At 35.8% G+C, this 144179-nt stretch overlaps 4 protein-coding genes across 5 annotated transcripts; 2 read left to right on the top strand and 2 right to left on the bottom strand.

Moving 5' to 3' along the window:
- Positions 1 to 22297: 22297 nt before the first annotated feature.
- LOC137401581 (uncharacterized protein F13E9.13, mitochondrial-like) lies at positions 22298 to 40797 on the bottom strand. Its single transcript, XM_068088008.1, has 7 exons — positions 40716 to 40797; positions 39463 to 39545; positions 38296 to 38482; positions 31566 to 31716; positions 28750 to 28877; positions 27928 to 28148; positions 22298 to 23647 (listed from the first exon to the last, which is right to left on the bottom strand). Exons 1-6 carry the CDS (start codon positions 40792 to 40794, stop codon positions 27964 to 27966), a joined length of 813 nt encoding a protein of 270 aa, XP_067944109.1. The 5' UTR covers positions 40795 to 40797; the 3' UTR covers positions 22298 to 23647; positions 27928 to 27963.
- Positions 40798 to 48181: 7384 nt separating this feature from the next.
- Positions 48182 to 73890, top strand: LOC137401666 (tetraspanin-1-like). 2 transcript variants are annotated; one of them, XM_068088122.1, is made up of 8 exons: positions 48182 to 48319; positions 48616 to 48704; positions 59426 to 59614; positions 65766 to 65862; positions 70045 to 70109; positions 71108 to 71545; positions 72493 to 72576; positions 73354 to 73890. In XM_068088122.1, exons 2-8 carry the CDS (start codon positions 48630 to 48632, stop codon positions 73423 to 73425), a joined length of 1020 nt encoding a protein of 339 aa, XP_067944223.1. In that variant the 5' UTR covers positions 48182 to 48319; positions 48616 to 48629; the 3' UTR covers positions 73426 to 73890. The 2 variants fall into 2 exon arrangements, with proteins under 2 accessions (XP_067944223.1, XP_067944222.1); XM_068088121.1 differs by having other exon boundaries at positions 48191 to 48320; positions 48609 to 48704.
- A 14248-nt stretch (positions 73891 to 88138) lies between these two features.
- On the top strand, positions 88139 to 88549 carry LOC137402668 (uncharacterized). The gene has a single exon (XM_068089171.1). It carries the CDS (start codon positions 88139 to 88141, stop codon positions 88547 to 88549), a length of 411 nt encoding a protein of 136 aa, XP_067945272.1.
- A 48454-nt stretch (positions 88550 to 137003) lies between these two features.
- On the bottom strand, positions 137004 to 137774 carry LOC137402669 (uncharacterized). Its single transcript, XM_068089172.1, has one exon. The coding sequence runs from the start codon at positions 137772 to 137774 to the stop codon at positions 137004 to 137006; it is 771 nt and encodes a 256-aa protein (XP_067945273.1).
- Between the last annotated feature and the right edge of the window lie 6405 nt (positions 137775 to 144179).

The raw sequence follows: 144179 nt of genomic DNA on the forward strand, positions 1-144179 counted from the left end.
CCCCAGGCCGAATTAGCAACGGGAGCTGATGCCAAAAATTGTTTAAACCATCGAGGCATTTCTTCCTCAAATGTCTGTCTGGGCATATAATGATCTCTCCTATAATTGTTTCTTTGGAACCTACCCTCATTTTGCACTGGCCGGTAATTCTGGTTCAAATCCCCGCTATTGGTGCTATACTCATCACGATTTGGTCGGCTCTCACGACCACTACCAAATCCACCCCTGTTTGAGCTATTGTATCCACCCCTAAAACTCTCAAATTGTCTTTTATTGCACTGGCCTATTAAATGCAAATTGCTACCACACCTAAAGCATTTCTTTTCTCTAACCTCAAAACGTTTATTTTGTGGAGGGTTTTTACCTCCCACGCAACTAGCTGCTACTACCTTAGCGGGTGCCACCGCTTGCTCTGCTTGCAAGCCTGTTTCTACGCTAACAGCCGCTTTCAATAATTCGGCTAGCGTCTTTCCTTGCAAAGCCGTTATGCTTTCCCTAATCTTGGGTTTTAATCCCATTCTAAAATGCAAAAGGATGAAAGGGTTTTCTTCCCCACTACTGCTGTTTGCCACAATCTTCCTAAATCGCTCATAATATTCTTTTACTGACTCCCCCTGTTTTTGCCTAATAGAGGAGATTTCCATGGCTATTTGCTCTTAGTTTATGTGAACAATATGAATGTCGTAAGATAGAGAAAATAAAGTGCTATTAAATTGTATTCGACCTCTATCTTACAGTTTCGGTAACATCCAAGCTGATTTCTGTTTTAAAAAGGCCAGATATCTGTGTTAACGTAACTGATGAGTGACTGGTTTCAATTGGGCTGCTCAAGCATTGCTCATGAGCAGAGAACAATGAATTTTGCTTTGGTATTGACGAGTCTAAGGTAACTGACTTGTCCAAACTTTCCATTGGTTGGCAGTCACTGTCCAGATCTAGGGCTTTTGTGTCTTAAATATTTCTCTCAGACTCAGGGAGAGACTGAAGAAAATCAGATGAATTGGAAGAAAACTTGTGAAGGCAAAGATTGCCCTCTTTGCAAATTGATATGGCATCACGAATCATACTTCTTGCGGAGTTAGAGTCAGGAAAGCTAATTAATCCATCGTCCATGTAAAAATCCTGTTTGATAAATGAATTTGCTTTAGAGTTAGTGTTGGGACTTATGTCGCAGAACTTACGGAGGCCGTAGGTCGCGCAAGCTGGAGAGGAGGTTGCATCGAATAATTGCACCTTCATTCTGTATGTGGCTATGTCCAAAAGCCTCAGCTGTCATGTTTGTATCATCTTATACTTGCTACCTATTTTAATCGCTATATCAATTTTTGTGTTGCTCTCTAGGAAATATCTAATGAAATGCTTTTTCATCATAGGAATATCGAATGACTTGCTTTGAAAACCGAAGCACACCAAATCTTTTAAACAGTTATCTAGTTCTTCATGTAATCCATCATAATGCCTTTCAACTTCACTCATAGCAATTCCATCTTTTGCATGAGACTCTTTCTCCATAACTGTGAGTCTAGCCTTTTCAAGTTTGGAAAATATTTTCGTGTAAAGTAACTGTAATCTATCATAGCAGATGTTAGAGAAAGATTTCAAATAGGCCTATCACATCATTCACTCTACCACTTTTTTCACTTCACCGTCTTTAATGAACCGCGAAAATTGAAGGTAGTCTATGTGTTTAGGGAAAACTCTAAACTGATGAAACATTGTGCAAATATCGCAAGTGACTCCTACGTTCTCTCTGCGAAATCACATAAAAATGTCAACAAGAAAAGAACTATGTCAACTATAAAGAAGTCTACACTTTCTAAGAATATAATACGAAATGAATAAGAAAACTGTTGTTGGATATGTATATAAAACTGGAGGAGAATCATTGTATGGCAAGTAGTGACAATATAAAGGCAGCAGTGATTTCATTTAATTTTTCACTTTGTAAGGCAATACTAAAAACATCTACAGTAGTATTTTTAAAGGTAAGAAGAGGCTGAAGAGTGGTGAATCCTACTAAGGTAAACATTTGCAGTTTGTGGTTGTCCATTTGAATATGAATTGGCAGCAATAAGGAATTGCACCTGGTTGCAGGCTGATTTGCACCTGTTGTTATATCATTATATTCTTGAATTGGCAGCTAGCTGATGATAAACAAGTTAGCCAAGGTTGACGTCATAAAACTTTACAATTATTGTCAAAGAACATTACACTCCCACTTAAAGTTTTATAAAAATTGTCAGCAAGGGTTTTAGTTTAAGTTTAGGATCCGGTGCTCTCACCGCTGTGGCCGCGGTTCGATTTCCCATCTGGGAACCAGATGCATGGTTTTCTACCAGCTGGTAATTCTACTAAACCTATGTCTCCTTTTCTAAGAGTGATTGGTATTCAGTATTAGCAACATCTATCCATTGCTCGGAGTGAGATGATTACACGCCATTCACATGATAAGCTACATGCTGACCAAACTCATTGATTCCATAACGCACTTGTGGTAGATGGGACTTAGCAGATGAATGGCGGATATGAACTGGTTTAGGTTCAGTTTTGGCTTCTGTTGATTGATCAGAGGGTGACACTTCATTTGAATCAAATGCGATTGTGGTACTGATCTTCTGTTCGAGCCAAAGTCTTCTTCATTGAATACCACATCACTTTGTTTTTCCACAGTACTAGTGCCTTCATCCCACACTCTTCATGCTTTAGATTAAATACTCTAGTCAACAAATCTAAATGTTTCACAGTTTTGTCAAGTTTTTACAGTGATACATATATGCATATGCCATGCACCCAAAGACACAAAGTTTTGACAAGTCAGGTTTCATTCCATGCCAGCGTTCCAGAACTGTGAGCGCCCGTGGGAAAACGATTACGAACATAAGCAGCAGTATGAACAGCCCCAGCCCAAAATTTTTTGGGAGGTTAGCATGTGACATCATTGTACGAGCTGCTTCACATAGAGTATAGTTCATTCATTCTGCTACCCCATTCTGTTGAGCACTTTCAGGTGCAATTACTTCTAACTTGATGCTTTGTGAAGTCAAATAATCTCTGAACGTGTTTGACATGTATTCAGCCACTCTATCAAACCTAAGCATACCTACCTAACCTACCTACCTGCTCCATCAGCGTACCTACTTTCTGATTAATACTGGCAGTTTGAGCCAGAAATTGTTTGAACTTATCAGGTACCTCTGATTGAACCTTCGTGACAAAATTATCAAAACTATCAAGTAGACTGCTAAGAAGTGTAACCACCGGATCTTCTTCAGATTTTGGAGCATTTACAGCGGCAAGCTTATCTGATTTGAGGTGTTTGAGGTGATTTGACATGGAATCACTTTCTTTCATCACTGATCGAGAGTACTGGTTTTTAAGGAATAGTTTATTGGCCACCGTATCCCTATCAAGGTGTTTTTTTAGCATGTTCCAAGCATCCTTTAGATCTTCACAATCTGATATAAAATAAACTAATTCTGTACTTACACCTAGAGCGAGTTGAGAAAAAGCTTTCTTCTTACATCTATTGTAGGCAACTAACCTCTTCAGACTCTGATGTAAGTTCAAATTCGATCTCATGTATAACTCTGAGTAGTCCTTTTGAAAGCAGAAGATGCTTGGTTTGAAACTTCCACGTAAGGTAGCTATTATCTGAGCTGTTAGTTTGTTTATTAAATTTATTCTATCTATTTAATTTAAATTTATCTATTATCTATTTTCTGAAACCATTGTGTCCTGGGCCCATAACCTGTTGAATTATGGGTTGTAAAATGTATATCCGTTGATATCTTTTCTCAAGTAAAACAACTTTATTTGTCAAAATCCAGACAACAACTGACAGCCTTTGCCGCACAGACAGGGTGGTCATTGATTGCATAATGAGTACAAACAGATTGGCATATCAGGTCATCTGAAGACATTGGTGCGATGGCTATATATACAAGAACTGGCTTACCAAAATATTAGGTATCTAAACATACATGTAAGGGACAATAATGATGTAAGGTCATAGAAAAGGTTACAGTACCATTTTCAACAGTATACGCATATATACTGCAGTATATGCAGTATATGCAACAGTATATATATATCGTGCAGCAATCATATCCACTTATCATATACCATATATTTGCAGAAGATATAATATAGAGCATTTATTAATAGAAAGATTAGAGTAAACAACCACTGTTCATAGCAGTATGATAGCAGAGACTATACCAGAGTGTATATTAAAATCAGAAATAAGTTGTGCACATAAGTCATCGGCAATTAGCACAAATATGTAGTGCCAAACTGAAACATACACAAGCTTTTTCAGTCTCTAAAGAAATTGGATTTTTGGTACATCCGATACACACAAAATTAACCTTCATGTCCAAGTGCCAAATTTGTTAACTTTGCTTCAACGACGTGCACCTCTCATTCATATTCTCTTTTACTTTTCTTTAAAATTTTTCCAGATTAGAGCACCACTTCAAACCCACCAGCTTTCTGATCAAGCTCATCAAGTAAAATCAATCGTGGCTTACCATTTTCGCATAAATTTAGTCACTTTTGCTTTTCACTGTTTTGGACTGATTGGAAACACACTCATGCATACAGCCTCATTTTTTCTAGAAATTGATAATGTTTTGTTCCTTCCAAGCAAACTCCCGAAGAATTTTTGCAGCTTTTCTAAAACTTCTTTTTTAATTAGTATAGCAATTGCTTATTTTGACCAAAAGTTTGCAGTCTGCCTGTATATACAGCAAGTTTGATATATATTTCAGTGTTGTTCTGGTACGACAATGTGAAAGTGGTTAGATCTACCTTGCAAACTGCCAATTTACTTGCAGAGTACGTATCGTTTGAATCAATATATGCACCTTTCACTATATCATCTTATTCTTCTTTTGAGCTTTTAGATAAACTTTTGTTGTGAAATTTTTGTGAGCAAGTGAGCCAGTTTTGTGTAAAAGAATATATACAAAAAGCTGTATGTGAACGGCCAAAAGTGCCTCGGGATTGGGGCAGTTTGGACTAGGGGGCAGGGCACTTTGGCCACATGGTAATGTTTGATGCTATTTGCATGATTTTATTTAAACTGAAATGAAAACAAAAACTTAAAATTCAACGAAAATAGGTGTTATGTAAGATACAATGCGTATTAATTAGGGCTGTTAGATGCTGTTGATGCTATCTAGTACACAAAAGTTAGTTTAAAAATACTCCGATAGATCAATCGGAAAACTCAGTCTTTCCGGAGTTCTTTTTGTTCCTCCAGTGACGGCAGGAAAAGGCAATAGTAATACGATGTCTTTGATGTCTACTATAGATTGATCTTTAGTGTTAGGCTTTATAAACTGACCACCCCAGACACGAAGAAAATTTTTTACTTCTGCATCATTTTCCGATTTAGCTGTAATCATTGTGACGTAGTTTTTCCTTGATCTGGCTCCGTGCACAGCCACCAGTACATAATCAGAGATGTTTACGGCGCTACTGGTGATGGCCTTAGAATCTGGCATTACTTCATCGCCACTATCTGGCTCTCCACTGTCACGTTCTAATTGCTTGGCTAGTTCAGCTTCTGCGTTGTTGCATTCCCTTGAGCTGTCCTCTTCAGGAATTGCCCTCTTCGTAATCTAAAGTGAAACATTGTGCAGCTATATAATAATAATAAATAGTAACAGTAGAGCTATTAAGTATGTTATTTCATTTTTCAACCACTTATTTGAAATGAAACCCTTACCTTTCTGCCTTTCGTTTTCTTTATAGCTCGCTCTTCCGCTTTGAGAGTTCGGTGCTACTTCACTGTAGTATTTGTTAGAATAGATGTCGATTTTCTTTTGCATCGTTCAGGATTTTTTCATGGCCCAGCTTTAGTATGGGGTCGGATATCCTCTGGAGTGATGATTTCAGGCACCACTTTTCCTAAATTATCAGGTGTAGATGGAATTTCAGATGAACTTTTTGATGCAGAAGTTGAGGGAACAAGTTGATCATTTGGTGGCTCAGGTGCACCTGTTGATCCAGAGGTTGAGGCAACAGGTTGATCTGTTGGCGGTGACATGAAAGCAGGGGCAGGTCAGTCTGTCGCGTACGAGCCAAGGATTTCGTAATCAGAAAAGGCATTTTCGTCAAAGGGAGAGATTTTTGGCTTTTTGAATCCAGACATAGTATTCCTGGATGAGAATGTTTTGGGCAATGCCACACCCAACAGGTGAGCCATATGGTTATTATTCAAAGTATATCCAAGATGTTTTAGATGCCAACCATTGCAGGCATCATTATAGTATTGCTTCAGCTGCCCATAAAAGGATACATCTAGCGGTTGTAGCTTGTGCGAGCAGTGAGGTGAAAAATTAAGTAACACCACACGATTTTCTTTTGCCAGATCTAAAGCGGGTATGAACGTATGACTCTCATGGTTGTCCATGAGTAGAAGGACAGGTTTTTCGATCATAGCACGCGAATTTAAAAAAAATGCTTCAGCCACAGAACAAATAGTTCAGCACTTGTCCTACCCAAATGATTTGTTGCACCGAGTGTACCAGGACTTGGCCCAGCCATCACATATGGTTTGTACATGTATTTAACCCTAGGCAAAATCATCATTGGTGGGATGAAGCCGCCTCCTGCATTGACCGCTGCAATCATCGTTGTCAACATGCCTCTACAATATATACACTCTACAGACGTAACTAGCCTGGATTTTTTCAGCGATTACTTTAGGTTGTTTGTGAATTGTTGTCAGCGCGGTGTCATCCATGTTCTAGATGTCTTTTGTTTGAAATCCACATCTTCTTTGAACTTTGTTATGTGTGGTTGTGGAGAAATTATGTTATGCATAATTAATCCAAATTCACACACAACATCAGAGTTGAATTTGCTTGTTATATTATTCTATTTTGACTGTTTAGTTTGTGTACTTTCACTTAGCTTGTGGGAACTAATTTAATTATTACTGGTTCAGGTATAGTGAAGGAGTTGAGCTATTGTAAGCAATACTAATTATTACCAGTCAAACTTACTTCTTTATTTTATAAGCCAAACAATGAAATACACAACTAACAACATTCTAAAACAATAATATTAATGACAAACAATTGAAAAAACTAATAAAAATTATATCCTTACTCGAACGTTTGTCTATGCTTGTTGATCAGTCTTGTACAGCTGTGAGTTTCGGCAGTCAAACAAGAGTCGTGAGAGGCCATATGTAGAGAGTATCAACAGTTCAGATAGTGGTGTAGAAGAGGCTCAGCTGATGAAGGAGAAGGAGGCTTCATCGGTAGAGAAGAGAGAGAAAGGCTCCTCAGCAGGCAGATGGGAAAGCGTCTAAGAGGCTCTTGGGAAGAGAGGGAGAGAGAGCGAGAGCCAGAGCTCAAGCTAGAGCCGGAGATAAATAGAGATAAAGTGATGGAAGAGCTACACCCCACTGGCGCACTCCCACCAGACATCTTGATGGGACATTGCCTGCATTCCTAGCACAGGCGAGCTCCGTGAACGCACCAGATATAGCCCCGCCTTATTCTGACCAGGCATTCTGGGCCACACCCTGGCGAACGCTCCAGACCTTTCTCATCGGAGCTCTCCTCCCCGCTAGAGGGGCTCTTACAGCTTGTAACCTAAAATGGAGACATAGAACATCCACCGAACTATGGACCCAGAAACCAGAAAATGATTAACAGGCACACAGCTGCTTTAAAACCCATCTGGCCTGCTCATCCAAGTAGCGGAGGAGCATTTCTCACCTCCCCATCGTACGCTTCATCATCCGGATTGTCCCCACCCTTCCTAGCAGTGGCGAGCTCCGTGAACGCACCGGATATAGCCCCGCCTTATCCTGGCCAGACATTCTGGGTCACACTCTGGAGGACCCTCCAGACCCTCCTCATCGGAGCTCTCCTTCCCGCTGAAAGGGCTCTTACAGCTTGTAACCTAAAATGGAGACATAGAACATCCACCGAACTATGGACCCAGAAACCAAAAGTTGATTAACAGGCACACAGCTGCTTTAAAACTCACCTGGTCTGTTTATCCAAGTAACGGAGGAACATTTCTCTCCGCTCCTTTGTACGCTTCATCATCCGGATTGGCACCACCCTCGCCAGCCTCCGATTGGCCACCGGCACAACCCTGTGCATTGGCCTAGTCAGCCTCGATGAGGTGGCCTCAGTGTGGGTAGAGGCCTCCGCAGTAGTAGGATGCCCTTGACCGCCTGAGAATTCTTGCTCAGCGATCTCATTGAGCCTGTCACATACAGAATACAGATCCACATATGACTGGTGAGTACCTTAACAATAATAATGTTCGGCTTGAAGCCACAGTTGTCTGCTTACTGTTCTACCCAACCTACCTCACAAATGCCAAGAATTCAGCTATGACCGCATTTGCGAATGTTCTACTTGCCATGTTTATTTGTAAATGCTGTTAAAAATTTCCACGCTGTATTTATATCCTACTGTCTCTAATGGCTCTGGATAACTACCCATCCCTTACCACTAAATGTGATATATTAGTTACCAGCATTCTGCAACTATTTTTCCTTGACAGGTACAGCATGCCGTATGGTTTTATCAATCTTGGATAGTGGCTGATTGATTACCCAATTTAATTAACCACACCATGGTTCACATAACTTTGAGATGGAAGCTATCTATGGCCACTGTAGGAAATAGGTGGCGTGCCTCACTTCATGTAACGAAAAAATTGACTTTTGAGTTTTTTAGGATCAACTTTATTGTGAAATAGACACGGCACATACCAAAAAAGGAACTCATTTAAAACTTTTAACTTCTATTATGGCTTTCTATTTTTAGAATAAGACAGGTTAGTGATGAACACAGATGCTTGGTACAAATTTCTTTGTAGGTAGCTCCAGCAGTGGAGAATGAAAATGTATTACACACAACTGAGTCATGCATGTTATGGCATGTATTTTTGTGGTTTTAGAATTCTGACAGGCACGCCAGTTTTTGCTATAATGTTATATGAAGTTTCTATTTCAAGATTTAGCCTTCGTTCCCGACCATAATACCAATGACTACAGCCCGCTTACAACCACCCGTACATACCGACATATGGGAGGACCCGTTTACTTTGCAAGGGAGACGCAACACAAACACCAGGACAGTAATATACGATTCCGAAATGACAATTGACACTCGCTTAAATCGTATGGCAAACTAACAACCATACACTCTTACTACTAACATATGCCTTAATGCTTTGGAAAAAAAACTTATGTTTTACTTTTAATACTTTTAATGGTTTTGTATTTTAACTCACGGTTTTGGTTTTATTAATTGCAAATTCAAATTTTATTAATTCTGGTACACTAGATTTAAATATTGCTATTCTAGTTTTATAACTTTTACTTTTCTGATACATACTCGACTACCCTTACGCCAGCAGCAGCCTCATCACGAGACACCGATATGAAGACATATCGTTCTTTCACAACAGGAGAAATATTGTATGGAGATACTGCAAAAACAAGATACTAATGGGGATGTAGCCAGACCACAGGATAAGCATGTGATACCCACAAGCAGCAGGACCGCTAGAAAAAATCAAAGGATTCACTAGTTGGAAACACCAAAGTGAAAAGACATCAATCATAGAAAATGCGTCAATACCCGTCAGAGGAACCGTCAATACCCGTCAGGGGAACCGCCAAAGGGAAGTAGAGACAACAAGCATCGCTGAAAATAACTGAACTTACCCTCACCCTTATCCAGTACTTTTCTCCAACGTATGTACAGCGCCAACAAAAGCAATATTGCGCAATCCTGGTACCCAACCCACAAAATCAGCGCTCTTCAGATGACGTACCCAAAGACAGTCCCTTCCAATGGACTTACTCCTACAACATAAAATATTACACGAAAATTATATGTACACGTCCTCAGGCTATCATACATGCCTATAAAAGCGAATTATTTTATTAGCTCATCCTCTTTTGACAGTGACACTTGTAGACGTACAAGACAGAGCTTAAGTTGGCTTTTACTACTCGTTATCATTCTTATATTTTAGATTTTTGCTACTTGTGTATTAGGTTTTGGTTCATAAGAATAAAGGATATTTCTATTGCTACATCAACATCTGAGGTTTAGCATAGTTAGATTTGCACTAAAGATCTGGGTCAAGTCCTATTAATTGAACTCTCCACTCTTGACAACCACAACAAACAAGGCGGCTTGCCTGAGCCTAATCAACCATAACAGCATAGTTTAGATTGAAGTGGAACTGGTAGTTATTAATCATTGATGTTAGTGTGGTATTCAAGTAAAGCAAATTCCTTAACTACCCATATAACAACTTCTTCCAGATTGTCAAAGAAATCGTTGATGTTTTATTGTTGAAACTTGTGCCACGACTTAGGCTAGTCGCTTCCGGTTTATGAATTGTAAATTTAAGGTGTCGTTTCATAAATCCGCTTATCCAGTTTTTTTTCTGCGCATTGGTTTTTATTCCAAACAGCCGGATATTTGCAACCCAGTTTTTTGGCATACTGTCACACCACTTCTTGGCATTGTTTTTTGGTCAAACTATTGTGGTATTTACCAGCTGTAATAAGGTAGCCCTTAAGCATGTTTTCTTGAGTGTTAGTGATTACCTTCCATGCTGAAGTTGTTTTGTGATAGTTCCTTACCTCTGTTTTACTGCAAGACTTACTTTCTTTTACATATCTGGCTAAAGAGGTGCGTAGTATGGAGAGAGCTTTAGACACATGTTGAACAGAATGTCTTTCTTCTATTACCATTCGTACAGCTGTACGCATTACATCAGCGGGCGTAGTATCGGGAGATAATTTGGTAGTTTCGACCCATCTTTGTAATATACTAAACCAACAATAGGTTCATTATTAACAGATGGTGATGATACAAAATGAAATGAGCTAAAATAAAAGTACGTTTCCAAATATAATTGACCTGGGGCACTTTGGCCACGGCTCAAAGTGCCCCAAATCATGCGACCCAAAGTGCTCTATGCCATGTTGCCAATGAAAATTTTGCACAGCTCATTTTGTATGAAAGTTATACATTATATAAAGCAAAGAAACCAGCAAAAGATACATCAAAATAATAATACAGTTCAACCCAATTTGTATCCATATTAGACGGGGGAATGTGATTCAAATAGTTCCAATGATGAAGTTTTTCATACAACAACAGGTTGAAACTAACTTGTGTTAGCCTATCTTGTTTTAGCTGATAGAAACCAGTATGGCTGATCTACGACATCGCTTCCTCTCATATTATCAAAAGATGATAACTCCAACAAATGCTCAATATATGGGTGGCCCAAAGCGCCCCTATGACCAAAACGCCCCCGTTACCCCTACAACTGCATGCACATAGTATCAGGCATATCTTTGCGTGGTTCATATTGCCCGTAATAAGCTGCACTTGGTATAGTAATCAACTTTGTAACTTTGCACATGTAATTGTGTTTTACACTTAAAATCGTGAGTAATAGTAGGTTTCAAGTTTGAAATAAATAATTTAAACTCACTCGCTGCCTGGATGACTCCCCAACTTTTTGAGCTAGAGGTCTTGTTTTCTGGGTTGAGCTCTCTGATCAGGTAGCTTCTTTCCTAAAAAATGACAACAGTTCAATAAATAATGGTAAGCAAACTTATTCTATGAACAAATATCTGTATTTAACCTAAATTTGGTATGCTATCAGTTTCAACAACTGTTACTTGTATTTACATAATAAATAAGAAAACATTTAATGATAATTAAAAACTTGTTACCTTTATAGACTTTCTTTTCTTGATCGATGGAGCTTCATCCCTTCTTTTTTGCTTCCTTTAAAAGTAAGAAGATTTTTACTTTCTGGTCGATAGCTTAGAATGCATAAAATTTACAGATTTATTTTCTAGTTTATCCTACAACATAAAATGTTTCAAATATATATTTTTATTTGATTGATACTTACATTCTTTTTTTATTCAACTATTTACGAAAAATTTTTCGATTCTTTGTGAGCTCCTTCTGCAACTTATTAATACGTTCTCTTGATAGCTCTTCTTCTATGATTAGCAATGAGGTATAAGACTAAAGCACCACTTTTTATTCTTGCTTTTATACAAAGCATTGTTGGCATTGCTTCTATCGATTATGCAATGACTATGCCTTGTTGGAAAAAGTTGGGAGCGACAGCAAGTTTTTTTTTCGCGTTAACCGTTGGACCATAGACCAAGTCCATGAATTGCTTTTTACAGCTGCGCAGCAAGTAATTCAACTATAAGACATCAGAGATGTGTATTATATAATCATTGAATCAAAGGCTTATTTTTAGACTCCCTTATTTCTAGCTCACTTGCTCAAAATGCGAGGTAGTACTTAGTCATACTTGTCTATTGATATAATCTCTTGAGATGATATCTTCATCCTGTTTTTTGCGTAACTCATCCTGTTTTGCAAATTAACAATGTAAATGCTAAGAAGCTTTTGTGAGTCAATACCCTTGTTAGTCTTGCATAGTTTTACTACTACCAATTGACAGCATTCATTTCGTTTTACTAATCATTGTCTACGTTACTTTGTAGTCTGCTGTACTCATTCTCCAAAAACACTTTCACGGTCATACCAGATGATGCATTTACTGTTAAACATCGTTTAGAAATTATTCACCCAAAAGCATAATTTGTGTATTATTGTGCATGATAATCAGAACTAGAGAGACACTTGCTTGATTGCTGTCTATACAAGAACTGTATTATGTACCTATATCCAAGGCATACAATGTGCCATAAAACTTGATGAGACAATAATGCAACCAAGGTAAATAGGCTGACTAAACATAATGACCAACATAATGGTTTTCTCAGCATGCTAATGAAAACATACAATATGTGGGAACTAAGACACTACAATCCTTTCCTTCTTTGGAAAATAAACACAGTAAATGTAATAGCATTTAATTTCACTCAACTGGCTAATTTAAAATTTGATATACAGCATTGCAAAACCATTCACCATAAATGTCAAGTAAGCATCAGCTAAATCTAATTGCAGCACACCTAAGCTAAAATATGAAGATATAAATGTATAACTGTGTTTATAAACACTACTACTACATGAGCCTCAGTGTGATACAGGATTGCCAAACCTAAGAGATGGAGCCCTTGACCTTTGAACCAGTGGTTGGGTTTGAGTGCACTTCCTAGCAAACCCACCCCCGAGGGATTCAGACTGGCCAGACTGGGCGCAGTTGTGATCGTTAGATTCTACACATCGCTTCGCAAAAGACACATTTCGTCTCACTACACTACCACTTTCAGCATTCTCACATACAATTTCTGACCCTACCCTTCCTGTGACGTAGAACTTTTCATTACCAAAGTTTGCATCTAGTTTGCTTTGTTCTGGTTGTTTTAGATAGACACTGTCACCTACTGTGATTTGGTTTTTGACTGCCCCATTTTTTCCTTCCACATTGAGCTTAGATGACAACTTTTTCAATGCATCATTATCTGCTGCTTTATCATGTAATGTCCTGTCAATGTCAGCACTAGTAGTCTGCACGGAAGGCAGCTTTGTTTTCATGTCTCTACCAAACAGCAGTGTATAAGGTGCAACACCTGTAGACGAGTGGAGTGTTGAGCGGTATGCCATGAGAAACTTTCGCAGCTCAACTGACATATCAAGGTTGTTCAATTTTGCAATTTTTAAAGTTTTCAGTAATGTTCTATTGGTCCTTTCTATTTCACCGTTGGCCTGGGGCCACAGAGGTGTTGTAGACACCCACCGAATTCTACAGTCATGCATATACTTCCGCAAGACATCTGACACAAACTGTGGGCCATTGTCTGTTCTAAGGCTGTCAGGGAACCCGAACCTTGAAAATACTGTATCTAAGAACTCAATAACTTTGTCTGCAGTAGTGGATCTAAGGAATGCGCACTCAAAGTATTTGCTGTAATAATCAATAACAGCAATCACTGACCTTCCATCAGGTAATGGGCCTAAGAGGTCACAGCTTAGCTGCTGCCATGGCTTGCTAGGAAACTTGCTCATTGACATCGGTTCTGGAGGATCTGGGGCGGACACTTTTACACAGTCAATGCATTTTCTGCAGAACTTTTCTGCGTCATAATCCATTTTAGGCCACCACAGTTTGGATCTCAGTCTTTGTTTTGACTTCACTATGCCTTGGTGGCCCTCATGAGCTAGTTCAACACACCTAGGTCTAAGGCTTAGCGGCACAACAATCTTGTTATTACGTAGTAGCACACCATCACACACACTCAGCTCTCCTTTGATACTCTGATAGGAGAGCGCACAACTCTTAAAATCACTATGCTCAACAGCTCTAATAACTGACTGTATCTCTAGACAGTCCTTAGTCGCTGAGGCAATTTCACTCCATGTTAGAGCACATGGTACAGACTCCCTAGCAATTATGTTTATGTATTGATCGGCTACAACTGAGGCTATGCTTTGCTTCCCTATGTACTCTGCATTGGTTGAGATGCTCAGTCTAGACAGGGGGTCGGCAAGATTACATTTTCCTGGTTTGTGGACTACCTTATACCTAAATGACTGCAGCCTTAGTACCCACCGCTCAATTCTAGGGGTTGGTTTACTCGATGTACTATTAAAAATAAAGTCAAGGGGCTTATGGTCAGTCACTAGCTCAAACTCAGTGCCTAACAAATACAGCATAAAATGTTCACATGCCCACACCAATGCTAAGGCCTCTTTCTCCGTTTGACTATATTTCCTTTCTACTGCAGAGAGGCCTCTATGACCGTAACTAACTATCCTCTCAGAGGCACCATGGGTCTGAATAAGGATAGCACCGAGACCATAGGGACTTGCATCTGCTACAACTCGAGTAGCAGCTTGGGGGTCAAAGTGTGCTAATGTTTGTGCTTGTGACATTGCATTTTCGATGAGCTCAAATGCCTTTTGCTGTTCATTGGTTCATTTGAAGGCCTGGTCTTTGTGTGTTATGCGTCGTAGTGGTTCAGAAATTGTAGCAAGATTTGGCAAAAATCTGCCCACAAAATTTACCAAGCCAAGAAAACTCCTACAGTCTGTCACATTATCTGGTCGCCTAAAGTTGACTATAGACTCAACTTTACTAGGGTCTGCAGAGATACCTGCAGCTGAAACAATAAACCCTAGAAATCTAATAGAAGACATTCGAAAAGCACATTTCTTTTCATTCAGTGTCAGTCCTACTTGTTCTAACCTACAAAGCAGGCTGTGCAGTCGTCTATCATGCTCTTCAGAACTAGACCCATATAGAATGATATCGTCTGCTAAGTTTTGCACCCCTTCCAAACCTACCAGTGTCTGTCTTATTACATGCTGAAATATCTCAGGGCTAGCATTTGCACCTTGTATTAGACGTTTATATCTAAAAAGACCAAATGGAGTAATGAATGTTGTTATGTCACGTGAGTTAGGGTCAAGCTCAACTTGGTGGAAACCTTGATTGAGATCTAGCTTTGAAAACACTTTCGCACCCTCTAACCTAGCAAGCATTTCCTTAACAGTAGGGACAGGGTGTCTTTCACGAAGGATGGCCTTATTTGCCAGACGCATGTCAATGGTTTGCCTAATCTCACCAGAGTCTTTCATCACACATACAAGTGGGCTCACCCAAGAAGTACCCACTCCCTCCACTGGTTCAATGATGTCATTGGCTAAAAAATTGTCTAAATTCTGTTTAACCTTTTCTCTATATCCAAAAGGTAATCTACGTACAGGCTGTGCTACAGGAGGCACACTATGGTCTACATGAAACTTTACAGAAACATCCTTTAATTTCCCTACACCCTCAAAAACCTTGGGAAATCTATCTACTATATCTTTGTGACAACCACTAACAGCATATACAACATTGTCATTGATAGACAAAATGCCTAAATCTCTATTAGTTTCATAGCTCAATAAACACATGGTAGCATTGCTAAATACATATAGTTTTGTACTCACTACTCTACCATTAGCAGCACATGCAACATTAGTGTTTATTTCTCCCTTGAGTTCTAGCCTAGTGTTACTTCCATAAGCAAACAGCTCACGGCTAGTAGGAATCAGTGTTGCATCCTTGTGTATCCGATCGTATGTCTTAATGTCTATGATGTTGGCGCAAGCTCCTGAATCGATCAAAAATGTCACAGTCTTTCCGGCTACAGACAGTTGTACTTTTGGCATGCCACTTGAAACTCCAGCTATTTGTTGGCTACAATTTGTCGACGTTGATGCCTCACCAATTGTAAATAGTTGATTCTCCTGAAATTGAGTGTTGCTACATTCGGTTGGAGTTGTCTCCTCACTACCAACTGTACATACTTTCTGTGTTGATGAGCTGTTTGTACAGTATTTCGAGCCCGAGAAATGCCCTCGTCTTTTACAAGTGTTACAAGTTCTACCTCGAGCCTGACAGGATGGGTCACTTCCAATATGACCTCTGCGGTTGCACCGGAAGCAGATGACATCTTTGTCTTTACCCTGTCGAGGCTGACGATTGATTGTGTTACCAATCCTGTGTATACCATCGGATAGGATTTCAGTTTTGTCTTTACTCGCTGTGCCACTACTACCATCAGCATACAACTCTGCCTCTACAGCCATCTTAAGCACTGTGTCTAAGTCAAACTGTTTATCATTAGGTATTCTAACTCGACATGAAGCAATGTGAGAATGGTTGATACCTCTTCGAAACTGTTCGACAAGGTTTTCGCTGAGATTTGTTTTAAAGTCACACCCTCTCGCTGCTTTTTTTAGCCTTACTACGTATTCATTTACCTTCTCATCTGGCCTCCTCTCCACTTGCCTAAACTTCTGGCGCTCTAATATAGGATTTGTAGAGCCTCCGTAATGATCTTTGAGAAGTTTTGTCAGTTCATCGAAAGCCATCTCACTAGGCATTCTTGGACTGCACAAGTCCCTCAGTACACCATACGTGCCTGCAGGTAGACCCGCGACCAACACATGCACTTTGTGTTCATCTTTAGTCTTGCTGACAATGAAATAACTGTTTAGCCTTTCTACATAACCATCCACCTCTCCCTCTGAAAATGCTGGAAGCCCTGCCATAGCCATAGCCATGGTCAGTAGACAGTCTCTATCGCAGATCAGCGGTATGTAATCCAATGGTTTAATCAAAGAGTTAGTTTAATCCTCGTCGCCAATATTGTGCATGATAATCAGAACTAGAGAGGCACTTGCTTGGTTGCTGTCTATACAAGAACTGTATTATGTACATATATCCAAGGCATACAATGTGCCATAAAACTTGATGAGACAATAATGCAACCAAGGTAAATAGGCTGACTAAACATAATGGCCAACATAATGGTTTTCTCGGCATGCTAATGAAAACATACAATATGTGGGAACTAAGACACTACAGTATTGTAATAATTTTTAAAGCTGTCATACTGCCTCTGCCATTGTAAACTTATGGAGGCAGCTCATTATACGCTGCTCCATAACTACTAGTTTCACAAGTTTGTTTGCAATACCATACCAAGAATTGGACCATAATCTTGCTATCTAAATTGATCACTGTAGAACATTTTACAGCCACTATACCTGTTGACCTTTTTTGAGGTACAGTATATATAAATGCACAGAAAGATTGAACAAGATGAAAGATCACGAGAGTAGAGTAACAATTGATGATCAAGCATGCATAGATAATATTTGCCTATGTAATTCAATATAGATTGGGTTTGTGGTCTTGTGGTTATGAGCGCTGAGCTGTAGGAGCACGTGAATATGGTATGAAAGAAACCGTGAAAAGGCACAAGTTATGTAAGTGTAAAAGGAGAAAAGGTAATTTATCATTTCCGTATTCAGCTGAGTTGATAACACCATGCGTGATCAGCGTTATAATTGTGAGCAGTGATGCGTGGAGACAGTACCAACCATCATGCACAGTTGGGGTCTGAGATTTGCGTGCAGCGGTATCCTGTGCGCTGATAAAATTATCTAATAAAGTATCTAAAGTTAGCTGTGAATTGCAACATGCGTAAATGATGGGATATTTGTGATGTTGTCCCATCGTTTACGCATGTTGCGCTTCATAGCTCTGGAACTGCTATTTTGAAAGCAGTAAAGTTTAAGGATTACCTCGAAGCCAAGAAAATACTGCATCGATTAATTCAAAGAATCTTTTAATATGAGCAAATGTGCGTGTGTAGTTGGCATCAAATAACTCTAAGTGTCCTATCATTATTTATGAACACGCCCAAATACAAATGTATATAAAATATAAGATAAAGATATAAAATAATCTAGTTAGAGTTGAAAATATTTAAATATGAAACTGGAAGTGCTTCATCATTTCCTTCATCATCTCCTTCATTTGCTACAACATCCAGAGTTTTTATTTTTGTCATGAGAGCTTTTGACGGTGGAATTTTTCTGAGGTATCCTGCAACCTCCATTTCGAAGTGATAATTAATATCCTTTTCTTGTTCTTCTTGTGCAATCCTTTTTTCGATTGTCTTAGAAAAGGCTTGGAATTGCATTCTGTAAAATCAAACAGTGATGTGCATGTGAGTTCGAGTTTGGATACAAGGATCCCATAAATTACGCATACTTCACAACTTTTAGTGTTTTACATATGCTTACTGGAATGGGTCTTCTTAATTTTCTGCAGTTCTCCTTCTTTTGGTTGGTAGCATATCATGCATCCTTGGTGTTTGTGCAGATGAAAATGAAGGTGCAGATGAAGCAGCAGGAGGGCTGCTTAAGGAGGCTAAGGTGGAAGGGCACTCAACGCTCTCTATTATAGCTGCTTCAGAGCAGATTGCCTATAATGGATGCGACATCATTACTTGGTAGTTACTCTGTGTCCTAAAATCAAATTGAAAAACAATTGAACCACAAACAATGACCACAATTTTATAAACAAAACTTATAAAAAAATTAACAATATATTAACTTACAATTTTTTCTTGTTGTTACCTCTTAGCCATTGCAAATGCTCCCAGAGTGGCCATGTTATTATTGGTGTTTTCCCCCTACCACTCTTCTTTGCGTTTTTTTCTTCGCGCACGTACGACGAAAATGTATCTCTGATATCCTTCCAGCGCTTTTGGATACCGACACCTGCAAAATATTAACAACATGAATTATAGTAAGTGGCGATATATCAGAAGAAATCCTACAAAGCTACTTTATATGCTTCGTGCAACAGCCCAAACCCATAATAAGATATTTAATGAATTTTTATATTATCTGGTGAAAGCAATACTCGCAAACAAGACTTGTATACTAAGCACCTTCAGGTTTACTGAGCTGTTTGCTTATCTGTACAACTATCTGATTAAAAGCCTTCATCTTCATGCTCTTGGATTTTTTTAGATGAAGATGAACTAAAGTCATATAAACACGCGTACTCTTTGACAAAGCTGATGATTAACTCGCCACGTGCATACTTATTCACCATGCTTGCCAAATGACATTGACCTTGATCTTCACAACTGTTGAAATTGGATCAGATGCCGTCCACAAACAGCCAATCAATATGCAGATAGTTGCGATCATCGGTGTCAAAGTTCAACATGTTGAAATTCCATCGCATCGTCGCTCGCAGCGATTGCGTTGACCGCTCATCACAAAAATGACGTCACCGCAGCCCATCGCTAATCGTCGATTTGAGTGATAGTGTGAATCGGCCTTAAGTGTAGAAGCATTCCCGTGCACATCTATTGAAAGAAAATGTGTGCATTAGTGAAAATTCTGTAAGCGTAGAGGCGGTAACATAACTACTCAGCCGAACTACCAAATTTTGAGCCTTCTTAGTATAAATGCAAAGTTTTAAAATGATTAAACTAGGAGTTCTCAAGATACCACCAAAATACTGAGGGCATTTAAAACAGACCAAGAGATGAAAATGGCTGGTGACTAGTTTTTAATAACAAACTCGTTGAAGTTTTTGGTAATGAAGGCTCAGAAATAGACTGAGATAGTGATTCAGGTACATGTAGGTTCTTTTAGCCCCAAACGTTCACAATAGGTCAGAGCCTACTACTGTTGCTACCGCAAACTAATGAAATCAACTAAATAATAAATAAAACTTTATAAAAATTAAGTTTGATTTCAATTTTTTTAAATGACAGCACACAATGAAGCCTGTTTTGAAAAAAGTATATGACCCACATCAATGGTTAAAAAAAACTTTTTTATTACACACATGTATGTACTCTGTACTACCATAATAACACTACGTACACTTGGGTGAGAATCAGGGCTTGGGTCACCATAACAAATTTTCTAAAAATTGAGTGACTAAATTTACTGACTTATTTGTGTACAGAGTTTGAACGGGACTCGGAACCTGCCAGTGATAATGAAGCTGGTATATCAGTTCATCCAGTTACATGTACCTCTAAACCATATATTTTTGAGAGTGCAAAATAAAAGCTATTTACCTATTGGTTTGTTTTGTTCTTTGTACTTTGCATGCTTAAAGCTTCAAAATGTTACCTCGTTCAAAAGGAGTTGTCCTATTCTATGTGCTTTTACAGTTGATGGAACGTTGTTAATACTGTCCAGGATCAGGAGACTTGCTTGTATATGCAAGACCAGAATTCAAAATGTCAAAATGTTTATAAATATTGTCATAGCAACATCACATGTACATGCATGAATTATAACAAATCATAACAGACCGAAGTTATTTAATTATATACAACTGGCAGAATTCAGCATAAGAGCTCACACATCTTAGTACTATTCATAGCTTGCAGTACTTTTGTAATCAGGTGTAAGAATCTAAGACCATACGAGTTACACCTCACCTTTAAACCAAGTTATGATAAACCTGGCAAGTGCATTAAAACAAGGGTGCAAATACATGTAACGCTACAGCGATATTGCGCTAGTTTTATAGCCAAGTACGGTAGACAACAATTTGATCATTTACTAATTTCCCTTTCTAATCTTGAAGTGACATATTTAAAATTTCATCACATTACAATCTCACATTAATACGTTAAAATTTTAATGAAATGTATTTCTCACTGCCTACTGATTGGTTTGGCTATAGTTCTCCGTAATAACAGAGAATTTATGACCTTTGTGTTATTTTGCACATAAATTTAAAAGCCAACAATATTACTGCGGAAAGTGTTTACAAATGAAACTGATCATAGCTTGTGGTTAACTGCTCCAAACTACGGTTGGCTATCATAATCCAGTTATTATCTCAAGTTGAACTTCCTACAATTTGAAGGTCATCTAAGATTAACTCTGCTTCTCTGTGTTAACAAATCCCACTTTGCCATTGTGTCTGTCTGTCTGTCTGCATAAATGTTGTGCATTCCACATTTTTGGCCGATTTTATCCACACTTCACACGCATATGCTCGGTGTCGCCCATCTGGTTGCTGAACATATTTGGTTTCAAAAATTCATCTGGTTTTCAAGAACAGCCTCTTAAACATCTACTTGCGGGCCTTCCGATTAAACATCTACCTGCGGGCCTCCTGATTAAACATCTACCTGCGGGCCTTCTGATTAAACATCTACCTGCGGGCCTTCTGATTAAACATCTACCTGCGGGCCTTCTGATTAAACATCTACCTGCGGGCCTTCTGATTAAACATCTACCTGCGGGCCTTCTGATTAAACATCTACCTGCGGGCCTTCTGATTAAACATCTACCTGCGGGCCTTCTGATTAAACATCTACCTGCGGGCCTTCTGATTAAACATCTATCTGCGGGCCTTCTGATTAAACATCTACCTGCGGGCCTTCTGATTAAACATCTACCTGCGGGCCTTCTGATTAAACATCTACCTGCGGGCCTTCTGATTAAACATCTACCTGCGGGCCTTCTGATTGAACATCTACTTGCGGGCCTTCTGATTAAACATCTACCTGCGGGCCTTCTGATTAAACATCTACCTGCGGGCCTTCTGATTAAACATCTACCTGCGGGCCTTCTAATTAAACATCTACCTGCGGGCCTTCTGATTAAACATCTACCTGCGGGCCTTCTGATTAAACATCTACTTGCGGGCCTTCTGATTAAACATCTACCTGCGGGCCTTCTGATTGAACATCTACTTGCGGGCCTTCTGATTAAACATCTACCTGCGGGCCTTCTGATTAAGTATGAAAGTGATCCTGTGTATTGTCAGCATTACTGGCATTATATGAACATTGAAAATATGAATGGGGCAACTATGGGCAGATATGCACACAGAACTATTACAAATATACTCAATGACTCAATGAGTGCATTACTGCAAATTGGGTATTTTCGTAATTAACTGCAAAAGAACGATGGCAACAATCTTATAATAATTTAAGCAAATTTGTAAACACAGTGACATTAACCCAACCAGAAACAGTCAGACCACTTTTGATCATTTAGTCGTCATTAGTTCTGCAATTGAATGCATTTAAAAATAAGTCTCTTTATTTGAGAAAGAAATCATCATGCATTGTCTGCAAACAACACGCAGCACCAAGAATCCATCACCTAGGCAAATTTTTGGAAAATAGAAGCTAGTAAAATTATATTCTTTTGCATTCCTATAACTGTGAAATGGTGTTTGGCACACAAATGGCTGGGCTATTAGACACTGACTGTAGAACAGGACCAGTTCTTAAGACGATTCATGCAATTTGCTTTCCATAAAAGTCATATTAGACCCTGTTTAGGTGAAGCAATCTGTTACCACCACGTTGTTAAGCAGTCTTTTATGTAAAGTCATTGTATTTCAGGTCATTTGAAGCATCAGTTATCTTGTAACTGGCTAAAATGTACATGAATATTTGACTATGGCTAAAAAACAACGGTGGTTTTGATGAGTCATTTGATAATGTACAAAATGAATTGAACTTTGTTTACAAAATGTTAGTCCGAGTTCCTAAATAATTCAAGCAATCATCTTTTTCCTTTGTTAAGCTCTTCTGCTAGCAGCATGAGAAGAACATGTCAGTGAAACAAGCTTGACATTTGACATCCAAGTACAACCTCTGCCTATACATCGCTAGAATATTCAACTTTTTAGAAGTCTAGGAACTCATTGAAAGAGTGATGTTATGAGAAATAATCAAAAAACATGCGAGCGAATGCAGCCCTTTGACAAAGATTTGGCTTTATTATACACAGCTGACAAATTCAGCTAACAAATTTTGAACGATTCGTACAAGGATTTGAACAAGGTTCGTACGCCGCCCATTCTTTGGTCAACTGCGGTGAACAATAGCAGGCAATTTATTTTTCACAGAATCAAACAACTGCTAGAACTGTTTTTCGAGCGGCGGACAAATATACGTTGTAGCAGGTAATAAGAAAACCAAAGGTTTTAATGACCTGAAACTTGAAGACTGCCTAATAGCATTGCACTAACAGATTGCTTTACCTGAACATGGACAAAAAGGACCTTTAGTCAACTAGTAAATAATCACAATGGCTCATGGGACTATTTCAAACCATTGTCAGTGTATATTCTCTTGTGTCCTAATTTTTAGATCTTTGGTCCACAAATGGCTGTACTCCTTGTAATTTAATTTAAATGAGAGATTGTGAGGGGTGGCCATGCCGAACTTGAGGATGCCGATAAGGAAGTACGAGATGTGCTGATATTAGCGATGAAAGCAGCAGAAAGCCATACTGAGGAGTTGGTGAGAACGCTTTTAGGCTTCTCCGTGGCTTTACTATTCCTAAAAGGAAAATTAATAAATATTAAAGTTAGTGAAAGCTTATACATGTATATACATTGTACATATACATTTTAAGCTTATACATTGTATAAGTGATATACGTGTATATATATAAGCAATATACAGTCAAACATGGATAACTCGAACTTCACGAGACCGAGCGAAATTGTTCGAGTTATCAGAGCGTTCAAGTTATCAGAGCACTGTCACAAATCCATGTATTTATTTATTTATTAGTAGATACATGTACATATACAAACTATAATATAAATCAAACGCATAAATGGCTTGTTTCAAATTAAATGCTTCTAATGTAAAGTTTAAAACTTTTTATCACAAAGTATAGAGATTTTTCTATCACTTGAGATTGGTTTGTTGTTTGAGGTGATGTTATTGCCAGGACGTTGTTTAGATTAAAATTGGCAAAACTTGATCGTTGTTGAAATGCTCAGAAAAAAGACATCTTTTTCTTTTGAGCGTTTTAACGAAGATCAATTTTGCCGATTTTCTTCAAAGTTTATGCGAAGGTTACCTCACTTTTCCTTGCTTCCGAAGGGCCACGGCTAAGCGGATTTTTGGTATAAATCAAATTTCACCAAACCTTTAGAAAAGTCGTTGACAAAAATATTTTGCCGATGGCGGTAATAACGACGCATTTGAACAACTACGACAACTATGAATTTTGAAAAGTTGAGGTTTACCTCTGTGGCTTGGAATAAAGTGATTTTCTAAAGCGATAACAACCGTCTCGGTAGCCGTTGGGCAAAAAACTGTTCGAGTTAACAGAGTTGAGGTCGAGTTATCTAAAGCAATTTATCATTACGTGAGAACGGACCAAAGAAACCGTTCGAGTTAACCATGTGTTCGAGCTATCTGAGGGCGAGTTATCCATGTTTGACTGTATGTATAATCTATATATATTTCTCAAAGTATGTTGTATGTCATCTGTCTGCATTCCGGCTATAGCTATTAAAATCTGGATACTAAAATTCCGCGTTCTGATGATTTGAACTCACGACAAATTGACAAATTTCTTTGCCGGACACTCTACCACTGAGCTAGAACGACATACTGACCAGACATGTTTTCATATACGGCATAAACCATGCGCATGCTAACTATTTCAGCAGCGCGCCCACACGTTATGATCCCCTGTTCAAAAATATTTTGGGACTTAAGTTTACGCAACGTGATGCTTCTTCGTCTTTTTTCGTTGAAGCTAATTCTTTATCTCGAACTTAAAATTTAACGAATTTTGTACTGATGATATACGTTACTAAAAGATACACATTGCATCGACATTTCGCAGTTTACATACTTGCTATTTATTTTAAATCTACATTTAGTTCTCTACTTACTTATTCCAGCTGCTCAGAATACTTTTTCCAGAGCTCTACATTATGTTCTTTGGATTCTGATTTGGTACCTTGCGTTCCACAATCATTAAATACGAACAAAATCTTTGTTCGTTTAAAAAATCTGTTTACGTTATTTCTTTTAGTCCAAATGAAAACATCAATGTTTGTATGAATATTTTTTCAATTTGTTATTTAACATTTATTTTAATAGCGATATGGTATATTAACAAGCGCAATTTCCTTTCCTCAACAGATGAATATTGCGTTCGTTAAACACGCGTTTCACAAAAGTTCCTATCAGTGCTTGCTTTGTGTATTAGCTTACACATTACTCCTTCTAAACCTAACCAATTAGTAATTCGTAATTAATTTAACCTTTTACAACAAACAGTTGTAAGATTACTTTAAGATTATCTGTAAGATTTACTGTAAGATTTATCGTGTAAGATTAAAAATATCAGTTATTCCTCACTCTCTTATATTTACATACATTTACATACTTTGAGAAATATATATACATGTAGATAGATTTATTTACATTCTCTTATTACATTTATAAACTTCTTATAACTTTTGAAGTTTATAACATAAGTTTTTTATAAAGTTTGTTGCATTATCATTTTTATTTCAACTTGCATTTTTTTAAACATAATTTGAGTATTGTGCTTGAAGTTTAAACATTATTCATTTTCCTATTACTGTTATTATTACTTAGTTAGTTTCCAATTTTTATTATTAATATTAATTTTTCATTCAACCATTTTTTGGCAGACATTGTTCTAATACAATTTCAACTACAAAATACTACCATATTTTGTCATATTCTTTTTATTAATCTGTTAAATACATGTATTCTCGGAAGTTACACTTTGTCTAATGCCTCCAAAGAAAAGAACCTGTCCTGCACAAAATCATTTCCTCATGATATAAAGTTTGAAAGTTACAGTTGATTAACAAAGTTTGAAAACATTTACAGTTGTTATTATTTTCTCTCTAAATTTATTTCAACTACACAAAACACTTCTCTCATGATATGCAATTTAAAAGTTAGAATGGCAAATGTTGTTATATGTTAAATACAAATCAATTTTCTGTCCAAAGACTTTTATTACTTGGGCATCGCCGGGTAGACTATAATAGACCAGCTATAATAGTGTATACATTTCAATATATATATATATATATATATATTTCGATATTGATATATATATATATTTCGATATATATCGAAATATATATCGAAATATATACCAGAATATATAATAACATAACATATATACATAACCGTAACATAACATATATATACATCAATATTTCGATATTGATGCATATATATTTCGATATATATATATATTGTATATATTTCGATATATATATTTCGATATATATGTTTCGATATATATGTATACATAGTTTGATATATATTTTGATATATATCCGCATAGATTTTGATATATATATTTCGATACATAAATTTTCATATATATTTCGATATATAGATTTCAATATACAGTGAAACTCGGCTAACTCGCCCTCAGATAGCTCGAACACCTGGTTAACTCGAACGGATTTGTTTGGTCCGTTCCCACGCAATGATAAATTGCTTTAGATAAATCGGAGTTGACTTCGTCAACTCGAATAGTTTTTTGCCCAATGGTTACCGAGATGGTTGTTATTGCTTTAGAATATCACTTTATTCCAAGCCATAGAGATAAACATCAACTTTTAGTAGTTCTTAGGTGTCATTATTACCACTATCGGCAAAATATTTTCGTTAACGACTTTTCTAAAGGTTTGCAAAAAATCAAATTTTACCAAACATCTGCTTGGGGATAGCCTTTCGAAAGTAAGGAGAAGCGAGGTAATCTTCAGATAAACTTAAAGAAAAATCAGCAAAATTGGTTTTAGTTAAAACGCTCAAAAGAAAAAGATGTCTTTTTTTTAGCGTTTCAACCGCGATCAGGTTTTGCCTATTTTAATCTGAAAACGTACTGGCAGTCACATCACCTAAAACAAACAAACAAATCTCAAGTAATAGGAAAATATTTACACTTTCTGATAAAAATTGTTAAAACATTCTACGAGAGGCCCCTTATCTTGGAACAAGCAATCAATGCTTTTGATTTATATATAGTTTGTATATATACTGATAAATACATGCACTTGTGACAGTGTTCTCAAAACTTGAACGCTCTGATAACGTGAACACTTTCTCTCGGTCCCATGAAGGTCGAGTTAGCCGAGCTTCACTGAACATGTATATCAAAGGCTTTTAGAAGTTTCCAATGTTTTTAAAGAAGAAACCCAAAAGCTTTGGAGAGCAAAAAAACGGACATCAATACGTCATAACAATGGCTGCTATTACGTCACACAGTGTTCCTGAAGAGTATCCTCAATGTTCATCAAAACCCTTTTACTCTTCAGGTCATAATATAAACCACATTATAAACGTATCTGAAGACAATGGATCAGATTTAGACCTTAGTGACTTCCAATCCGAGTGCAGTTCTAATAGTTGTGATGATCGATCTTCATAGGTACACCGTCATTAAAATCATTAAAATTAAATTCATTAAATCATTAAAGAATCATTAAAATCATGGCAAAACAACAGTAAAAATGAAATAATTAATTATTATTTATGTAACTGAGTCATTATTAGCACTATTTGGTAGACACTTATCTACTGATCATTGTCATTAGGTTTCGTAAAGATCATACATAATGAATGTGAACGCGAAGGTCTAAACGAGATGGCATTCAATGAAAAGGTGGGGCTGTAATTTTTAACACTTCCCCTATAGTGGTGCTCAAATAAAGGTGGCGTTTAAATAGAGGTTTTACGGTATATACAGCCGTAGGCACAGACACATATATGTAGTAGGTCCAAATACAATGTCACGAGTCAATTAGTTGTCTTACCTGGCTGAGTCCCAACTCTTTCAATATAATGAGAGCTCACAAAGCATTCCTAGCGTTGACGACTGCTTCTATTCTCTCATCATCAAGCTGATTGGTCCATTTGCCATCCTTTTTAAAATAAGAGCCAATGATCAGAGCATCTGCTGAGGAATACTCATGAAGATTCGCTGCTGTCACTCCTGACCCGATTAAAACTGGGATGTCTAAGGACTCTTTGACAGCTGCAAACCAAAACAAACTAGAGACGGGTTTTGCATATTTGTATACAAAAACTTGATTGGACGAAGGCAGAAAATTGAAAAACGGAAAACAAAAAGGTAATTAAATCATATTTAAAATTTCTAATAAATTTGACGATTCTCTAGAAAGTACGATGTCATAGTGTACACGCGTGAAGGCCAATTGCTAAATGTAGATGAAATAGTATTGGTCATTAGGCTGCTGTACAGTTAATGACTGTCTCTTCAAGAAATATGATTATTTGTATGGTTTAACAATTATGCAATTAGGTATGAGGGACAAATTATGGTCAATAATGAACAGGCTTTCAGTGATGACAGTTCCTCAGATTGCGATAAAGTTTTTGGCTAAAGTTTGGAAACAAAGTTAGCCTTAGAAACATGCGCAGAAAGATTAATCAAGGTGAGAGACCCGCCACTCCATATTGCCTAATAAACACAAATGCATGAACCTACTTGTGGCAAACTTTTAAAGTTTAATTTGTGTCTATTTGTTTTTCCTTTCATACATATTACGTCATCAACAAAGGAGAAGACAACTCCAGCTTCAAGCATCTAATAACTAACTTGAATAATGTCTCACCCTTTAACTGGGCAACATCAGCTGAGTCAGCAGTGCTGACGCCTGTCACAATGACTCCATCAGAGAGGAAGAACTCTGCATCTCTTGCCATCTGCTCTATACTAATATCTGAAGTAATAGCGTGCGAGCTACAAGACATCCATACAGAGCACACGGTGAACTTGTTATGTTAGTATTGCAAAAACATAGCATTATAGTAATTCCTCAAGTTTTCTAGTTTTCTTAGGTTCATCAGTCGATTTTAAGAGTTGAGGGTGTTTAAGAGACCTGGTGAAGGGTGTCAGAGGCAATTTTAAACTTCACAAAATGACTGCTATCATAGCGATGCTCACGGAAGGATTTCACTGGACTGAATTTGTGTATTTTTGTTTTTATTTTTTATTTATTTTTTGTGACTTTTATTGAGTATTTTCAATTTCGAAGCCGTAAACGCTGAACCACGAAGTAGCAATCACTTACTGTAGTTCACATATTTATAATGCGGTTTTCTAATGAAATTGTGTTCACTCAATTTTTTAGCATCTACTGTAGAGAAAGTTTACTTTTTGAAATAGTTGTAATGTATGAACCATCTAATGCACATGATATAAAAAGAACTGTCATCACTCCATAATTTACAGTTGGATGTCATTTCAGTCACCACCAGTGGTGACCAGTGTTGTTTGCAAGTCAGGCCTTCGAGACTACTGGACTTCAGCCTAGTGACCTTAATCATATTAGTGGCATGGATAACATTTAATCGGCTGATAGCAAACCAAGTTTACAAAACACCGATCTACTTGGTTCAGTAGAAAGGCTTGCTAGCTTTAAATCAGCAGTCTAAAGCCTGGTTTCCATATAACAGCGCAATGATCATGCGCGGCCCAGTGATCGTGCGCAATGCATTTCTTGGGTCGCGATGCAGTGTTTCCATATCGCGCATAGGCGCCATGCTTGCATTGGACAGGGTGGATAATTTTCTTACTTTTTCGTAGGAGAGACATATTTCTTCGAAAAAACAGCCCTCCATTGCGAAGTCATATGAAAACCAGGCTTACTCTTTCGTACGGGAGACCGATTTCTTCGGAGCCACAGCCCTCCGTTTGAATTGTGGGATAGGTTGAAAAGGTCTAACGATGTATTGTGGGATACATCATCGCGCGCACCCATCGCAAGGATCCATTCTGTCGGATCCTTGCGATCAGCGTACACACGTCGCGCGATCGTCGTGCGCTGACGTTTCCATATCACAGCTGGCCTACGCACAACGTCGTGCGCCTTGTTGCGCGCCTCGCGCTGTTATATGGAAACCAGGCTTTAACCAACGAACAGATAGCCTAAACTTATATGAGGTAGTTCAGCCCTCTTACAAATGCGAATAGCAGAGCCTGACTCCTAACTAAATGATCAATCGAGAGCAGACAAACCCTATTCCACTTGATAAACTTGTAGCATTCATATGATCTAACCTTGGTAAACCAGACCTTAATCTACCCCCAATGGCCACTCTAAGGCTAAACAAAAGCACACGATAGGATCCCTGTCTTTAACCTGGTCAACTGCTAAACGATAATCTTACAGGTTCAAACATATTGATCATTTTTGCAGCATGCTTTTATCGAACATGTTTCTTTTGAGGAAGTGCAGATAATTCATATACAGAAAGACAGCGCTGTTGTTTTACTTTCAATTTGTGTATTGTCATCAGATCAATGGCATTGATATAGATTTCCCGTTTCGCCATACCAACAACAGAAAAGGATATTCCTTATCCAGAAATCTATACTGAGACTTGTGTACTACCGATCAGGTATTCCAACTCACCACGCTTCCACCAATCACCTCACCATATCTTTGAACATATCACCTTATCCAAAACTGGTTCGCTTCTGCATTTGTGTTACGGGTTTTAAAATTCTGCATAAATAAACTATGCCAAGAATATTTTTATTTCTTTTTCCACACATATGATAAACATCGCATTCCATTTTGTGACAACAACATACTACATCCACCATCGTATGTTTTGTAAACTTTCGATTACTACAGCCTTCATTTCAATATCCAGACTCCTTTGCAATACTATTAGATTACCAACTTTTGAAACATGCTGGTTCAACTCACTAAGTAATTACTGATTTTTGTCTTGTCAGTTTTGTTTTGACATGTAACAAATGACATGTGACATGTTTTGACATGTACCGAATGACATGTGACATGTTTTGACATGTAACAAATGACATGTGACATGTTTTGACATGTAAAAAATGACATGTGACATGTTTTGACATGTAACAAATGACATGTGACATGTTTTGACATGTAATGAATGACATGTGACATGTTTTGACATGTAACGAATGACATGTGACATGTTTTGACATGTAACAAATGACATGTGACATGTTTTGACATGTATACATCAATTTTTTGATGAATACTAATGCCTGATGATTATTAATGCTAAATATGGTTACCGGAACTCTTCGTTTTATCTGAAGAGGTTTGTTAAACTTGCTTCAAATAGCGTGGTGAGGTACTCTTGTTCGGTTTGATGACTACCAAGTAAAGCTAGCTCTCAGAACTCCTTGAATATTTTATCAAATTAAAAAAGTGCAGTAAAGAAACAACGGCCTGAACTAATCGAGAAAATATGAAAAACTAAAAAAAGGAAATTTACAACCTACTGAAGGAGCTGCTATCAAACTTAGCACCATGTAGTAAAACTTACACCTAACTACATGTAAGTTTCATCAGTGACAAAATCCTGAGTTAAACAGAAGTGGTCTATAGTAGAGGTCATAGGTCATAAGCGTAAAGCAATCTATCATACCGACCTGTGTTTTTTCTTTATATCACAGAGTACAGAAATATGATTGGCTCCGATAGCTGACCTATATCTAAGAAGCTCCCCAGCGCAGCCATTCATTAGCCCTTCATCCGCCACATGGGAGTATATGAAAGCCTCGGCCCTTATGAAGTCACAATCTGGAATCCATACAAATAGCTTTAAAGAAAATTCTATAAACTATTTTCTGTCCTTGACTCATCGGGTACAGGACCTAAGGAGTCAAAGACAGGATACACCACAAAATATGCTCTAATAATTTTACAGAGTCGTGATATATTGAAAATCATGAGCGCTCGTAAATTACATACTTGAAATGTAAGTTATTTGAGAATATCATTTCCATTACATTTTTCACCTTCATCATGTGATAATTACACTCTATATCTAACATACATGTAGGTCCTTTTAAAAACATACAAATGGAACTCATATGTCAAAAATGCTTTATTTCCATTCTTAATTTTCAAGTATTCATATCATTCTGGGTATATGACTGTGAAAAATACTCATCAAGTGAGATTCATTCGAACAAATGTTTTACTCATTTTCGTTCAACGATGGTGTGCCTGTTTAGTTGCTAGACAACTTGTTCTTCGTGTCCCACTTATTTCTATTTAATATAAAATTACGGCCAGCTCTTTGGACAGCGCATCCATATACAGTATATACATGTTTACATACATATATACATGTATATATATACATATAAACATATATATATATATATACATTTATATAACAGATGCTCTGTCCAAAGAGCTGGCCGCAAACGAATAGTTACTTGGAGATAAGTGAGACACGAAGGCCAAGTTGTATAACAACTAGGCAGACACACAGCTGTTGGACGAAAATGAGTTCAACTGTCAGCTTATTGATGGCCATAAAAAAATTGATCACACAACTTCTCTAGTTACTCATAAAATGGTTGCTAAATTGTTCCATAGTTGAAGTCAAATATTTGTTGAAAAATTATTTATAGTTGTCACAACAATCAAATTTATTTACTTGAAACATGTATTTCAAGCTGCAATGCCATTTCATTATAAAGCTTTGTTTTAGTAGTTTTGGTAGGCTCAGTCAGCCTACGAATGAACACCTCTTGAAATCTTCAATCCTTAGCTTGACAAAGAACATAGTGCAATTGAGGAGTTGTTCACTCTTGGCATCTCTATGTCCAAACTCTTGATCTTGCTTTTAATCAGCCGTCTTATTATCAAATCTAACTTATCAGACACGCATGACAAACTAGATAAGAAAATAAGATGATAAGAAGAAAAGATTTACTATTCACATAAATCAACTAAGCCGGAGGAATATGCTAGGAGGACAAGCCTGAGGACCATGCAACCAGCCTGAGGACGCATGAACAACTTGTGCAGACGAAAGACCACTAAAGTATGCCTAATAGTAATAGATATCCTCCTGCCTGCTATCAAGAATCATTCACGAACATCATTTTTTCTACTTGAGCATAAATGTTAAAGGTTAACTTGCAACAAAATTCACATTACAGCTATTTGGTATTAAAAGGTTCAACATGTCTTACTCTGCTCTGTTGTAGGTTTTACCTACAACAAAGCAGCGTATGTATGTGGAAATGTGATGTGGAAATGTGGAATATGTGGAAATGTGATTACAAGCTCTTAAAAGCTAAAAAACGAACAGTTCATCACAGCCATCACGAAAACGCCGTAGGTTGGAATCCCTTTATTTCGACGACGTACTCAACTCCACCTGGTTTTTCATTTGACACGTTATCACGTGAAATGAAAGGCCAATAAAAGGCTCAATATAAAACGTTTTGTAGCACTAGTTTATGACTAACACTCCGGGTTTTACTGAAAAGCCTTATCAAATATAGATGCTCGCTACTTTACAGTTTCGCTTCAGTTTGGTCTAATCATCTAGTCGTAATCTGATCAAGTGACCCATAATTTCTGCCAGATAGAGCGAACAATTTCTGCAGCATTTTTCCACTATCACAGGTGACCAAAAGGCTTGTCATGTTTATCAGAGGATGATATGCATTCTTTCGAGCTTAAGTTGAAAAATTAAACAAATTTTTACAGTAGGTTTTGAGATATCAGTGCTCAAAGTGACAGCTTTACAATGATGATGAAATAGACGCGTAAGGACAATAGACATGGTTTTATTGAATGCGTGAAGTATACTTGTGAAAATATTTTGATGAATTAGGTTGCATGAAAGTGTAAACTGAAACCATCGTGTTCACCTACGTCCCATTTGAGCCGTTTTGGAAAAAGATTCCAATCTACGACGTTTTCTAAATGGCTGCGATTAACTGTTGGTTTTTGAGCTTTTAAAATCTTGTAATCACATTTCCACATATTTTGCACCTACAGCACAGCGCAGTAAAACATGGTGAATCTTTTGATACTAAATAACTGTAATGTGAATTTTGTTGCAAATCAAGTTTAAAAAGAAGAAATTTATTTTTCAAAGGTTACAAATGAATAACATGGATTCAGTATAGTACAGACAATCAAAACTTGAACATAGATTATATACATAAGAATAAGCTTGGGTTAACCAGTTATTTAATGAGCTGTAAAAGAGCTAAGTTGAGTAAATTATCAAAGACCGGTGCATCATTTGCCAGTAAATAAGTTATATTCTCTATTTTCCTTCTGAAGTACCTATTCATTCATTTCTTTCTAATTCTTTTCTACACATTCTCATCAATCAATTAATCTGAATTTGCGTTGATCATTTTGAATTTGAATCATTGATCTATTTGCGACAATAGGCATCATGATCGCAATTTTATTTGATCTTAGCTTTTTAATGGCGATCAAGTTTTATCGACTTGAATCTTAAAATATCCTGGCAATCAGATTACCTCAAACATTAAAAACCATCACAAATGATATAGAAATACCAATATTTTCTGATACTGATAAAATCTGCAAAAAATTGCGTAGGTTTATCTTTAACAGTCTATAGCGGCAGGGTTAGTTATGTCTGGGATAGATAATTAGAACACAAAATTAGCCCAGACTCTCATTGGTGCTTGTGCAGCCTGATTAGATTAGGCCTTACTGAAGGACATATCATGCAATGCTTTCACGAAGGGAAATTGAAAGAGGCTCTGGAAAGTTCTATACTAACTCTTAAAGGTTGACTTGCAACAAAATTCACATTACAGTTATTTGGTATCAAAAGATTCACCATGTCTTACTATGTTGTGTTGTAGGTGGCAAATATGTGGAAATGTGATTACAAGCTCTTAAAAGCTCAAAAACAAAAAGCTGCCGTAGATTGGAATCTCTTTATTTCTCCGATGTAGTCATGAAATTTGGTTATTGTCTTGCCACATGATGTTCTCACGTGAATTGAAAGGCCAATAAAAAGCTCAATATAAAACTTATCGTAGCACTAGTTTATGACAAACACTTCGGGTTTTACCGAAGACCCGTATCAAATATAGATGCTCGCTACTTTACAGTTTTGTTTCGGTTTGGTCTAATCGGCAAGTCGTAATCTGATCATGTGACCCAATACTTTGCAAATAATTTCTGCAGCACTTTTCGATTATCACAAGTGACCAACAGGCTCTTCATGATTATCAGACAATGATACCCGGTATGTACTCCTTCAAGCTAAGGCTAAAAAATTAAACGAATTTTTACGGTAAGTTATAGGATATCACTGCTAAAAGTGACAGCATTACAATGACGATGAAACAGACGCGTAAGAACAATAGACATGGTTATATTGAATGAGTGAAGTATATTTGTGAAAATATTTCGACGAATAAGGTTGCATGAAAGTGTTACCAGAAACCATCTACCACAACTACATCACATTTGAGCCGTTTTGGAAAGAGAATCCAAACTACGGCAGTCTCGTGTGGCTGCGATTTACTGTTCGTTTTTGAGCTTTTAAGAACTTGTAATCACATTTCCACATATTTTGCACCTACAACACAACAGAGTAAGACATGGTGAATCTTTTCATTTCAAATAACTGTAATGTGAACTTTGTTGCAAGTCAACCTTTAAGTAACCTCGACCAACCGGAGACTAAAATCTTGGTGTCTGACCTCATGGCGTCTCCCAAAGGTTAGAGTCACCAAATATGGTAAAATGCAATGAGTATGAGACTTCCTTAATTCTGCCCTGGACTGTTTAAATCTGCGTATCCAAACTACACTCAACATTTAGTGATACCTTATAAACAGACCTTATTTTGATTTATATAGGAGTGACTATAACAGAGTCGTATACACACGAGCCATTTCATTATTTATAATAGAAGAAATCCTAATTAACCAGATACTACTGTTCTACAGTATATATGGGAGCGTTTAACTTAATGCTACTATGTTTCTCACTCAGTCCTACCTGTGGATGGTGTTTAGCCCTCAACTTTGTTGATCTAATCAAATCTGATCATAACTAAACTGCATTGTTGATTTAACAGAGAGAGCTATTGTAAATCCTTTATTTTTTCATGTATTCTGTATTTTATATTTTGTATTCCACGTATTAATTTTTTTCTTGTATTTTTCAAACCTTCTCTTAGAGTGGTGGTTTATTAGAGGTAATGTTCAAATAAAGGGTGGCGTTGTATTTTTAAACACTTTGTCAGGATGTTGAAAAAAAAATTTAACCCTTTAGCGGGCGAATCGAATGTCACCTATATCTTGCACTCTCCTTTGGGCAGTGCGACGTTAACCCTTTTGGATGCAAGAAATTAACTAACTTATCTCCAACTTGTAGTAGATTAAAAAAAATGTATGCACGAAGAAGCTGATACGTGTCTCAATTGATATCTATACCAGTTGATATCTATTGCTTGCCATTAACCAACAATGATCTTATAGCCTGGGTTGCCATTTGTTTGAGCTTTGAAGACTTTCTATTTCATTTTAAATTTGAAAGTATATTTCAATTTTACAACTATATTTAACAAGGTAGCATAAAAGCTCATTACACTCATCAAAACATTTGCTACAGTTTGCAACAAAAAACTGGCTTTTTATGCTCAATAGAACAGGAGTTACGAGCGTTGATCCATTGTAGGCTAAGCTAAGTTCATGTTACCGCAATCATGCTATCAAATAATATACCTACTATAAATCCACAAATTTTAAATCCACAAATTTATATGCTTTATGATAATAATAATCTATCAAATGCTACAAATATACAGTATATTCAAGAACAAGTGAGATAAACAACCTATACTTATAATACATGCAGAAACAAAGTTAACATTTTTGAAACAAAAATATGTGTACCATTTGCTCGGCAGTTCCAGTGATACAGTTACTAATTACTTTCTACGATGTTGCAATCAAAGCTTTTAACGAAAAAACCTAAACTTGGAGTCGGAAAACGAACTTTGATACGAACAGAAACAATGAACAGATTAATTGCTATTGATGCAATCGAGTCATTATTAACACCATTTTAGTGGATATCTTTCTACTGATCCCTAGCTATTATGGGTTCGTAAAGATTAAAAATGTCAAATAGTGGCGTTCAAAACTGGTGTTCAAATAGAAGTGGCGTTCAAATAGAAGTGGCGTTCAAATAGAAGTGACGTTCAAATAGAAGTGGCGTTCAAATAGAAGTGGCGTTCGAATAGAAGTGGCGTTCAAATAGAAATGGCGTTCAAATAGAAGTGGCGTTCAAATAGAAGTGGCATTCAAATAGAAGTGGCGTTCAAATAGAAGTGGCGTTCAAATAGAAGTGGCGTTCGAATAGAAGTGGCGTTCAAATAGAAATGGCGTTCAAATAGAAGTGGCGTTCAAATAGAAGTGGCATTCAAATAGAAGTGGCGTTCAAATAGAAATGGCGTTCAAATAAAAGTGGCGTTCAAATAGAAACGGCGTTCAAATAGAAGTGGCATTCAAATAGAAGTGGCATTCAAATAGAAGTGACGTTCAAATAAAGGGTGGTGCTCCATTTTTCAAGCCTTTTCCCATAGTGACACTCAAATAGAAGTGACACTCAAATAGAAGTGATGCTCAAATAGAGGTGGCGTTCAAACAAAGTGGCTCTCAAATACAGGTTTTACAGTAATCTGAAAGGAGGTGGAGTCAGGTGAGCAGTTAATGAATGACTAATCTGAAAGGAGGTGGAGCTATATGCTATAGGCTATATTTCTCAAAGTTTGTGAGTGGTTATGTGAATATGTGTGCAATTCCAGCTATAGCTATTAAAACCCTGGAATAAAGAATCCATATTGCAAAAGAGTTGATTTCGGACCCTCCAGTTCGACAGTCCGATGCCCTACCAATTTAGTCACACAAGCTTGATAGACTCCCTAAGCGATATATGTCGCTATATGGGCACAAATACGCTACGCTTTCGGTCAAGACACAAAGTCATGAGAAGCCATAACTCTTATTAGTAAGCTTACTTAAATTATATATTGGCAATGTGCCAGGCTAATAACAAGTGGCAGGCAACTCTCATAACCTCTCATTGTTTATAAGCTGATTTTTGATACCAGGGCAAAGCCGGGTAGCACAGCTAGTAAGCAGATAAACTATAAGGAGAACAGTCAGGCTTCAATGTTAAGCCACTAATCTGACAATCAATAAGTTAATAGGTAGGGCAGTCTTCGATTGGTTTAGTCATTAACGAAGCAAACTATAGCCTGTGAGTCAGAGGGTATTTGAGCTACAGATGTACTAGGAGTATTAAAACAAATAGAACGCTAAAATATAGGGCGGCATAGCTTACCAGCGGCTAAAGCAACAGCCAAGGCCTCCTTGTTGCAACCAGCCAGTACTTGCACACCCAAAGGCATGTGGGAACAACTTTGCCTGACTTCTCTGCACACAGCTGTCATACAAGAAGTAATCTCTGGACCACAGCTGTTGGAGCAGATGTATGGAACATCATGCATGTTTTCTATGATGAGTCCATCCTGCAAAGACAAAGTGATTATTTGACAGATAGAATCACTGGTAGCAAAAATGATGAAAATATTGATACTAAGCAATCCCTGAATGTAAAGATTCTTTGTAACAGCTGACACTAGACGCACTTTACGATATCAGTTTAAAGAGTAATCAACTTTACAGTTCAGAAGTGTTTGTTTGCATTCCACTTTAATTATGACCTAGGAGGTACTTGATAAAAGCACCATATTCGATCCACAAAATGAGGCCTTGATAATGATAAGAGTTCCACTAAATGAGGCATTGATGATGATAGGAGTTCCATAGAAGTAAACATGAGAGAAACCAGATGTGGCCAATAAGTCACATTAACTGCTGAGCCTTAAACTTCTATGAGTTGGTTGAATACATCTATGATATGCCAACTTTTGGAATTTGAGGGCACTGATATACGTCAGGGAACATCGTGCTGATAGGTAGGGTTTGAGGTCACTGATGGCTTCTAATTTTATTGACTGAGAAAACTTTCTTTTACCAAAAGGCCTTCTCATTTCCGGAAACTTCCGGATGTGGAAGTGACTTGAGCAAACACCAATGTCATAAACCTGGCACTGGTATCAAACCCAACTTGTGCCTGAACCCGGGCTTAGAATCACCCTGTGTAGACACTCTAAACACACGTCAAAGTAAAATAAACTTAAGTAAAAAACTAAAGCTTTGTCAGAAATTATGAGACCACCCAATAATTCATACCTTTATACATCTCAATCCGGCTGTACTTAAAAAGGGAAGCAAAAATACAACTCACTTTTACTGATTATCATTTCATTTAGATTTTTTTAAATAACAATTTAGTTTTTCATAGTTTTATATGCTGCCTTTGTGTTAAGTTATTTTAATTACCATTTTCACTGTGAAACAAAGTAAATGAAGTTATTATTCTAAAACTATCGAAATGGACTATCCTTGTCAGTTAAAATTGGACAATGCACACTGGCTGACTTACTAATTTATGACCTTTGTATATCTCGGCCTCTGCCCTTGCTCGTGATACTATGTCTTCCATCTTGAGTAAGTGGAGAGGGGAACCTGCGCATTATATATTGCTTAAAGCAAGCCTTGAAATGAATTATCTTTAAACCACAAGCAACAATGTGAATTTTTGTAATGGTTTACCAACAAACTTGTAGCAACTTGTATCAACTTGTAGTAGGATATGTAATACATACAAGATATATTTTTAGTTATTGAGAATATTTGTAACAAACATGATCTGGTAAAGAAATATAAATCCATTTAACTTTCACAATACATAAAATATCTGCTTCCATATTCAGTTATAGGAGTTATAGTTATACAGTTATAGTTATACATTTATAGTTATACAGTTATAGTTATAAAGTTATAGTTATACAGTTATATGATTATCGTCTTTCTTTTCAGAAGCGGCCAATAAGATAAGATAATGGCAATTAATAACAATTTTAATTAATTAATAAAAATATATCTTGAATATAATTCAGTAGTGAGATGAAGACTGAAGATTGTGTGAAATAAGTTGACAAAATGGCAGAATTGGCGTCACTGCCTGATCAGCTATCTTATTTTCCACCATCGACTGTAGAACACTCTATTTTTAGTATCACCCTTAACTTAAAACCTCACTACTAGCTACCGACACTACTGTATTATTCTTATATTACAAATAGGTTTCATTATATATGCTATTTCAAGTGCTAAGCGAGTGAGATAATCTGGTTGATACAGTTGAAAGAAGCAAACTAGCATGCTTATACTTACACTGAAACTGAAAACTGGTATGCATAGGGTTCTGAAGACCACAAATCCGCTGCTAGCTGAACATTAGCAACAGATAAATATGTCTTTTCAATCACGCCAAACAACATAAATATAACTTAATAAATATAAATATACTTAATATTTGTGCTCAATATAATTTAACATAGCTTACATAATTTTACACTATTTAATAGTTTTTGCTTATTTAAAAAACAGGTCAAGAGATTTATGCCTTAAACACATTTGCATTATACCAAAGATATAGCTACCCATTGTATATACTATATGTATATATAAGATAAGAATAAAAGAAATAACTTCCAATGGTATACACCTAAAATGCTTTGGCAATAAGCCAAAACTAAGTTTCATGAAATGGTGCAGAAAATGCCTTGTTTATATTATTTGGTGTCATGTTTAGCTAGTCGATACAAGATATAAACAACAGCATGAACTAACCTGGCAATGCCTGAACATGAACCATTCCCAAAATTAATGGGCGCACACGGGATGCCAACAGTGATGTCCACCTGCCCATTCTAAGTTCTGTCAACAAAGGCAAATACTCAGAAGTGCATCAATTACAAAGAATTGGAATACAACCCGTTACAATCGGCTAGTGGCATTAGGTTCAATCTATATACATGTGCATATAAATCTATGAGTTTGTTTGTCTGTCGTTTGTGTGTCCAGTTATAGCAATAAATCTATAGGAATAAAAAACCACTTCGCACTCGAATTGAACTCACAAACATTTGTTTTGCAGACAGACATGTTAACTCCTACATCACGCAGCCACCTTGCCATTCTATGGAATAATTAGCTAATAACAATGACTACCACGCTTGGAGATCATGATTGCACAAGAGATCATGACGAATAGCAATTATAAGTACAAGTATTCCAAGCTGTGGCAAGTTGGCTGCCTGCTTAGTGGTAGTGTGCCTGGCTACACATCCGTGCATCCGCCGAATATACAAGTACAAATATGTACTTGTTCAATTCTTGTGCGGTGCAATCTTTTTTCTTAAGGACGAACACGGCTCTTACTAAAGTAAAGATTTAGACTAGCTCAAGTTACTAGCTTAAGTTACTCAAATTCATTGGAGAAAGAAACTTAGTTAATGACAACTATATTACCTGCCGGCTGCCACAGTTTATAAGCTGGGTTAAATCTTGAGCAAATGTGTAGCATAAGAAGTAAGAAATGTTTTCAACAATCTGTTTTAGCTATGCCTAAGGCTTTCAAATATTTGAATTATGCATTTGCCAGACACACTCAGAAATAAACATCACTTTTTTTTAAAAGTTAGAATGGCGAATGTTGTATACGTTGATTAAACACAAATTTGTGCAAAACCTCTTTAATATTCGTGCAACACCGGGTATTCAGTTGGTACTACCTAAATCAAAACAAATGGAGATAGCTAATTTACTATCAATTCTATTAGAAATACAGGAAAATAATGGACTTAAGTAAGATTTAAATTAACCATCTTATTAATATACTTTATAACATTTCAATAGCAACAATAATGGAGTTACATTCATTTAAACACAAAAAAGTGCAATGCTAAAATAATTAGCGTGTGCATACGCTATACGGTATATGATAACGACTAAGATCATTACGCCTTGTATGGCTCAGTGGTAGAGCGCCTGGATTTTTAATTTGCGGTAGCAATCTCGATGAGTCCAACTCTATAATATTGCGGAGTTTTAATTCCAAAATTTTAATAGCTATAGATGGACATACACAATGACGAATACACAGACAACCTTTGAGAAATATACTATATATATTTATATGTATATTTATATATATATATATAGATAAGAAGGCTTCCTCCGAATTTGAGCTTATTCAGCCACTGAGTGCCACAAAAATATTTTCTTTTATGAATTGATATTATTGCCTAACATAAGCTGGAGCTACCGGAGTTGTCCAGTCTAAATGTAATAGTATATGCGGGCATAGTGGATCCACTCTGGTAAATTTATGTGGACCTACTTATTTCTGGAATGTGAAGAATGTTTAAAACTTGTAACACCAACTAGAAGCAGAGGAGAAAGACTGGAATAGAAGCTAATGTATGCTAAGGGTACCAACATAGACCCTAATTAGCTCCGGTAGTATAAGGTAAGATCTTAATAATTATGAGAGAGAAGGTGCCATATTATTTTTCCAATTCTTCAAGTACTAGCGTGCCATGGTGGCTTTGACAGTTCTACTAAAATATGAGAAGACTCGCCAAAACAGTTAGCTTTGTAAAGTGGTTCAGCTTCCGGGTTAGACTCAGCATAAGATCAGTTAGCGGGCTCAATCGCTCTGGAAGCTTGTACTTAACACGCATGTAAGAACTGGAATGAATTTATACTTGTAAGTCAAGTTAGTTTGTTGATCATGTGAAAAAAATGTGAGAAACTAAACTATCTAACACCGAAGATGACTTTCTCAATAAAATTTCAGCAAGTATGCAAATATTGCTTAAACCCAAATAATTAATTCATCACAATATTTCTGATTAACCAACTGCGGTCAATCTTATACTGCTTATATTGCTCCTGTATCAAGTGCTGTAGCAAGTGTATATGCTGGAGTGCATCAGATAGCCGTCAGCCTAAGTACTACTTGGATAAGGGTTTGCCAGTATATTATGCTTAGTTGCATTTGTTAAACTGCTGTAGCAGCAGTAGCCCAATAGATGTCCAAGAAAAATAAACCCATTTTGTATTTTGTTACGAAGATGTTATGTTCATAAAATATGTATCTTTAAGGTTATGCTATAATTATTGCATCACAATTTTTGGTTTCTGATACCATAGGCAGCCGCCATCTTGGATAAGTAAGCATAGCACGTTTCTGTCTCGCTAGTTATTCTACAAACCAGAATAACCAAATACTGCAACATATCAGAGCCGCCACAGTTTTTGGTACATGTTTTACAACAAACAGGACTAGGATGTGACAAGGGTAGTGCAAGGCTATAACCTTGACATGGATGAACATTGGGCGTCACATGAGAAGCAAAGAGGAAGCATGAGAAAAGAATGAGAACTAGAGACTGGTGAAGACGCAGCGAGATAAGAGTAAGAGAGAAAGAGAATCGTATACAATATCCGCGAGTTGCAGAACAATACATGGTGCCAGGAGAGGAATCAGTCCGAGCGTTTTGTTTGGAGTTAGTGGAGCGTGGGATTTACTGAATGTAGATGGATGGATTTATTTGGAAAGATTTTCATTGTTGGCGTTACCCACATATGCGCCGCAGAGGCAATATACTGGTTACATATGGAACATATGATTAGAAGAGTGAGAAATATGCCTAAAATGAAATTGGAGCATGTGGCCGAGTTACAGTGCTCGACTCGGTTTGTAAAAAAGTTTAAGGTTTTTACTATAGGTTTGGGTTTGAAATGTGGAGGTATCCCTCGTAGAGAGAACAAGAAGGCATTAGAAGTTTGAAAAAGAACAGAAAAAGGCAGCCTTACTTTTGAAGAGCTTGGGAGATATAGGTAAGAATATATTTGACTCATAGGAAATTGAGATGAATGAGATGCAGTATGAGATGCTGAAAGAGAGGCTCACTGATTGTTTTCAAAATAAGGAAGAAATAGTAGCCATGAAGCGCAGGTGCCATGGAACAGAAGAATTTATAGATTCATGGAAAGAGTGGAGAGTGAGAGAGGACTTGCAGATGTGGTTCTGTTGCATGATATAATGGGACAGGTTGTTACCAAGGGCATGTCAAATGAATGAGTGAGATGTGAATGGCTAAGCGAATGAGACCTCAACCAAGAAAAAGAGAGGATGATTTGCAAGAGTGTTCGAGTCAGCAAGGGTGGCTTTCGTGATCAACAAAACCCATGGAAATATTAGTAGCCCAGAAATTGATTTTGCTAAAAAGGAAGTGAGTAAACAGAAGGGCAAAGATGTTTCAATGAGACAAGAAAAATAAAACTGGATGTAGTGGGTATAATAACACTAATAAGAAAAGTAACTACCACATGAGAAGTTGTGGAAGTCGTGTCAGAGAAAGTAGAAGATCGTGGTAGAGGTTGCTATAGCCGGCAAGACAATCAAGACAACTCGAAAACGTCAAAACAGGTTTTTTTCGTGGAAGGACTCACTATTCCAGGGTATAGCCAAATAATGCTCCAAGAAAAGAGGCTTCAGATGGAGTGAATGTGTTTAGCGGTTAGTTTTGGGACGCGACAGACTCTTTGTAGTACCAGTTTTCACTCAACTAGCAGAGTGGAAATCTTTTTTTAGGGACATGTTCAAGGTGGAGATAAGGCATGAAGATAGCAAAGTGCGCTTTAGAGTAGTTGTTTGTGATGACTGAGAAGACTGCAAACAGATTAGGTGTGATCGTTAGAACTTCAAATATTTTGACTGGAGTGCATAGACAAAGATTGGAGGCTATGAAGAAGTAAAGAACCCTTTGGTTTTGAGAAAAGGAGCCTCAGTTAAAGCTGTGTTTTATGTCCTTTAAACTAGAAGTGCTGAGTTTAGGTACAGTAAAGACTGCGGGACGATTGACTGATAAGGTGAGAGACAGGCAACTTCAGTTATTTGTTGAACTTGGTGTGCTCCCAGATGTGTTTCGACTGAATTTGAAAGGAGAGGCTGCATTTTCTGATTGCATGTGCCCAAAGGCTAGGGAAGATGGAGACGATCAAGCCAACAGTTTGGCGCTATGCAATGGTAGTGATTCCTAAAATGAATAGCAGTGTGAGGTTGTGTGTAGGTCTAACTTGAGTGAATAAGAATGTCCTTAGAGAATAGTTTCCGCGACTCCGTTTGAAGGACACACATGCATCGCTAAAGCGCTGTACAGTATTTAACAAAGTGGATGCTAATTTGAGGTTTTTGATTTATGGTTATGACATTGACAGGGATGAAAAAGGGCATCACATGAGACACTGAAAAAAGTGCAAGAAATGACTAAGAGCTAAGACTGGTGAGGACGCAGCAAGGCAGAGTGAGAGAGAAAAACTATATACACGATAAATGAGTTGCACGACAAAACAATAAGCATATGCTCCAAAAGTATAATTACCACATTTATAAATTATATAACAAAAGCTCAGTGTGCTCATGTGCCCAATACTTTCATGTTCATGTTAAAGTAGAGCCTCTAGACCGCCCCGAGGCGGAAGGGGAGACCATCAGGATCAATTGATAAAAAATGGTTAAATTCTAAGTTCGCGATTGGTTCTCAGTATAAAACTATTTAAAAATTTATCACGGTTACTAGAAATAGCCAAAGGTTGTCCCTTGGATTTGGCCCATGTTTGTGGACAATCATCCTTAAAACAAGTGCCAATAAAATTGTTTAATTCCATCAAAGATGGGTCTGTTGATTTTATAATAGTATGTAAAGTTTTAACCCTTTGGACCTGTCTACGTTCTTCCAAAGTCACAAGGCCCAACTGTTCTTTTTCTTGTGTGACTCCCTCCCTTCCCCTCAAATTACTTATAAAACGCGTTGCCTTGTTCTGGACCATTTAAAGCAATTGTACATATTTTTTTTCACCCGGGTCCTATACCTCAAGAGCAAACTCCATTTTTGGTCGACATAAGGTCTTATATGCAATTAATTTGATTTTAGGTGGTGTTGATGAGATATTTCGTCTGAGCATGCTGAGAGTCTGAACAGCCTCTGAATGTTTTTTGACTATATGCTCACTCCAATTAAAATCATTTGTTATTGTAACTCCTAAATATTTGATACTGTTTACAGCGTTTAAAACTACATTGTTTAATCTATATTTTAAATCTTGGATATTAATAGCTTTGGTATTTCAAAAAACAATTATTGAACACTTAGAAGTATTAAAATACATTTGCCATTCACTTGCCCATCTCTCCAGGCTATCCAAGTCCTTCTTAAAATCTTCCACAGAAGATGAACTAGTAATCGGGCAGCGTAGTAATGTGTCATCCACATACAATCGTATTGTAGATGTCAGAGTAAGCCCTATGTCTTTGATATATAATAAAAACAGAGCTGGCCCGAGGACCGAGCCCTGGGAGACTCCTGAAGTTACCATTTCAACATCGGAAAAAAATCCATTTAGAACTACTCTCTGGCTTCTGCCCGATAAAAAGTCTAGTATCCAGGAAAGAATATCACTTAAAAAACCAAAATAAAAAAGCTTGCTCATCAGTAGTGAATGAGAGACCTTGTCGAAAGCCTTGGAAAAACCTAAAACCACTGCCTGCACACATCTTCCCAAATCAACTTCCTTCATGATGGACTGGGTGGTGGTCAAAAGTTAGCTGGTGCAAGACAGTCCCTTTCTAAAACCATGTTGTTGCGGTATTAAATTACCATTTAATTTGGAGTTCATATTATGTAAGACAATATGTTCTAGCATCTTGGAACATATGCATGTCAGTGACACAGGTCGATAGTTTGCAGCTGACTGTTTTCTACCCGATTTAAAAATTGGGACAACATTTGTCCTTTTCCATTCTATTGGAAGCCTGCCAATATCTAGAGAATACTGGAAAACAACGGTTAAGATCGAGGACACCTCGTCAATAGCCAAACAGAGATCTATTTTCTTGAGGCCATTTGGACCAAGTGCCTTTCCTAATTTTAACTCACTGAGTAAGTTCTTAATTCCATCTTTAGTGACCTTGATTGTGGAACAAAAAAAACAGGATATGGAGTATTGCTAAGACTTGGGTTAAAAACACTTAAAATATTGGTTCATTTCGTCCGCTATTTCTTTTAGGTGTTCTAAACTCAAACCAGGTTGGATACTGCTATTTACGGATTTAATATTGTTAGACTTACCCAACTTAGCTTTTAAAAAACGATAAAAACACTTGCTGTCTCCTTTGGCCATAGGACCAAAAAGGCAATTGTTGAGAGTCATTGTGGCCCATTGTGTAATTTTTGAAGTGCCTTCTTGGAATTTCTCCTAAACTGTTTATATTGCTGGAGATGGAGTTTTTGCCCTGATTTCTTGTATTTGTTGTACATCTGCCTTTGTATAATGACTAGCTTTCCGGTACTGTTATTGAACCAGTAAGGTTCCCCATCACTCCTAGGTCTGATTGTGATTGCCGGGACATGCCTTTCTATGATTGTGTGCATACTATGTGTGAATGTATCCCACACTTTGTCAATACCCTCTTCCTTAACTCCTTTAACTACAATTGTGATGGGTAAGGTGCCACACAGTTGAACACGAAAGATCCGATATCTCCCAAGGAACTACGTACCAAAAAGGCCCAATACACACGTAGAGGATACAAAAGAGCTGAAAGTTTTAAAAAAAGATAACCAAACTGGCTGACGCAAGTCACACCAGTAAAACAACATCTACAATATAACAAATACAATAGTACATATTATGTTAGTAGCAGTTAAACAACGAACTAAATGTTGCATGCACGAGAACCAGACCTGCCAACCCAAGAGTGGGGCAGTGCGTGAGGTTAGGTTTTGGGGTAATTGATGTATCAATGATAGTATATATGAAATTGTGGAAATTGCGGCAAAATATCTCACGCATTTTCATTTTTTCTTTGGGGTGATTGCGCGAGTCTCACGCCCAATGCGTGAGAGTTGGCAGGTATGACGAGAACACAAATTTTCATTAGTTTATAAGAAATTCGCAACGTATTTTTATACAATAAAACTAAAAGACCGTATATAGTTTGTAAAAAAACGATTAGAAGAATCGTCTAAAACTTTCAGTACGTATATGAATTCTAACGAGCGCCTATTTGTGAAGATAAATATATGTACTTATAACCAGAGATGTATAGTGTCACATGTGAAACTACCATATTATATACGGCTCTGCCTATAACAATAATAAACAGTAACAAACCGAAACCTCCATGAGGCGTGGTGAGCACGTGACAAGCACAGCGATTCGCATCACCGTAATCTACAGTTTCCTAATAGTCAGAAGCCAACGCATCATAGCGAACAGCTGCTGGATTAAGAGTATTACTAGCAACGTCTTTTGCGCCAAAATAAAATATCTCTAAATAATAGCCGTCTCGGAGACAATTTGTAGTAACGATCAGTGCATCAGGTTTGTTTTTGATAGTCTTTATGCTGCTTGCTCAACCATATTCTGTAAACTTGTAGCACCTCGTAAGATATGCTTTGTATGATACATACTGATAGACGGTTTATATGTATTGAAAGTATTGTCAATTTTTACTTATCTATAAACTGATCTACTTAGTCTTTTTGTTCGATTATTTATCTTTTTTTAAACAGCTTGGTGTTAATTAGACCACCAAGCTGTTATTAACGAGCGCTAAGGATTTTATGGATTACCAGTAGTGGCTTTGCCTCATCTTTGTTATATTTTTAGACCAAGCGACCAAGCGACACCATGCCTTCTCAGAAAACATCTGCAGCAATGAAATGTATCAAGATTCTGCTTCACATGTTCAACTTTGTATATTTAGTAAGTAATTACCGCATGTTATGATGGAATTATAACTTTTTTATGGGGTGGTTTTTATAACTGTTGATATTGTGATCTAGCTCAAGGTTTTGGGATGAGAAGGTGATGGCTAAGTTTCATGTTCAGTCAAGTCAGTGTTGTTTGTTGCTGCTGCTACTGCCGACAATAGAGTTAGCTTACCTTGATGATTTGTTTAACATGTAAAACAATCCTATTTGCTAATTATGATTGGGTTGAGCGCATTTCCCATGTAACAAGTATAACTGGGCAGCATGCCATACTTTCAGTAATTGATGTTTTTCAATCAACAAGTTCTTGGCCAGATTTCAGTGGTTAGTGTGTGATGGCTTATTGATCTCACTGCTTGTGAAACAACTCATTCGAAACTGACTAATTTTCATGCAATTTATCCTGGCTACCTGCGACCAAGGGAAACAGTCCCAACATCGACAAGTGCGAACCTAGACAAGTCCCAATCTCAACAAAGGTTGGTCCGAATCTAGACAAAGGTTGGTCCGAACATCGACAAAGGCTGATGCAGTTTTACAATAATTTAATCTTCAACAAATAATAAATGTCTTTTTGCAGTTCTATCCTCACTTCAAAAAATAAAAATCAAAGCTACTCACTGAAGTTTAGATTTCAAATAAAACATCATGCTAGCATAACAGTCAAACATATTTATGATTGTTATTGTTTTAGCATTCGTTCTATATTTAGGTTGGGCAAAATATTGTTAGGCCTGCATAAGCTGGGGTGTGCTGCATCAAATGGATCACAAGATATTTTTGCGCAAATAAATCTTTTACATATGAATCGCTCATTTACTATGAAAATAGTAGATGGTGAAATAGCAAAACTGCTGTCGAGATTGGACCAACCATTGTCAATATACAAACTCGTCGAGTTTCAAACCAGTCGAGGTTCGGACTTTAAACCGTGACCAATGATATACAGCCCCACCGTCGGGGCTGTATATCATTGCTGTGACTCAATCCCTAGAAAGTGAATTTTTTATTATAACAATTCAAATCCTCGGAATTAAATGTTAACAATAAATTTAATTAATAAAAAACTTGGTTTATGCAGTCCTTCACTGTCTTCACTCTTATGATTCTGCATTGTCGCTTATAGATTTAACAGAAAATTCATCGCAATCAATCAAGTTTAAAATCGCCATGTTTTCTAGTTTTTGTTGATGTCCACATAGGTTTAGTATCTTGATTATAACTTTTGCAGAAGATATCATCAAGAAAAAGTTTTGATTTTTACGGATTAGCCCGATTTGCTTTTACATAACCAATCAAATTTTTCTTTTATAACTTACAAATGACAATATATAGAATGGCTAAAGTTCTAAGGCGTTATAACCCGTGTTGATATCCTAGAAACGTATAAAAAAGCGAGTAGGCCTATACTCATGATGGTTGTGAACGAGCTAAAGGAGGATGTATCCTGAGGTGTTCAGAACGAATTGAAGTAGCATTAAAATACAAACTGGTGCACTCATGAGAGGTCTTCTGTAAACCATATACTAGTAAGTTTGTATTCTATTACTGTATCCGCCATATTCGTAAGCCCGTAATGGCTAGATATTAACAGACTTGTGCCAGTAGTAGAAGATAGCATCTAGATATAATTCAAGCTTAAAAGCCTGAAGACCACATTATGTTTGCTTCTGGAAAGGGTTGTGAAGTGAGGGTGCCATAATTTATAGCTCTTGTCAAGCATTTTAAGATCTACAGCAGTGATTAGGATAATTGTAGATAAGAATGTTGAGGTGTTTTAAAATCCTTCATGAATATGCTAATTGATTATTGTCTGGTGTCTTCCCTCTTAGCCATTAAAGTCACAAGTGGATATGATTTAGGGCTACCACAGCCAGTCTGTTACAGTTGATGCTCTTGTCTCATTGAATTGAGTCAGGACTTGTAGCCAACACTGTGATTGGTTTCATTTCAAATTTATGTCAGTGAAAACACTGACATAAATTTAAACCATAACTGTCATGAACAACTTTTATCGTATTTACTAGGTAAATCAGACACGCTGATTCCGATTTTTTACTCAAAATAAAGATTAGTCCACTAACCTTAAGTCATTTAGGCTTTTTTAAAGCGTTTCAATATCCGTTTCGAAAACAACACAACTGGCATTACAAGCTCCGCCCATAAATATGTGACGAAACCTAGCTTTTTCAGGAACGGAAGTTAAAAATGTTTAGTTCGATTTAGAATAATATACATGGGTGTCTTAAAACCCATTATTATCTAAATCCAGCCTGTAAAATATTTTCAGTTTTTATGAAAGGTATATAAACTATTTAAAATTGCTCGTAGTTTGTTACATGACGTTTACATGGGCTGAAAGCCGAGAAAAATAAGCTCCAAAAGCGCGGTTTTATCACAAGCTAGCGTTGTTATCGCGCTTTTTTAAATATGCAATGCTAAATAGCTTATCTACCTTTCAGAAAAGACTGATATTAATTTTAAGGCTGAATTTAGATATTAATGGATTTTAAAACACCCATCTCGATTATTCTAAATCGGTCTAAACATCCCCACGTAACTTCTATTCCTAAAAAGCTAGATTACGTCATGTATTTATGGGTGGAGCTTGTTATGCCGAGCGTGTTGTTTTCGAGACCGATATTAAAACGCTGTAAAAAAGCCTTCATTACTCTGAAAGTTAGCGGACTAATCTTTATTTTAAGTACAAAATCGGAATCAGCGTGTCTGATTTACCTAGTAAATACGATGAAAGTTGTTCGTGACAGTTATGGTTTAAAGTGTTTGGGAAGTACTTATTAAATGCTTCATGGATTTAATAATGGCCCAAGTTTTATAAGGGCCATTATTTCAATGTAACAATGCGTGCATTGAAGCTTAAAGCTTTGGTGTTGACTGCATATTTTGAAGAGAAATTTCTCAATACACCTAACACTGATTATATAGTTACATGTCAGAGGTTTTTGAATGATTTTCCATTCCCATTCAAAAATTCAGAAAATGGGGAAGTCCCCTCAGCCAGAGGAGAAGCGTTCTAACAAATATTACATGACTAACCGAAATGCATGTGCATTGCCGGGCATTTCGTTATCGAGTTTGGTAATAGAATAATTACCTAGTTAATTTGAGTAACTTAGAAAGCTAGATCTTTACTAAAATCTTTACTGAAACATTACCCGCGTTTCCGGGTCAGCTTAACAATCATTAAGCGTAACGGTCAACAGCGCTAGTTTTTAACCCCAAGTAACCACTTGCGTGAATATCTTAACCAAAGTATGACTATTTACTCAATGAATTTATTGTATTCTGTGTAGCTTAATGGGTAAGTTTGCTGCCTCTAGATCTGGAAGTCATGAGATCGAATCCAGTGTCGTGCGGGTTTTTCTTTGCTAGGTTTTAATTGCTATATCTGGATACAGGGTTTAACAAAAAGACAAACAGATTTATATATGCAGTGCGCCCTGGGGTTGTGATGACCCTGTTATCTGATTTTTCTGTCTTGCCATGTGAAACACACTGATTTTTCACCCTCTCCATACAAAATCAACAGAAATTGATCTCAAAATTCAAATTTGACAGTCGGTGTGCTGATTACGTTGGAGTAGCAACTATGCCCGAATGTTATTTACCGAAATAAATCTTACAACGAATGAAAGAGATACGATGCTCGATCTCGCTCAGTTCGACGTTATTCGTTATCAGTTATTGTGAAAACAAAACCGGAAACAGATAAGGGATAAAAAGTTTGCGATGAAAAAACTGAAGCTCAGAAAATTACAAAAAATGCATAATAAAACTCAACTTCAAGTATGTGTTTAGTAAGCGGAAATGGAAGGACTTACGTACTGCACGTAGTACATTGTAATATTACATCTTATCGCAGATCATAATCACTGAATGCACTGAAGTTACTGTAGGTAACCATAGTTACTAAAATTATTATATTATTTTATTACTAATTTTTAATATGTACGGCACATATTAATCATCAACATTTTATATACTTTTTTAATATGTATATAAAATGTTGTTGATTTTTACGAGTCCAGGTGTTTGCATTAGACAATTACTATGGGTTTTTACACCCCTCTATACAAAATCTTTGCTTTGCGATGCCGACACTGAAATGAATTAAAATCGTATGGGTATAGGTAGAAGTATGGGTCACTTGATCAGATTACGACTAGATGATTAGACCAAGCTGAAACGAAACTGTAAAGTGGCGAGCATCTATATTTGATACGGGCTTTCTGGTAGAATCCGAAGTGTTTGCCATAAACTAGTGCTACGAGACGTTTTATATTGAGCCTTTTAGTGGCCTTTTAATTCACGTGATAAGATAACATCACGTGTCAACACAATAACCACAATGTTTGAGTACGTCATCGAAATAAAGAGATTCCAAACTACGGCGTTTTCGTGATGGCTGCAAGTAACTGTTCGTTTTTAAGCTTTTGAGAGCTTGTAATAACATTTCCACATATTTTGCACCTAAAACACAGCAGAATAAGACATGGTGAATCTTTTGATACCAAATAACTGTAAAGTGAATTTTGTTGCAAGTCAACCTTTAAGGATTGCCAAGTCCGTACATTTGTTCACGTGTCTCAAATGAAGTATTTGATAAACTATTTTTTAGTGATTATTCTTTTATTAATTTGGCTTTTATATATAAATTTCATGTTGAACATCGTTCTTTTTTACAAATGTAATGTGTTTGTTTTAATGCTATATGTTATTACTTCAAGTGTTCTTAATTGTTTTGTGTACTTTGAAATAATCAAACAAAATGCAATGTGTTCTTCATAGAATACTTGCTCGACCGTTCTGCAGTTTCACAGCAAATATCGTACAGATGCACTTTGTATGCTGAGGCTTGTCTTTTGAATTTTCACAGTAGACCATCTGGTCCACTTGTTGTCCGCGAGTTCTTGCGAGCCGATTTGACCTATCAAAGTCTGTCATTTGTGATTTCAGGTGGGTTTTGTGTGTGTACGAACATGTTTGGCTTCTGTCTTAAGACGGTTCACTCTATATCGCCATATTTCATCGCCAATCAAGCCAAACTTCGGTGATCGTCTGGGATAACTGTGTTCACACTATCACAAACCGATCCACTGTTACATCAGCGAATAGACGGCAGCATAGCCATTCTCGTTATACAATGCTGCCACGGTTAGGATGAAATGCTAACGCCGCAGCAACTGTCATGGATAGACTGTCAACTGTTATAGATCAAGCCATTCATTACGAACATTCACTGCCGCTAAAATGGTACACATCGCACAGGCCGTCAGAGATAGTTGGCGAGCTATCGGGGAAGTTTTACAGAGCGCTGCATATTTTCCATGTCTGATACCATTGGTTCACGTTACACATTGTCAAGAAATAATCGCTGAATGGACGGACAATGTCGACATTCGGCGATATAGTGCGAACTAGCCTTTAGACCTACAAGAGTGACATTTGTGATTTTAACTGTGCGGAAATCAAGGAAAAGTCATTTTATTGCTGACCGAACATATGGCCTCCGTTTTAAGGCCGGGTCACACTATATCGCCGTTTGTCAGCGGTTCCCTTTCGGCGTTCATCGTCGATTAGGTAAAAGTTTGCAGCTGTCAAACTTTCCCGATATTTCGCCGAGCATCGACGACCGCCTTTCAAATGTGAACCATTTCCGCGATGGTAATTCGCGGTCGTGGATAAAGTGATTTTTCTATATCCGTTCATGATAGTCGCTGCGGGACTAGTTTTTGTTTCCAGTACCCGAAAAAAAATAGGTTTTTTCGCGAAAATTTAGAAAGTTAAATGTCAGAGTATTTCCTGATGCAAACGCGGATGGGTTTGTGATAGTATGAACATTGTTATTATCGACGATCACCGAAGTATTGTGGCATCAACGCTGAAATACGGCGATACAGTGTGAATCAGCCTTTAGCTGTCAAGGTGTTTGATTTAAAGCGAGCCTAATGAATCAGGATCAGGCACGTGTGACATGAACTTCTCAGCTTGATTCCACAGCTAGTTGAGCTCTAACATTAGCTTATCGGTGACATGGCAATGCTCGCGAGTGTTTTGGCCTTTTCCCAAGAGTACTCTGAACTGTTATCTTTCCTCTTTTAGACATTTTATGTTCATGATAGTCGCTTAGATGGCTGATACTGTGACACGTTATCATCCTCATCATTGTAACGTGATTTGTTGTGGCATAATTTCTCTCCAGATAAGGCGTGAACTGCCTTGGTTATAGTCTGGGTGCTATACCTCGTTTATATCGGAGTGATTCATTTTTGCCCATGTCGGAAATGGACGTCTTGTTTGGTCTCATTATCTTCTAGGTCAATGGGTTATTCAAAAGTTGGCAAATGATGTAACCTGCTTCAGTTTCGCTGTTGTAAACATTTCCTTACTAGTTGTGGGGCGACTTAACTTTTCCACTACTTGAATTGTCGTAAACACGTTTTCATGACACGGTTAGTCCATAGTTAATCCATGGTTAATCCATTGTTTTCATCCGCAAGATGGAAACAGCAAAACTTCATAAGCGAGTTTTGTTACTCACAAATTTCTACCAAATGATTTCAAGAAAATGTCGCTCTAGCTAATATATTTTAGACATTCTCTACATTACAGTCATTATTTGAGGAGCCATGAGTGTGCCTCTATTCCATTCCTAAGCTTTTTTAACAGAGCGCCTGCGTTAATCCGCAACATGCGAATGCCCAATGAAACAATTGTCATACCATAACTTCGCGTGAACACAATTCCAATTCCGTATCATCCGCGCAATGGAAACCCATTGAATGTCGAACAAAAATTACATTGAATGCCCAGTGACCAAGTCTGTGTGTTGATAATTTTGTTCCTAGCTTTGTTACAATGCTTCTGTTCATACTTTCAACTACAGCCTTTGTTCTGCTGTTTAGCCATTGTTCTGCTGTGTAGTGTTTGTTCTGCTGTGTAGCCATTTTTTGCTGTGTAGCCATTTTTTGCTGTGTAACCTTTGTTTTGCTGCGTAGCCTTTGTTTCGCTGTGTAGCCTTTGTTTAGCTCCTTTCAAGGCTTTTACTCTGAAGAGATTCATAGGTTGAAACTCTAGAGAGTTCCCCAGCGAGTACGCTGACGAGTCAGCGCTGATGATACAGCTGACAGCAGCAAATGCTAGAAGACATACACTAGAGAGTGTTAAGAGTGCCCCTGCCACTTTTTTATAATAGGCTAGCCGATCATCAGCAAGCAGTTTTTGTTTTTACCCCGAAAAGCGCCAGGTTGACTTACAACGAAGTCTCATCTGCTCTAAAATAATGTGCCGTTCAAGATAAAATTTGTTTTAAAAATCAAATCAATAAAAAGTGTACGAAGAAAAAAGGATGAAAAAAGTGCCTTGATAGAACCCGATCTATATTAACTTTAAGGGCAGCAGGCTATGCTCATGGTTTGCTGCTTCCCAGCATGCTTTGCAGACCATTTACTGTAAACTGACAATAGAACTGATGTTTGACAATGCCTTTTGTATCGCATTATCGCATCCTGTGGATGCCAAACTTAAATTTTATGTACTACATAAATCCGTATCCTTTGGAAGCGACCATGTTTAAACTTTAATCTTGCTATTACTTAGGTCGGATATCTTGAGTCTAACTTCTTCCAAAAAACATAATTAACTTCATTAATTAACCAACTACAATGGTGTGCGAAATAAACTGGACTCTTTGTTGGAAAACTAATTACCCTTTACAATATCATTACTCATTGTGAGTTTAGTTAATAGCCATAAATTATATATTAAATTAGTCCTCATTTTGACCTGATATCTAATATGTAGACCAAGCAGTTGAAATTTTTTTTGAATGATTGGGTAGTTTAAATTGTGAACATTTCATTTTTAATGCTCGAAGATGACAATCTGTACAGATATGGTCAAACCATATACATTTTCATTTGCTCGGTTCATATACACACACATAGACATACTCAAGTCATATACATGTATATGGCTTGTAATAAGCCATATCATGCTCAGATCCTTTCCGATTCAGTAATAGTTTTGATAATAATGTTATGATTTGTATTAGTTGATGTGGTACTTTTTGGTGTCTAATCATGTAAGCAAGTTGATCATATTTGCTGCGTGTTCATAGCATTGCTCACTTCCTTTGTCACGGAGTTTTGCCATAAACCTTGAACGGCCCGCATACTAGACATTTGAAGTACTAGTTCAGGGCATAGCAATGATATGAGTTTATCAAGTTTATCTGATTCAGCTAGTGACTAGGCCTATGGCGCTTGTGTAGCTGAATGGCTTCATATGTCACTAGCTGTTCCCAATTATTGCAGGAAATCAATTTCGTGATTCTTTTGTCATGAGCTTGAATGAGCCTGACAAGACGACTAACTAAATTTGAACGTGACACGCTTGCCTTCCCTTGCGCGTTGAGGTTCGCGGCAAGTTGTGATGGTTAGCAAACTCGTGACTTGGAAGGATTTGTCCCGTGTTTTGAGGTTTCTAATGGGTTAACTCTCCTTCATACGACATTCGCCACCGATTAGGAATGCTGTAATCCTAGCGGGTGCTGATATTCATAGTGGTGCAAGAATCAATTGTGAAGACGAAGAACGTGTATTTGGGGTCAGAACAACGTGCATATGTGAATCCAGATTTTTATCTCTTTTATTTATCAAAAATAAATACTGTAACACCATCGATCCTGAAAATGATCTGCGTATTTCGCTTGCTTATAAGGAGCCACATTTACATCAGATAATAGTAGAAAAGAGGGAGGAAAAAGTCTGATTATAAAGTGAGCTGTTTTTGATGTTTCTGCTGTGTGCAAACATCAAACTCTTCTTAAAATGACTTTCAAATAACATACAGTATGTATTGTTTTCATATACATGCCAAATATGTCTGTTTTTTATTGTTTCGAGCCCTTTTTGTTTCATTCTAAACAAGGGGGTGCAAGATTGGTGTCGTAGGGGGTTCTGCGATAACAACATATAAGCGCTCAGTTATTAGTGATGAGTTTTTTTAATACAATGTTCTAATGATCACCGAGTTTACTCGGCGTATGATCATGTAGGCAAACAATTTCCTAAATTATCTCGCGAGCTCAGGCTTCAAAGTGTCAATAGCGGTAGTAAGTAGCTGACTCACAAACTAAACATGAAGCACTTGCTCTTGAGTCTCACTCTGTCCATGGGACAGAGTAACATTATGTACACTGTGACGATCGATATTTTTTATATTTTATATGAAAGCTCCCTAAATGCCACATAATGATCAAGAAAAGATAAGCTGACTTCTCAAGCTAATCCCTTACTGTGTCTGTGTTATAGTTTATTAAGTGTGGATCTGTTTACTGACGCCCATTTCAACAATAACTTAGCAAACATGTGCAGGGGTCTGAGGGTAACCCTAACCTTCCAGTTACTGAGCCTTATCATCAAGGACATGCCATGCTATATTGCATCATAGTGTATTGACATTAATTGAAGGCCTGTAGCGGGTTCTAAAGGCTGGTTCCCACTATATCGCCTGTATCTCCGCATTGATGCCACAATACGTCAGTGATCGTCGATGATAACAATTTTCGCACTATCACAAAACCCATCCGTGTTTGCATCAGGAAATACTCTGTGATGTAGCGTTCTCATTTGTCTTTTTAATTTTTCGCAAAGAACTTTCTTTGTTTTTGCGTGCTGGAATCGGAATACTAGTCCCGCAGCGACTATCATAAACGGATATGAATAAATTACGTTATCCGCGACCGCGAATTACCATCGCCAAAATACATGTAGTTCACATTTGAAAGGCGGTCGTTGATGCTCAGTGAAATAGCAGGAAAGTTTGACAGCTGCAAACTTTCCCGACATGTCCACATTGTTTCGACGATGCCATCGATTCGCGGTTCACATAATCGACGACGAACCGCGAAAGGAAATCGCTGACTAACGGCGATATAGTGTGAACCAGCCTTAAAGATTTGTATCAGTTCGCTAACCCCATCGATTAATTCTCTAGCCCTGTTTGAAGGTCACCAATAGTCTGGGTGCATCGTTAAAATTTTTGCAGAATGGACTGGAATCTGTCTGTAGTAGTTAGTTTTATACCTTTGGCCGATTGCCAATAAAATAAGGAAAATTATATAATGAAAAAACTGCCTGGATTAAGAAGTAAACACAGCACATGTTGATAAGCCCGTAAATGCATGTTAGCCATTATCAAAAAATCCAAACAGCATCATCCATATTCTGTTTAGTCTGTTCAGGCATAACTTAACCTAGAATCTGAGAATATATATTAACTATTGCCATTTTTTCTATTTATCTACTGATTACACTGACTGAAGAAACACAAAAAATTGAGTTGCGAAATTTTTTTGTTTACACAAAAGATTTTGTGTAAACACTAACTAAATTTTATAAATGGTGTTTGTTTAAATTTTGTGTAAATAGAACAGGAAACAGCCAGATTTATACCATTTTTCGAAGATAGCAAATCTCCCAGCCAGTTTGAATGATCTATCCCAAACCTATGCTATCTTCACTCCGTCTCCTTGCAATCGTAGTTTAGACACTAAAATCACTCTTCTGTTTGTATGGGAACTCATGGCAAATTTGGCTGGCTGAAATATCGCAAGTCGTGCAACTACCCCATCACTGTTGCTGCCTTCGGTGGTAAGCTATTGCAATCCTCAGGCTATTTCTGTTACAGATACTGGGCGTGTGCATACTGGCCATAGGAATATGGACACAGATTGAACTTCAGGACTACATGAAGCTGTCTGGGCTCTACTATGATAACTCGTCCTATGCCATGATCGCTGTTGGAGTTGTCATCCTTCTCGTTGCGATCGCTGGATTCTACTGCACAGCCAAGAGCGCTGTCGCCCTTCTTTACTTGGTAACTCACTTGTTTGCATCAGACACCCACGTGTGATTACGTACTATATATACCTGTGGATAAATATAGTTTATGGCTGACACATGTGTTCAGTAGTACCTGCATATCATTGGAAACTGCCTTAACAAATGTTATAAAAGAGACCATGTTATGTTACGTGCTTTTTAACATAAAACAGTAGCCATGTAGTTTCCCGACAAAGCTAACCACATAAGAGTCGATCTATTTGTCTGTATTTGCTCGTATATTTTCATTAAAGTGCATTTCCATTTTAAAAATTGTGTCCGCACTCGTGTTGGGAGTTGCAGCTGCAGGGTTTTAATCTTGCTTTTAAAAATGAAACCACATAATGGAGGATACACTAATTAAACTTTTAATGCACTTTTGAGTTCCCACAAATAGGCTGTACACATAGATATAGTGATCAGATTGGAGTTGTGTACACTTGTAACTGATGAAAAATACTGGAAGCTTATGCACTGATTGAGGATATACCATGGACTGGAGGATGTCGTCACAGATGCCTCATTGACAGCGTATACTTCTGTTGACAGCGCATACCTCTATTGCATTATTAACATAATATAGTCTAACAGTTAGTCTCCGGTAGCTGTCTATTAGCGGCTGTAATGGCTGATCACTTGCCATAGTGAAGGTGCGTTTGCTTAATGTAAACATGTTGTTTTGTCGTTACCCTCGGGTCATATTCTAATCGATACCGATTGTTTTGTTCGTGTACTGCTGAATGCAATGTGGAAAGGATAACTCCAAGCTTATGATTACCCATTGGCTTCAATGATTGCTTGTCGTACACTCTCAGGTAGTAAGAGAGATTTTTCACTTAAACTGCATAGGAATGTGGGTAAGGAGTCTGAAATCATGCCAGCCATAAAGAAAAACAATCTCACCACTAATTTTTCAAGCTTCCAATAAATACCCTTTTTGTCTTTCCAATTTTTACCACGAGAGTAGTGAAATTTTGAACATAAAGACAGTTTTCGGACATCATTTTAATATGTAGGCTAAAAACGATTCATCAAGACTGGTTCACACTATATCGACAAATCTCGGCATTGATGCCACAATACTTAGGTGATCGTCGATGACAATGTTCACATATCCTAAACCCATCCGCATTGGCATCAGGAAATACTCCTTTACGTAGTGTTCTCTTTTTAAATTTTTACAAAAAAAACTCTTTGTTTTTGCGTTAAGGAATCAAAAACTAGACCGGCAGTGACGATCATAAACGGAAATGAATAAATCACACCGACCGCGATTTACCATCGCCGAAATGGTTCACATTTGAAAGGGGGTCGTCGGTGCTTAGCAAAATATCGGAAAGGTTTGACAGCTGCAAACCATCCTGACGTGACCGCGTTGCTTTGTCGATGCCATCGACTCACGGTTCAGCTAATCAACGATGGATTCCGAAAGGATAACTCGGACTAACGGCGATATAGTGTGAACTAGCCTTTTGAAATACTTCTTGTATGAAAACATGTAGGTGCTTAGTCGTCGGTGTTAGCAGTTTCTCGAACTTTTCAAATGTTTAATTTAGGCAAACAGTGCTTTACTGACTCTTTGTGGTGGCTGTGTTTTCAATGTGTTGACCAGATTCATCCAATTTAAACAATTGATTAAGTCTAAAAAGGCGTAACAGTTGCACCTATGAATGCGCCATTATTGAGTCTTGACAATGCCCCTTGAGAGGGAGTATAAAGAACAACGGTACAAGGTAGTGCTGGGCACGGGTAGTAATACTCGTTGAACTCGCAGGTTTATCTTCTCTCGAGTATCGGGTAATAGAGATTTCGGGTATTCTGGTCCTTCGGGTTCGGGTTTTGACTTTCAAGTTCGGGTTTTGGTACACGGATCCGTCGGGTAGTGTTAACAAAAACTTGGTCTATTGCACCCTGCGCTCTTAGTCTGGGACCACAGGGCATTTCTGTGTCATTTTTGCTAAGGAGGCATGACAATGGGGTTTAACGAGTCTTTAATTTAATAGATAGAATAAAATATATCATACCTTATTTACTATGCCTACTAGAAATATTGCAGTCAAGCAGTGATTACTTGTCATTAAAAGGTGAGAAGAAATACTTACATCAAATTTTATTTGCGCAATTAGCCAAATCGGCTTCGTAAACAAATCTATGCCATTTTTAATACGGCGTGTGTTCGCTATCACCGATAACACATAGGTTCTTAGTCTGTTTCCGCTATCGCCTTGTTAGAAACAGCTATCAGCGTTGATAGTAGCAGTGAACATTTAATAACTCTGTTTAAATTGATTACCACAGTTAGCTATTATGGATTACATAATTCATTATAACCAAGTTTTACTAAGCCAACAAGCCTTACTAACGGAAAAAGCCGATAATGTAAAGTTTTTTATGATATTTAGAGCACCATCTACAAAAAGTCAGAGAGGTACATAGAACATGCTTAAGTATTAAGCTACCATAGACCCTATCTTTTGCCACCTGTTGACACGAAAATGCCCTGTAGCCCCAGACTATCTTGACTGTTTAACAATCCACCTGTTAACGCTGCGAGTACGAATGTCAGTCAATAAAAACTGAAAAATGATAAATAAATTGAAAAGAAATATAATTGCTTTGTAAATTTGAAGATATATCTGTTTAGAAAATTTAAACATAAAATCCATATCAACAAACCCGATACCCGAAAAACCCGTAGGCAAAGAAATACCCGAGCCTAGCACTACTAGCTACCCGATACTCGAAAAACCCGAACAGAAGGGAGCGGGTCTAAACCCGTTGACCAAGAAGTACTCGTGCCCAGCACTAGTACAAGGTCACGCTCTTGAAAAGAAATGTTGTTGATGCTAAGCATTCAATGAAAAGGCTCTTGTAAATGAGAGAATATTGTGTTTATGAATTGATCGTAATTCCCAATAGTAACTACTAATATAGCACTTCAGCGGGATTCGTCTGTTCTATTAAAAAAATTGAGGTCGTGATTTCCGAAAATCAGCATTGCTGCACTTTTAACACCAAGTTGCTTTAAATGTTTTTTTTAATGAATTTGAATAGGTTTAATTAAATTGGTTTTTTCAATCTGTCAGCTATGTTTACAAGTGGTGTATTTAGTATTTTAAGCCTGGTAAAGGTTGATGGTATTTACAATGGAACAAAGTGGGAAAAGTATCACTATAAATACTTTGCAAAAGAGAAACTCACACTGCTGATTTTTAAATTGAATATATTAAAAATATAATTATTGATAAATTAATTGGTTAGCTTTATTTCAAGTAATATTTTGCATACAATACATATAATGAATAAGTGATATAAACTATAAACAAAGAAGTGCCAACTTCTTTTACTACTAATGTTTTATTATTCAATCATACATCTCCAAACCATTCTGATCTTGCAAAAGTATGCTCTTAACTCGATAGCCGATGTATTGGCTATCGAGTTAGTAAAAGTACACACTGTAAGCCCATGAATCGGCATATCAATGAGGTTTCACTTTTCTTTTTATTATGAAGCCTACACATTAGCTACACCCATCAAATTTTGTCTCCAACGAAACAACCTTCTTGCCAATCACGTGCAACCAATCGAAAATCTTGTGGCTCAGCAATTCGATTTCTATTTATTTTTTCAAATTGGGAAAACCAGATCGTCATCGTCATGGCAACAAAAAATTCAGTCAACGCAAAGAAAGCGTCAAAAATTTTGTTTGCGAGAGTGTGATTCACTAAATTTTGTTCTGAATAAGATGCATTTTACAGTAAAACAATATCTGTATTGATTCTCAAGATATTGCTTGTAGTCTATGTATATATAGTAACCTATGCGTGCATGTATTATTTTATAAGCCTATATCATTTACTCTTGCTACTGCATGTAATACTATTACTTATTCTGTGTACAAGTAATTACTGTCTCATGGATTGCTGTCTGGGGGTTTCCTACCTAGTGGTTACGCCATTCCTTACGTCATTCGTTATGTTATACCTATTATTGTGACATTTGAATACAAGCGGTCTTGGTGTCAAGTTAGCTGGTGCACTATACAAGGATAAAAACACTTATTACATTGCTTAAATACTAGCGGTATATTAATTTTTTCAAAAATTTGTTTGAATTAATTTGGTCAGAATATCGACTTTAGCGCAGTAGTGAAAGAGCTAAGGACACCTTTGATACGTAGCTAATATGTTTGATGCAAGATTTGAAGCGATAAAAAGTGTTACACCACTCTAATCTAGCACTGTTGTATTAAATTAGTTATATAAACTTAATTTAGTTAACTGCTTGATTAAATTAATAATTTAATAAATTGTATCCAATTAAAGTGTGAGGTTGTTGGGCATACAAATAGATATCATTTACTGTTCTCATGCCATGTCGACTTTATTATTGTAAAAACTAGACCATCAACTCATGCTCTAACTCAGCTCACAAAGATAGCTGTAAAGCAGAAAGGCCCATTACTCTTTTACCAGAACTGTATATTGGTGATTCTGTATTGTGATGATCCAAGCTGACCCATCTTTGTATTGATAACTGAAAAAGGAAAATTGAAACGGTTTCGAAAGTTATGTTTTAAGGTTATGCTACCTGATATGGACAGTTACGGCCACCGTCTAAATACCCTTAAAGCTGAGGAGCCAAAAGTGGTTTTAGATATTTGCTGTCTAAAATACCCAAATCATATCTCCAATCCACCTGACCATCTATTATATTCCTACTTCACAGAGAATTCACAACCCCTTATATCGAATATCATCATCATGCCAATCCACACTAAAAAAACAGTTTTATGTAAAAAGTAGCTTTATCTTCCAATCTTTACTATAATAAGAGATTCGGTCTGTCCGTCTGTCCAAAGCCATGCCAAGAGCGTTAGGAATGAAAATGCCTCCTGTGGGAATTGAACTCGCATACTCCTTTTATAGTCCTGCACTCCAACGCTACAACACTAAGTGACTCTGTCATATCTGCAGTTAAACAAAAGGAAACAATATCTGCATGCGTTGAGCCAATAAAAATGGTTTAACAACTCATCCTCAGTGTAGTTTCGCTTTGCAAAATCTCATTTTTTATCGCAATTTGTATTTAGCGGATGACCATTCGTGCTTAACTCATTACAGCTATGAATTTTTTTCTAGTTTCAGATTCACGGACTTTAGGTGATTATTATTGAACAATGGTGTTAATAAAAAATACTATATTTTATCAGTAATAATAATGCCGTAAACTAAAGATCGATAAATTGTGCGACTCGAACACGCTCACGGTCTTCTTGACGATGGCCGAAAAAGTTTTCGGTCTCATTCTGCAACACATTTGTGGTATTTTTTATGGCATCAGGTAATGTAAATTTTTATGATGAATATTTTGGTTTGCCAATAGTTTTTTTTAGAATAAGTGGTTCAAATTTTATGACAATTTTTACTCGCTCCTGACAAATTTCAAGTTTTATTGAATTGGAGAAGAGCATTAAGAAAAGATATTGTATTGCCGCGCACGGGAATCGAACCCAGGGTAATAAACATGGAAATGCGAATACACTACCATCGCACCACTTAGATGCTCTAACAATAATAACTCTCGATAATTCTCCATATAACTATTACTCATGACAATCTCTCACTGTGCATGGGAATGACAAGTGTACTTTTACACATAATTTTATGATTCTTTATTTTTGTTTCATAGTCTAGTTTGCTTTGAATGGTAGTGATAATAGTATTTATATATTTCTATCTATGTATATCTATCTACTGTATCGTGCTATTTCCTGTTTGCAAGTATTTACTGCGGTAGCAACTGGCTAGAATTATCTATATACGGTATTCAACTTTGGCCATTGTTACCAATACATGTAATTAGAAATAATTTACAAATTTCCTATATCATTTGTGGTTTTGTACATTATTTATCTTTTACTGCTTGCGCGCGTCTGATTCCCCTGTTTGTTGAGTTTATCGATAAAAAAAGGAAAAAAGTATGGTGTGTCCGAAATGCCGAGTCTGGTTCCGTCGTTCAAGGGCAAAAAACCTATAAAATTTTAGTCCATCAACAGGTGACTTCATCAAAGATAACCTAGCATATCTGTTATGTTACGATTCTGATCTAAGCTAACTTACCGTTTATACGTCTGTTTGTAGTATGGATTCTTCATCGGGATAGTGGCCATTGCACAGCTGGCAGCTGGGATTGCTGGTGCGGTCTATTCAGGCTCCTTACAGGATGCATTTGAGAAAGGTGTGTATCAGAGCGGTTTGTTTATGTGTTGGTCCTTCTTTATGCATACCATCTAGTAGTATGTGGTGAACAATCATAGATGGCCAAGTCTACTCACATATTTGACGTTACGCTTAACACACCTCTGCTGAGGGTATTATAGATTTAGGTATGTATAACTTTTATTGTCATTTGTGATCAACAACAACTTGATGTTTTGCGTTACATGTCGACAAAAAATTGAGAAGACAGAAATCAGGAATTATTGAGTGAGTTGAACAAATTGTGTGTTTTCAAAGTTGGTAATCTAATAGTATTGAGAAAGAGGGGGGATAGTGAATTGGAGGCTGTACTAACAGAACGTTCTTAATCTGAAACATACTGAAATGGCGCAAGCAGTGTGTTGTTGTCATTGAATAAAAAGTGTTTATTATATGTGTAGATGAATAAATACAAATATCCTGGGCATAGTTTACGCAGGATTTAGAAACCTGTAACACAAATGTAGACATGAGCAAGTTTGGGATAAGGCAACATGTTCAAATATTTTGTGATGGGATTGGTGGAGGTGTGGTGAGCTAGAATACATGATCAGTTGTACACAAGTCTCAGTATAGATTTCTGTAGGCGGAGTATCCTTTTCTGCTGGCGGTGTGGTGAGACCGAGAGACAGATGTCAGCGCCATTGATTAGATCATAGGGTTCACATAACTATCACATCTGAAAACGGTGCGATTTATCGATGTGTACCTGTTAAGTAGTTGTGTTACATTGGGTGACCATTTTTCCTGGCGCCAACTCATTTCGATGTTAATAAACCAAATCATCAACATGGCATCATCATTTGAAAACAGATCATATCGTATTACTGACTGCTAGAATTGCCAGACTAAAGGTCCGGCCACACGTAACGAATTATTCGTTCAATCTGACCGAATCCACAAATTTCACAGAATTCACAGATCTATTCTGCCGAATATCATAGATTCGTCTGAGCTGTGCATGCACACCGAATTCGTTACCGAAACGCGTTTAATTGGCTAACCAATTTTTTTAGCGAGCACGATTCTATTAGCTTTGACAAGTGATATAGTCCAAGACACGTACGACGACCCACAATAAAAGTTTCACCGCGATATGACTTGATACATACGATGCAACTGCCTATATGCGCTATTGTTGGTTCTCTCTCGTTGGTTCACCATGACAGGAACTTCTCATCGTGTATCCAGAATTTTTTTTAGATATTTTAGAAGTTATGAATTATTTCTTTTTCAATAATAATAATTTCTTTTTATGCAGCAAAAGCTCCGTCGCAAAAACAGTCGTTATCTCTAGCGCATATAGGCAGTTGCATCGTATGTATCAAGTCATATCGCGGTGATACTTTTATTGTGTGTCGTCGTACGTGTCTTGGACTATATCACTTGTCAAAGCTAATAGAATCGTGCTCGCTAAAAAAATTGGTTAGCCAATTAAACGCGTTTCGGTAACGAATTCGGTGTGCATGCATAGCTCAGACGAATCTATGATATTCGGCAGAATAGATCTGTGAATTCTGTGAAATTCGTGGATTCGGTCAGATTGAACGAATAATTCGTTACGTGTGGCCGGACCTTTACAATGTAAGTAATCAGTAAATGTCTAGAGCTGAATTAGTTTTCTCCAAAATCATACCAGGTGGCTTGTGAAGATTGCCTAGATGCGGAGCTGTATTATCATCTTGATCCTGTCATTGGTTCTCGGCTAATGTGTACGGTTTTCGGCTAATGTGTACGGTTTTTGGCTAATGTGTACGGTTTTCGGCTAATGTGTACGGTTTTCGGCTAATGTGTACCGTTCTCGGCTAATGTGTACCGTTCTCGGCTCGTGTGTACCGTTCTCGGCTCGTGTGTACCGTTCTCGGCTCGTGTGTACCGTTCTCGGCTCGTGTGTACCGTTCTCGGCTCGTGTGTACCGTTCTCGGCTCGTGTGTACAGTTCTCGGCTCGTGTGTACAGTTCTCGGCTCGTGTGTACAGTTCTCGGCTCGTGTGTACAGTTCTCGGCTCGTGTGTACAGTTCTCGGCTCGTGTGTACAGTTCTCGGCTCGTGTGTACAGTTCTCGGCTCGTGTGTACAGTTCTCGGCTCGTGTGTACAGTTCTCGGCTCGTGTGTACACTTCTCGGCTCATGTGTACACTTCTCGGCTCATGTGTACACTTCTCGGCTCATGTGTACACTTCTCGGCTCATGTGTACACTTCTCGGCTCATGTGTACACTTCTCGGCTCATGTGTACACTTCTCGGCTCATGTGTACACTTCTCGGCTCATGTGTACACTTCTCGGCTCATGTGTACACTTCTCGCCTCATGTGTACACTTCTCGCCTCATGTGTACACTTCTCGGCTCATGTGTACACTTCTCGGCTCATGTGTACACTTCTCGGCTCATGTGTACACTTCTCGGCTCATGTGTACACTTCTCGGCTCATGTGTACACTTCTCGGCTCATGTGTACACTTATCGGCTCATGTGTACACTTATCGGCTCATGTGTACACTTATCGGCTCATGTGTACACTTATCGGCTCATGTGTACAGTTCTCGGCTCATGTGTACAGTTCTCGGCTAATGTGTACAGTTTTAACTTTCAAGCTGGATGAAAACATTTGGTGTCCAACTTCAAGGAAAGTCTTCATGAAGATATCAGTAATTGCACTTGGCAGTTGCTTCAAACATAAAACATGGTTGTACAACAGGGCATGATCACAGTTGTCAGTTTCGGGACAAAAGGTGTGTCAATGTAGTCCCCATCCCAGTAGGTGAATGAGATATCGGTAAATAATTTGGTGTTCATATTGTTGGTGTTATTTAACACCAGCAATATGGACAAAGTGGCATATTTGATTATTGATTCCATATCTGACAGCTTTGCAAAGGAAAACCTTATTTTAGTTGGATCAGAAATACGATAGGTCACTGATATAAGGGTACAGCCAACCATTGCCATGGGTTCTGCTTTAACAGCAGACTAGAGATTTGAGCATATGCTAGACATCCAAATACTCTTAAAGTGCCTGGTTATGTCTAGTTATGCAACTTTTAGTACAGAGTCTTTGCCTTTTGTGATAGCATATGTTAATGTTACACATGTTAACATATATTCAGTTGAGCATTTTACTTTATGTTAGCATTTGTTAACACACCACCACATATTGATTGATGTTAACACATGTTAGTATGTGTTAACACATGCCACCAAACATTAATCTATGTTAGCATGTGTTAACACACTACGACATGTGGATCTGTGTTAACATATGTTAGTATGTGTTAAGGCTAGTTAGTACATGTTACCACGTATCATTAAATTTTATACTATGCTATTTTAACATTTAAAAGTGTATGGTAATACAGTGAAACATGGATAACTCACCCAAGGATAGCTCGAACATTCCCACGTAATGATAAATTGCTATAGATTACTCGAACTCAACACTGTTAACTCGAACTGTTTTTTTTCTAACGGCTACCGAAACGGTTGTTATCGCTTTAGAAAATCACTTTATTCCAAGCCATAGAAGTAAACCTCAACTTTTCGTAATTCATAAGCGTCGTTATTACCACCATCGGCAAAATATTTTTGTCAACGGCTTTTCTGAAGGTTTGGTGAAATTTGATTTATACCAAACATCCGCTTATATTAGCGATATTATATTAGCGATCGCCCTTCGGAAGCAAGGTAAAGTGAGGTAATCTTTGCATAAACTTCAAGAAAAATCGGCAAAATAGATCGTGGGTAAAACGCTCAAAAGAAAAAGATGTCTTTTCTTTTGAGCATTTCAACAACGATCAAGTTTTGCCAATGTCAATCTGAAAAACATCCTGGCAATAACATCACCTCAAACAACAAACCAATCTCAAGTGATAAAAAAATCTCTATACTTTTTGATAAAACCGTTTTAAACTTTACATTAGAAGCATTTAATTTGAAACAAGCCATTTGTGCTTCTGATTTATATTATAGTTTGTATATGTACATGTATCTACTAATAATTAAGTAAATACATGGACTTGTGACATTGCTCTGATAACTTGAACGCTCTGATAATTCAAACACTTTCTCTCGGTCCCGTGAAGTTCGAGTTATCCATGTTTGACTGTATATGATTACCCAGGTATATATACATGTATGTAACAAATTACCTATGATTCATTTTGCAAGGTATGATGAATTCAATTGAGCATAGTCAGGATAACATGGAGAGTTGGAACAAAGTACAAAAGCTGGTAAGTTTCTCAGTTTTTTCTTGCTAACTTGTTCGAGTGAAGCAATCGGATCAACCCGTCATCCAGTCCTGAGTGGTTTGCTCCGATTTACCATTTAATACCCTTTTCTTACCCGAGGCAGGCAAATATGCCTTGGATTCAACACTAGGCTGTTTCTATGAGCCATCGCCGTTCCAGCAGGGTTTCTATAAACAGGGGTTGTTTGTTTGGGCACTGACTCGTCGAAATTTGCAAGTAATTGTGCCGCTTTCACTAAATTAAAAACAAAGATTTTATTTTCTTAAATGCATTGATTCTTGTGCAGAATTTTCTGTCGATTTTATGTAAAACTTAAGACTGAAGGTCTATGACAGAAACTCTAGCTTTAACAGCAAAAATACCGAGTGTACGTCAGCAAAGGTTTTTGGCATAAATTGATTCATTTCGAACAAAGAAAAGATTTTGTAGCCAAAGAGTTAAGATAAACGTGCTTAAATTAGAATTTTGGTGAGGTCACTGTTTACAATAATATGGAATTATTTGACATGGCCTAAGCCTTCTCTAGGGCTATTTGAGTCATGGGCATAATAATGTATAAGGTGCAAACGCAGTGTTTGGTGGTTCACGTCTCACATCGAACTGCCCAGTCTAGCACTCTCTCGCACAGACTTTTTAGCGCTGCAATTTTTTTGCACCCAAAAAAATTATATATGCTTATTTACGGTAAATAAGTAAAATGATGGTAATAACAAAAAACTGCAAAAAAAATTTTATTCATGAAATTTCACGCGTAATACCTTTTTTTGTCGCAATAGATAAAAAAGTTGTCTGTAAGCCCTTATTTCTTGTTTACTTAAAGGATCTCGTGAACTACATCTGTCAAACACGCAAATGTAGCAGCTGTGTACAAATTATTATCTTCCAGTTTTGTTTACAATTAGTTGAAATTTGATTTGTTAAATTTGTGAAAGTGATTAAAAAGTTTCATTCCCGTAACTACCTTACATGTCTTTACGCAGCTACAATGCTGCGGAGTCAAGAGTGCTTCTGATTGGACTGATCACGCTAACCGAAGTATCCCTGCTTCCTGCTATGCCAATGACAAAGTTCCAGCCACCACAACCGTTGTACCAACCACACATAACGTTGAAACCACTACTACGGAGGAGGTCACTACTACTGGTCAAAATATTACTACAAATGCCGTCACCAACGCGACCTCAATCGTTCCTGTAACAACAAACCAGACTATACCCGATGTGACAACATCTTCAATTCTACCCACAAGTGCATCTAGCAATGCGACAGAGGATTCTACTGGTGGTAGCTCTCCATCGGCGAACAGCTCTTCACCGGTGACCAGCTCTTCATCGGTGACCACTGTTGGTTCTGCTACTACTACAGAAAGCAGTCCTAAGCGCAGAAAGCGAAGCACAACTGAAGAGGAACCATTCGTAGTAAGTGTTATACTGAGGAATTATGTCACGCAAAGACAGGTGGTCTATTAGTGTAAGATCGTATATAATAATTATGAATTTTTAATGACAGCTGTTACACAGTGAAAAGGAAATTGTTACTCGATTAAAAGTGGCCATTTGTAAAAAGATAATATGGAAACAGTTATGCAGTCTGCTATGATTAGAACTTCAGTCAAATCTCGACTCTCAACCATCTCCACATGACCATTTTTGGGCGTGGCATCTCATCACGCAAATATTTATCTCAACATATAAATTTTTGACATACGAAATCAAAATTTCCTAAATTATCAGGATCTTGTAAAGCAAGGAATAAAACTACGAACAAAAAAATGAACAAATATAAATTTAATTAAGGCATATCAAATTTAGCTGAAGTCGGAGTTAGTTGTGTCATGTATTGCTATCAATCACTTCCACTGTAGCGACACTTCCGTTAAATTGACTATAAAGTGAAGTAACAACAAAACCTACTCTTTTATTGATTATTATTTGTTGTATATGAAGTTTTACATAGAGTTTAATTTTGTACATTTACACAATGCATTTATTTTAATGATATATACATTTACTTGCAGTGTTTGTTGTTGTTTTTGAGCTCTGGAACCAAATGAACAAATAAACATTATAAGAAAGAGTATTTGTTCCAACATACAAAGGTTTCAATATACGAAATAATTTTTCTAAGAATCTTTATTTTCCTGTTGAGATTAGATTATCTTCCCTCGGTCATTTGGCCCATGTCATTTGCCCAGTGGCACATCTTCCTGTTGACTAGAGTTTAGTTAAAACTGATCTGCTTGTCATTCAATGCCAAAACGGAGTTTATTTGCTGATGTACTCTGCTGATTTCAACGCCTGGAAGGTTCTAGAATATGCATTCCACCACTAGCCAAGTTACACTACATAGTTTTGCGTTGTTGCAGGGCTGTGAGAAACTGATTGTGGACAAAGTCACTCAATATCTTGCGGCCATCATTGGAGTTTGTATCGGCTTTGTGTTCTTACAGGTCAGTTATCTGTCGAATCATTCGCGCTTTCATGATCCATAACGCATGGCGCGGTTAATTCGCAAGATGGAAATGGGAAAAACCCGCAAGTCAAACGGGTTTTGTTACTCACATATTTTGCTCGGATGTTTCATGCTTTCAAAAGATGAAAAAGCCATTTGCAAGCGATGCGCAGTATAATTTAGCTCAAGCTATTCCATTTTAAACATTTTCTATACTTCAGTCATTCCTATTTCGCTATAAGCAGTTCCGAATGCGCTGCCATGACCTGTGGCCTAGAATTCCTTGTCTTTTTAGTAAAGCGCCTGCATAAATCCGCAACGTGAGAATGCGCATGGAAACACTTGTCGCGCTCAATGTATGCACGATTCTGAATAATGTAATCATATATTGATATTAATATATTAGTATTATATTAATATAATCATAATCTGCACTATGGAAACAGTGACTAACTCGAGTCATCGGTTAACACGATATCATAATTTGTAATATAATACAATAATATAATATAACATAATTAGCAAAGTTTATCAACTCGCATAGTTAGCAAATTTAATTAGTTCTTATAATAATTATCAAAAAATCATAAATAATCATATTCTCGAATCATAAAATTTATTTTATGTATTATTAATATTATCGCGCAACTATTTCCACTTCCATCAAGTGTTTTACTTTTAGCTAATTTGATTGGGATTTCTTGTGCTGATTAGCTGTCTGTGGCTCATTGCCAACTGGTGTCAGTTTATCAACTGCTGGTGGCACATGTTGCAGGTGGCTGGTGCTATCCTGGCATGCCTTCTCGCTCGAAGAACTAACAAGAATAACTACGAGCAAATATACTAATGTTGGTGCTCTTTCCGAGTGACCAAGTACCTACTTGCTATTGTTACTATTTCCATATATATTGTTTAATCCATCTGCTGGAAATGCTCTCTCTTCTTTGCTAATGTGAACCTCAGAAATTTTACCTGTTGACAAGCAGCCAATATCGTTCTTTCCAATATCGTTTCTTCATATCCATCTATTAAAAGATAATTGATCATTTTTAAACATTGCCATTTTTCAAGACACCGAAGTATTGAGGGATTTTGCTTGTGGATTAGCATTGGAGCATGCACTATTTAATGCAAATTGAGGTGGGTGTGAGATTTACAGTATTTGCTGGCAGATAGCTGAATTTTCTGTTCACTCTAGAAATTGTGGCAATAAATATATTTTTGGATTGTGTCTCAGTTGATTATATTTGTATTATAATGTTGTCATGTTTATTTGTAGCATTGCTATTATAATAAATGCCTTAAAAATATATTCTGGCGAATATTTATTTTGGTGGCATGACAGAGCTATGAGCGACACTCCACAGATAGCCGAGTTCCTACAGAAAGTGTTTAAATTAATATAACTTTCTTAGCGCAGAGTGGAAGGTCGCACAAAGGTCAATAGCAGCCCTGAGAGTCAACTGGCTCGTCCTGCCAACAGATCATTTTTTTTCGCACAGCTTGAGACATAGTCGCAATATTGTGGAGTGTTGATTTGAGATCCATAGATCTATGTAACTGATCTGTGCATCTGATTAAAATACTACAAACAGTTTTAATCATTTTAGGCTTATTTCATCTCAAAAGAGTGGGCATTAAAAAACCACAAACGAAAGATTCTATTGTCCGTACTATGTTTTCATCTGCTTCCAGCAATATCTTCCCTTGTTAGTGACATAACACTCATACTAGTTTAATTAAAATAAACTCCAATTAAATGGGATTTTACTTTACTGCAGATAATTGAATGCTGCCAAGTTGTAATATCTCAGGTAATGAGGGATTTACTGTAGGAGTATTAATTATTGTATTACCAATGGTGTAACATATGCCTGAACTTAGATTGTTACTAGCTGTGCCTTCTGGCGTTGCCTGGGTATTAAAAATCAGCTTATAAACAATGAGAAGTTATGAGATTTGCTTACCACTTGCTGACAGGCAACTCTCCAGCAAGTGGCAGGCCATTGCTAAGTTGCCTGGAACATTGCCAATAGAAAAGTCCACTAAGCTAGTTAGTAAGCTTCAAATGCCGGTAGGCAATGATGTTGCATCAGCATTGTTGCCCAGCTAGGTTATTTTAATAATAGCTATAGCCGGAATGCATACAGATATACGACATACAGACATACTTTGAGAATTATATATATATAGATTGGTAGAATGAATGCTCTAAATAATAGACGAATGGACAAGAGAAGGAACAGTGCATTCTGGAGCGCAGATATAAATATATGTACAGTCATACTTCGACATAAGAGCTCAATGCATTCTGAAAGCAAGCTTGTACGTCAATTCTGTCATATTTCAAATCAGTTTTTCACAAAATAGTTTAATACAAATTAATCCGTTGTCATCCTCTGAAGAAAAGAACAAAAAATATCAATGAAAAACATTTTGTGAAAATGTTTTAATTGTTCTAATTTACTACCTAAGAAATACCAAGTACCTATCTAGTTGTTATAATCAGCAATAAAATGTAACATTGTATACACACTGCATGGAGCTCTTACCTTCAAGTCGGACAGTCATGGCTAACAGTAGTATAAGAGAGAGTTTACCGCAACATGTGCAGTACGCTACACTTTCGTAACACTAACAAACATTAAATTTAACTTCAAAAACTTAGCCCGTACTAACAAACATGCGCGCTACACAGGCACCGCACACCCACACATCATTTTTTGCGTATTTGTTTTCTGAACATGTGAACTATAATCAAGTTTTGTCGATTTTAATCTTGAAACATCCTAGCAGTCAGATCCCATCAAACATCAAAACAAGCGCAAGTGATAGAGAAATACTGAAACTTTCTAGTAAAATCGACAATAGGTCGTGTAAGTTTATCTTTAAGTCAATTTAATTGGCCACCCTTTAGGGATGGCAGTGTTTGGCCTCGACGACGCCATTTTTGCCAGATCTTTTTCTTCAATCTTTCGTACCAGTCTTTCACAATCCTTTCCATGAGCTCAGTTTAGTTTTGAGTTTTGTCTCATTAAGCATGCCAGCTGCTGCCATAGACTTTTAAAAGAATTTAAATCTGGACTGGTCATGAAATCTTTTTCTCGTTTCCTGTCATCCATGCTCACAGTTTCTTGCCTGATGGCATGATCCATTATCATCATGATACCACCACTTAGATGACTATATGGACAAACTGTAAAACCACATTACAAAACTAACCATAAAACTGTATTGAGCATTTATCTTAGAAGCCTAGATGAGGCTCTTTTTATTTTAGTTAAAATATTTTTATAGTGAAGGAAATAGTACAGATTACCTGCCAGATGCTTTAGAACAAGAACAAAGGCTAATTGCTGTAAAGGCAGCTATAGCAATTATTCATACACCTGTTAGTGTTAGGATTTCACTTCACTGACTAAAGAGATGAGTGAAACCTTAATCTTTAGCCTTTAAAAATTGAAACCTACAAGTGTATAAAATACGATTAGTTTACTCCCAGTTTAGCTAGGGTGTTAACCAAAGAGTTCAGTACATATAGCTGGCAATGTATCAAAAGATGTATTGGCATATATATTTTTTGCTTTATCAATAATTGAATACACATTGTATATACATGTATATTATAAATTTCGCTTCCCACAGGCTTTGATCTCAAAACCTCCAGTTCTTAAGGTTTCGAGCTTACCCATGATTATACCACAGCTTACCCATGATTATACCACAGCGTTTAATACTTACCCATGATTATACCACAGCGTTCAATACTTACCCATGATTATACCACAGCGTTCAATACTTACCCATGATTATACCACAGCGTCCAATCGGGTAGAGTGATAATTAATACTAAAGTTATTTATTACATTGTTTGAATGCGAATACCGATTTTGCACCACTTGTAACGATTACCAGACCGCCTCAATAGGTGAATGCTCGGTGTTGCGCGGGAAATAAAACAGCTCATAAACAGTTGCAGGTAATTTTGTGTAAAGGTAATGTAGTAGGTAAAGTAATGCAATGTTTATGAGCTGTTTCTTATTACTCTGGGCATTCAACTAGAACATATATATAGATATATAACATACATATGTATCTAAATATAAGGTATATATAAATATTTAAATGTAAACAGTTATATATATATAACATAAATTTATGTTTATACATATACTAGCTGTGCCACCCGGCGTTGCCCGTGTAATAGAAGAGTCTTTGGACAGAAAATTGATTTGTATTTAATATATAACAACATTTGCCATTATAACTTTCAAAGTACATATCATGAGAGAAGTGTGTCCTGTAGTTGAAATAAATTAAGAGAAAAATAAAAACAACTGTAAAGGTTTTAAAACTTTGTCAAACAACTGTACCTTTCAAGCTAGTAGCCTGGCATATTGCCAATGGAAAATTCCACTAAGCTAGTTAATAAGGTTAGGCTTCCAATGACGGTAAGCCATGACTTTGAGTCTGTATTGTTGTCCAGCTCAGCTGTTCTAATAATAGCTATAGCCGGATTTCCGACGAACACACGACACACGGACTTTGAGAAATATATATATAGATGGTATACATATATACATATGTATACCATGTACACCATGTATATATAAATATATGAATGGTAATACATATGTATAGATATACGGTATATATACGGTATATATAAAAATATTTATATATATGCATGTATATACATGTATATATATAATACATTGTTTAGCAATTATTTTATTTCAAACATTGATGTTTTTTAAACCTAGCTAAGCAACAATCATAAAACAACAAAAAAAAACACAAAAGGGCAACAGACCACTACTAAAACCGACTAAATGGTTTGACATTAGTCGATTTAACATACCTTTGCTGAAAGAATGGATATAAAGTATTATAATGTTCTACTTTTACATATTAAAATATAAATGTGCTAGGATGACAGGCTGCATCATTGAAACTGACAATAGCTAAAAGTCAAGCACATACGATTATTTAAACTAATTATGAAAAAACTTATATATCTTTTGCCTATTGGGTTATTAGCAATACATTGGCAATACAAGCTTTGCTGTTACATTTCAGCAAGGCTTTTGACCAGGTGTTGCCTCATGTAGCTGTTGAAGAGTTACTTGCACTCGGTACCAAACCACTCTGTGGAGAATTGTAACAGTTTTTTCACAGATCTATGTAATAAGTGAAATCAGGCCCGTATTCCCTGGGGCGGCTGGCCGGCTGAGCCGCCCCAACTTTTTAGGAATTTTTAGCGGCTAAGTACAGTCAAACTAGGATAACTCGTCCTAAAATAAAATGTAAAATTTTATCACGAACGGATTTGTTTGGTCCGTTCCCACGCAATGATAAATCGCTTTAGATAACTCGACCTCCACAGCATTAACTCGAACAGTTATTTGCCCAACGGCTACGGGAACCGTTTTATCGCTGTAGAGTATCACTTTATTCCAAGCCATATAGATAAACGTCAACTTTTAATAGTTATTGGGCATCATTATTATCATCATCGGCAAAATATTCTTGTTAACAACTTTTTTAAAGGTTTGCAAAAGGTCAAGTTTTAACAAACATCCGCTTGGCAATAGCCCCACAAAAACGTAGAAACCTTAGGATGAAATCGGCAAAATTGATCTTTGTTGAAACGCTCAAAAGAAAAAGATGTATTTTTTCTGAGCGTTTCAACTGCGGTCAAGTTTAGCCTATTTTAATCTGAAAACGTCCTGGCAGTCACATCACCTAAAACAAACAAATCTCAAATAATAGAAAAATGTTTATACTTTCCGATAAAAAAATTTAAAACTTTACGTGAGATGCCCGGTTGAGGCCCTACATAAAAGAAACTGTTGAGGGGGCTGACACGGCCCCTCCAAACCCCAGATGCTCATAACTCGTCGCCTAACATTAGCCGCCCCAACTTGCTCAGCCGCCCCAACTTGCAACCAGGGAATACAGGCCTGAGTGAAATATGGAGGCTTTTCATGTTCTAGTGTTCTACCTAATCGTACGAACACTGGAAGATCGGAGCCTCTCAAGAAACCAATTTGGGTCCTTTGCTATTGAATGCTTGTATACATTACCTCAAGCCAACTGTCAAACATATAAATTATGCTGATGACACTACCTTGCATAACACTGTTAAACAATATGAAGTGTCAGTCACTGAATTAACCAAGACTAAGTCAATAATATCATTAACTTGTCAAAACCCACTACAGCATGCAGGAGATTATACATCACTGATGTAAACAGAACTCCTCTCTCTGTATACTTCCAAGTTACAGATAACCAAATTCACTCTCAGGAAAACTGTATGCAGCCCTTCTATTACCATAAACAACGTGAACACAAACAAGAGTGACAGTGTCAAGCTTTAGAGCATACAAATCATAGACCTATTAACTATACTTTAATAGGTTTATGATAGCTGTGCTACCAGGCGTGTTGCCCGGGTATTAAAAACCAGCTTTTAAACAATGAGAAGTAATGAGAGTTGCCTGCCGCTTGCTATTAGCCTGGAACATTGCCAATGGAAGATTTTAGTGAGCTAACTAAACTTAATTTTTAAGGTTTAATTCTTAAGGTTTCAAGATTTTTCATGGTTTGTGTCCTCATTTTTTACATGACATTTCCATCTTTTCAACTCATTTCAACTTACGTGATATGAACTAATTGCATACAAACTCTAAGAATTATTTTGAAAATATCATTGCTAGCTGCTTTAACAATTTTCCACCTAATATCCGTTCTCTTAGCAGAGCAAGGCATTTTAAACACTATTTGTCAGACTATTTATTCAATTTTAATGGCTAACTGTTGCTTTTTTTTCTTTTTTTGTTTTTGTTTTACTATTTTTGTATGGCCTAATTTGAGAAACATTTCTATTTGTGAAATAAAATTATTGCCAATAAAGTACTATATTATATATATATACAGTATATATATAATTTAATTTTGTCGTCATGTTTTTTTTAGAATCTGTTTTCACTTATTCCCTTTTGTCTCGCGTTCATTATGACTTTTAAAAACTTTTTTCAAACTGATTCGATGAGAAAAACTGAGCGATGTTGTTATCGAAAGCGGTCTCTCACACACTTGATCATATAGTTTAGTTACGTACTATCGAGAACCAGCTCGCATGCTTGTATCTCAAATATTACTGGTATTTCAAGGAAGCAAGTCAGCTCGTATCTCGAGTTTCTCGTATTTTGTTGCACTCGTATGTAGAGGTATGGCTGTAATAGGTATGTAATAGCTAAATAGGTACATGTAAATACATATTAATTTTTTACACCGGTCAAGGCCATTTAAAGCAAATTAGGTCATGAGACAAAAACAAAAAATAGTAAAGTAAATTATCTTTATTGAAAGAAAAAGCTCGTTTTGCATAACGCTGTTCTATAATATAAATTGGCAAGGTGTTAGTGTCTGATATAAGGTGTAGTGGATTTTTGGGAAAATAGGAATGTAATGGATAGTCAGGCAGGTTGGAGTTACGATTTGAGTATTTTAAACAGAAAATATGTAAAAACAAAAGTAAGGATAAGGGTAACAAATAGGCATAATGGTATTTAGACGCTGGTCATAACTGTCCTTATCAGGTAGCATAAGCCTAAAGTAAAATTTTTGAAATTGTTTCAACTTTTCTTTATCAGATTTCGATACAAAGGGATACCAGCTTGGAGCAGTGTAAGACAAAATGGGCAACATATAATTTTGGTAAAAGTGAAAGAGGTAAAATAATAAGCCCTTCTTGTTTTACACTTATCTCTGTGAGCTGAGCTAGAGCATGAGTTGATGGTCTAGTTTTTGAGATAATAAAGTTGACATGGCTTGAGAACTGTAAATGATTGTTTATTTGTATCATAGACCTATTGACTATACCTATTAAAAACTGTGCTATTATAGACCTTATTAGAGCTAGCTGTGCTACCTGCGTTGTCCAAGTATTAAAAATCAGCTTATAAATAATGGAAGTAATGAAAGTTGCCTGCCACTTGCTATTAGCCTAGCAGACTGCCAATGGAAAATTTTAGTAAGTTAACTAATAACAATCACTTATGCAATAACCCTGCATGGTATGTGAAGCCGTTGGGTATATGTGCTCTCATATAGCAACTTATATCGGCAAGCGAACAACTCGATATCTGTTGTTGGCAAATTGCCAATGTAAGATTTTAGTTAGTTCACTAGTGTGTGTTTAAAAACTAAATTCATTGAAGTTAAATTTAAAGTTCCTATTACCTAGGGTCACCAAAGTTTTGTATACCGAATGTGTTGCTCTCAAGTCTCTCAGACCGCCATTATCCACAACGTCTGTCTCAAAGGTAAACCTCCATTCGATAGTGTACATGTATACAGTGGTGTTATATTTTGTAGCAGATCATAACAACTAAATAGGTATTTGCTACTATGTTAGTGTAGCTACTGAATTATAACAATTAAAAACATTCTTTTCATCGCAGTATCCTTTTTAGGTGGTTTCTTATAATATAGTAATGCACTAATTTGTATTTAGTTATTTTATATAGGAAATTGTGTTTTGAGATGCGTGTAAATTGACATACAGGCTCAGTCCTAAAACGCATTAAGTTTGTATGTTGATATATGACTGTGTAACAGCCGGTATACTCAGTAATATTAGCTATAGTAACTTCCTGTTCTGTCATCCTTTGTATGTAATGGATAGCGTAACAGATCTTTGGAGATATTTTGCCAAATTATTAATGTTTAATTTTATTATTTTGAAAGAAATAGTGTAACAAAATTGCATATATTTATAAAATAACTTTAAATCTAGCTGAACATAAGCTGAGAGAGAACTTAATTTATGTAAGTAATGCGCTCACCAATTCAAATTCTTAATAAAACCTCCTATTTGTTGACAACCAAGTTTATGGTATTACTGTCTGTTTGGTAAGCGAATAGGCAAGCTCATCACTTGTTTGTTCTAGAATAGTCTGAGGTCCTACTGATTACCAGTCAAGTCTTTACAATTCCCAGTGGTCAGTTATTTGTAATGCTTCACTGCATTGCTTAACAACTTTAGAAAGTGTTTAAACCACAGGTGTCCTTTAGCGGGATATTGCCGAGGCCGGGGCCGTAGTCTACACACACAAAACAACCACAAAGGTCCACGTAGTTATGAGCAAAAACAAAAGTATCCACCCAAATGTCTCACCAGTCCGATGAGCAGCACACACAAAAACTAAACCAACCGACAGAGCCACCCATCATGTCAAAATATTCCAAGTTTCAAGTCATGTCTTGCACAAATCACCTTATGGTTTCTCAAAACTTGTCCCAAAGTTCCTATTAATTTGAGACTGTCCGATTGCTGTTTTAGAAATGGTCGCCGCTAGCCTAACCTAGCGTCCTGATTCAACATCTCACTAGCTATCGGAGCCTTGCTAAAAGAGGGAATCAAAGAGTTTGGGAGCACTCAGCAATGCCCCGATACTTACTGAGATGTTGAATTAGAACGTTAGGCTAGGCTAGCGGCAACCATTTTTAAAACAGCAATCGGACAGTCTCAAATTAATAGGGACTTTGGGACAAGTTTTGAGAAACCATAAGGTGAGTTGTGCAAGACATGACTTGAAACTTGGAATATTTTGACATGATGGGTGGCTCTGTCGATTGGTTTAGTTTTTGTGTGTGCTGCTCATCGGACTGGTGAGATATTTGGGTAGATACTTTTGTTTTTGCTCATAACTACGTGGACCTTTGTTGTTGTTTTGTGTGTTTAGACTACGGCCCGGCCTCAGCTTCGGCAATATCCCGCTAAAGGACACCTGTGGTTTAAAGTGCATTGTATGCAATCATGAAATATGAATAACCATGTGATACCTGTAGAATGGTTTATTCATAGTGTCCACTCCTATAAGGTTGTAAATACGAGCTGCTATTATGATCAACACGGCATTGATAGTCTAGTGTCATACACTACTGATACTAGGTAAACTATATCTTCTTGTAAACCATGGCAAGGATTACTAGTTGGAGAAAGTGTTCTATTGTAATTGCTACTCTCTCTTTTGGACTACTAGCCTTATATTTTTCATACCTGTAAGTTATTTTTGAGCACTATAGCCAAAGTCTCGTACCCACTAGATAGGTAAACAATATAACTACCCCTACATACTACAGTAACTATTAAACAATTTTTATGAGCTGCCAACAAAGTCGGTTAAAATATCCCTAGAAGGTTTTAGGCTAAAAATTGGGTTTAACGCCAATACGGCTGAAAGTTTATCATTATTTGCGCAAAATGCAGCCCGTAACAGCTTTGCTCTGCTAAAAAGTTGTTTGGATGCCAACATCTGCTAGTTCAGCAGAAGAAGTAGAGTTGAAGTCAGAAGAGAATGTAGAAGGTATTAAACAGCCAGAAGTAGATGAAATCGTTTCAAGCAAAATCAATAATCAGAACGCAACTGGCCAAGCAATTGATGCAACAATTTTTTGTACTTGTAGAACTATAGCATATTATTTGATCACATCATTGCGGCTGTTTCAAATCTACTTACAACAGATTGATGCACATAACTCCACTTCTATTGCATATACAAAGCCAGATTTGCCTGCTAACAGTAGCAAACATGTTTATGAGTACAATGAGCATTTACGCAACCTTCTCAAATCTATATATATATTTCTCAAAGTATGTCTGTATATATGTTGGTCTGTTATTCTGTTGGTACGAATTCCGGCTATAGCTATTATTAGAACAGCGGAGCTGGACAACAATGCAGACGCAAAGTCATGGCTTACCTTCATTAGAAGCCTAGCCTTATTAACTAGCTTAGTGGAATTTTCCATTGGCATTATGCCAGGCTACCAGCTTGAAAGGTACAGTTGTTTGATAAAGTTTTAAAACCTTTACAGTTGTTTTTATTTTTCTCGTAATTTATTTCAACTACACAAAACACTTCTCTCATGATATGTAGTTTGAAAGTAAGAATGGGAAACGTTGTTATATGTTAAATACCAATAAATATTTTCTGTTCAAAGACTTTTTATTACCCGAGCAATGCCAGGTAGTACAGCTAGTATAATTATAAAACAAAAATACACTTTCCCATTTGCAATGAAATACTAAAATTGAAAGCTCCAACAAATTGCAAAGCAATTCACCGACTACAATATCATCGCAGGTTGATTGCAAGCAGTAGATAGCAACTAGTATAGTTATTTTTAGGTTTCTAAATGTAGATTTATTGAAAACTCTACAACAAGATGGAGATTAGCTATCAGATTTATTTAATCTAAAAGAGTGGATTTCCCTCCGCCCGGAGGAAATTGCAGTATATAAACGACGTTCCCTTTGCCCATACCTGGTTAAATTTATTTTCTCAGAAATCTGATGATCTATTTAAAAAAAATACAACGCTAGCCTCTATTTGAACGTCACCTCTATTTGCTCACCACATAATAGGGGAAGGGTTAAACAATAGGTACAAAATTACAGTAGGTACAAATGGTTGGTGGTTGGCTTAGAATGGATTAAGGCATTTATATAGTAAAATGGCTTTTTACTTAGAAAGTTTCCTACTTACGAAACAGTGTCTAGAATAAATTAATTAATAAGTTGAAGTTTTACTGTGGTTATGTTAATAGTCCTGATTTGCTATGGTAGGAAGGAATTTCATAGTTTGTCAGTTATCATCTTGGATATTCAGCATTTTTAGGTGTTACAGCCATTTGCATACAAAGTTTACACATGCTACTGAGTGTGCTAGCACCATAAAAACTGGAAACTTTTAGCAGCAGTTTTCACTGATTATATTTAGTTCATTGACTCCACAATTGTTATACGCTCTTAACTGTTACTAATCTTGACCAACAGTAAGAACTAAAAATAGCAAGTAAAACTGTTGAAGTTACCGACTCATGCTTCAATCTGTATTATTTTATTTCACTACAAGCTCTATATAACATAGCTGTTGCTATCACAATTAATACTCTTTTACAAATCCTTAACTTACAGGAGGATGAATTTTAATCTCAATACTGCAAATCAGAGAAAATCAGGTAAGTAAAAACAGCTTTTCTGGTATGATTAGAATGTTGATTTGTATAAATACCTTGAGGAACAAATGTCTTTGTTTGTTTTAAGTTCCAAATAAATTACAAACATAACAAGCATGCCTTTCCTAACAGATGTTTTAATTACCATAAAATTATATACTCATGTACAATTCGATCTTACTTAAAAGTCGATCAATAATGTAAAAGCTCAAATTGAGTGCCACCTCTATTAGAATTCCACCATGGAGTGATTCCTTTGATGCATATGTAAATGTAATAAATGCGTATTGTCATGTCTTGAAAACTTCATGGCGTTCCTAGCAGGTGTTTTACATAAGATGAATAACACTCATGTAAAGCCTCATGTAACAGTCTGGTGACTGCGCAAGCACGAAACTGCCAGTAGTTAACCAAGATAAATATTCTATCTAATTCTTTATTAGTATTTATATACTTATAAGTTTATATATGTGTATATAGGTTTATATGTGTGTAGGTATAATGCGACCAAGGAAATCGAATGCACAGTGTTGCAAGCCCAAAACAGTTACGAGAAAGAAAAAAGAAGCTAGTCATATATATATAACTTTATACATATATATATATTGTATTTTCAAAGTTGGTCGTTGTGTATTTGTGTATTCGTATTCGTTGCCGTTGTGTGTGTCCAGCTATAGGTATTAGAACGCACAGGTTAATTATTTTAGGATTGCGACCACCCATTACGATGCCCCGTCTAAAAAACATTTTCCGTAAGATTCAATTACTACATCTAGGGTCAAGGCCAATTCTTCTCACCCGGACAATTGTATAATCTCCGTAAGAAGAGCCTTGACATTCTCTTTTCATTTGGCCTGACAAAGACAGTATGGTATCTCATTTTTACATTTGTACTGATATCGAGAGGTGCCAGTATCGTCGTATTCAAAGTTTTGATGGATAGCTTCTGGTGGAACAGTAACCTTTTATACACACACTTCTATGCAAGGATTTTTATTATTAACTCAACATACCATATTCAGGACTTTTATGTTGTTTTTCAGTTCATATTAATTGTATCATTACCGAATCACCTCATATTGTAATCGTAGTAAAACAGACTCAGTTTAGCTATTATACTTGCTAATTATTTCACTTTTACATCTAAAGCCTTTTATAGTTGTTTTATTTATTTATTTTTATTTGACTTTCACAAAACATTTTTCTCATGATATGAAGTTTGAAAGTTAAAATGGCAAATGTTATTATATGTGAAATACAAATCAATTTTCTGAACAAGGGCTTTTTTAATATCCGGGCATTGCCAGGTAGTACAGCTAGTAAATATATATATTTATACATATATATATATATATATTTATATATATGTATGTATAAATATATATATTGTATATATTTATACATACATGTATAATGTATATATTATACATACAAAATTGTATATATATATTTATGTATATGTACAATTTTCCTTTTTGTAATACTCATTAACTTAAGCAAAAGTGCTTCCATCTACACGTTTCTCTTTTTCTATAAATGACTTTTAAAAATATACGAATATAGTTTTTACCTGAGTAATATCACCTCACAAACCAATTTCTGCCAATACTAGCACAGTTAGTATTAATATATATATATATATATATAAGTATTGTATTTATACCTATATATATATAATACTTACATTTACATGTATGTACAGTTTTCTTTTCCGTAGCACTCAGTAAATTGAGCCTAAATGCATGCGCTTTTATGTAGCCAACACTCTTGTCTCTTATTTTCTATAACACGATGTTGAAAAAATTACAAATATAGTTCTTGTCTTTACCTAAGTCACACCACGTCACAATTCAATTTCCATCTATGTGACATTTAAATAGCTTAACCAAAACTAACCTGCTTTATCCTAACCATCGCTCTTAGCCTACTTTTCTTTACCTTGACACTCTTTAAAGCCTAACACTTGTCTTTTCCTATTCACCCACAATACAAATATGTTTGCCCTTTTTATAATCTGTTTGAAAACCGAATCATGAAATGATTCTTCCTACTCTAAGTGCTCAGGTAATCCTCCTTTTTGTTTCAGTAGTTTAAAATTCAAGATGGCTCTCATCTGAATCGTTGTAGTTTTTACATTTGAGTTCTCTATCTATGTTTCTATCTTGAGATACTTGAAAGTCTAAATCTACCCTTGCTCACATCTCTCTAACCACTACTTTTGATTTTCTTTTTTCTCTTGTTACTGTCTAATACCTGAGCGAGACGTCAACTACTTTTTCTGGCTTCCATTCTTTTATCTCAGTCTTTCAAAGCTGAAGTCAACTCTCACTTGATCGCTATCTGTCTCGATGCCTAGCTTTCATTATTTTTATCGAAGCTTAAAAAGCTTTAGAGAATAACAATTTTTTGTATTTTATCATCCATGCCTAGCTCTCTCCCACTAAATTATGACACTCTCAGATTTCAAAATAAGTCACTTGACTTTCTTTCTATCCACGAGTTCTAAATCTCTTTGTTATTGTTTATGAGTCTAAATATTCTAAGAGCCTAAAGCCAATAGTCTCATGCTTATCATAGTACAATATAATTCTTGTAAAAATCAGTAACCAATAAGAATTTCAGTTTTTAAACTAGCCAATCAAGCTAGTCACATTCTCACCATTTGGATTTGCAAAAATATTGGTTTAAGCGGTAGCTGTGATTCGGTAGTTGTGCACCTGAAGTCCTAAATGCGGTAGCACCATGAAAATGTCTTTGCTAGTCTTCAAAGACTAGCAAAGGAACACAAGGGAATGCCCGCAGCAGCGGCAAAGTTCATCACACAAGACTTTTATGTGGACGACGGTATTATGAGCGTTGCAACCACTGCTGAAGCTGCCGAGTTAATTACTGCAGCAAGAGATTTGCTGCAGAAAGGCAACCTCAGGCTCCACAAGTTTGTATCAAACAAGCCAGAGGCTTTACAGAAGCTTCTCCCTACAGAACGAGCTCTTCAAAACGTAGACCTGCACACTGGAGCTACAGCCACTCAAAGGACACTCGGTCTCGAATGGTCTATTCAAGATGATACACTGAAATTTACCAGTAGTGGGATGCAACTAATGTCTAACACAAGACAAGACATACTGCCCACAGTTAGCCAGCTGTATGATCCTCTAGGCTTCTTGGCTCCATATACTTTGGTAGGAAAGAACATCTTGCAACAGATCAACAAATCTGGTACCGAATGGGATGAAGAAATTAGAAAAGAAGCTGAAGGATGCTGGGTAAACTGGATCAATGACCTAAAGGCATTAGAAAGCATCAAAATTTATAGATGCATGAAACCTACCAACTTTGCCATTATCAAGAAAAGGGAACTACATCACTTTTGTGATGCCAGTCTGAGTGGTATAGGTGCCTGCTCCTGCATACGTTTGATAAACAATTAAGAAGAAGTTTATACAACTCTCGTGCTGGCAAAATCTCGCGTAGTACCTAGTAAAGGAATTGTTACAGTCCCTAGACTGGAACTGCAAGGCGCCGTTATGGCCAAACATCTTAGTACTATACTACAGAAAGAGCTAGACATGCAAATCGATGAGGAACACTTCTGGACAGACTCCAAAATTGTTCTAGCATACTTGGCTAACGAGCAGAAAAGGTTTCATGTCTACGTTGCTAACCGTGTCCACCAGATAAAGACGGCAACCGATGTAGGTCAGTGGCACCACATCAGCGGCAGCGAAAATCCGGCAGACATCGCTTCTCGGGGTATGAACAGCAGCAAACTGCAGGAGTCAATGTGGTTCACAGGTCCTGAATTTCTCAAACAGTGGGACCTAAGAGAGAGGCTTAGTACGCAAGACATCAACAAGGGCATTGACGCCAACGATCCTGAAGTGAAAAGGCTCAAAGAAACTAAGGCTACAAAGCTCAACCAGGAGCAAGACCTTTAAAGTAAACTCTCCAAGTTTAGCAATCTTGGCAAGTTGGTGAAATCCATTGCCTATCTCCAGCAGATAAAGAAGGCCAAGTCCTTTAAGATAGTCCTCACCCAACCAACCATGGAACAACTGAGGACGGCTCAGCGGCTACTTGTCAAGCTGTGACAGTCGCTTCACTTCAAGTCAGAGGCAGTCACACGCCTAAAGGCAGCAGCCATTGAACTCAAAACCCCACGTATTTCACATGTGGAATGGCAATCCCGTGACTTTTACGTTAATAATAATACGTAACGTATGCGCCATATTGGAGAGCTAATCGAATGCTAGTTCCATTTGTAAACAAACGGTGAAAAATGACAGAAATGTACATAATGAAGTTATTTTTTAGCTGGGTGTTAATGAAAACTCCTCCTACACAACATTTAGAGTGCCCTGATAAAAGAAAACCTATTTATAAAATATGGAGTGGGATATATCAAATGATAAGTAGATGTAAAATAGATTTTCGTAGACCATTTTGTTCATAGAAACTGTTGTATTACAGATGCATAAACCCAAAAAATGATATATTCAGGCAAATAACAACTGTTCCATTATATTAAAATTGATATTGCATATGCATAAATGCATATGGACAAACTTAGCACATGAAGTATTTCGATCAAAACAACACATAGGTATGCTGCCAAAACAGAAACTGTTTTCATGATTTAAGTGATAATAGCTTATGGATGTATGATATGTATAATACAGCATCTGTGAAAGATGGAATGAACTACTGCAACAACTAAACAGAAATTAAAAACAGTTGTAATAGAGGATAATCAAAATAATGCAAACAAGGAAATGCAGGAATTAGTGTAATCAGATGATTAAACTTATACATACACGCTACAGAAACTGTGTAAAAGGAGATTTGTATAGCACTGGATATTGAGCCGAGGTGCATCAGAGTTTCTTAGAACTAAATCAGATTAGGAATAACAGCACAACAACAGCTGCAGATGAATATTACAGTGATTACATTGTTACTGGCCTTTAAAAAGTACTACTTTAGTATTGTATGCCACAAAGATGCACCTTGCAGTTTGAGTGTAAGATTTTAGCATGATGCTGTCGGAGATCATAAAACGACCGAATAAGGTTTTCATCAATGCAGTGGTTGGATATGCCATCTGCTGTATCCGTATGGTGTTTTCCAAGGCATAAAACATGACTAGATCTTACACTACTGATAAAATACACCACACAATGGAGTGGATCTGGCTTTGAATTAATACGAAAGTATTGATCTGCAACTAGCAGGATCCTGATGACACCGTCTGATGGACGCACCAATCCTCCATTGTTTTGTAGCTAAAGTAAAGTATAGAGATGTCGGTACTGGAAACTTGACTTAGCGGTCACCAGCGACTGACGGCCAATGTCACGACAGCACTTTAGTTAGCTTTTGCACAATGTAGCCAGCTACAATAATAGACTGTACTGTTACCTATAACAGAAATTTGACATCTGAAATCATTGAGTTCCACAAACTGATCAACTTCTGGAGTAGCCTGTATGATGAGAATCTCGTTTTGAGCAGTAACATTACCTGTCTTACCAGCGTCTGATTTTGCACCACATTTGCTGATAAGTTTGCGAAAGGTAGCCTTAAACTGAGTAACAGTAGGATTATTATTCCAACCACCTAAACAAAAGCATCAATTATAACAATTACATAAAATCAACAAAAATGAATGTCTTATTCACATAAACGTAGTACCCTTAATATACAACAATACAACTAATAAAATAAGCGAAAATAAAACAGCTCAAAATGCTACCATATCGCTATGTAAAAATGATGCAATTTTCACTGGAAGTCATTCACACCCATCTTAGGCATAAAGCTTAATGGTTGACTAGCAACAAAATTCACATTACAGTTATTTGGTATCAAAAGATTCACCATGTTTTACTCTGTTGTGTTGTAGGTGCCAAATATGTGGAAATGTGATTACAAGCACTTAAAAGCTCAAAAACAAAAAGCCGCCGTAGATTGGAATCTATTTATTTATTTTACGTAGTCATTACAGTTTGGTTAAACTACTTAAGTTGAACAACCTTGCAGCGCTGTGCTTGACAATATGGTTTTAAATTCAATCATTGAAAAGCATCATTCAACATTGAAAAATATTGCCTTTAAATGACTTAAGTCGAACGTTTTAACCTGTTGTCAAAAAATGGATCATTGAAATGTTCGTTGCAGATAAGTGCCCAAGGATCAGGCTTACTCACTCTTCTGTGGTTGCGATACCATTGTAAATAACGAGAGTTCTATTGCTTTGTTTGGAAATCTAAAAATTAAAATGAAACTGTAGCAGTTAGTTGGCAACAGTAATAATAACGATAGTATTATTACTCTTATCTCCTTACTGCTAGCTATATCCAGGTACAACAATAAATAATATTATAGGCGCTACAGACATTTTTTTCAAATATACATATTTAGAAATAACCTAATGGTTTGTAGTTCAAAAATATTAATATAAAAAAATTCCAATTTTAAATAATAAAAAACCTTTGTTCTGAAGAAAAAACATTTCACTCACTAGCTTATAAATTTATCTAATCACCGACAAAATACAGTCAAACTCGTACTCAGTAGTGACACTGATCGACTTTCACTCACCCAGTGACTAGTGTAGTAGAACTAACTAGTGGCAGTACTAACTAGTAGTAGCACAACTAGTAGTAGTCATAGACTTTAGCAATAGTAATAGAACTAGCAGTAGAAGTGACTCACTTGTGAAATGTCATGCCCTTTCCTTTGAAAGTCTATTCTTACGGTTTTTGCAGTTCGTGGAATAGCAATAGCACTGTGCACCTACACCCTTCTCTCTCTTAAATAAGTTATTAGTAGTAATATCAGTAGTCTGTTCCTTTGATTTAGCGGTGTATTCCTGATCTTCCATAGCTGTTAAATCTGAAATTAGATTTCTTTCTCACATTGAACACAATGAAATTAACTTCAACAGTAACTGAAAATGGCGTCGGCCGGATTTCCGTACTCGCGAATGACCTCTTGCCATTCCAGGGGTTTTAAGTTCAATGGCAGCAGCATATCAAAACTTGACCCGTATGTGGACAAGGAGGGATTACTCCGGGTTGGAGGGAGAACGAGAAAATCCTCTCATCTCACGGAGCAAGAGAAACACCTAGCAATAATACCTAAAAACTGTCACCTTGGGAGACCCCTAATTCTCAATGCCCATGAGAAGTCACAGCATCTAGGTTAGGCTTATGCTCTGACCACAGTGAGACAAGATGGTTACTGGCTGGTAGCTGGCAGAAGAACAGCAAAAGACTTGATAGGCCAGTGTGTTCGCTGCAAGAAACTGCGAGGTAGAGCTTCTCAACAGCAGATGGGCGAACTGCCTGCTGAAAGGATAGAACCAGCTCCCCCCTTTCACCAACACTGGAATAGATTGTTTCGGTCCATTTAGTGTGAAGGAGAGGTGCACTGAGCTGAAACGATATGGGCTGTTGTTTACCCGCCTCTACAGCAGGGCTGTCCACATTGAGGTTCTAGACAACCTCACTACAGATTCTTAAAGGTAAAGACACTACATTGTGATAATGGTACCAACTTTATTGGCGGAAAAAATGAATTTGCCAAACAAATCAAATGATGAACAATAAGAGTGCCCAAAAGTGTTTAAAAGAAAATCAAATAGAGTTTATAACCCCAACTTCCACAGCGAGTCACCAAGGGGGGTCTGGGAACGCCAGATAAGGACAATTAGGGCAGTACTAAACTGCACTATAGCAAAATCTCAGAATCGGATGGACACACAATCCTTACATACGCCCTTGCATGAAGCGGCTGCAGTTGTAAATAACAGACCATTATCCCTTGTAAATCTCAACAACCACGAAGAGGTTTCACTCACACCAAACATGGTTCTGACGGGAAAAACACGGGTTACTCCTCCACCCCCTGGAGAGTTTGCGGATGCGGATGTATACTGTAAAGCTCGTTGGAAAAGGGTCCAGTTTTTGGCAGATGAATTTTGGAAACAATGGAAAGCTGAGTACTTGGATGAAATAACGAAGAGGTAGGTGTGAAAAACTCCAAAAGACAACTTAAGGATAGGGAACATAGTTCTCCTTGTAGAGCCTGACCAACCCAGAAACCTCTGGAAGATGGGCATCGTCGATCAGGTTCACCCCGGCAAGGGCGGACTTGTGAGGAGCGCAACAATAAGAGTGGGCAACCAGCTTCTGGATCGAAAAAGAGTACCAATGGACAAGCCATCTGTACTTCATAGACCAGTACAGAAATTGGTTAAGCTGATGTAATAAGTTTTTATTTGTCTTTCTTTATTTCATGTTTAGTAATGGCTTTTTGCATAATTTCTATTTAGTTTTGCTTGTGTTATGTATCATTTTTGTTGTAGACTGGGTGTATGCTAAGGAAATTTCAGTCACTTTTCTTAAATTTTCGGGGGAGTGTAAAGGACTACTGTATTTTAGCTAGGCCTTCTACAGCCTTACTTTTACTTTTGGTAATTTTTCCTTATAGTTTATTCACATGCTTGTAATAATTAAACTTTCCCTTCCTATGCTGCTAGTGCCTTAATTAAAACAATAAAACCTTGACCACCAGGGATGCATCGGAGTGCTGTTGTTACATCACTCTGGAGTTTATTTCTGGCGGGCTTTCTCTTGCGTCGTGATTGGCTCGGGATATGAGACCATAACTGTTGGGACCAATGAGAGTAAATATTAATTAGTATTTTTATATCGTTACCATTGCCGCCAAAACTCGCAATCAACTTGTACAGCAGTGCTAGAGTGCAGTAGTATCAGTCAATTCTGAATTTATACAAGCTTTTTATAAGCATATATAACCTTTTCACTAATGTTTTATCCTACATACTTCATGCTAGAATAGAGGAGGCAAAAGGTACGTAACTTTTATCATGTATTACTATTATATTTCATTTCGTGTGTTCACAGCAGTTTAACAATATTGTACTATTTTTACCATGTTTTTAGTCTATTATAATTCTGAAGTTTTGCATTATGCCTGTACATTGCATGGAATTTTCTAAACCCAGTAAGTATGTAGTAAGCAGTAATATGTAGTTCGCTGTAGAGTTTTATTCTATTATTTCAGACTTCACGATGTGTCTATGTTAATGCTGAAATAAAGCCAAGCATCCGTAAAGTCAAACCCTACCAACAGTTCTAGCAATGCAAATTGTTATAGGTCCTACTGGTTACCCTTCAAGCCTTTACAATTCCTAGTGATCAACTAATCGTAACGCTTCACTGCATTGCTTAACAAGTTATGGAGCTGTTGTAAGCGCATTATATATGTTCATAAAACATGAACAGCTAATCAATAGCCCCATAATGGTTTTATTCACACTGTCCATTCTTATTAAGCTGTAAACAAAGCCCTGCTTTTTTGACCAACAGGGCGTTGTTAGTCTATAACAGACGCTAGTGATAGTAGGTAGATTATATCTTCTTGTAAACCATGGCAAGGATTACTAGTTGGAGAAAGTGTTATATTGGAATTGCTGCTCTTATTTTTGGACTTCTAGCATCATATTATTCATTCCAGTAAGTTATTTTTAGACACTTATTAGTCAAACGCCTCGTACCCAATAAATAGATCAACAAATCAGCTACAGCTACATACTACAGTAACTATTAAACCACTGTCATAAGCTGTCAACTATTTTTTCAAAGTTGGTTAAAGGATCAGTCGGTCAAATGAATAGTAACAAGGAATTTAAATACATTGGAATAATAAAATTCTTTTTATGAACAAGGGAGCATTTTTGATGTGAAAAATACCTTAATTGGTTGCTGCAAACAGTTGGTCTAAAACAACATTTATTGCAGTGTATCACGACTGTCACAAACCTGCCCTAAAACAAATGTTACTGCTCCTTATCATTAGAACTTCAAAAGTTATGACATTTGTTCATTTTGAAGTTGCTCCAGTTGCTGGAAAAAGATGAGAGTTAGGGGCAACAGTTTTAATCAAGATTTAAATTGGGATATTCATTATTTTAGCAGTATGAACCTAAACAAAATAAGTTTGCTATGAATATTTATACTAAAAAGGAGCTTTAGCCAGCGCTTTGGCACTTAACCCTTTTAGCAAAGAGGTTCCCCACCTTTTTTGGCCTAGGTACCCCTTGGGAGTCATATTGCAAAAAATGTACCCCTTTGGAAAATACAGTTCAATCAAGGGTATTATTGGTCTAACTTCATTAATATCACATGTGTGCATTATTGAAATGTGTCACTTAAACAGGTAAAGAAATGCGGTATGGTATGAAATTGCTATTTACTAAAATAATGATAACTATGTAGCACAATTTTTATACATCGCAGTGTTTTGTTACTTTCCCACTTTATTTTGGTCAGTCTAATGGGAAGGCTGTGCCTGCTTTGCATCAGTAATCTGTTTGATGTTCAGTTCAGTAACAGATAATGAAACTCTGAGGTCGTCATCAACATTTAGTCGTGAGCGATATTTGCTTTTCATGTACTAAAGTGAGGAAAACTCTTGCTCACACTTATAACTACTAGGAAGTATGAGCAACACTTTTAAAGCTACCTCTGAAAGCTTTGGGTAGGATGTTATCAATGAGCACCAGAACTTGCTAAGAACACAATCTTCAAATCTATCATGTGCACCAGAGTCATTGAGAAGGTCAATCAACTCTTCTTGCGTGTCTCTATCAATATCAGCTACATTTAACTTAAATGGGTTCCTAGCCAACTTCGAATCTGTGTCATTTAAGTCAGGAAAATATTGTTGAAACTAGCAAGCCAGCTGAGAGAGGTGGTCTGCAACCAGATCTTTCATGAATGAAATTGAATCATGTGAAGGCAATACTTCTGACAAGCTAACAAACATATCAAGTGATCCAGCATTGACTTTCTCTACATCTCTAGTTTCATGATAAATGCTCTAAGCTCGACTGTAAAATCAATTGTAGTGGTAGAGTTCCCTTGAAAGGATGTGTTGACTGTGTTTAATCTTAAGAAGATATCTCTCAGATATGCAGCTTTCCATTTCCATTCTGAAGTCCATTCACTTCTCACTGAATCTTGAAGCTTTTTCAGAAGTCTGTGTGTCTAAGAAAACTGCAATCTCATCAATCAGTCCCACAAATCGATTCAGGACATTGCCTTTAAATATCCATCTCACTTCTGTGAAGTAAAGGAGGTTTTCATGATCTGCATCGCAATCTTGACATAATTGACGAAACAACCTTGTGTTTAGAGCCGATGCTTGCTTAAGTTTGTCTGAATGGTAAAACTAGTTGGCTTTAAAATGATACCAATAATAGCTTTATAGCAGTGGTTTCAGCAAAGTTATTAATAATTAGAGCCAAACAAACAAAAAATTTATTAAGCTCATAACTTGTATTGTACCCCCTAGATTTCGAAAATGTACCTAGGAGTACTTGTACCCCAGGTTTGAAACCCCTGTTTTAGCAGTATAAACCAAAACAAAAGAAGTTTGCTATGAATTTTTATACTAAAAAGGACCTTTAGCCAGCGCTTTGACACTTAACCCTTTTGCTACTGAGTGCTTACAGCGAGAAAATCTCCAGCGTACCGAGCCAATTACTAGGGCGATTTTAGCCTTCGACATGACTGCATCAAAACTGCAGTAACTTTCATCAAAATTGTGGCAGATACATAAACTAACATGCGTAGGAAAGCAAGTGAAAGATTTCTCTACAAGCTGATATTCTTCTTGGTAGATAGCCTGCAAATACTTTACAGCGCAAGTCCCAATTGGTTAAAGGTATAATTTTTTTATTTTTTAATTCCATGTAATAATGTATTATGCTAAATTCCTTTATATTTTTAATAAATAAATGTAATTGACAATGTTGCATAAATAATACCATGAATTTATAAGTTTACAACAATTTGCAAATAAAGTTGTCTAAGTGCATTGAAAGTAGAGTTATGAACTCTGATGCATTGTGGGCACACCCTATGAAATTCTCATTGCATGACCTCAATGACCAGTGCAAAATGGATGCCTGACATGGTTGCTGACATTTTGCTATAACTTACATGCAAGTTGGCATGAAGCTATAAATGAATATGTATTGGAAAGCTTAGAAATGTCTCTACGGACAGCAATTTGTTATTTTCACATTGCCTGTGAATATTTCAGTCAAAGTTCCGATTTGTTGACATTATCACATTTTTATTATAAAATATCAAAAGCAAATACATTTTTAGAAGCGATAACTCTGTGAAAATGTTTCATGATAATTAATAGCATGGATTAATACGTTTGCAAAAGTTCACCATAGAAATGAGTAGTCCAAGTGCATTGAAAATGGAGTTAAGAGCTCCGATGCATTGCGGGGGTAAATTTTCGAAATGCTCATAATGCAATGCCGATGAGCAGTGCAAGAGTGTTGCACAACATGGCTGCTCAAATTCTGCTATAACTTACACGCAAATTGACATAAAACTATGAATGAATACGCATTGAAAAGCTGAGAAGTTTTTCTTCAGACTGAAAGTTTGTCTTCCTGTCAACTTGGTAAGACTTTACGGCCTAAGTTCTGAATATCTATAATTATGATATTTTTCTGTCAAATTTCAATGCATTCCTTGAAGCTATAGATTAATGTAACAAGGTTGCATACGAACTCAAAACACAGATTCATATGCTTGCTGCAATTTACAGCAACAAATAACTGGTTGTGTACAAGAAGAATTGAGATGTGAGCCTGTATTCACACATTTGATGAATCAGTAAAAGACAAGCAACATTTATTACAAGCAGAAACCGCAATTCATGAACTGCTAAATTACAGAAAAATATGAGAACTGAATAGTTTGAACAGCTTTCCATAAAGAAAGATCAAATTGTTGCCACGTGTACTTATTGCACATGCGTAATATGTGCTATTTATAGCCTCAAAGTAGTAGTACAAAGCCTATCATAATTGCTCAAGTCAATAATTATAAGTTATAATGCAAATTCCTAAATAAATAAATGAAATGATTTAAAAAACGTCTATCGAATACTGAATTCTGTCAGGAATTTACAGGATTGGTACGGAGAGACAACTATTTTATTACGACATTATTGGCTTTGGTAAACTAAGGATTAAATCTTTCTGATGCTACAATTATTTTTAAACAAAGTAGTTTCATACATATTATCTCTCAAACTTTTTAAAATGTGCTATGAAAAAATGTAAAATAGGCAAATGCAATTATTTAAGTCATCAAGCTTTTAATTAACTTAAATTTTCTATGGAAACTTTTATAATCATATCATAGAAAATTAACTACAGTTCCTTAATTCTTTAGTTCCACAGTTTCGTATTTTTGTAGTTTCATAGTTCCGTAGTTCTGTAGTTCCATAGTTTCGTAGTTCCGTAGTTTGGCAGCTCCTTAGCCTGAAGATAATGAAGCGGGTCAAATTTAGTATAATCTTTTTCAATACGTTTTTACAGAATTCAAATCTTATTGTGTACGTTTACAATTGAAGTGCAATAATCGAACTATATACTGTAGTATAGGTCTCACATTCAAAGTTACGACATCTATTTGACAGAATATAGCAATAGATTTTTTTAATTCTTTTGTTACTGGGCTAAAATCGCTATTCTGACCAAATCAATTCAAACGGGTTTTCGGAAATTTGATATACTGCTAGTATTTATGCAACATCTCAAAAATCAGGACAGATATTGTTTTGCTGTAAATAGTAATTTATTCACAACCGATTTTTCTACAAGATAAGTACAAAATCTTTACTGAATCAGCTCTCGCAAAATTTCTGATGCTTCATTTGCATTGAATGAATGCGGTGAATTTCTTATTGCCATAAAAATAATGATCTGGCTTTCCGTTTTGAAAAATATATAGTAATGGCTTAGAAAAAATACTTTCGATTGGTTGCAAGTGATTGACAACAAGGTTGTTTCATTGGAGACAAAATTTGATTAGTCTAGCTAATGTGTAGGTTTTGTATTGAAAAGAAAAGAGAAATGCTATTGATGAGATGATTCATCGGCTTACTGTCTGTACTTCTATTACCGCGAAAGCCGATGCGTAGTCTACGGTAGCAAAAGAGTTATAGGAAAACAGACTAAATAAAGTAACCCGGGCTTTTAGCCAATTCAGTTGAGAGTCCAATTCTCTCAGTTCAAAGATATAGCAATGTCTTTAATGCGGAGAACACAAGCTAAATATAATTCAACAGGCTGTTAGGCATTTAATCCGCCAACATTTTTTAGATTGAAAACAACAAATGGTCCCTCCAAGAAAAGGCCACTTTTTAGTAACAATCACCAAAGTAACCTGATAAATTCTCTCTCTATACTTTTAGACAAACAAGTATTGCTGCATCAATTCTGTACATAAAGCTCGGCTGTTATCCATGAAACACCGTTTTCAAAACTCTCAGAAGGTTTGTTAATGATGATGAATTTTGTTTTTATACCAATTCCAACTTCTAGAGACTTTTGGAACTCGTATTGGTTGCACCGTTGAATCATAAACCAACCATCTTTGTGTATATTTGATGTTAAAAGGCGTAGTATAATAATTTAATAAACTTTGCACACTAATCACTTGTGGATTCATTTAAACGATATTAAAATCGGCCATATATTTAATAGTTTTAGTAATCAAATTTGTTGAACAGCCTCATTTTAGCATATCTTATTTTAACATGAATTGAGAACTTTACAAATGTTATACGTTAGTAGTTTATCACACTATACTTTATGTCTAAATAAGTTTTTGGCTTTACTATTTCATGACCGGATTATTTGAAGCTGTGCGACTACAAGTAACATACATACCGTCAAACCTCGTTTGAGCGCCAACTCTATTTGAACGACGTCTCTAGTTGACTGCCATTATGAGGGAAGGGTTAAAAAATAGATGCAAAAAATATGTACGAACGGTGCATCTTTTTAGTAGTTAGCTTGGAATGAACTTAAGTGTTTATGTAGTAAAATTGGTTTTACTTACAAAGTTCTTTATTCACAAAACAGCGTCTGAAACGAATTTATTTCATAACTAGAAGTCCCATTGTAGTTATGTTAATAGACACAATTTGCTATAGTGTGAAGGAATAGGTGGTCAGTTATCAACCTGAATATTAATAGCATCCAAAGTGTACAAATGCTACTGAGTGCACTAGTATATACTGTGTAAACTTGTTCACTATCATCTTGGATATCTATCAGTATCAACTGTCGCAGAAATTTGCTTACAAAGTTTACACATGCTACTGAGTGCGCTAGCACCATAAAAACTGGAAACCTTTAGCATTAGTTTTCACTGATTCTATTTAGTTCAATGAAACCACAATTATGATATGGTCTCAAGTGTTAATACTTTTGTCACCAGGTAAAAATAAAAAGTAAAAGTCAAACCAGCGAAGTCACAGACTAACTTAGGAGCTAATTAAAGTTGTTGCAAACTATGATGTATTTTGTCGGTATGTACGTGTAAGCTAAGATAAAAAAGAAACAGATAAAATACCAACTATCTCCTCAAAGTTCAGCTCACTCAATATCTTTTCTTTTGCAATGTTTCGAATTCTATTCATAGATTTGAAGCATTGCTAATAGTCATGTGTTTGAAATCACTTTACTGAACCAGCAATCAAACTGCATCTGAAGCAGCGAGTGCTCTGATAGCAAAGACGTTGCATCCAATGCCAGGTGGGCCTGGAAATTTGCCAGCACAAATGCGCTATTGCGTTTCACAATAGGCATGATCATCTGTACTAATTTAGTTCATAAAAAGCGCTATATAATTTAGCTGAGGCTATCAGGATTATAATTCTTTTACAGGTCCTCAACTTACGGGAAGGTTAAATTGAATCACAATGTTATAAATCTGAGCAAACCAGGTGAGTAAAAACAGCCTCTCTAGTTTATTTAGAATCTTGACTCATATAAATGCCATGAATAATGAATATTTTTGGTTGTTTTAGATTCAAAATATATTTACAAACATAACAATTATGTCTTGAAAAAACATGCTTTTCCCATTAGGTATTTTATTTACCTGTATATATTCATGTACAATTTGATTTGATTTATAAGACAATACGTACTGTAAAAGGTCTATTTGAGTGCCAGCTCTATTAGAATTCAACTAAATAGTGATTACAGTTTGACTCATTAGTAAATGTTACAAGCTTGTATAGCATGTCTTAAAATCTGCATGTCTCTTTTAACAGGCATTTTATAGAAGGTAACTAAAACTTAGAAATATACGTGTAAGTTAAATACAACAAAGTATAGTGAAATAAGCATAGACCTAGTAACTATACTTATAATTAATAGTATACTATACTATTAATTATAAGTATACTATATTATAGTAACGATACATATTCGTATACTTAATAGGTGTATAAAAATAACTGAAAATTGTTCAGCAGTTTTTTAAAAACAATCACCAAAGCTCAGGTGTTTTTAATGCTAACAACAAAGCTACTGGTCTTCATGATTTTTTTTCTAGTTAAACTCTCTGTTTTTATAAGCTTGTGTTTTCTTTACTTGTACTAACTATTTGTTACTAACTCAATTTGTTTTATTACTAACACTAGCTGCATTACCTGCCTACAGGAACAGATTCACGTGCAGCATAAGATTTATTGATTTATTGGGTCTTTCATACTGTAAAACAACTCCAAATATGCAGTCTACTGAAATTTTTGTCCTGATCAGTGTATGCATACACATATGCATGTCAATAATGTTGGAGAGAACAATGGAAATCTGCAATGTGTTTTACAGCTAGATGTGTGTGAAATCTAGTAAAGGTTCTAGATTCATGTGTTTAGATTCATGCATTCGCTCATACCCATCTATATTTGCAATTGACGATCGCGCACTTCTGCCGCCGAGCCCCTGCCTCAGCTGACCAGTCTTTACCCGTCGAGCAGTTGACAATCGCGCTTTTGCACTCGCCTCGCAATCACCTCCCACTTACCTCGCAATCAATTGCCTTGCACTCAATCACCTTGCACTTGCCTCGCACTCGCCTCGCACTCGCCTTGCACTCAATCGCCTTGCACTTGCCTCACAATCAATTGCCTCGCACTCGCCTTGCAATCAATCGCCCCGCACTCACAACCAATCGTCTCGCAATCAATCGCCTCGCACTCGCAATCAATCACCTCGCAATCAATCGCCTAGCACTCAATCGCTTTACAATCAATCGCCTCACACTCACCAACTCAATCATCTTTTAAGCCGTTCCTGGAGACTTCCGCTGCACTCGGGGCAAAACAAGTCTCCCGCGCATCTCCGAGTGATGCCACAACCCCAAACCGCTAGCTGCATTACCCATCCACGGGAACAGATTCATGTACAGCAAGAGGTTTATTGAGAGTTGTCTTTCATACTGTAAAACAACTGCAAGTATGTAGTCTACTGAATTTTTTGGCCCTGATCACACTATGCATACACATTTGCCGCCATATATGTCAATAATTTTGGGGATTACAATGATAATCTGCAATACGTTTTACAGCTAGTCTACAGTGTATCAGTCTCAAACCACTTAAATCGAAGTTGCCCTATTTGTGTACAGAGAACTGATAATGAAATTGACATTGCTAGGTGAACTGAAGTTCTTCAAACTTAACGCCAACACGATAGCCTTTTTATGAGATACAATAAGGAAAACGAATGCATGAAAAAATGTATATAATGAAAAATATGTTAGAAAATTTTGCATGTGGTATAGCAGAACATGAAGAACATAGCATGACATAACAATAACACAATGTTAGTTCAACGCAACACTTGTGGATAGACAACAGTTTTTGTTTTTCTGTCGGGGGTATGAACAAACCCCCGCTTGTGCCTAATTTTGAGCAGGCGACGTACAGCAGGTCATGGCTAAAGCATGCTGACAGTAAGTTGATACTAGCTGCTCTCTTTCTTTTCACCATTGCCTATCGCAACCCTCGGAGTACTCGTGCAAGTTCTGGAGTAGTAAGTTACAGTAGGCCTACTCGTAGCTGGAAAAAAAATTAGTAACTCAGCTGCTGAAGGAAATGAACATGTCCCACTATCACGAACAGTGGCAAATCCAATGTTATTAAGTAGCTGAGGTGTGGCAATTCATAGACAATACCCTACAACATTGAATGAGAAGTACTTACTTTTTTGAAGTAGAAATTTAGTAGGTAAAACGCAGTAGCAGTACCCGTGCAAGTTCATTAGTAGCTGTAGTTCTGTAGCACTCGTAGCTGGAAAAAAAGTAAAAGTAACTCAGCTGTGGAAGAAAATGAACATGTTTACAATCACAAACAGTGGCAAATCCAACGTTTTAAACCCTTTCACTGAAGTAGACTCATTTATGCGTTTTCTATGGTCGACCGTGTGGACGCATTTTTGCGACTTTACCAGCAATTGCTAGTAACTGAATTTTATTATTCGTTGATAACATGTGCCGTGTGGGCACTGGAAAGAGGCAGAGATAACTAACCGAATATGACATCATTTGTGTGTGAAAACGATGAATAGGTAGGTTATGTATAGAGGCGCGCTAACCGGAGATTCTCGTTAATGCACCCTAGATACCTAGTAGCGGTAATAGCCCGAAAAGTACGGTAGTCTATAAGGCGGACACATACACAGACAAGCAACGATTACCGTTTATATAGTAGATTAGCATCAAAATATCTCCCAATTTTTATTACTACCAAAAAGTACATTAGCGCTAATTCACACCACAAACAATAATTTCTAGAGCTAAAATTTGATGCTATGTAACTCATATATTCTGACAAAATATATGAACTGCAAAATCCAGTCAAAACTTTTTTTATATACTTTTCAACCTGATGAGTTGCTGTTAGCACTTGACTCATTTTGTGATGATGTAAAGTCAAGACTCCTCTCCTTCTCTAACAACTATTATCAACTTTGTTTTTATCTCCCGCAACGTTTTGGACATAAGACGCTGTACATTTATTGCTCTTTATTTATGTTATACATATACCTAAATACACACACACACACACACACACACATATATATATCTATATATATATATATATTTCTCAAAGTATATCCGTGTGTCGTCATATGTCGTGTATCTGTCAGTTTTCTGGCTATAGATCTTAAAATTTTGGTTCTCTGCATTCATACGGATTTGAACTCACGGCAATAGTTTAATCAACAAGCATTTAATCCGGATGTTCTACCACTGAGCTAGAATGCCATAACATTAGATATGTTTTAATATAAAGTATACAGCATGCGCGTGCTAATTATTTTAGCCTTAGGCTTTTCACCAAAGGTTTTGAAATTTATTTGCCTCAGAGCTTGAACATAAATTCGGTTCTCGACTAAACTGAAGCATGCCCATTGCAATTAGCAAAGCTCCGGAAATGCTAGGAAATGGATAAGCATTTCACGCTTGGTAAATTCTTTACAAAAAGGGAGAAACCATGTGGGACGACGCTTCCTCTACTGAAGAAATTTGTTAGGGAGTTAACCCTTCCGGTCGAGTTACCCTTAATTGTTTTGGATGATGAGTCTCCTGTAAATATGTAAAGTAAACAGGCCATTGCTATTTATATTTTCTTTTTCCTTCGATTTTTGATATAACTACTGTTGCATTTATTTGCTATTTCATTATCTATTTTTGCAATTTTTAATGTCGTATTTTAACCTTTAATGCTTTAGATGTTGTAAAAGCCAAACGTAGGAAATGTTTACTTTTACTTTCTTTTTCCATCATCATAAATATAAAACATTTTATTAAAATTAAACACGATCTATTTATACATATCCGTTTCATTTAATAGTATGCAGTATACAGTACAGCTTATAGTGTAAAATATAAAATGTTGAAAACATACTTTACCGAAGTATATCTCTGAATTTACCCAAGTTTTTCTTATCTTGGAACGGATTAAAATCTACATAATTTTATTTTAATGGGAAAAATTGTTTCGGATTTCGAAAAACTCAATTAGCAACGCTAGAACAACCTAACACATAACCTAACCTAACGGGTAACACATAACAACAACCTTTTGGAACGGATTCTGTTTGACAACCAAGGTTTGATTACTAAAAGTACTATACATTAATAAAAGCTATACGTCGCTGAAAGTTATGAACTTTTAAATTTACAGTGGTTTGAAAACATTTACAGTTGTTTTATTTATTTTTAATTTAGTTGTCCTGCGCAAAACGTTTTCCTCATAATATGAAGTTTGAAAGCTACTGTTGTTAAGTAAAGATGTAAAGTTGTCAAGTTAAAGATGTAAAGTAAACATGCTATTGCTGTTTATAATTTCTTTTTCCCACAATTTTTGCTGCAACTATCTGTTGCATTTCTTGCTGTTTCATTATCCATTTTTGCACTTTTTAGTATTGTATTTTAACCTTTAATACTTTGGACGTTTTAAAAGCCAAACATACGGAATATTTACTTTTGCTTTCTTTTTCCACCATCATAAATATAAAACATTTAATTGAAATTAAACATGATCTATATATACCCGTTTATATTTATAGTATGCAGCATACAGAACTGCTTATGATGTAAAATGTTGAAAAAAATACTTTACCAAACTGTATCTCCGAATTTACCCAATTTTTTCTCATTTTGAAACGAATTAAAATCTACATAATTTTTTTAATGTGAAAAATTGTTTCGGATCTCGAAAAACTCGGTTCGCAATGCTGGAACAGTTTCCCTAGAATAGGTTGAACTGTACGTTCTTAAAAGCTATACGTCGCTGAAAGTTATGAACTTTTAAATTTACAGTGGTTTGATAACATTTTCCTCATGATATGAAGTCTGAAAGTTACAGTCATTTGAAAAAGTTTGAAAACCTTTACAGTTGTTTTTATTTTGTTAAATTTTATTCATTTTGGTTAATTATCGTTTATTTTATTAGCGATATAGTATAGTAACAAGCGCTATTTCCTTTCCTCAAGAGCCAAATGTTTCGTTTGTTATATGTGTGTTTCAAAATTTTTTCTATCAGTGCTCGCTTTGTGTATTAGCTTACACATCTTTCCTTCTAAACCTAACCAATTAGTAATTCGTAATTATTTTCACATTTTAAAACAATCATTTGTAAGATTAATGTAAGATTATCTGTAAGATTTATTGTTAGTATCAGTTATTCCTCACTCTCTTATATTTACATACATTTACATAATTTGAGAAATATATATATATATATATATATATATATATATATATATATATATATAGGTAGATTTACATTCTTTTATTACATTTATAAACTTTGTATAACTTTTGAAGTTGATAATATAAGTTTTTGAAGTTTGTTACGTTATCGTTTTTATTGCAACTTGCATTTTTTAATTTTAATTTGAGTTTAATATATGTTTGAAGTTAAACCATTATTCATTGTCCTATCACTGTTACCTATTATTACTTATTTTCCAACCTTTATTATTAATATTAATTTTTCATTCAACCATTTTGGGCAGACATTGTTCTAATAAAATTTCAACTACAAAATACTACCATATTCTTTCATATTTTTTATTAATCTGTTACATACATGTATTCTCAGCAGTTACACATTGTCTAATACCTCCAAAGAAACAAACCTGTTCTGCACAAAATCATTCCCCAATGATATAAAGTTTGAACGTTGCAGTTGTTTGACAAAGTTTGAAAACTTTTACCGTTAGTTTTATTTTCTCTACTAAATTATTTCAACTATAAAAAACACTTCTCTCATGATATTTAGTTTGGAAGTTAGAATGGTAAATGTTGTTATATGTTAAGGACAAATCAATTTTCTGTCCAAAGACTTTTTTATTACCCAGGCAACGCTGGGTGGTACAGCTAGTATGTATATATATATATATATATTTATATATTTATATATTTATATATTTATATATATATATATATATATATATATATTTATATATTTATATATATATATATCCGACAAATACTACCGACAAATATCTAAGGTTGGCAATCTTCACAGACATATATGTGGCTGAACAAAGGAAACCTAATGGCCAATACATAGTCGCTAATCATTGTAGCCCAGGAGCAAGTGCTCCCAACAAGACAACTCCAAACGAAAATCTATCACACTAGAGACGATCCTAGATGCAGACTGTGCAAAGATGCACCTGAAACCATCCAACACACCATCAGTGGATGCAAGCAGCTAGCAGGAAACGCATACACTGAGCGGTATAATAATGTCGCAGGTGTTGTGTATAGAAGTTTATGTGACGAGTATGGCCTTAATAAACCACAACACTGGTGGGAAGCTCCTGGTAAGGTGAATGAAAATGACCGCGCTAAGATCCTCTGGGACTTCTACATCCGGACTGACAAGCATGTCCTAGCAAACCAACCAGATATAGTGGTGGTGGACAAGGAAAACAAGAGGGCTACTATATTAGATATAGTAGTACCCAATGACTACAATATAGCCAGCACAGAAAAAGAAAAAGTAGAGAAATATCTCCCTCTTGGAGAAGAGATTGAAAAATGCTGGGATGTAAGAACAAATGTAATCCCAGTAGTCATTGGGGCACTGGGCCCAATAACACCGGCGCATAAAATGTGGCTTGCCCAAATACCAACAACAATCAACTCAGGTGGGTTGCAGAAAAGTGCGATATTGGGTACAGCTAAGATCTTGAGGCGAGTGCTCAAACTCTCAGGTCTCTGGTAGGAGACCCGAGTTAGAGCAGAAACTACCACCCATACGGGTTAACCTGGGAGAGGAAATAATTATATATATATATATATGCATGTAATATGCATGCAGTAATATTATATATGTAATATATAATATTACTGCATGTGGATGCAGTAATATTATCTATGCAGTAATGCAGAAATGCAGTAATATCAGGGCGGTGACTGCATGGCTAGTAATATTATCTATCAGGCCACTATCAGATCCAACATTTCTACCGAAACTTACATCGGCCTAACATCGACCATGTTCAAATCAAGGTATAGCAATCATACCGCATCTTTTCGGCACCAAAGTAAAAGGCTGGCAACTGAACTCAGCAAATATGTTTGGCAGCTTAAAGACAACGACGTCGAATACAACATCGACTGGCGAATAATCACCAAGACCGCTGCAAACTATAATGAGAAATATGTGTGCAACCTTTGTATCCTTGAGAAAAATTACATCCTATGCAAACCAGAAATGGCTAGTCTTAACAACAAACGAGGTTTTATCTCATCTTGTCGCCATTTAAGGAAATTCATGCTTTCTAAATTTCAACCCTCATAATTATCTATAATGACTAACTGTTTAGCTTATCTTGGATTATTTGGTTATAATAATATATAAGAACCAACAGGCATTAATTATCACCAGTGTCTGACGAGTGCATGTTATTTTACCACCAACACGAAATTCTAAGTCATACAGTTTAATCAAACTTTTACACTTTTCATATCTATTTTAGATCGGCTCAGGAAACTTCGAGCACTTTTATAGACAACGTGACCATAAACACAATTCTTTTGTATATATATATATATATAGTTATATATATATATATATAACTATATAAATATACATAGTTATATCAGCTAAGATGTTGGGGCGAGTGCTCAAACTCCCACGTCTCTGGTAGGTTACCCGAGTTAGAGCAGAGATTACCACCCATATGGGTTAATAGGGGTGAGGAAACAATTATATATATATATAATTTTGTTTGAGTAAGGTAAACTTTTCTGACTTATTACAGAAAGATCTGCAGCTATCCACAGACAAGTTCATCACTTTGCTATGACCAAAGTTTGTAAAACTGGGTCTACTACTATGTTTGACATTCTCTCTAGAAGAATCCTTCAGTACAAGCTCAACATGTTGATCCCTAAAAGTGGCTTCTATATATTCTTGAATGATTCTGATTGTGAGTTTGCTAGCCTATCTTTAATACCTAAGCTATCCCTTTCATCATGGATCATATCGCTGTATAAGATTTATTCTTCTTATGTAGGCCTACACAGTTATTGATTGCGAATTTCCTACGATCTTCATAGTAATAGTTTGTACAAGAGTATTTAAGCATGTTTACGATTGACAAACACTAAAAATAATGGAATGGAAGTGTATAGTAATAAAGTAATGTAATAGAACTCAAAATAAATGCTTTAATATTTTTTGTAATTCTGTGTACTGCTTTTCGTACAATGATATATGATTAGCAGCAAGCAAAAGAGTGCAGGCGTATCTTGAAGAAATGCTACCATGCTTCGATGTTTTTTTTTGTATTACTTCCGTCTGACAACTCATCAAACACTCTGGCTTTTAGATTACCTCAAACCAATTGTTATTAAATCTTAATACTAACAAGAGCTTTAGTTGTTTTCAATGTTCTAAACCTTTTCTGTCTACAGCATGGAAAATTGGACCTAGATCTGGCCGTGCAGAAGCTCTCATACACCATTCGTTGTACAACAAAACTGTTATGGATGAATTGCTTGTGCCTGACTACAAGTATATTGCATTAGCAAGGGAACCTGTTTCATGGTTCTTCTCCGCTGTTGGTTTCTACAAAGACCAACTTTTAAACAGAAAGCTGCTTCATAGTAGATTCACCAAAAAGCATTCACCGGTGAGTCATAGAAGTATTTTTTATAATTTTTCATTAAATATATGATAATTAAAAAGTTTATCTATTTTGATTAATGGAAATCTTGTTGAGATTTAACTTTCAAATCTTATTTTAAAAAATGAGTTGGGAATTTTGTTATTAATTATAGGAAAACACCCTTCTGGCTTTTATTAAAACTTGCATGTCTTTACCCATAATCCTGTCTTACTTTTTCTTCCTCAATTCTTCCTCGTCATATAAAGTGCACAATAAGAACTTCAGTCTCATTTAAAACAAAGAATAAGATGTGTTTACAGTTACCTACTAGAATAAGTATTTGTACTGTTAGGCAAAGAAATAAGTAGACACATCAAAATATGACCACAATCTTGATGTTGGAAAACTAGCCTATTTTAAAAATGAAGTCAAGACCTTACTCAATAAAAAGCTATATTTTCATATATATATAGTTATATATATACAAAAGTCAGTCTTGCTACACTCAAAACTGCGTTACACAATTACCAAAGATTAATAGAGATATGACAATCGGCGAGCTGAATAAATTTCTAAAGGAGTTGCTAAATCAGCTGGAAACTCTCACTGACTCAGCAATCACTTCCACTGCTACCATAGATCTGAGATAATAAGAACATGATTTGGCAACTCAGCACAATCCCGACCAGTCTGGGTAGTACTTTGCGAAGGAAGAAGGTTTGGCTAGAATCTCTCTAATGGGCTGGTCATCCAGCGAAGTAGGCACCTCTCGAGCTGTGCAAATATGCCAATCAACTAGAATAAAGATAAAATTGAACTGGCACTAACAACATCACCTGCAATAAAAGCAGCGGGCAACTTTAAGCTCACCACAGAGTTGCGAACTTCCATAAAAGCATCAAGGTTCATAAACGAACAGGCTTGCTGGGTTGCTTTGGTTCAGGTCAGACAAACTCGAAAGGGAAAAACCTTCCATTGCTCATCAGAGCACCTCTGGTCAAAAAATAAAGATGAAACAAAAAAGGGTTTGCATCCAACACACTAGCTCACGCTGACAGAAAAGGATAGTATGCGCTATCCAATATGCATCACCTCAGAAACTCAATGTGGTGGTTGCCCCGCTCAAGGAGCGTAAGAACCGGTGCTGCATTCGCCGGTTTACAACAAGTAACAGATAGAATGCAGACCCCGAGTTGCAGCAATTTTGTGTTTTTGTTTGTCTGTGTATGTAGTAACACGTATAAAAATATCCTCGATAAGAGATCTCATCAAATGATCTGCATGTGTAGTGGGCACCATTTAGCCAATAGCTGGTCCACCTGAATCAGATTACGCAGTCAGAAAATGAGCAATTTGGTCTCAGACTTACTCCGTAATTGACCGGAGGGCGAAGCTTAACCAGCCATAAAAAGGTATTTTGGAAAAAATCAAAAGATGAAGACAGAGGCACTTTCTCTGTTTAGGCTTGCGCTGTGTGACATAGTTATATACAAATATATTCTCACAAGTTTTTACTGTGAGTTATTCTGAAGAATGATGTGACACATAAAGGAGTCACTCAACTTCTATAACAATAACTTCATTTCTTCTATTGTAGTCAGCTGATTATGTTGTCACTAATAAAAGCCTGCTCTACATGCCAAAAGACTTTGGTAGCTCCCGGACATACTTCCACTTAGTACAGCTGCAATTTACTGGATTTGACTACAGACAAAAAGATAACTTATCAGCTATTAATCAACATATAGCTTCATATATACCCAAGTAAGTACTACTTGATATAGATTCAAATAAGTGCTGTACAATCAAGTAACCTAAAGTAGCACTGCTGCCTTTCCGATGGTTGTTTGCTATGCCATTAGATGTAATTAAATAATTAAAATAATGCTTAGCTATAAAGACGGACTGGCAGCTAGTAATTCGTACTGTTTATTTTTCTTACCACAGCTGCATTCTGGATGTTTCTTGAAATACCACCAGTAGGTTTAAACTAATAAGTCAAGTATCAACTCACTAGAATGCCATGATATGTGGGATGAATAGTTGAAAACTCCTTCTCACCGACACTTTGTAAATTTTTATAAAAGATAATTTTGTGAGTTCACCCTTGGTACATTTAACTTATTACACTAATTTTAAAAGTTGACAAGACTTTAGCAACTTTCATATTCTAAAAATGTCGCGTTGGAATAGCTTTATGGAAATCTCTGAGAAGTACAAGACAATAAACTTTTATTAGTTTTTTGACTATGTCTTACAACCATAAAGTCATGATTCATACAGAATTACAACGAAGAAATAGTATAAAAGTCTTTTCAAGATGATATTTGTAAATGACAATCTAAAAAGCTTTTAGCAAAATATTGACAATAAAGCTACATTTAAGCAAAGATGACATGAAATGAAAGACTTAAATAAATAATTGTAGCTCTGATGTCAGCTGTTATACAATACATTATATTTGTCTGAATAGTAGTTATTACCACCAACCAATTGAAGCTAAAACAATTTAAATAATGAACCCGGTAATCACTATCGACTAATTCAGAAAACAATATTTTTTGCAGAAAAGTTTTAATTTCTAGTTAAACACAAAAAGTTGTTGGGTGGATAGAAAGTGACACTCGTATATACTGTAACTTAATAAAAAGCAACCACCTTGAACTAAGGAATAGCGCAAAATAGAGTAAGTTGAAATATTATCACAAACTGTTTTCTTTTATAGCATTGATATAATCATTTTAACTGAGGTCTTTGATGCGTCGCTCATCATTCTGAAAAGAAGATTTGGTTGGTCATATCGAGATATCATTTATACTAAACGCAAAGTTGGGAATCCGAAACAAGCGCCAACCATCTCAGAACAAAATGCACAAATTCTGTTATAACTCGAAGTAAACCTTGGAGAGAAGCTTTTATATGATAAACTGAATGAAACATGGTGGAAACAACCAGAGTTACAGGAAGACAACTTCTGGGATGAGGTAAGAAGTTGAGGACAACTTGTTTTACTTAAAATTAGTTTCGTGTTTTCCGCTTGGTAAATAAAATCGACAATAAAAATAATAAGAGCGGTTTAATTTATTATTCGCAGGTAGAGTGGATAAAGTTGAGATTGTAAAAGCTAGAATGACGATTGTTGCTATATAGTTTACAGCTCTACTATTTGTTATTTTATGTAAAAATGTACAAAAGCAACTTGGCATGAGTTGCATATGGCACCATATTATACCATTTAATTACAAAAATGTCACACGTTATGCTACAGGTTTCTCATTTCTCAGAAGTCAATCTGAAGGTGACGAATGTCTGGTGCCCACACGCCCTCAAGTATGATGAGCCTGTCATTATTTCTGAAAGCCATTGGCAAGAGGAACTTACGCTTTCTTTAGACTTTTGTAAACTGCTTGTGGAAACTACTTCATTAAATCTTAAAAAATTGTTACGTGTACATGTTTTCGGAGAACTAGCTGTATAAAAAAAGTGTGCTTATATTAAATTGTATCTCTTTCCTCCATCATTTTGGCTGTATTTTGTGATTCTGTCAAATTCCTGACAACTAGTTTGTGTGTGTGCTTGCGCTCGCGTGTGTGCTTGATTTATTAGTAACTTTAGTAATTAACTAGCAGTTCAGTGTTTGTAATTACTATTTAATTATTTTATATTTTTTGTTTTCAGTCTAAAAATGGCATTATACTTTAATAGATGAGTCTACAAAATATGTCTTGCGTGCTAAACAAGCATCTTTATTAGTGTTGTTATTATGGCTGTTGATATTAGTCATATCATCCCTTGATGTCTAATGAAAGCCTTTTTATGCTAAAAAGCGAATAAATGATTAACTAATTAATTCAGCCTTATTTGTAAACAAAATCAATTATGTACATCAAAAACCAAATTAAATTTACCAATAGGTTCTTTCAACTTGTAGAATAATAAAATATTTAGTCATGAAATTTATTTAGAGCTTTAAAATTGAATTGGTTTAATTTCAAAACGAAACAAATTTAAATGAGTAAACTAACAACTAGAAACCAAATCGTGCGAGCTTTGCACATCATGCACTGATAATAGTCAAAAGATATTATTTAGAATTGTGTTCACAACCATAGAAATCTGTTGTAGTGATATATATATATATATATTATATATATATATATATTAGATATATATATTATATATATATATTGTATATACTAGCTGTGCCACCCGGCGTTGTCCGTGTAATAGAAGAGTATTTAGACAGAAAATTGTTTTGTATTTAATATATAATGATATTTGCCATTCTAACTTTCAAACTAGTTATCATGGGAAAAGTTTTTTTTTGTCTTATAAACAATGAGAGGTAGTGAGAGTTTTGCTATTAGCCAGTTTAATAATGTGAGCGAACAGCTTCTTGTGATGTTATGCTATGACCCGCATCATACGTAAAGTAGTTAGGTATTGCTCTGATATAATGACTTATTTTGGCAGTCTAGCAATTCGACTTCCGTAGTCTAGGGGGCTAGGTGTTAGACTGGTGAACGTCTTGGTCCGAGATCAAATCCTCTTCGGTCCGGAATATTTATTCCAAGATTTTAAGACCTATAGCCGGATTTCCGATGACACATGGACACACAGACGGACTTTGCTTATATGTACATATATATATATATATATATATATATAAGCAATCTTTATTGCGGTAAACAATAGTAATATTTTATAACATGTTGTCCACAGGGTACCACATTGATCATTCATTAAATATCTCAGAAATTCAACACTTAAAAATTAATCGTAATAAAGTATGAGTAGAGGTTAAAAATGTATATATTTATTTTATAAACGTTTTAGAACAATACAGCAGACACGGAAAAAATGTTTGTTCTTTAAGGTATTTTTGAAAGCTACCTAATAGATATTTCTGTTGACGTAATAGGCATCCAAACAAGCAAAAGGTGTGTCATTAGTCATTGTGATTAATTTTGAAATTAACATAAAATTTGGTAAAATGTATGCATTGCATTTTATTAACATCAGTAATCAACTACGAAAAAATATTTTGTGTCACATGTCAAAAAAAGAAAAAAGGAGAAAAATCAGGAACTATTGACTGAGTTGAACAGTTGTGTTTGAAAAGTTTGTAATCTAATAGTATTGAGGAGAAGTGGGGATGGTGAATCAAAGGTTATAGTAACAGAAGGTTCATAAACTGAAACATACGATGGTGTATGTAGTATGTTAGTGTCATGGAATAGAAAACGATGTTTGTCATATAATGAAACAGTGTCTGCTAGATGTCATATTAAAATAATTTTGAACAACTCTTTGTATAATTTGGTAGCATCTAGCAGACACTGCATCATAGACTGATCATAATCAAAATCTTGCTAGATAATGTAGTTGAAGATGTTGCCCAGTAAAAAACTTTGTAATAAAACCAGCTAACTATAACGTTAATATAATTGGTTTCATCATACTCCTGACTGTATGAGGAATTAGAAAATATATAGTTTTAATCCTCTAGCTGCTCTAACAGCCAGTTTATTTCAATATGAATATGAATTTCTAGTTATTTCAATAGGCATCCCAACTATTTTGGCCATCACTGTATGTGTGACAGGATGAATACAAACATTTTGAGCATAGCTAATGCAGGATTTTGAAATCTGCAACGCAAATGCAAATAAGTTGGAGATAGGATAATACCCACAAAGATTTTGTGATGTGATTAGTAGAAGTGTGATAGGATGGAATATGTAACCTGTTGCACACAGCTCTCAGTATAGATTTCTGCAAGAAGAATGTCATTTTCTGCTGTCAAACTGGTGAGGCAGGGAATCTGTATCAATGCAGTTGACATTATAAAATGATTATAATTTATTGCCTCTTTGTTAGTGTATGTTAGTAGAATGGTTACCAACTGAGCCTTAGCACTACATTCATTATCAGATTTAACTAGAGTTGATAATTCTCTGAAAGGGCTTGGTAAAGTTTTTGGCTTGCTGATGTACACAGGCCTTTGGAGGTTACTTTGGTAAGGTAATGGACCCCATATTTACACATGATTAGAATAGGTTTTGGCAGTCATGTCTTTTCCTTCCTCAAGTTGGCCCTTGTATGTTGACTATAAGTGTTACTGTTGCATGTTACACCACAAAAATATTCTCAACTCTTATAATTCTATTTGTGCAAATAATTTAGTAGTTTCACAACGTTCAACTCATATCAAATACTCTAAACGACCAAAAATAAAAAGTTAAAAATAAGTTAAGACTCAGAAGATTCTATAATTGGACTTTTTTTCCATCTTTGTAGATATTATTTCCTCTGCTCTACTAAAACTTCCTCATCATTAGAAATCTGCAGGTAGAAGGTCCTTAACTACTTGATAATAGCCGCTTCTGATTTGTGCTTTTTATCTTCTGCATTTTATTGGCGCTTGAGTGTGCACATGTGCACGTGTGCGCATGTGTTTATGCGTGTGTGCGTGTGTGTGCATGTGTGCGTGTGTGCGTGTGTGCGTATAAATGTATGCAGGTGCATATGCATCTGTGTGTGCACGTGCGCAAGCGTGCATCTGTATGCGCGTTTGTGTGGGTGTGAGTGTGTGTATCTGTAAGCGTTTGTCTGTATGAGTGGGTGCATGTGTATTTACATGTATGCCTGTGTGTGCACGTATGTGCCAGTGCATACTTATTTATATTTACTTATACGACTTTATTGTGATGCGGGGCAATAAGGTGCGGTCTTTTTAAATATTTGGGTTGATTTGGTCCAAACTTTACAAGCATTTGCTCTGTGCTTTCCAGAAGGTTGCGGAAAAAGTTTGGTTCCCAATTGCTTTTCGGTTCACGAGAACTACCCTCTTGAATCCTGATTGGCAAGAAACTCACTAATACGGCTTCACATGCAAGAAGGACAATTGCACTTGTACAAGGACAATTTCCTTTGAGCACTGCAGCACTTTTGGCAAAAATCTGAGTTTAAGCTGTGAGACACCTGACTTAAAATAAGATAAAATGTTGCCAGCTTTATATTAATTCTTGTATCGAATATCTAAAACTACTAATGAATCAACAAGCTCGTAAACTTATTTAAATTTTACAGTTTACATTTTAGGCGATTGCTTTTATACAGATAATTAAAGTAACAATTGAGTTATCGCAACATATTCTATGCGTGAAACATTTTTTGAGAACTATGATGTATATGCATTGAGTTTTCGAAATCAGTTTTCTGTTAATATTTGCAAGCTGACCAGACCTCATGACAACACTGACTCTATTTTCAGACCAGAAAGATGATCTTTTCATGTCATTTGCATTCAAAAAGTTAAGGACAAATTATTAGTAAATAAACTATATGTAACTATCTACGATGATTATTATTTGAAGATATTATTTGTGAGACTGTTTACTTTTATGTTACCTCAACTAGTAGAGATCTATGTCTAAAAGGGATCTAATATAAAATTACAAGAAATTATAGATGGTGCCCGTGAAAACTTAATTGTACTGTTGAAAAAACATTTGTAATTTTGTTACAGGTCACCTATTACTCAAAGATTAATCTGAACCTGAGAAAATCTGGTGTCGACAAACCATAAAGTTTATAATCCTGTTACCATTGCTGAGAGTTTCTGGCATGAAGAACATACACACTCTTGAGTTTATTTCAAGAGTCTTAAGGCTGTATGTTATACGATTGATGGTATAGCCTTTATATAAAGAAAAAGTAGTGGCCTGTCAATCTATTACAATTGACTCGTCAACAAAATGTTAAATTTCCTTCCTAAAAAAGTTTATGTAGAGAATTTGGGACTATTTCAGGATTCCTCTAACTTGCAGTTCTGCATTGTTTATTGGAGTTGTCTACTACTTGTGACAAGGTAATGGTAGTTGTTATAATAGTGAGTTTGAATTTACTTCTGAATGATATGGAGAATAAATTGCTTTTTTCTATTAAAAATATTTAAAGTTTACTGAGGATTTAAATAATTCATGCTTTTCGAGCGTAACAAAAACCTGTAAACTCTTTAGATGTTTATAATTGTAAGAGATCAATTAAATTTTATATGGATTATTACTTTATACAAAATTCTAGTATTCATAAAGCTTTTCTTTTATGATACATGTATGTGTCAGAAACTGCAATTAGTGTAGCACAAATAGCATGTTTATCGTTATCTAGTAGCTTATATTAGTAATGAACAGACAACGCCACACTTTTACACAAATAATTGTAAACAGAAATTTGTTGAAGTGGCGCTCACAGCCATTGATTATATTGACTAGCAATTCAATTGAACTACAAACAATTTTATTGATTTTCATCTAGCCATGTGTGTTGTCAAAAGATATAGTTTGTAAAGCATACATTGTACGTGTGAGTTTCTCTTAAACCTGGAGCTTAGGGTAGTCATAGAATTACAACTTCACTCTTTTCATTTTATGAAATGATAGCAGAAACTTACTTGGAGTTGTTCTCACAATCGCAAGCACTAGTCAAAATTTCCACACCTCGGTTTGTATCTGTATGTTATACAGATGATGGTCTGCCAAAAACGTTATAATGAATTTAATATTTCTAGTCAGCCAAACTGTGGCTTCCTACCTATACAGTAATTAGCCTTTATTAGCCTTTTTATGAACACCAGAATACAGCCTCTTCCAATGAAGTCAATACTGCGCTAAACTAGAAGCTCCGAAGACCTCAAGAGAAGACAACTTTTAACAAGTACTTACACACACGCATTTATTCTCAAAAACTTTTAGTAGTGCACTGAAAATAAACACCGAAAATTAAATTACTCAGAAGATACTCTTGAAAACTGAAAACGATGATATGATTTAGCACAAGTCCGAGTAGACAAGCACCAGAAACAGTCGAGCAATTTGACTTAATTAAATGTAATGTAGTATAGCCAAACTAGATATAGTAAATCATACTACATCAGTAGTTAAGTTTAAGTCTATGGAAAATGAGACAATGTTTAACAAACTTTGAAACATAATATATTGTGTTTAACAATGTAATATAATATTTTCCATTATAATATTATAAAAATTGTTTTCTAATATTACATGAACAGACAAATTATGGTGACATAAATACATATATAAGTACATTATATTCACTATAAATTAACATATTGTAATATAACACAATTTATCATAGAATAATAAAATATACGGAAATAAAATTAGTTTTTATTTCAAGTATTATGATATAACATATTAGGATATAAAAGTATTCTAATATAATGGTTGATAATATAACAAATTATAATATGTATTTTAATAATACAATATCACATGCTACAACGTAATTGAATATAATATCAAAAATATAAAATAAAATATTGTTATAAAATATAATTTGGTATACTATATTAATTTAAATATTAATATGTTATGAAAATGGTACAATAAAACGATACAGTACAATATCATACAAAATAATGATATAGAAAGGAATGAAAGGAGCTGTAACTAAGCCTGCTAAAATCAAAGTTTGGTTAAAATCTTTCTCCTCTTAGAAAAAGACTACTGACCAACACACCCTAGAGCCGGAGAAACCTGACCAACACGCCCTAGAGTCAGAGGAACTGATGCATTTAGAAGAAACAAGGTTGAGGCAGCAAAAGTAAAAAATCCAGGCTGATATAGAAGATGAGATTGCTACTTTGCCTCCTGAAACCAAAGTTCGTTTAAAATATTTTTTCACCGAAAAGAACACCATGCTAGTTTTCACATCGTCACCAAGATTACTTTCTTCTCAAGGAAAAGCGCCATAGTAAGTACAGGGTTGTGAGAACAAAAATGAAGAATCCAAGCTGATATAAGAGACAAGGTTGCCACTAAGCCTGCTGAAATCAAAGTTCGATTGAAATCTTTCTTTAAAGGAAAGAGGGCCATAGCAAACTCAAACCAAGTATGTTAGTCCCTACACCTTCACCGAGTGTTTGCCAGATCACTCATTTGTCTTGCACTAGAGTTGTAAATGGATTGATGACTGAAAACAGGAAGAAACGATGCCAGCTTCAGAGTTTCTAGGAGTGTGTGAACAAAGCATATATGGCATAAATATTAGCTGTATAGGTATATACCTTTGATAATTGCTGTGCTGTTAAAAAAACATGCACAGAAGCTTTCCAGCTATTGTTGCTAACATACTGCAAATATCTTAAATAATGAAACATTATGGGATTTGTCTGACCAATGTATCTCATGCACTGTCAAAAAAAAGATCGAGCAGCAAAATTAAGAAATTGTAGACTACTAGGTATAATCAGCATAATCAAGAAATAAAACAATGCACCCCTGCAGTCCCTATTGGATATTTTATAGAACAAACATCTTCACAAACCAACAAGTAAAGAGTAAGAACAATTGTAGGACCCAGCAAAACACACAATTTACTAATAACATTGCAGATGTCAATCTATGTAGAATTATCAACTAGCTAAATCCAAAAAGTAAATTTACGATATAATACCCCAACTTACTTTATATACAGATATATCTAGAACATTGTTATATTAAGGATAATATTGCATTGTATAAACCATAGACTCACATAATAATAAAGAAAAATAAATCAAACAATTTTTGACACAAAATAATTATATAGTTGATAACTGCTTTCACCACGCTGGTTCAATTTTATGTAGTTCTTGAGTTATTAACACTTTATTAAAACAAGCATTTCACAAGATTTTAGGAAATGTGTTGAGATTGTATTGTCTCTTTGTTAGCATATGTTAGTAGAGTGGTTACCAACAGAGCCTTAGCACTACTTTTACTTTCGGAATTAACTAAATTTGGATACTTATGTAAAACAGCTCTGTAGAAGTTTGCTTTACATGCATCAAGGGCGATGAAAGAAAACATTGGCCAACTTTGGGTCAATGCTAGTATTGAATAACTACTAATGCTATTATAGGGTCAACAACCACATAAGCTTTATTTTACTTTTACTGTTTCCATTTCAGGTGATTGCTTTATGCAGAATATTGGTAAAATAAAAAATTGCGTAAACAGACCTCATGACAACACTAACTGTGTATTTTATAACCAGAAAAAGGATATTTTCCGTGTCATTTACATTAAAAAAAGCTAAGCGAAAGTCATTAATTATTCAATAAATAAATGCAATTATTTTGAAAAATTGGGAAAATTGTTTAATTTTGTGTTATTCCAACTGGTAAAGATCTATATCTCCAAGGGTTGTGACATAAGATTTCAAATATTTATAGAAGGTGTATTTGAAAGCTTCCTTGTAGCCTAAATAGTTGAATAGCCGTTCCTTCTCAAGTTACAGGTTATTTACTACTCAAAAAACCGATCTGAACCTGACAAAGCTGTCTACAACTCGTGATATCAAACTCGTGGACAGCCCTGTTGCCATTTCTCACAGTTTACGGCATAAAGAACTTACACACTCTCTCTCAATTTATGAACACTGCTTGTCCAAGCTTTTCAAAAAGAATTCTACAAATAAATGAATGAATATTCCTCAAAAAGGAGATAATAGAGAGGAGATAGACAAGTTTTATTTGCTTCATTTGCACTTTAGTAGTAACAGAGAAGAAAATAGTCAGTATGTAACTTACTCCTATCGCTAATTGTCAAGCATAGCAGCGGAATAACCTTGACCTATTTACTAAAACTAGTAGCTATGACATTATTGACAGCCACATTACAGCCAAATCGTGGCGTTAACAAACAGCTAATGCATATTAGTATAATATTAAACAGTCTATATTTGACACATACATGTATGAAAATATATATATATATATAATATATATGATAATCAACAAAAAATGAATATTAAAAGTACTCGGGTTGCAACTCGGTGTATAAGTTAATATATAAAAAAGTTCTGTAAACAATATAATGGGTTTCCTTCCTAAAAGTGTCACTGATGGCTACAGGAACAGCAGCTGACCTATGATGGCTTTTGTTCTTCCTTCACTAATAAGACTGCAGACTTGTTGGTACTATGGAAAAAATACGCCTAACTGTCAAGTCCCATTGTTTATGGGAGTTGCCTATTATTTATGAGTAAGTAATAGTAGTTTTGTTATCATAACAGTAAGTTTGAATTTACTGATGAATGAAATAAAAATAAAATGCTTGTATCTACTAAACTTACTCAGTCTCATTGATTATTCAGATTATTAATGACTTTCAGCAATAATAAAGATCCGTCGATTCCTAAAAGGTGAGAGAATATACAAACTTTATATTGATATATTTGATCTAGATAAATATCTTTTTCCGCGACCAAATGAACGGGAGCGAAGTTTGAGAGTTTTTATGATAAATGCATGTGCACACAACTTACGAAAATTATTCATCAACAAAGTTGCAAACCCTTGTCTCGAAATCTCATCAACAAATTTAACCATCGTTTTGTAGAGTCGTTAAAGTATAATAACAATACAAAACACATATAAGCCTATTTAAATATGTTACCAAGTCTTTGTAAATTGTTGAAAGTCTCTTAAAACTTACCTATCTGAACGAATTATACACACATAGACAGATTTATTTGGCCGAAAATCGTTATTAAAACTTGCTAAGCCTTACTTTTATCAAAGTTAAGACCGGAAATTGAAAAGCCAAGCGACAGAGAATAGAACGATTAAGTCGTGCGCATTTCACGAAAAATTAACGTGCACATTTCACCAGTCTATAGCATTGTCGAATTGCCGAAGGTTTCTGTAATTAACGTAGGAGAACTGAAATCGTTTCATTTTTGCCGATTTCAAAGTAGCTGACATTTTAGACACTTTTGAGTACTTTAGTATTCTAACTGATGTCCAACGCAGTGTAAATAAAGGAAATGATGATATTTTTTTCTAATGGTTCTAATGAGATTATTACAATTTTTACTTATAAGTTTGGATGATTACAGAACAATGACTACGTAGTACAGATTTTCTAAAAATCTATATAAATATCACAACTTCTTGATATTGCTAGCTATGACGTTTTGAAATGTAAATAAAGTTGTGAATTGGTTTTATATTATTACTATATTAATAATATTGGTTATTCTAATAATATCAGTGCATTTTGCTTCTAATATTGGCCAATATTGCATTTCTCCTATTGCAGGGAGAAAGATATAAACATATAATCTTTTCCTTTCATTATTGCTATTTGTTGTATATAATAACACCCACACTCAGTACATAACAGCTACCAATTTATAGTATATATCATTATATTTATCATAATTTTTTTCTTTTATCACCTGTGTTGTCAAAATATGCAATTATTGTAGCAAAGACAATATGCTTATTATACTACTGATCCAATTGCTGAGACTAGGATTGAACAGACAACTCTACAATATCACACAAACAAAGATTGTAAACAGAAATTTAGACAGATATGCACCTACAACCATAGACAAACTCAGTAGACAGTATTTTTAAAGTCACTGTATGTTGTTTAAAAGCTGGTCAGCAAAACCCTATGATGAATTTAATATGTATGATTTGCCAACGGTCAGTTCCTATCTATATGACATGTTGTATTTAGAGGATATTTACATGTATTTAGAAGATCTTATGTCTTCCAATAAAATCAATGCTGCTCAAAACAAGAAGCTTTAGCAATTCCAAAAGAAGGCAACTTTCAATAAGTACCTACACATGCACATATGCATTCTCAAAATCTCTTAGGAGCACATGAAACTGGTGACAAAAACTGGAAATTAATCTACTCGGTAGATATTCTTGGAAGGGGAAATGCAATATTGCAATGTTCTTGGAATAGAAATGAAGAAACGATTTCGCTTAAGTGTGAGAAGGCAAAGACAAAAAGCAGTTTAACAAATTAACATAATATTTAATAGAATCAGAGCAGTTTTTATTCCTACAAAGGCGTGTCAGATCATTAGAAAAAAACATTTTACAGCGCTAGGTTTTAGGCTCCCAGCCAAGCTGGTTACCATCTACATATGTGAACCCCTTTCTACCCATAAGAATAGTTGTGAACATAATAACTACACCTGTTGACCTCTCACGCGCATGGGCCTGCCACTGGGTATATTACTAATAATTAATTTGTTCCTGTCATGTATAATCAAGATACAGTATCTTGGTGTCAATGCCAGCTCAGGTATCCCTATTTAGGAAAGGTACTTAATAATGAACTGATAGTACCGCATATCATGAGCAAAAATCTTTTACAGACCCTAGCTTTGAGTCCAACTACAGTATAGTTGTGGTGTTTCAAGTTACTCTCAAGTAGTCTATGGTGTGTCGAGTGTCCCACGTTACTTTCAAGTAGTCTATAGTGTGTCTAGTGTTTCATGTTACTCTCAAGTAGTCTATGGTGTGTCTAGTGTTTCATGTTACTCTCAAGTAGTCTATGGTGTGTCTAGTGTTTCATGTTACTCTCAAGTAGTCTATGGTGTGTCGAGTGCCTCACGTTACTTTCAAGTAGTCTATAGCGTGTCTAGTGTTTCATGTTACTCTCAAGTAGTCTATGGCGTGTCTGGTGTTTCATGTTACTCTCAAGTAGTCTATGATGTGTCTAGTATTTCACAGTACTTTCAAATAATCTATGGCTTGTCTAGAGCTTTACGTTACTCTCAAGTAGTGTATAGTGTGTCGAATGTTTAGCTTTACTCCTAAGTAGTGTAGAGTGTGTCTAGTTTTTTATATTAGTCTCGAGTAGTCTTGGGTGTGTCAGCTATCGGCCGTTATTACCAATACTTAGATTTTCTACCTGCTATTTGGTCAGGACTAGCATACTGATCGTAAATAGGTACTTATTGAGAGGCGTTCAGAAGTGCATCAACACTAAGAGCTTCCAATCAAACTAAAACATGGTATTCAAGAACATTATGAAGTAAGGTGCATGTAGTTCTACAATAGTTACAAATTGCTTGAAATTATGTAAGATTTTTGAAAAAGGGTAAACATTATTTAATGTATTTAATCAACTTCATAATATAATTTAGTATTCAAAGGTGTTAGAGACAAGTATAATTTTCAGAGTTGTTTCTAAAACACCGATACTAGTTCTAGCAATTGGCACTATTTTTAGGTTACTCCAACCACCAGACTGTTACTTGTAACCAGAAGCTGGCACATGAGTTAGTAATAAATATTCCCTTTCTAACTGAGCATTTATCTCTAAGTTAGTATATGGTAGAACATTGATAATTTTCATCTCTGTTATAGTTTTTCTATAGCTTTATAACAATATGTAACTGTGATTTACATTGCTCACACCTATATTCAGTACTGAGTAATCAGTAATGTTGATTTTTTATGTCCAAGGTTTATTTTTTACAGATTTATTCATTTTATAATACAGCTGAGATGTAATCGGATAAAAGCTTATTGTTGTGATTTAGATCTAATTATCTAACTCCTTTAAAGCAGTTTTTGTTTACTAAAATTTAATAAGATATTAACTAATTGGTTAGAATTTAAACTTTTGTATTCATAGATTTCTTGCTCAACAAGTGCTCTGTAATATATTTATATCTCCCAAGCAGAGTTCAAACAAACCATGAATATTACCATGTTTATATATGTATATTAACCTAGGTGTGTGTTGGTGTATCATATGCCCAGTTATAGCGATTACGATCTAGAAACAAAACGACTACTTTGGAAAAAAACTGAACTGAGAATTCTTGATACTGCGGACAGGCGCGCCATCTCCCACACTACATGGCCTACTAGTGATAATATGGAATAATTGCTGAAATACTTATTAAACCTGCCAATCTTTAATGACACGCGCTTGATGCACTTGCAGAAAATTAATGGTTACTATTGGCACACTTGAAGATCAGTGTTGCCTGTAGAATTATGATTAAAAATTATAAACACGGTTATCTCAAAGTTGGAAATGTGGCTGAGCGGCTTAACTGTGATGTGCTCAAGTCGTATAACAGTGCTTCCATCAAATGTATAGATTTGATTCTAAAGATGTGTGACCTTTGTTTTAACACTTGCTTCTGACGGATGAAGACGACTCTTATTATAGTAAAAATTTAATGTAAGTTGCTAAACTTAAGTTACTTAAACTCATTAGGTAAAGAAACTTAGCCCATGGCAACTACATTACTTGTAACTGTTTATAAACTGCTTTAAATCTTGGAAGAATGTGTAGCATAACAAGTAAGAACTGATTTTCAACAATCTGTTTTAGCTATGTCTCGAGCTTTCAAATATTTGAATTATGCATTGGCTGGACTCATAGAAATAAACGATCACCTGAATTTAAAAATTAAAAAATTTAACCGGTAAACAACGAATAACATTTAATGTTAGTCGTTGTTTTTAAGTTTTGTGGTTGAAAACAACGAATAAAATTTAATGTTATTTGTTGTTTTTAAGTTTTGTTGTTAAAAACAACCAATAACATTTAATGTTATTTGTTGTTTATGATTATTAAAAATAAACTGACTGCGCGACCTTTAACAGATGCTGTATACATATAACAGATATTGTAATATCAACAATGAACCAATTACTCGTATACCTGGTTTCAACCCAACTTTACCTCCAAAATAAATTGTTAGTTGTGCCTTTTTAGAGTCGTGCTCCCTCAAATTTAATTTATATCATCTCAAACAAGTCTCATTTACACTATACTCTGTCAATTCCTGCTGAGAACTACTTTTTCAACAATACCCTTTCTTTTTTCCATTATTACTTTGGTCATGGGCTGTATGACAGTGGAATTTCTAGTCATTTTATGATACAAATGTGCTCTAAACTAATAAAGATTTGTTGTTGTAATTTAGATCCGGTTATCTAACTAATTTAAAGCAGTTTTTTTATTAAAATTTTGTTACAATTATTACCTAGTTGTAAAAGGTTAAACCTCTGTAATCATATATTTCTTGCCCAACCAGTGCTCTGTAATATATTTATGGCTCACAAGCGGAGTTCAAACAAACCATGAATATTACCGTGTTTATATATGTATATTAACCTAGGTGTGTGTTGGTGTATCATATGCCCAGTTATAGTGATTACAATCTAGAAACAAAACGACTACTTTGGAAAAGAAGTGAACTGAGAATTATTGGTACTGCAGGCAGGCGCACTATCCACTAAACTACATGGCCTTGTTGAAATACTTATTTCAACAAGGCCATGTAGTGTAGTAAATTATTTTTTGCAGATCTTGCAAAAGATTATTGTTTAATATTAACACATTTGAAGATCATTGTTGTCTGTAAAATTATGATTAACAATTATAAGCACGATTATCCCAAAGTTGAAAAGGTGGCTGAGTGGCTTAGTTGTGGTGTGCTCGGGTTGCATGAAAGTGCTTTCATCAAATGTATAGGTTAATTCTAAAGATGTGCGACCTTTGTTCTAACACTTGCTTCAGACGGATGAAGACAACTTTTATTATAGTAAGAATTTAATGTAAGTTGCTAAACTTAACTTAGTCAAAGTCATTGGGTAAAGAAACTTAGCCAGTGACAACTACATTATCTGTAACTGTTTATAAGCTGATTTAAATCTTGATAGTATATGTAGCATAAAGAGTAAGAAATGATTTTTAACAATTGGTTTAGCTATAGATTGAGTTTTCAAATATTTAAGTTATGCATTGTCCAAACACACAGAAATAAACGGATACCTTAATTTAAAAGTTAGAAAGTAAAATGTCGTTTATCGTGATTAAAAATAATTTTTTTAGTCAATTTTCTTTTTCAGTTAGAATTTAGTGAAACTAAACTAACTAAAGACAATTGCTATAGTTTATGCAGTTAAACCAAAATACAAACATAAACTGTCTAATATAAAAATGTAGTAGCCAAAACTATCAACGGTCTAGTGTAGAAGGATTTCACTAGCAGAAACAAGTTTAGGACGTCGTTTACTATATTTTTTCATTCAACTTAAACTGGAAATAAAAACAATCTGAAATCACAATTTTACCCAGCGTTTTAGTAGTAAAAAAATCTGGTGATTAAAAATAAATGTTTTATTAAAAGTATTTTTTCTAATTGGACTTAAGTGAAACTAAACTAACTAAAGACAATTGCTATAGTTAAACAGTTAAACCAAAATGCAGACATATGCTGTCTAATATAAAAATTTAGTAGCCAAAAATGTCAATAGTCCAGGGTTTAAGGATTTATCTAGCAGAAACAAGTTGAGGATACTGTTTACAATATTTTTTCATTCAACTTAAACTGAAAATAAAACCAAATTGAAATTAAAATTTTACGCTGTGTTCTGTGATTAAAAAAGTCTATGCAACACTTTTGTTTTCAGAACAAAGAAATCCTAACTTTTTAAATTTTTTACGGCAAAATTTTGGACCGGTTGGATAACGCTGCAATGCGTGATTGTTTTAGTATAAATACTGAGTCGAGTCATTATAAAGGCTCTTCAGTAGAATGAACAACATTCGTGGGCGGCAAGAAAGTTTACAAGCTTATTTTCAGTGAGCAGGCAAACCATAAAGCTCGTGCATAACACATATTATATTATTGACCAATAAAATATTTATATTATATTTAAATTATGCATTGTCAGAACACACAAAAATAAACAGATACCTTAATTTCAAAGTTAAACTGTTATTTGGTGTTTATGATAATTAAAAATAAACTTTTTATGTGAAAACGTCTGTATTATCCGTCTAATACGGGACATTTACTAGTATTGTATAAAATGAAATTCATTCCTGCAATTCCTTATTTTCAATACATAGAGCACACTATTATTATTACCAATATTTTGGAAAATATGCAAATAATAAGCAATAACATGCAAATACAGCAGATCGGCTGAATTTTTGTTCCTTCAAAGTTTGTAGATTTTTTGCAGTGAAAATGCGGAGTCTCAATGAGTTGATAGTTTTTATCTTTATAAGTCAGTTATTTGCTTGGCAATAATCTAATATGTAATAATCTAATATGTAATAATCTAATATGTAATAATCTAATATGTAATAATCTAATATGTAATAATTTAATATGTAATAATCTAATATATAATAATCTAATATGTAATAATCTAATACGTAATAATCTAATATGGAATAATCTTATACGTAATAATCTAATATGTAATAATCTAATATGCAGTAATCTAATATGTAATAATCTAATATTTAATATTCTAATATGTAATAATCTTATATGTAATAATCTTATATGTAATAATCTAATATGTAATAATCTTATATGTAATAATCTAATATGTAATAATCTAATATGTAATAATCTAATATGTAATAATCTTATATGTAATGATCTAATATGTAATAATCTTATATGTAATAATCTAATATGTAATCATCTAATATGTAATAATCTTATATGTAAAAAATTCACACAACATGCAACTTGTTCAAACTTATCTTTGACTCAGATTAAGATGGACAAAGTGTATACTAATACTTACTAGATTTTACTGGATCTACAATTAATTAGCAACACTTGTTTTCAGCATTTATGGCAAAAATTGACATGATAATAAACGTATTTATTCAAGTTTCTTTTTCAGAAGAAATTTACCGAGCATGGTTAAAGATAATATTTGTTACTTAAAGAAATTTTGTGTAAAATACATTGGTCAAGCTGAACGTAAAAAGTGGTTCTATTCAAAACCACTTTGAACAGAAGGGGCTTTCCTAGGAGAAGGGATTATCCTCCCTTTATTAATTCTCCTAAACAAAATCAATCATCTATCAGCTCTTACCAAGCTATACCTATGACCATATATCAAAATAACAATAACCAACAATTGTTAATTTAACTACAAACTAATTATCTCATTCTATTGAGTATTTGAATAGAAAATATTTATTATTTACTTAGAATTTTATTGGTTTTTTGGGTGAAATTTAATCGTGTCTACAATTTTTTGGCAGCAACATACTTAAAACTTACGTTTGAAAAGCAGTTTCTGTCAAATAACTTCAATTCAACGTTTTTTAGAAACAGCAAAGAGTTCTGCACAAGAATCAAAGCACTTAAAAACAAATTAAATGTTAAGTATTTTTGAAGTTTAGTGAAACTAACCAAAGCTAACTAAAAAAAACGTTTTCGGTTTTGCACTGAGACAAAGATGCAGACATACAATGTCTATTATAAAAATGTAGTAGCCAACAAATATCATTGTTCTAGTGTTAAAAGATTACACTAGCAAAAAAGCTTTTTGCACTGTTTACAATATGTTTTCATTCATCCTAAGATGGAAAGAAAAACAAATCGAAATCCCGATATCATGATGTGTTTCCTGAGTAGATAAAAGATTATGCAAGGCGTTGGTTTTTAGCACAAAGATAGCGTAACTTCTTAAATTTATTGCAGCAAAATTTTGGATGAAACTGTTAACAATCCATAGTTTTATGAAAATTGATGTGGAAATTTTATTTTAGAAATATGGAAATGGTATGGAAATGGCAATAATATGGAAATGAATTATGCAAATGAGTCATGGAAATGTTATGAAAATGGAAATAATATAGAAATGAAATAGGGAAATATTATGGAAATGGAAAAAAATATGAAAATGATTTATAGAAATGTTATGGAAATGGAAATAATATCAAAATGAATTATGTAAAAGGTATGGGAATGGAAATAATATGGAAATGAATTATGGAAATGTTATGGAAAAGGAAATAATATGGCAATAAAATAGGGAAATGCTATGGAAATAGAAATAATATGGAATTAATATGGAAATGAATTATAAAAATATTATGGAAATGGAAACAATATGGAAATGAATTATGAAAAAGTTATGGAAATAGAAATAAAATGGAAATGAATTATGGAAATGTTTTGGATATGGAAATAATATGGAAATGAATTATGGAAATGTTATGGAAATGGAAATTGTGACATACACGTAATCCCTAGCACATTCTAGTGCTTGGCACGGGTAATCAAACTCATTGAACTCACGGGTTTATCTTCTGTCGAGTCTCAGCTAATAAAAATTTCGCGACTTTCGATCTTGCGGGTTCGGGTTTTTACTTGCGAGTTTTGGTTTTGGTACACGAGTTTTTTGAGTAGAGTAGACAAAAACTCGGTCTATTGCATGTTGTGCTCTAAGCACGGTTAAACAACCCGCCTGTAAACGCTGCTAGCACAAACATCGGCTGATAGAAAATAGTTAAAATAGTCAATAAATTAAATAGAGTTATAATTGCATTGTAAATTTGAAGATACGTCTGATTTTTTGGCAATTTCAGAGATAAAACCCATATCAACAAACCTGATACCCAAAAAGCGTTGGCCAAGAAGTAATTGTGCCAAGCAATACCGGCTACTCCACAAACTCGAACGGAAGGAGACGAGTTTAAACTCATTGGCCAAGAAGTACTCATGCCCAGCACCAGTAAATTCTGTGGAGTCATTGATTGGCGTGAATTTTGCCATTACATTAAAAATTACAGTAACACAAGTACATGTATGATATAGTTTTGCTTTCTCTTTAAACTCTATAAACACATTGACTGAATTGAGTGAGGGAATCATGTGCTTCTGTTACAATTACCCAATATTATAAAACAGAGGCCAAGGGTTCTCAGTTTTTGGAGGCCTGTTTCTAGCAGAAAATTGAGCAGCAAAGAGGGTGTAATGAGCAATTCTGCTGTGAGTAGAAAAACACTAGACAGTTAAAATACATGTAGACACATTCATCTTACAATAAGCTGATTTACTAGCACATGTTTTATTCTATGTACATTTTAGATTTGGATATCAATATGCCTCCTAAGAAGAGACTGTACAGTAGTGATTATACTGAGTACAGATTTACATCACTAGATAAAAATGGAGAGCAGCTGCCCCAGTGTGTTGTACGCTTTAAAGCCCTAGCTAAATCAGCCACGAAACCCAGTTTCCTTGAGCGCCATCTTAAGGCATATCATCTTAATAAAGCCAAAAGAGAAGTTGCAAAACAAAGCAGCTATGTACCGATGTATGCATCATATCTGGTTGCATTGAGAGTAGCAAAGGAAAAACTTACACAGCTGGTGAAAGGCTAATACTACCCTGCTGCAGAGATATTGTTTATTATATGCTTGGAGATACAGCTGCTATCAAGCTAAATACAAGGTCATTACCCAACAATACTATTAAAGGAAGAATTTTGAAATGTCTGATGATATCAAAGAACGGTGTTAGGCCAGATGAGATCTTCACCAATAAATCTGTTTTCCATTCAGCTCGATGAGTTTACATGTGTAGCCAATTGTTCTCAGCTATTGGTAGTTATTCGGTATGTCCATGGTTCTGAGTTTAACAAAAATGTTTTGTTTAACCACACTTTCAAGCAATAAACAAAAGGGTAAAATGTGTTTGGAGCTGTCTCTTACTTACTTCAAAGTGCAGGATTTTTTTGGAATAGCATATGCGCGTGCACATCTGATGTGGTCCCTGCAATGCTAGGCTGTAGATCAGGTTTCATGCTAGGGTTTGCAGGCTAATACAGAAATTAAGTATTTACACAATATGATTCACAGATATGCATTGGTGGCTGAAACTCTCTCAAAGTCTGTAAACTCTGCTATCTGATGTGGTAGCTATAGTAAGTTTTATCAAGGTATCTGTTCTAAACAGAAGATTGTTCAGAAAGCTTTGTCAGGATTCTGATGCCAATCATGAGAATCTTATATACTATACAGAAGTGAGATAGCTGTCAAAAGGAATAGCTCTAGATCGGTTTGTGGAGTTGAAAACATAACTTGCATTTTTTGCTAAGCAAACAACCGAAAAGGCTTCATGCCACCATGAAAAGCTGAACGAGGAATGAATGCTGAAGGTCACATATTTGAGAGATATGTTTGTGAAGATTATTGCTCTCAACAAATCTCTTCAAGGAAATGAAACCACTGTTCTTGATTTTGCTGAAAAAAATAAAGTTTTTATAATAAAAGTCGAGTTGTGGAAAGAAAGAGTAAGCTCAGGATCTTTTGATATGTTTGATAGCCTGTCAGCTGAGCTATCATCAAATGAAACAGAGCTACGCTTAAAAGAGCTAGCCATGGAGCACCTTGCTGCAATAGCCCAAGAAATGCAGCAATACTTCTCAGATTTAGATGAAATAGATGTGAAGCTAGTTCAAAACCTTTTCTGACTCAAAATACTAGACATAGAAAGTGACTTGCAGGAAGAGCTCATTGATTTGATAAATGGCTCGAGAGCTAAAGATAAGTTCAATGACAACAGCCTCACCATGTCGTGGTGAGCAATGGTTACTTCATCCCTATGCTTGTCAAGACTTGCATTACGAGTATCGCTTATATTTTCTAACACTTACAAGTGTGAGCAAGGCTTTTCTTCCATTTTTTCCCTGAAAAACAAATTTCGATCGTCATTAAATGTGGTTAATGACCTCAGAGTGGCTCTTTGCAAGACAGAACCCAATGTAAAAAGCCTGAAAAATTGGAAGCAGCAGCCTTCACTTTAAGTAAGACTAGTATAGCAGATACACCTATTACATATAACCACCAACAGGAATACAATAATTTGAACTTTTTTTTCATTTTTCTATACATGCGGTATGTTTAAATACAAGACAGTGTTTGAATTAATGGATAATTAATAGATAAATAATGTCTTTTGGTATTTCCAACTTGTAAAATTTTTGCAATGTTGCTGGTGGTACATAGCTTGCTTTCCAACACCATAAGGGTACTCCAGTGACAAAAAGGTTAGGAACTCCTGGTTTAGAAAAATTGATAAAGGAAGGATAGCTAAAAAATCAAAAAATGAAGTGTGATATTTTTAAAATAAGTTGTGAACTGTATCAAACCTTACACAATATATAATGCAAAATAATTGGAAATTGCGTTGGTAAATTTGTATAAAGGGTTGACGTAAATTGAGTTATTTTTATAACTTCATTAATAGCTCTGGTAGAAACTGTAAATTACTATCAAGTAATCTTTTTTAATAAGTCCCTTCTGTTAAAAATATTTTTGAATAAAACCACTTTTATTTTCAGCTCAACCAATGTATTTTACAAAAAATAACTTTACAAAACAAATATTATTTGTAGCATTCCCGATAAACTTTTTTTGAAAGAGAAACCTTAACAAATAAGTTTATTATTATATCAATGTTTGCCATAAATGCTGAAAAAGTGTTGTTAATTAGTTGTGCTGGTAAAATCTAGTGATTATTAGTATATGCTTTGACCATCTTAGTCTGAGTCAAAGATAAGTTTGACCAAGTTGCAACTTGGGTGGAGAGTTTCATTTCCCTGGAGAGATTTGTTGAGAGCATTAATCTTCATAAATATATCTCTCAAATATGTAACCTTCAGCATTCATTCCTTGTTGTTCAACTTTTCATGGTGGTATGTAGCCTTTCCGGTTGTTTGCATAGCAAAAAAATGACAAGTTATTTTTTCGACTCCACAAACCGATCTAGAACTCTTTCTTTTGACAGCCATCTCACTTCTGTATTGTATATAAGATTTTCATGATCGGCATCAGAATCCTGACAGAGCTTTCTGAACAATCTTCTGTTTAGAACAGATACCTTGATAAAATTCACTATAGCTACCACATCAGATAGCAGAGTTTAAAGACTTTGAGAGAGTTTTAGCCACCAATGCATATCTGTGAATCATACTGTGTAAATACTTAATTCCTGTATTAGCCTGCAAACCCTAGCATGAAACCTGATCTACAGCCTAGCATTGCAGGGACCACATCAGATGTGCACGCGCATATGCTATTCTAAGAAAATCCTGCACTTTGAAGTAAGTGAGAGACAGCTCCAAACACATTTTACCCTTTTGTTTATTGCTTGAAAGTGTGGTTAAACAAAACATTTTTGTTAAACTCAGAACCATGGACATACCGAATAACTACCAATAGCTGAGAACAATTGGCTAAACATGTAAACTCATCGAGCTGAATGGAAAACAGATTTATTGGTGAAGATCTCATCTGGCCTAACACCGTTCTTTGATATCATCAGACATTTCAAAATTCTTCCTTTAATAGTATTGTTGGATAATGACCTTGTATTTAGCTTGATGGCAGCTGTATCTCCAATCATATAATAAACAATATCTCTGCAGTAGGATAGTATTAGCCTTTCACCAGTTGTGGAAGTTTTTTCCTTTGCTATTCTCAGTGCAACCAGATATGATGCATACATCGCTACATAGCTGCCTTGATTTGCAATTTCTCTTTTGGCCTTATTAAGATGATATGCCTTAAGATGGCGCTCAAGGAAACTGGGATTCGTGGCTGATTCAGCCAGGGCTTTAAAGCGTACAACACACTGGGGCAGCCACTTGCCATTTTTATCTAGTGATGTAAGTTCGTACTTAACCCATTCAGCCAGGCAAGCCACACACAGTGGCTTGATGTTTTATCAATAATGCCGGCAAGCCACCTTTAGTGGCTTTGTGTTACCATAGAGATGTTAGTTAATTAATCTTTTGTTTGAGGTTTTAACGTTTTGGTTTGAGGCTGTGCTGGAAGATTGCCCAAGTTTGTATGTAATTGGATAAAGAGTTCAAATAAAGAATACGGAATTGGATAAAGACTGCGGAGAAGCTGTTAGAGTGTTCGACTATCTTATCAAGACACTTGGCCCTGGACACCATATCTACGCTGATAGATATTATACATCTTTGAAACTGATCACTTTTTTGAAAAGCCACTCTATGCATTACACCGGCACCCTCAATGTCAGCTGAATTGGTTTTCCTGTAGGAATAAAAAAACGCTAAAGCTGCAGCACAGAGAGCACAGAAACTACCTCAGTGAAAACAAGTCCATCCTATGTGTCGCTTGGAGAGATAAAAAGGCAAAAAAGTACTGCACCCTAGTAACAACTGCTCATCACGCTGGGCAAACAACGGTTCAACGGCGTCGAGAAACTGTCATCATGCCTTCTGTCGTTGCCAACTACAACAGTTTTATGGGCGGCTGTGACAAGATGGACCAAATTTTGTCATACTATGGGCAGTATACACGTAAAACCATCAAGTGGTAGAAGAGGGTTTTCACATGGATTTTAGAAGTAGCCCAGGCAAACAGCTACATCCTTTACTGCCTATCACATTCAGATGCAAAACTAACCTTGCTTCAGTTCAAGAACCGACTTTTTGATCAACTTTGCAAGGCTGCTGCTGACTTTGAGGCTGCTGAAGAACCAGCAAGAAGATCAGGAAGACCTTCTGTACATCTGATAGAACGACTCTCTCACAAACTTCATCTGGTAGCTCATCAGTCAGAAGCACGGAACTGTGAGGTGTGCAGCACTCCACAGGAGAGGAAGAGAACTAAATTTGTTTGTTTGTCATGTCAGGTGTATTTGCATCCTAAATGCTGCTTTGGCCTGTATCATTCTACTGATTACAAGAAATAAGATGCTGATCGAATTGTTTGACTGTTTTTTTTAATTTGTTTTCTACTGATTTTCATATATCAACATCAGTGCAATAAAGGCAACTTATCTCTAGAGGTAAAAGGTTTACAGCAGCTAAAATTTGCATGCAGATAGGCAACGCATTTCTCAATAAGTACATAGCCAGAAATTGGTGAGAATCACTATATTTCTATTTTTTGTTGATAGATAAATAACAAAAAATACGTGCTGGGCGGCTTGTCGGTAAAACATGTGTAAGTTTCATCTAATGTTAGATACTAAACTAATGACACAATGAAAAACAAATAAGCTGTTGTTATAGCTTGAAGTGTCTAGATAATGTTGGTATATAGTTTTATGGGGCTAACGTGGGCCAAACCCAGACTACAATGCACAAAAGTCGTGTAGGTACAGTTTGGAATTGAGAAAGATAAATACTTCCGGCAAAACTAATAAATACTCCCTGGCTGAAAGGGAATAATAAAAGCTGTAATAACTAATGTACAGTCTTTTCTTAGGAGGCCTATTGAAATCCAAATTTAAAATATACATACAACAATACATGTGCTAGTAAATCAGCTTATTGTAAGATGGATGTGTCTATTTTAATGATCCATTGTTTCTATACTCACAGCAGAATTGCTCATTGAGAACCCTTGACCTCTGTTTTACAATACTGGGAAATGTTGCTTCAGTCAATGTGTTTATAGAGTTTATAGAAAAAGTAAAACTATATCATACTTGTGTTACTGTATTTTTAATGTAATGGCAAAATTCACACTAGTCAATGACACCACAAAATGTACTAGTGCGGGGCATGAGTACTTCTTGCCTAACGAGTTTAGGCTCATCCTCATCCGTTCGAGTTTGTGGAGTAGCTGGTAGTGCCTCGCACGATTTCTTCTTGGCCAACAGGCTTTTTGGGTATTTTAGTGTATCAAGACTTCTGGTGGCTGGCTAATTCAAGACTGTTTTATTTTTACATTACAAGCAATATATATGTGTATGCAGGTCATCAATGATTCACCATAGTGACGATTTCAGGTGCAAAGACAACAGCACCAAGAAACAAACATATTGCCACATTATTGCAATTGTTGACAGTATGATTCAGGTGGCATACTTATGACCCTGATACACTACATCCCTTACCAATTTTACAAAATTGAAAGCTTACGTAATACAGGTACATAGGCTACAAAGGAGGATATGACAATTTTTGACAATTCAATAAACATATAAACATATTCCTTCCTTTTCTTCCAAAAGCAGAAATATTCACATGAAACATATGCAAGATCTGTTGAGAAGTTCACACAGTACTAACTCAAATTCTGGCTGGACTAAACTAGAAACACTACACACAGTAGATAGCAGAGAGACATCACACACAGTGAATGGCTGAATAACGTCACATTTCAAAATTGAGCAAACAGTGCTGACTGGCTAACTGACTAGTAGATTTACTGGCTAAGCTGACTGACTTAAAACAGGGAATCGTCGTCCTCGTAGTCAAATAATTTCTGTGCCTTCTCAACAGCTCTGATGTTATTCTTTGGGCAGGCAGGGGCTTTTGCTAAATGACCGTTGCCCCCACATTTAAAACATGTGCGCCCTTTTGCTGGGCACTTGTGGTTAATCCATTGCTCTAAACCACAATCACCACAGATTGCTTGTCCCTTGCTGAAACAATTCCTCTTGATTGCATTCATTTCAGATTTCACATCTGGAAGTGTAATCTGCTCTATAGCGACCTTGGCATTTGCTTCTTGCAATAACACAGTAATATCAGTTAGCTTTGATTCCTCAAGTGCGATCAGCTTTGACCTCAGCATTGTGTCCCGCATGCCACGTAGAAATTGTTCCACTAGGTTGACGTCCAGACTACTGGCAAACTCACATTGGCGAGCTGTCCTTTTCAAGCGGCTGACATATTCATTGCGATTCTCACCCGAATTCTGTCTCATCTCTCTGAATGAAAGTCGTTCCACCAGCCAGTGCTTTGACGTACCAAAGTGCTTGCATACAAGGTCAACTAGGCCACTGTATGTCAAATCCTTAGGCTTCTGTGGGGCTGCCAGATCTCGTATTGTATCGTATTGATAGCCTTTCAAGCCCATGAGCAGCATGTGCTGACGAGAGTCTCCCGTAACCTTGTTCACAGCAAAATATATCTCCAACCGCTCCAAATATGACTCAACACTCGTAGAGTTGTCAAATTCTGGCAAATTAGCCATGGCTTTATTATCTGGCATCCTCGTCGCCAATTTAGTGTATCAAGACTTCTGGTGGCTGGCTAATTCAAGACTGTTTTATTTTTACATTACAAGCAATATATATGTGTATGCAGGTCATCAATGATTCACCATAGTGACGATTTCAGGTGCAAAGACAACAGCACCAAGAAACAAACATATTGCCACATTATTGCAATTGTTGACAGTATGATTCAGGTGACATACTTATGACCCTGATACACTACAGGTATGAGGTTTATTGATATGGTTTTTATGCTTAAAGTTGGCAAAAATCAGACATATCTTTAAATTTACAATGCAATTATAACTCTACGCAATTTATTGATTATTTTAACTATTGTCTATAACTGATGTTTGTGCTGGCAGCGTTTACAGGTGGGTTGTTAAACCGTGCTTAAAGCGCAACACGCAATAGACCGAGTTTTTGTCTACTTTATTCGAAGGACTCGTGTACCAAAACCCGAACTCGCAAGTCAAAACCCGAACTCGCAAGATCGAAAGTTTCAAAATTTTTATTAGCCGAGACTCGAGAGAAGATAAACCCGTGAGTTCAATCAGTTCAATGAGTTTGATTACCTGTGCAAAGCACTAGAATGTACCAGGGATTACGCGTATGTCACAACTTCCATTTCCATAAAACATTCATAATTCATTTTCATAGTATTTCCATATCCATAAAATTTCCATAATTCATTTCCATATTATTTTCATTTCCATAACATTGCCATAATTTAATTCTATATTGTTTCTATTTCTATAACACTTCCGTAAATCATCTCCATATTATTTCCATTTTCATAACATTTCAATGACTCATTTCTATAACTCATTTCCATATTATTTCTATTTCCTTACAATTTCCATATTTCTAAAATAAAATTTCCATATCCATTTTTATAAAACTATGGAAGCATTTATGTTTATGGAAATGGATATGGAAAAGTAAAAACTTTCATAATATGTTTAGCAATCCCTGTTATTTATACACTTAACACTTTAAATATTCTTTCATTAATTATTTTAAATATAGACCTATATAGACATATTAGCCAGCATAACTTGCCTCTGTTTATATTTTAGATTATATGTATCTTACAATTTCCATTTCCATAATTCATTTCCATATTATTTCCATTTCTGTAACATTTCCATAATTCATTTTTATATTATTTCCATTTCCATAACATTTGCATAATTCATTTCCATATTATTTCCATTTCCATAACATTTCCATAATTCATTTCCATATTATTTCCATTTCCATAACATTTCCATATTTCTAAAATAGAGTTTCTATATCTATTTCCATTAAATTATGGAAATATTTATGTTTATAGACATGAATAGAGAAAAGTAAACATTTCCATAATATCTTTAGCAATCCCTGAAATGTACCCCCCAATAATTCGATTCGTACCCCTGGGGGGATACATTTGATCTAATTTGGCAAAACCTATTATCTCATCAAATTTTCTCTATTTTCACAGCTTGCTAAAATTGATTATAACTTTTTCGCTTATCGCTAAAGATTCTACCTCTAGCTAGCTGACAATTACCCAGACAAAGTTTGACCGGCTTTATCTCATTGCCCTGTCCGCTACTCCATTGTGAGTTGTTATGCCTGCTAATATTTCCACACCATTGTTAAATAATACTCTGGCAAAAGGCATTATCAGCTGGTAATAGGTTTTGCCTGCACATTTTAAAAACAATAAGCATTGCTTCGTGCAGAGCAATATCTTCGATTGTTACAATCTTTCTGATAAACTTAGCAATTGAATTTTCAGCTGGTGCCAGCCAGATGGTGCCATATTTACTTATATCTGCAGCTGGTGCCATCCAGCTGCAGACATAAGTAAAGCTATTTACACTCAGTTTGTCATTACATCTTGACATAAGCTCGAAGCGCCATGTCTTCACCTTGCCCTACTCATAAGTCCAAACGTAGGCGCTCTCTAGAGGACAAACTAAAGCATGAAGTGGAGAAGCACAAAATGAGATTTCCATGCAGCTGCCCTAGGTGCTGTAGTGAAAGAGTAGATTCTAGATCAAGAGTGAAAATCTATACAGATTTTTGGAAGCTCGGCTACTTAGAGAGAAAAAACTTCATACATTATAGTGTAGAAAGACTGGAGGCTAATACTAAAACACTATCATCAAGGAATCGGTCGGTGAGTTCAGAAACTTTTCACTTTTAAAAAGATAGTATTAATAGTGTAAATATTCTATATTTTGCAACGAAACTGCACAGGCTTGTGTCCAGTGTTAAAGCGGTGAAAAATAGTGAGAAGGAAACATGTAACAGTCTTCAACATTTTGCTGCGAGTCCTAGTGTTTTAGCGATTGCAAGCGTTTTACTTAACTGGAGATTGTTCAGTTGTGACATTATATACTGTCTTTTAGCAATAGTTTTTCTTTTGATGGTTTGTTTTGTTGTCAGGCATATTACATCTACCATTTCGCTGATAAAAAGGGATGTCAGCAAATTGTCTGTAAAGAGTTCTATCTTGCAACGATTCGATACAGCAAAACTTCTAGTGTAGTGTCTTATGCTAAAGCCGGAGCAACATCTAGCGTCTCATCTCTCCCAGATTCTCGAGGAGGGAGGCGACATGGAGCTGACGAAGATCTACATCAAGTGATTGACAATCACATAAAAAGCTACAACCCGTGCATATCTCACTACAGGAGGGAGCATGCCCCACATCGGCTCTATCTTCCCCACGAAATTCCTATTAGAGATATGCACTCAGATTATAACTCAAAGCACCAAGACCGGCTCATCCATTATTCGACATACCAGTGGCGCATACAAGCTCTTAACATCAGCTTCAGCAAACTGGGAAAAAAGCAGTGCAAGCAGTGTGCTAAACTAGACAATATGCCACATGAGAAAGAAAATGATATCTGTGTTGACTCTTGTACCACATGCCGCAAAAAGGAGGATCATCTTGCTCGTGCTCGGGAAGCGAAACATGAATACGAAATTGATGGCAGCGCAGTAGAATCTACAAAAATAGTTCGATCGATTGATTTGCAGAAAGTTATAATGCTTCCTCGACTGCCGGGATTTAAGTCAACATACTTCACTAGACGTTTAGTCACCTTCCATCATACTTTCGCACCGATTGGCAAATACACCACGACTATGAAGCCCATTTCTGTGATGTGTTACGAGGCTATATCCGGAAGAAATTGTGAGGATATCGCATCCGCTGTAATATCCGCTGTGCACCAAGACCGTGATCAGCAAGAATTGATCTACTTCATGGACAATTGCTGCGGCCAAAATAAAAACTACACACTGTTCACGTCATTGATCAAGCTGGTGAACAGTCAGAATATTTCTGCACAGACAATAACTCTAAAATATTTAGAAGCTGGCCATACATTTATGTCTGCTGACAGTTGCCACGCTCGAATAAAACGCCAAATGAAAAAAAAGGTTAATGTTTGTGACATGGATAATTTTATAAATTGCGTGGAAGCCGCTGGGTGCAAAGTAATTAGAATGGCAGCTACTGATTTCAAAAAGCACCAGGGACATCAAAGCACCGTCAAACTCCGGCAGCAAAACCGCCCCATGGTAGCTGAGATTCGACAACTACAGATTCCCCGACGTAGCATAATTTTGTACTACAAGAAGCTGCATGCAGACAACGAATGGTCTGACTTTGACTACCTGAAGACAAAGTACGATATAGCAACCACGGTGGACAGCAACCTGACTCCTAGAGGTGTCTCACAGTCTAACAAGACTGACATCATAACTAATCTCTGTAAATACATGCCGAGCTTTCGCCAAACTTTCTGGACAACTATCCCCACAAGCGGTGCCGCGGATTTAATTGATAATCTCGATTAATTTTGCCTGAACATGATGTAGAACTGTAATATTCTTTTAACCATATATTTTTTCCGCGTGTGTCAAACTTACTCTATTTTTCTTCTTTTATTGTAATCTTAATCGGTGGAAGGATATTAAAACTTGTTAAAATTAAATACATAACTCTCTAAACAGCTTTCCAGAAACAAAAATTTCATATCATCTAGCATTGATAAACAGCAAAGTTTGATGTTTTATCAGCCATAGCAATGACAGTAGCTTCTTCTACATTACCTTGCACAAAGCACTGCTAACTGTCTTCAAAATGTGCAGGCAAAACCTATTACCAGCTGATAATGCCTTTTGCCAGAGTGATATTTAACAATGGTGTGGAAATATTAGCAGGCATAACAACTCACAATGGATTAGCGGACAGGGCAATGAGATAAAGCTGGTCGAACTTTGTCTGGGTAATTGTCAGCTAGCTAGAGGTAGAATCTTTAGCAATAAACGAAAAAATTATAATCAATGTTAACAGGCTGTGAAAATATAGCAAAATTGATGAGATAATAGGTTTTTCCAAATCAGGGCAAAAATTGTAATTATTATTATAGGGAAAAGTAAACATTTCCATAATATCTTTAGCAATCCCTGAAATGTACCCCCCAATAATTCGATTCGTACCCCTGGGGGGATACAAATCGAGTTATTGGGGGGTGCATTTCAGGGAACCCCAGGAATTCCTAACCTTGGGTACATGTACCCAAGGTTATAGGAACCCCTGCTTTATAATGATTCAACTCAGTACCTGTACAAAACCAAATATCACCCATCGCATTGTTAACAGTTTCATCCAAAATTTTGCTGCCATAAATTTAAGAAGTTACGCTATCTTTGTGCTAAAAACAAACACGTTGCATAATCTTTTATTTACTCAAAAAACACATGATGATATCGGGAATTTGATTTGTTTTTCTTTTCAGCTTAAGATGAATGAAAACATTGTAAACAGTGCCAAAAGTATTTTTGCTAGTGTAATATTTTAACACTACAACAATGACATTCGTTGGCTACTTCATTTTTATAATAGACATTATATGTCTGCATCTTTGCCTCAATGCAAAACCTAAAACGTTTTTTTTTAGTTAGCTATGGTTAGTTTCACTAAACTACAAAAATACTAAACATACAATTTGTTTTTTAAGTGCCTTGATTCTTGTGCAGAACTTTTTGCTGATTCTAAAAAATGCTGAATTGAAGTTATTTGACAGAAACTGCTTTTCAAACATATGTTTTAAGTATGTTGCTGCCAAAAAATTGTAGACATGATTAAATTTCACCCAAAAAACCAATAAAATTCTAAGTAAATAATAAATATTTGCTATTCAAATACTCAATAGAATGAGATAATTAGTTTGTAGTTAAATTAACAATTTTTGGTTATTGTTATTTTGATATATGGTCATAGGTTTAGCTTGGTAAAAACTGATAGATGATTGATTTTGTTTAGGAGAATTAATAAAGGGAGGATATTCCTTTCTCCTAGGAAAGTCCCTTCTGTTGAAAGTTGTTTTGAATATAACTACTTTTTACGTTCAGCTTGACCAATGTATTTTACACAAAATGTCTTTAAATAACAAATTTTATTTGCATCATGCTCGGCAAACTATTTCTGAAAAAGAAACTTTAATAAGTATGTTTATTTTCATGTCAATGTTTGCCATAAATGCTGAAAAAAGTGTTGTTAGTTAAATGTAGATCCAGTGAAGTGTAGTAGTTATTAGTATATAGTTTGTCCATCTTAATCTGAGTCAAAGATAAGTTTGACCAAGTTGCAACTTGGGTGAATTTTTTACATATAAGATTGTTACATATTAGATTATTACATATAAGATTATTACATATTAGAGTATTACATATAAGATTATTACACATAAGATTATTACATATAAGATTATTACATATTAGATTATTACATATAAGAATATTACATATAAGATTATTGACAAGCAAATAACTGACTCATAAAAGTAAAATTATCAGCCCATTACAGCTCAGTATTTTTATAGCAGGAAATCTACATACTCTAGAGTAACACAAATATAGCTGATCTGCTGTATTTGCATGTTATTGCTTATTATTTGCATGTTTTTTAAAGTATTAGTAATAATAATAGTTTGATCTTTTTATTTGGAGTAAGGAACCGCAGGAATGAGTTTCATTTTATACAATACTAGTAAATTTCCCGTGTTACACAGACAATACCAAAGTTTTCACATTGGAAATTGTTTTTAATTATTGTAAACACAAATAACATTCTAAATTTTCCATTAAGGTATCTGTTTATTTCTGTGTCTCTGGCCAATATATAATTTAAATATTTGAAAACTGTATCCATAGCTAAACCAATTGTTAAAAATCATTTCTTACTCTTTATGCTACATATACTATCGAGATTTAAAACAGCTTATAAACAGTTAGAAGTTATGTAGTTGCCATTGGCAACATTATTTCACCCAATGAGGTGAAGTTACTTAAATTTAGTCGACACATTAAATTTTTACTATATTAAGGGT

Source organism: Watersipora subatra, chromosome 8, assembly GCF_963576615.1.
Source record: "Watersipora subatra chromosome 8, tzWatSuba1.1, whole genome shotgun sequence".
NCBI classification, from domain to species: domain Eukaryota; kingdom Metazoa; phylum Bryozoa; class Gymnolaemata; order Cheilostomatida; family Watersiporidae; genus Watersipora; species Watersipora subatra.

Bases quoted from the DNA above. Each gene is read 5' to 3' on its own strand.
- LOC137401581 (XM_068088008.1), bottom strand. From the start codon at position 40,794: ATGGGCAGGTGGACATCACTGTTGGCATCCCGTGTGCGCCCATTAATT. The intron at 38,483-39,462 runs GTAAGTCAGCCA...TTGTCTTTGCAG, and splicing joins TATACAAAGGTCATAAATTA to GATGGACTCATCATAGAAAA. The intron at 31,717-38,295 runs GTAAGCTATGCC...TATGGATTCCAG, and splicing joins GGCTGTTGCTTTAGCCGCTG to ATTGTGACTTCATAAGGGCC.
- LOC137402668 (XM_068089171.1), top strand. From the start codon at position 88,139: ATGGCCAAACATCTTAGTACTATACTACAGAAAGAGCTAGACATGCAA.
- LOC137401666 (XM_068088122.1), top strand. From the start codon at position 48,630: ATGCCTTCTCAGAAAACATCTGCAGCAATGAAATGTATCAAGATTCTG. The intron at 70,110-71,107 runs GTAAGTTTCTCA...GTCTTTACGCAG, and splicing joins GGAACAAAGTACAAAAGCTG to CTACAATGCTGCGGAGTCAA. The intron at 71,546-72,492 runs GTAAGTGTTATA...GCGTTGTTGCAG, and splicing joins CTGAAGAGGAACCATTCGTA to GGCTGTGAGAAACTGATTGT.
- LOC137402669 (XM_068089172.1), bottom strand. From the start codon at position 137,774: ATGCCAGATAATAAAGCCATGGCTAATTTGCCAGAATTTGACAACTCT.